The sequence below is a fragment of the Phaenicophaeus curvirostris genome, chromosome 13 (genome assembly GCF_032191515.1).
Source record: "Phaenicophaeus curvirostris isolate KB17595 chromosome 13, BPBGC_Pcur_1.0, whole genome shotgun sequence".
In the NCBI taxonomy this organism is placed as follows: Eukaryota; Metazoa; Chordata; class Aves; order Cuculiformes; family Cuculidae; genus Phaenicophaeus; species Phaenicophaeus curvirostris.
In genome coordinates, this window is record NC_091404.1 from 13,452,516 (window position 1) to 13,589,907 (window position 137,392).

A 137,392-nucleotide genomic window follows, 5' to 3' on the forward strand; every position below is an offset into this window, starting at 1 on the left:
CCTTGGGTGAAGCCAGGGCTTCCATCCAAAACTCTGGCCACATCTCTATCTTCCTGTGCTGACACTTTCCTGCTCTAGTACCACTTTTCCCTCTTGTTTTACATTATATATTCCCAACCTAATCCTTCCCCCATGTAGTATGTCTTAAATGATGTCTCTTTTCAAGGCACCACCTTGCCCCACTACATTTTTGTCTGCTTCTCTTTCTATTCTCTTTCCTTTGTGCACGTTTTTCAGAGCCAATGTAAAACAAACAAACAAACAAACAAACAAACATAACATTTATGGCAGTGTCTTCCCAGCCAAATGAGGCAAGACAAATCAAAACCTACCTCCCTTTTCCAAACCAAGGACTTTCAAGAGTTTTGGTCCTATCCCTTTTGAAACACATGATGGCTTTCAAGCTACTGGAGAAGGTAAATGTAAATTGAATGCTAAAGACCAGCTGTTTTAAAAAAAGAAAAAAAGTATAATGGAAAAACTGATTTCTAACAAGATATGTTTTCTAATAAGTCATATATTCCCCCTTCAGTTTCAATACTGCCAACATAGTGCTACACCTATTAGTATGGCACAAAGGATGGGTGGGTCAGAAGAGTCCCATCTTAAGTTTGTAGGAAAAATGATGCCGAACGTATTTTCCAGTTCTTGTTTGTGTTAAATTCTCCATTTTGAGATTTGCAACATTTACCACCTTACACATTTGACATTTCCTGCAGTCCTTGCTTTGACTGAATGCCCATTCTCCTGCTATGGACTATTTCAGAGCCTGTTAACAAGGGAAAATAGAACTGGCCAGGAAAATAAATTACATTCTGAAAAAGATCACAGTAGTGCAGACATGTTTCTGTGTAACTGGCTTGAGAAAGGAGACAGCAATTTTAAACCATCTGTTTAAAAGGACGAGGAGAATGTGACTTTGCACCACAATTGGGCTTTGTGTTTCTTCGAAGGCACTAATTTTTTGTGTGTTATTAGTTAAAAGTTGATAGATAGTTCAAATGGCAGCTAATAATATTCAATAACAGCCAACAGTTAATTCAATAAAAATGTAAAATTAATAAATATTTATATAAATATTAATTGATATTATTATTTAATGCAACTATTTTAAAATAAATATCCACAATAGTTACTAGTTATTCAAGCAAATTATTTAATGTTTAAGGGTTCTGTGTAAAGAGAACTTGTTTTCAAGACTCCAACATCAACAAGCCATTGCCACATCATGGTGTTCCCAGGGAAGAATTTGCACCAGAGCTGGAAAAGTGCTCACCAAAAATTCATTAAAAAGCTTCAAAACCCCTCCTAACCCACAGACTGTACCACACTATCAACGCATACGCATCCCTTTCCATTAATATCCATGAGGACAGAAATAACAAACCTTCTACTGGTGACACCGCAAAGCTCTCCCAGGCCAGTGGCGTGACATAAACCCAAGCCCTGCAGTCTCTGCACAGGAGCGTGTGCACTAGGGATGAGTTTTCCAGATACCTCCTGTTACCCAGCTCCTAACCTGTGCTGATAGCTAATGTTTGAGACATTGATGTCTATACGCTAGAGGAACATCACCCAGGTAATGCAATCCTGACCCCTGTATTATAGCATTGTACTGTGTCTTTCTCAGAGCTTTGCAATCCATAGGAACAAGGTTTCCTGACAAACCGACCCCCACTGACAAGGGACATGCCCCACTGGAAGTCGCTGGGACTGCACAGCTCTACTGCAGAATGTTTCCACGCTACCTGGGAGCGGGTGACTTTTTAGCTACTCAAAATGATGATTTTAAAAAAATTAAAACTAAATTCCTAACTTTACACCGTCACCCAACAAAACAAAAGCGCAGCCCTCTCCGATGCAACAACCAACGCAGCATTAATCTGATTTTTGAGGAAATATTCAGTATTTGCCTCCTCTTGTCATTAGCAAAGGGAATTAGATAGGCCATGCATGGTCTTTAGAGCTGTTAGCAATGAGCGTGGCAGGGTAATTTGGACCAAGTCCTCTCTCCCCAAACATCTGAGCAGATTGGTGTATCCATGCTCCAGCAAACCTTCCCAACCTGGCATGGAGGGCAGGGAGATCTTGGGTCATCACTGAGAGAAGGGATTTTTCCCTTCCTCACCTCCTGCGCAAATTCCTGCTAGGTAAAAAGCAGCTCCATAGACTGCCCTCCTGCCCTAAGCACTCAAGTCAGACACCTGTCTCCTGCACACAGCTCTGCAACAAGAAACAGAGAGACAGAAAGCGCCTCTTGCCAAAGAAAGATTTGTAAGAAAAAAAGAGATTAATATGGAACAGCTGCACTATGGATTTTATGAATAATTTGCTGAAAATAAACGTTAATGGCAAATTAAGAGGAGAGATTAGCTCTGCAGTTCTGTGTTCTCAGCGGGTAACTTGCTTGCACAAAAGTACGCACCAAAACTTGGCACCGCGAGCAGCTCGCCTGGCAGCGTCTCCCCAGGAGCGAGGCAGCGATGCTCCGCTGGGGCTGCTGCCTCCCCAGCTGCTGGCAGGGGGCTGGCAAGGAGCTGCTTTCCTACAGTCTGCTCGCCTCCAGCAGGCTTTTGATTTTGGGAGCTCTAAATGCAGTAAGCCAGTTCAGGAGTAAAAAGGAGACGACAGCCAAGCGGATCAGCTCAGCTGCTCCTCTTCCCTCTGTGTCTCTCCCAAGAGACAATGCTTTTCTTGGACAGCAGTTGAAGGCATTCCCCCATGGCAGGGAAGCCACTGACTCTGCCTAGTTCAGCTTTTGCTCTCCTGGATGAATCCACTTCCCCCTGTTGCATTCAGGAGAACATCACTACTTCAGAGCCCCAGCTGAACCAACACCAGACATTTCAGATCTCTCCACCCATTTTGTTTCCCACCCTAGGTGCTGTGGGGAGCTGATAACTAGCAGGCAGCATGCACCTCACTGACCTTTCTGAATGCATTTTCTGATCTCACCAAGACCTCAAGTTCTTCAGTTTGCATCCCCTAAATACTCAGCAGCAGAAAGCCCCCACTCTCCCTTCTGTTTTCTCCTTCTGCCCCACATCTTTAGCCCAATCCCCAGCAGCAGGGCACCTGGGAGGTGAGTTCAGCAGTGTGACAGCCCCTTCCCAGAAGCAGCAGGATGCAAGGCAAGGCATGTTCTGGCTCATGGCATCTCTACTACCTCCAGCAATGCCCATTTCTAGGACTATGCCTGGCTCAGTTTGCCCATCAAACATCTCCTGTTGGAGCCCTCGATTTTAGATACAGCACTGTCAACACAGAGAGTTTTGGCTCCCCTCCTGCTACCCCATGCACAGACCCAGAGCACATGGACAATACCCGCCCTGGGGAGCACTGGAACTCAGCTTCCTGGCTGGGAGGCAGATACGGGCTTTCCCTGATGATAGAGGTTTCTCTGCTGCACCCGTGTGATCTGTGAATTAAGTCTCTTGGCTCCATCATAATTTTCTCCCATAATGGCTGGGCACCGAAAGGGAGAGGGATGAAAACACCAAGCCACTCCTCCTCCTCCTCTGGAATTATAAAGGCCAATAAAAAATGGATATTGGCAGGATGGCATGAATTACCACACGGGCTGATGTTCTGAAATGCCCCAGCTTTGCCAGCATGCCTGACTGCTTCGTGGACACTGAATAACATGACCCCAAACACAACAGAAGCCACTTTTGTCTGCAGAAATGATGGCAATTAGTTTTGTGGCTCATTCAGCCAGCTCTGATCACTGCGTTTGCTTCAGTTGAGAAAAGGCATTAATCTGCCTAGTTTTTCTCAGATCAGGTAATCTCCATTTACTAAATGTGATTGGTAAATGAATTAATAGCACAACATTCATTCCTGACACTAATAAAATACATGCAAACTGGAAATAAGTCACTAGGAACCTCCATGCCTGGAAGAAAAACTATGGATCGTATAGGTTATTTTCAAGATCAGTAGCAGGGGAGGGTTAGAAGGCTGTTTAATCTTACCCAGTCCAATTCTTCCTCATTCTAGACTCTCAGCAGCCGTAAGAGATCACTGAAGGTGCATGGCCAAAAACAAAGGTCTGTTTGCATGGATATATTGCATCTGGCAGAAAAGTTTTCCCTTGTGCTGCTTCATGTTTTTCTAAATTGTGTTCTCATTCCAACAAGCACAAGAGGTATTTTTTTTTTCCTTTTAAAGACAGTAATATGAAGTCAGCAGTTAACCAAAAGTGTTGTCTCTTCAGTACTAACACAGAATCTTAGTGAGACACAGGGAGACACTGGAACAGGTTGCCAAGGGAAGTTGTGCCTGCTCCATCCCTGGAGGTGTTTAAGGCCAGGTTGGATGGGGCCTTTCTATGATTCTATGACTAAATTTTTGTCACTTTTTATGTTTGCTCGTTAAAAGAGAAAATATGAAGAATTACACAGTATATAGCAGAAGAGATCATTGATGGCAAGAGGTTCCCAGCACGGCTGCCAGCAGACTCAGGTTCACAAGGAAATGACACTTGCTCCTTTACTAACCTACAGACATACAGGGCATATTGCAGTTGAGATACACTCTGATTAATGGAAAATTCTTCCTGAAAGCTGATGAATTGCTCATCAGGAAACACGAAGCACATCCAGTTCCTTCAGAACAGGAGGACGTTTACTAGCTCCTCAGTAAGCTTTATTACAGTATCTCCTACAAGTTTTATGCATGCAATTAAAGCATCTAGATCGAGTTCTGCACATTTTGAACACCTTCATAAAGCAAGGTAATGACCTTCACAAAAAAAGTTAATAAAGGCCAATAATAATCAAGTTTTACGACAATGAGGCACAAATATTAACCATATGCAAATTGCACTGACAAATCCGAAAGGAGCAGGCAGCATCCAGCGCATTCCGGAGTCACTGGAGATACTGGAAGCAGTGGCAGCATCAGGAAAGACTCTGGTTGCTAGCCCTGCAAGATGACACAGTGTAGGCAAGTGTCTTGAGTGGGAAAACCAAACGCAAACATGTTCACAGGCCTCTCCGCAAATATGAAAGGAGCAAAGCTGTAATTCAAATGTCACTTAATTTTTATGACTTCAACAGCCAAACAAATGCCCTTTCCCAGGATTGGTTAAAACTCCTCTAATGGCATACAATTAGGAAAGGCATTTAATAAATCAATGCCAGCCCCTGCATGCCTCAGGCTGACTGGCACCTCCATGCAGGTTCTTGCAAGTTGTCCTGTTGTGAGACAGAGCTGTGAGCAGTCAGGGGACACAGAAAGGGCTGCCATGGTAAGGAGAGTATAGCAAGTACAGCAGCTTTCTGCAGTGCTGCCTCTGGCTTACTCCATGTTCCTGCCAAACAACCCTTCTCACCCTGGGCCCATGCACTCAACACTTAAGTGCTTCATTTTTTATTTTTTTTTAATTCAGAGTGATCATATAAAGACATACAGGTAATCCCATAAGTCCTCTGCAAGAAATGGTTTGACCTATCACTGTATTCACTGGCTGTCTGCGACTACCTAGAAAAGGACCTTTACTCTCATGTCTTCAAGCATTCAATATATTGTGCATCTAACAGCAACATTTTAGCTGTTTTTCTTTGCATTGCACTACAAGCTCATCAGCAGAGTAATAATAGCTCCTTCTTTTGTAAATAATGATAAAGAAAACTGAAAAAAAAATCTGTCATTGCATTATTATCCTCTCCTTCATCCCCTGTCCTTCTCCCATGCTCCAAGGACTGAAACCTCTGATACAGGAGGTGTTTTAGACAGAGACAGTTTGTCTTTAACACATTGCCATCACCAGGGCTAGACTCTCAGACCAGCGTGGAGACCACAAGAGAAATAAGATTCAAGTGCAGAAGCATCATCATGTCAAACCACGGATCAGAGTTAACTTGCTTTCTCTGTATATTTGCAGCTGCGCCACAGAGATCATGCTGCTAAACTCACAGAACCACCAGTCATCATCCCAGGGACAAGCTGCTCTGTCCACATTAGGAGAGGACATTTCACATGCATTTCTGCTCCTTTTGCACATACACTGTCACGTGCAATCCGGCAGGAGCACCTGGGACTTAAATAGCTGGGGTAAGGCAAGCAAAACATCGTTTCTCTTTCCTCCCCAGAGAAAAGGCAACCACGTACCTGACCCCATCCCATTCCACGATGAGGGTGCCCAAGGCAGTTTCTCCACGCCTTTGACAGTATCAGACCCACACAGTTTGATGATTACAGTTTGCTCCCAGGTTGGGGGCCACAGAAGTAACCCAGAAGCATCAAGCTTGGGGTTTAGATAAACGATTGCCCAGCCTACCTCTAATTCCAGCCCTTGCTCCACTTACATCTGAACGAGAGGTAACACTTTGTAGTCGCAGACTGGATAGCGGTGCTTCCAGAGGCCACACCGTCTGCAATCACAGCAAAGCCATGATTGATTTTCCTTAGGGTCAGTCCATGCTGCTAGTCTGGTCCTATAATTACATTTCAAAACAAAGTTACTTGTCAAGATGAAGCCTGCTTTCCTGGTGATGCTGATTTTCTCTTCCTTTCACATTGCAAAATAATAAAAAAAAAAAGGATGAGATATATTTTTTTCAGATCTTTCTTTTTCCTATGTAGGCTGCATAATTTTAACCTCCAAACTAGGTCAGTTCAGACAGAGAGCATTTAATTTATTCTGTTACAGTGATTAACAAACTGTTATATTGTTAAAGATTAACCATGAAGGGTTTACCAAAATATCAGCTGCTTGGTGTAAATGGTTCCTAGATGGTGCTAAGAAAGAGCAGCCAGGGCGGAGAGAAAGACTAAAGAAAAGAGCCTCACAGAAGCCCAGTAGACAGAAGCTCTGATATTTTGGGCATTTTATTGCTCTCTGGGATTTGAAACTAAGTTATCCCATCCATTAAGAAATTCAGCACACGCCACAGCACACATAATCCTAATGCACAACAACAATGATGGGTCAAGGGTGAGGGAAGCCTTGTAGACTCCAGGATCAAATACAGCGAGTCTCATACCTGCTGTTATTAACTTACATATTTTTAAAATTAATAAGTAAATGTAGCATCCAGCCCTTTAATAGAAATAAAATGGAAAAAAAACCCTCTTCCCTGTCTGTCTCTTACTAGCATTCATGTTACCTGGATATAAAACCCTCAAGGTGAGCAGGTTTGCAGGTGCTTGTGAACAAGTTCTTGTATCTTTGTTTTGACTACGGAGCAGTAAGCCTCAAGCGTAAGACCGCGGGATTGAAACATTTCAGCAGCTCTGTAGGCCTGGCCAGGGAGAGAGGCTGCCCATCAGAGGAGCCCTGCTCACCACTGTGGTTTTGATTTGTGTGTTGTGAAGAACTCGGAGCTCAGTCTATCCTCCTGTGAAACACACAATCTCCCTAGACTCTAGAGGGAAAAGGAGCTGACCTTTAAATCTCAAGTTACATTAGGTTTGGAATAACTCCGAGCTCTTTCTGTACAATGATATTCAAGTGTATTAATCATATACAACAATCTGCAGTGGCTTTATGTTAGTTCACCACCTTCTCATTTCCCTAAACCCCTGGCCAATAATCTCCTCCACATCTGGTGGTGTCGAGAGTTTGGATGCTTTTCAGATGCCATCCTATTTCTTGCCAGGGAGCAGGGGATGGTTTACACGTTGCAGTCAGGGATTTTGCTACCTTTGTAGATGTGTTCTGCAAAATCCATGGCTCCTTTTAGGACTAAAATTAAGCCTCCTTCATTGTGCATTTAATTAACTTTTATTTGCCTGACATTTCTTTTTTATTATTTTTAAGCAGTCTGAGGTTCTTGGCATTAGAAGCACATGTAAGATAATTCAACTGTTAGACTATCTTCACAAAGGACTTTTTTAATCACATCAGTAGGAATATTTTTCTGGGGAAAGCAAGTGGCTTCAAAAATTCACCTTGATTACCTTGATACAACTGACACCATGCAAGGCATTAACAAGAGAAGAGAAGATATCTGCTGAGAACATGTAGACACGGAAACAGACACATTATGCTTCTGGTTTATCTCCTCCAGGTACCAGTAAGGGAGTGGAGTGACTGCAGATTATTTATTTTACTGCAAATAAAGCATTTCCTGAGTGTTTTAAAACCTGACTTTAGCTTAGTTCCCTAAGGGGGTAAAAAAGAAAAGATCTCTGAACTCTTCTGCCTGGTTATTTCCATGCTCCTCCTCCCTCTCTTCCTGTTTTGGGCATATTTGGGAAAGCGCCTGGCGTCTATAAGACGTGAAGCCTCTTCCACCTGGGTGCACATCAATGACCACACAGGAGCAGGAATAGGAGCAGAAGCCCAAGCCCATCCTTGCTGTGAATGTTGCAGGAAGGGAGTGGGGAACAGTCAGACTTCATCAACATCCACCCATCTCACTCAGTGTTTGTTCAAGAGGAAACCTTCCACTGTAACAACACCCTCTCCAGTGCTCCATGAGCATGAATGACCCAACAGAAAAAAAACAAAACACAAAACCCCCCAAAAAAATTATTAATGTGAAGAACAAGCCTGAAGGGAGCACAAAATCCATCGTTTCTAACAGCTAACTTATTTTGACAATAAATTTAAACATCTATGTTTTATATATGGATTGCATATGACAAACACATATATCAGAATTAGAGGAAGAATTTGGGAGAAAGGTTGCATGCCATTAAAAAAAATTAATCAGTTCATATACTGGGAATTATCTAGGCAGCAGCTTGCTGAAGTGCCCTCCTGAGAGGCAAGAAAAAAATAATTCTCTTGCACTTACAGACCGTCTCAACCCACAGTGTTCCCCTTATCCATTTCAAAGAACTCATAATTCAGCAAAGAGAGGAAACCTGGCACTTACTGAACATGAAATATTTTTGTAATGGCACAGTTGGTATATTGATTACGTTACTTCTTTTTAAATATTTTAACACAGTCTTTGGCTAATGGTGTATTTAATTAAAGAGAAATAAACATTAGTTTTCAATTTATGAGTAAGGAATGCCCTTACCAGTATGGGCTGCAGGATATGATCCTCACTGTCTTTGCACATTTATCACTTGTACCAGACACAGAGGATATAAATAACATCAGCCTTACACTGGTGGCACCCACTCAGTCTTCAACATTTCATAATATTCTGCTGGAAAATCAGTGTTCTCTGAAATACTAGTCCTGAAGAACAAGCAGCTTCTTCTCCGCAGAAATTAAAAATTGCTGGGAGATGAGCAATGGAGGTACAGCTGTCATTACTTAATCATATAAGCAACATAGTCTATTTGGATGATAACAAAGCTAGCACGCTGTTTCCTGAGAATTGAAAATAATGTTTAATAAGCATCAAGTTTCCAAGTACCCATTTTATTCCTTTTAATTAAATTTTGCTTCCATTTCCTATAATCTGATGGATCCAAAGTGAAAAATCCAATTTGCAAAGTCCACCCCCTTACTGCATGGATGTGAAAAAGAAACATTCAAATGCATCACTGCGGACAAATGGGCTCTTTGAAGCCTCTGCTGCCGACATCCCCACTGAAACCAAATTAATAGGAGCCAGTCAAGTCTTTCTGCTTCGGACCTCACCAAACCCAGAGAACAGCGATGCGTCTGCCCCAGTGCAGCCCTTGGGGAGGAAGATTGATCTGATCTCTTAAGAGAAGAGAGACTTTCTGTTATGAAGAGAGTCTGAGAGAGTTGGGGTTTTTCATCCTGGAGAAGAGAAGCCTCTGGGGAGACTCTAATATGGCCTTTCAACACTTAAAGTGAACCTACATGAATGATGGGGACAGACATTTTAGTACATCCTGTTTCAATAGGACAAGGGGTAATGGTTTTATACTGAAGAGGGTAGATTTAGACCAGATATAAATAAGAAGCTTTTTACAAGGATGATGAAACACAGGAACAGGTTGACCAGAGAGGTGGTAGAAGCCCTATCCTTGAGAACACTCAGGGTCAAGGTGGAGAGGGCTCTGAACAACCTCATCGAGTTTAAGATGTCCCTGCTCACTGCAGGGGCTTGGACTGGATGACCTTTAAAGGCTCCTTCCAACCCAAACCATTCTATGATTCAAAGAGCAGCTTTGGGCAAGAGAGAATATTTAAGATAATTGGCCACAAAGGACTATCCTGGGCATTAAATGTATTTGAATGCCAACAGGTACTTTCACATGATTTTCACATGACAAGGTTGACACAGAGCAGGGATGAAGTGGCTCAGATATTCCCATGTGAGTGAACTACAAGGAGTCTGAACCTTCACATGCCATTGATGTGTCCCTAAGAGTTAACATTCCTGCACCAGTGCTGGGGACAGAGCTGGGAAAGAGCAGAACTGGAGAAAACTGGGAAGAGTGAAGAGTTATATAGAGTCAAACCAGAAATCTCCACCTAAAAGACCTGTTTGTTTTGAGGTTGTTCACCAAAACATGGGAGCTGGAACCTCCCCCGAGGCACCCCTAAGCTTCAGGCATGTTATTTAATGATGCCACTATAATATTTTGAGAGCTGTCACTTGTCCCATAATTCATACTATGACCTTTCCAGTTCTGTGCTTTGAGACTTGCTTCTTTACCTGGCTGCTGGCAGCGTGGCCCAGGTGTCTGCAAATAATCTGGAGCTCTGTGTCTGCAATGCAAATTATTCTTCCTCTTGTGCAACACCTTGCAATTGTCAACATTGATTTTCGAAGCTTGCAGCGCAGCATTAACCAGGAGCTGCTCTTTCTAAGGGATTTCTGCTGGTTGGTTTTCTTTTTATTTTTCTCCCCTCAAACAGACCTTTGGGAGAGAGCGCTTCAACACAGAAGCACTTTGTTTGGGTGCCAAATCCTCATCACAGCAGGGTGTAGCCAGGAGGCTTGAATCTCTGTGCCAGAAAAACTGTTTTTCAGTAGCGCTCAATCCCCAGCATCCCTCTGGCAGACAAAGGCAGGAAAAAGCAACATTATTCCCACCTCAGAGCACTTATTTTCCCCACTCCTCTGCAGGCTTCAGCTCCACAAGATGTAACCCAGCTCACAGGCATTGCTCTAGTCCAGGTCTCTTGCCACAGTATCTACAACTGGCCTCCAATTTACTGCTCTGGCTCCATACGCAGCTTTTAAAATTAAAAAGAAAGCCAAGGCACGGAGGGAGTATGAGCAACCTAGCTCTCAATCGGAAAGAGACATGGAGCACAGCCAGCCTGCCTGGTCCTCAGTTCCCTCCACGCCTCCTGGCTCACCGCCCTTCTTTAGAGCAGATTAGTTATCCAGAAACAGAAGGGACTCCTTATTTGCTACTTCTCTGGAGAGCTCTTGAGTTGTTCTCTGAGCAGCACTCATTTAAGAGCTGGTGTGGCAGCCATTCGATTTCTTTTAAGCAATCAGCAGTGGAAGCAATTTTAGAAAAGAAATGTAATTCTTGTAAGAACAATTTCTGCCTGGGAAAATGCTGCTGTCAGCAGTGGCACAAAGAAAACAGGGAAAAGAAATTTCTACCTCCTGGGAGGGATGAGAACACCAAAGGCTGCAGCAGGATGCTGTGCCCCATGGTTTGCGATTTCCCCATGCTCATGGGACAAGTGAGCAACCCTGAGACATGGAGAAGACTTCTCATCCAACAAATCCCACTGAATATGCCACAGGTCATTCCCCTTTCAGAAAAGAAGCAGGTTATTTGCATTTCTGTCTTGCCTTTCTTTCAAGGCCATTTCTTTCCTGGTTTTCTTTCCCCAGCAAGGAAGCAGCACATGAAATACCATCTACCTCATACCTACTCCCAGACACCTAAGTATGTTAAACAGCCTTTTGATTCTCTCCAGCTTTTTGATTGTGTGAAGCTTCAGCTGAATCCAATTTGTACCATCAGTAAATGGAGTTTGTCACTGGTGATATTACATTTCTCTTAACTGTAATGAGGTGACACTGAATTATGGAAGTCTTTATACTGTTTAAATGCTGCGATAGTTCAGGTATTATGAATCTGCAGGAATGTTAAGGCAGTTAAGCTATACATCTGCCCAGATGAAAAGGCAATATTGTTTCCACAGAATTTTTGACCAGGCAAATTTAATCACAATTTAGACCAGAAAAGGCTCTCCCGTGCCTCCCCTGCAGGTGGGCAGAAGGGTGTCTTCTGAGGGACTTGCAAAAACTTCTCAAATAAATCTCAGCTATCAGTGGAAGAAAGACAGGTATATGACAAACAGCTTTTCTCCAGAGACGCTCAGCTGTAGTGAAGCCGTGCACTGAGAGGGTGGCTAAAGGCACCTCCCTGACAGATTAAGACTTCCGTGGCTTACTGGAGGTGTAGGGTTAAAGCCCCATAGTTGGATGCCCCAGGCCCCAGTAGCAACTGCATCCTCCCAACCACCTCCTCCCACCTCCTTTCACCCTTTGGGCTTGGAGCAGCCTCGAGGTGCTCATGCCTGCACTGATCTTGAATGTGTGACCCTCCTTTCTCTGGCACATGAAGGATCAGTCATTTGGCTTGGACAGCACCTAGCCAGAACATCCTATCTACCAAAACAAATGCGAGCAATTACAAGGCTCTTGGCAAATCCCTGTCCTCTTCTGTGCTGTCAAAACACTCAAGAGAACTGCATTTTGACAGTCAAGAGATGTAGATGTATTCCAGGATAGAGACAGAACGAAATAGTGGACAGGCATAAACATCTGCATGAACCTCTGGCCACAAGCACAGCACGTGCTGCACATCGAACAGACATGCAGATGAATGGGGTCATTTTTAAACTTTGTGCCAAGAAGGAAATCTGTGCTGTCTTCTTACCTACAGGAGAATGCAAATATTTGTGATAAAGCATCAATGGAAAACTACTAAATATTTTAATCAACTCAGTCATCATATGAAACAGAAGTAATTTCCCCCTCTCAGACCTCATGGATGGCTGCACACTTGCTGCCTGATGTAGCAGCGATCATCTATTTCAGCTGCTTTAGCTTAATAGCTAAAATTCAGGTCTTTGACTTTCTGTGCTTAGGAAAGAGATTGATATATAGTTTTTAAACTTTGAAATAGAAGGAAGCTAGTAATAGCCACGAAAACAGGGGGTGGGGAGGCAGGCATTCTGTTCAAAATGCACTCTACAGTAACCTAGAATAGGTCTAAGAGTGTTTCCCCTTAAATTGCCCATTTCTTTCACTCACTTAAAATCTCTCCTTGAAGATTCCCACCATCCTTCCCAAATCTTTGTGCTGTCTGTGTGACGGTTACTTTATTCCCTATCCAAGTCATTAAAACAGGTGTTGAGCAGCACGTTACCTAGGGCAGAACCTCAAGGTCTTGGCTGCCAACCTTTGCTATGAAGAAAACCAGCTTGAATTTTCTTCTGAGTTTCTGATATGCATCTTTCTCTCTGTGGGCTTTTTGTTTGTCTCTCCAGCAGTCCCTTGCCAGCAGGGCTAAATACTGACCTCTGCCACAGTCCTTGTCCAGCAGCAACTCAGAACGCTGGTCCATCCCACCCCAGATATTTTTCTCTACAAATAAAAACACTGGAGTTGCTTTCATAGATTTTTTACTATTCTCACCCAGCTTTCTTTAATCTCTGCATATATTTTCTAGTGTTTACCATGTGCACAAGAACAAACAAGCTTTAATCTTTCTGTTAATATAATGAGGTTGGTTAGGGGTTTTTTTGTTCTCATTTGCCTTTCTGCTCCCCCTCTATTGCAAAATAAAGAAAATGAATGAGCAGTAGCCTGCCTGAATACCAACAATCAATCCAAATACAGCCTACAGGATATTTCATTTTCATCATCTTTCAGGAAAACCTCATTTGATTCTTAATGGTAAATCTTAACTATTAAATCTGTGAAACTAGCTAAACAACAGATGAGAGGGGGAAAGCAGAAAGAAAAGGGGGGTAAAAACGTATTTTCAGATGGGATACAAAAAAAGACATAAAAAATCCCCTAACTTTGGGCTTCTTTCAGAGGTGCTGTGTACAAGTGAAGCTATCTCAGCCCTGATGCCCCCCTAAGCTCCAGTGACACCCCATATCAGCCCATAATGCTACAGAAACAGCCGCTATCGCTTTTCCCCAGTTCAAGGCACTGACTTGCACGTCTAACTTGTTGTTCTTCGATGGACAGGCAAACATGGGAAACAAGCTGCTTATCTCAGGAATGGGTTTGCCTTTCATCCTAAAGACACACATCCAACTTAATATTTTAGCTGCCAGGACGGTAAAAAATTCCACTGTAGAATTGCAGTTTGAAATTAGATAACCATGGGCAATCTTACACTCATTAGCAGGTTTATTTGTCATATGACCACTTCTTTTAATTCTCTCTTTATTAGTGAATTCAAATGCAGATAATAAATGCTATGAAAACACTGTAGGCTACATTTAGAATAATCAGGAACTAGGCTTTTAGACCTCCATTTGGACAAGTGTAAGGTACAAATATTTGTCTACGCAAAGTGCAAACAAACTTTGATCACCTTGCTTTGCTGAGCATATGAAGAACGAGGATGTCACAGCATATATTTCAATTACATTCTCCCAGAACTCAGGTATGTCTTAGGATTATTACTAATTCGAATTTGCTGTATTATAATATAGATTTCAACAATAACTTAGACTGGAAAGTACTTGTAGGGTTCTTTAGTCCCACCCCTGCTCAAAGCTGGGGCGAAATTCAGAGTTGGACAAGAGTTTCTCAGGATCTCATGCTCAGATAGAACATTTCCATTGGAAACCTTATTACAAATTTCAGATCTGGCAGGTGTCTTACTAGTCCAAGCAGATTTTCCATCTCACTACTATGCTCTTAGCAAATTTTCATACAGGATGAATGAAGAGAAGAGTGAAATACAAGATTGTCACTAACCAAGATGCTTTTTGCAGAGGTGAGAAAAATAACTCACCTGAAGGGCATCTTGCCACAGAGCCTTTGGACAGCAGTTCAGATACCAGTGGGGGGGCAGATTTAACGTCCATCTCAATAAAGATAGGTGAACCTGAAAATACAGGTAATTAACTTCAATGCAAATAAGACATAACAGCAGTAAATTTTGGCTCAGCCTGCTTACACCTGAAACCAGCCAACACTTCATCACTGACTTCATTGGCAGCAGGACCCAGGTCTCAGTTCAACATGAAGCTCATTTTAATTTCTCAAAGTAGACTGTGCCACAGGTTAGGTGCTCTGTAACCGCCCCATGCAATTGGGCTCTAAGCCTGTGCCCGAGGCAGGCTGAGCCCTGGCACAGGGACAGAGGACAGTGCCACACGTAGATACACGTCACAGAAAAATGGCCCTTTCCTCTGGTGCTCAGCATCACCAAGACCAGTTCAACCCCACCTCGTTGAGACTCGTTGGGGACTTACTGAGCCTTGGACAGAGGCCACAGTGTCCCTGCAAGCCCCTGCCTGGGAATCCACAGCTTGTGGCACCTGCATGGGAAATCCCAAAAATGCACAAATATCTAAACCAAAGCAAACCCCTCCATCTTCAGATGGAAAAATAACTCAAAATGCACCACTTTCTCCTTATTTGTTTCCCATTTCCTTCTTATATTTCTTCATTATCAGTATATCCAGAGCCAGTTTTCCCTTTCAGATTTTGCAGCAATCCCAGTTCCCACTAACACCAGCCAGACTGATGGACCATGAGGGAGGTGGAACTGAGCAAATGAAGAAAAAAGCACATTTAGGGCTGTGCCTAAAACTGGATGTTTCCCTGGCAACATGGAGAACTTGGTACATCTCGTGACTTACAGCGTGCACATGTTTCCTCACTCAAGCAGGGAACAGGTTGGAAACAACAATTCCTCCAGCTGCCACAAGTATTCAAGCACCTCCAGTCCAGCATGAGTTGAGGCTCACTGCTCTGCACTGAAGGGCATTTGGGAATATGCAGCCCCCTGCCAATGGCTTGTGTCCTACAGAAGGATAGAGCAACAGCCATTATGTTGTAATGCTCTTCATCCCAGCAGACAGCAATGCCACAAAGTGAAGAAAATATAGCAGCAAAGCACAGCTTAAATTTATTTCCTCAAGAAAAAAAAAATGTAGTTTTACTTCAAGGACTTTGAAATCACTGCACAACTTTGCTTTTAGTAGGGTGAAACCTGTGTGAAACACGTATCCAAATCCTTAGACTATACAAATGGAAATCTCAGATGTGTCCTTGCTAGGAAATTTGCCCCAGTTCCCACAGCACAGCTGGAAGAAGAATGACATCTCCCCATCCAAGACAAATTACACAGAGGCTTTGGTCTTTGGTAGTGACTCCCAGCTCCCCAAGCTATAGTGTCACAGGCAATGGCAGTAAATGTGTATTTGGAGTCAGTGCTTGTAGGGAAAAATGCCTTCAGTGCAACCAAATTAATTAGAAAACATCAGAAACATCAGAACTGACATGATGATGTGCAAGAAATGAACAAAAAAGAATCCAAAATTCATATCCTCCGCTGCTTCTCACAGAAGATGTTTCAGCATATTGTTCTTCAATACAATTCAAATTATCAGCTGGTAGAACAATTATCTAACTAAAAGACTGAACCATGATTAAAGTCTAAGCAATCTGCTGAACAAACACCTACTCAGCCTCACTTGAACTGAATTTCAATTCTTCGCACGTTTAGGGCTTTACCTACAGATTTTTCTGGTGATGGGGCTGGCAGGGTACTAGGCAGCATCTCTTACCCTCTCACGCACGGTTTACAATTCACAGCATTATCACCAAGAAGATCCACACACTTGTTGCATTTCTTTGTTCTGGCCCAGTCTATGAAATTAGCTCATACTAAGGTTCTCATCTACACGCAGTTTTTTTTCTCTCAGTGTAAAATCCAGGGAAGCCAAAAACCATGTTGGTACATACACAGGACAGATTGCAACAAAACAACGGGACACTCAAGGTGTTTCTCTTAGAGGTACTGAAAAATCCCCCAGCAATGCCTTTACGAATACATGTGCTCAGCAGGCTGAAATGGAGGTAAAGAGCACTGAAATTCAGTTTTCAGATAAACAGCAAGAGCAGACAGAAGAGGGGAAACAGGCAAAAAGCTGTGTTTACTGTGATAGGGAGAGGCAGCGCTCTCGGCTACACTGTAACACCAGGGCAGCATCTCACAGCGAAGGGGATGCTCATTCTTCCATGACTGAAGCTTTTGCTTGCACGCACCTCATTATGCTGATGCAGCAGTATTGGCCATTATTTTTCTTTGCCTCTAGCTCCCAGATGGGTTTTGGGGGTAGATTTGCTTTTTGGGGGGTTTTTTGTTTGTTTGTTTTGGGGGTTTCTTTTGATAACTTGAAAATTAATAATAATACATCAACAGAAAAGCCTAGGGAATGCATAAAGAGAAGGAATTGATTTCATTCTATTACAAGAAATTATATATTTATTAATTGAAACTGAAGAATAGCTAGTGAAAGCAACAGTTTTGGTTTCCTTTTATAAAGGTCCTTAATAACCAAAAACTGTGAATTCAGGAGATTTTGAAATGAGGTGATGTAAGCTGGATCCACTGCTCAGGATCAAAATCAGCATGTCCACATTACACATTGCGTTTTGTAGGATTCTTTTGTTACTTTGTTTGAAATTTGAACACCAGCTCCTTGTCTTGTAAATCCTACTTTGCTTTGAGGTCATTCCACCTGTTTGTTCAGTTAATACATTCACAATTTCTATATGCAAGTGCTCTGCTGTGATGAAAGGAAGAAAGAAGGATCAAAGACAAATTTTCCTGTGCTTGGGCTGCTTTCAGAAGTGCTGTGTATAGTGAAGCCATCTCAGCCCTACCGCCCACCCCCCCCAAGCTCCAGTGATGCCCTCTATCAACCTATAATATTATAGAAATAGTCGGCATCGCTTTTCCTCAGTGCAAGGCACTGACTTGCATATATTTAACTCATTTGTACATAGTAGTGCCCAATTAGACATATTTTTTACTGAATAAAAAAGTATTAAAAGATACTCACTACTTACTACTATAAACTTGATAGAATATTATTATCCTTGTGTTAGTGCAGTGATTCAAGCAGAACACATCTAAAACAGCCGTAGGCATGTATCATGTTCAATACCCACATTTAAATTTTTCTTTTTATTTCACTACCAATGAACAAATTATAGGATAAAACTTTTAAGTAGCCACTGTTATGCACCAGGAAAAGATAAACCTGAAATGTGTATGCAGTATATTGATTGTGTAGACCTAATGATGAGTATTACTACAGAAGTAGCATTTTTTTCTTACTCACTTTGGTGACTAAGGCAGCGGTCATGATGGATCCATTAGCTCAGTGCAAAGGACATATGCCAGCGTATTTTGTCCTCTACAGCATGGAAAATTTAATCAAATTAGAGCATCAAACTGTAGATAACAAGCATAACTATCTTTGATTTTTAGCTAGGTGAACACAAAGACTTCTTTGTATTCTTATGGAGAACTGAGAAAACCATTGGCCTAACTCCACTTTGATAAAGTCATAAAGTAATTTTTTGCTATTACATTCAAAACTTGTTTTATAATGCTTTTAACTTATTTGATAAAAAGATTTTAACATATATTATTATGTAAGAAATAAACTTCTGAAAAATGCACAAATGCATTTATATAAAATGATATGGTACTGCAGAAATTGAGAAAACTTCAAACCCTAAAAATTTTCCTTTCATTAATGATGACGAAATCACAGTGAAGGCATGAGAGGTACCATGCAGCCCACTGGGATGGAGAATGGTGATGAAAGGTCTCCCAGGCCATTACTTAGTTACAGCTGCCCTACACTTAAACCTTCAACTGTTGAGAAAAATACAAAGCTGTCACCCAAAGTTAAAGCCCTGTGCTAATGGGTTCTCAGGATCTGGAGGTACCTTCTAGAAGTCCAGGATCTGGAAAACTTCTTAGAGTTCCCATTATAAACCACAGCCCTCTGAGCTAGATCCAGATACTCACTGGTACGTACCTGAACACCAGCAGCTCCCACACAGCCCACCCACAGGTGACTACACATGCTTTTATCTGTCCAGCACAAGGTACCTTAGAAATTATACTCCTATTTTCAGTTTAAAATTATTCAAAAAACCTGAACAGGACAGATAAATGCAGACAAAGTAGGGCTATCTACTCAGGTAAGTTGCAGCTGAGAAGAAACCTTATACTGCAGTAAGTAGAGCATTAGAGTTAAAGAGGATTGGCCATGCAGTAAGTCTTTCTTCAAATGTCTTTTGGCGGAGTAATCATGAGAAATTTAAATGGAAACCTATTCAGAGAGGAACAGAACTCAAATTTGGCAACGCCAAAGCAGCCGCACACCCCAGCAAAGGCAAGATGCCAGGAGCCACTCAGCACTGTCAGTGCCCACACAAAGCACCCAGCTTGATCTTCACAGCTGAAATGATGCAAGGATGTCTCCTGCAATCTAGGTGAGATTGTTCTTCCCGTGGAGAGGCTGTGACATACCCCATCCAAGCTAACAGCCCCCGTCGCCGCATTCAGTCACCTGTTTCCAGAGGTCCCACGGAGCTCTGCAGACCCTTTCAGAAAAGACTGATGCATTTTAAAGGGTGATTTCTACAGAAAAGCCCACACTGCCCAGCCGAGGCCTGAAGCAGAAGACAATTTTATAACCCTGTGTAATAAACAGCATCCTAATGAGCAGTGGCAGAAGGAGATGAGAGCCAGTGCACCTCCTCACCACACACCAACCTGGCGAGGCAGATGCAGCTGACCTTTCCGTGGACAGTAGGCGAATGAAATCATCAATTTGCCCATGAGAAATGATAGAATGCATTAAATTAAGAGTTTTACAGCAGTGAAATGTCAATATGCCAATAGGCACTGATGGCTTTCCATATGACTAAACAGCACGTTCACATCCAGAAAATGTCACTGTCTAGTGGCAAGAGCCGACAGGCGTTCAAAGACGTTTATTTAGGTAGCCGCACAGCCACACATAACCACACTCATCATGACCTGTTGCCACACACGGTCTGGCCTAGAAACACACCAGTGAAGAGCAGGGATAATCCACTGCTGGGGGCAATAACAAATACAAATGCAACCTGGGCTTATGCAGCTATACGGCTAACTTTGAAGCATTTTAGAAAATACTGAAGTGATTGTACCAACACAATGTTATGCTGTGGGAGCATCAGCCAAAAAGAGAGAAGATTAAACTGACAGTCTTCTGACTTATGACATAAAAATGGCAGGATCTTTACTCATTGGTCTTGATAAATAGTTATGCTGCCTGACTTTTTAATTAAAATGTGAAGACTATTTATTACGTGACCATAAATTGTTTGTATAACTAGTTACGGTATTGAGGGATAGGAGAGCAAAGGCCAAATAAAATAAAAAGTAATAAAAATGTATTTCTTTTACCATAAAATCAATAGTAATTTAAGCACGCCAGAGGTCACAATTCTATTTGAGGAAGATTGATCATCTCACAGGAAGAATTTTTAAACATTTGGCTGGTTTCTTCCATTTTCCTAGAATTGCCTTCTTTTGGAGAACTGACAGCAAAATGTTAACACATGTTGATTTTAAAATCTGGACGGGGCTTTGAAAATCACCCACATTTGTGCGCATCAGGCGAGTGATAGGTAGTAGATATCTAAACAAAACTGCCCATAAGCTTGTTTAAAGAGGTGAAACAAACCATGATGACATATTTGCACCTGCAGCAATAGAAGTAATCTGTAATATCTGTTGCCCAGCATATGAATTAAATATCAGGTAATAAAAATCAATACATCATGGAAGAGGATCTACAAGACTGATTACGGACCCAATTTTGTACCACTGGCATAAAAAAATCTGTTAACTCAGTTTAATGTCAGGAGACTTTTTTGCCACTTGGATGACAGAAAACTGTAAGGAAAAACTACAGCTGATTATGGAAAGTTGATTATGGAAAGTCCTGTGTAACTTCACAGATACAGAGAGAGTACAGCTTCCACACTTTTCTGCATTACAGATGTACAGATTTCACTAGGTAGATATCCCAGAACAGTAAAGAGAAATATGAGCATAAAAATATTAAATTTCTGTTAAAAAAAAACAAGAAACATCAAGCTAGCACTGGTCAGGAATGCCTCCCTTTCCTTCAGTACAAGATCTCACATACACAGAGATCTTCCCCACAAGGACTACATCTTGACAGGTACAACAGGTTCAATATAATTTCTTATGTATATGCACAAATAAATAGAAAGACCCGAGGAAAACTTTACATCTCCTGAAATTAGATATGCAACTCTAGGGGCTAAAGCTTACAGGGTCTCAGCTCATTTAGTCTTTGACAGGAACACTGAAATCATTACCACACCTAAAGCCTGGAAGCTGTTATTTATAGGAACTGCATTTCAAAGCAAATCAGCTCAGAGCACTCACCTTTCCCTGGAACCAATTTCTTGAGTTTGTCTAATACTTTCTATTAGAAATTATGCCTGCCACTTATTTCTGAGGTCTTACACCTCTGCCTTTTGCTGCCAGACACTAAAATTCAGTGATGAGAAAACCCCCATCTAGACAAGAGCTGTTTCTTGGGTTCATTCTGTTTGAGGCTGCTCATGTTCTTTCCGCTTCTGGTGCCGAGAGCAATATTTTTTTGCAGCCTGTCAAAACAGTGATTAGCTCCAAGACTGCAATCTAAAGTCAGCCCTCAGGAGCTCCAGAGAACCCCAGCACAGGCAGACAGGTCCTGCCTGCACTGAAGATTTCAGCATACGCCTTGTGTGGAGAGCAATGGGAAATGGGACCAAACCCAGAAGCACATCCCATCCCTTCAGCGGGATTTAAATGCTCCTGGCTGGGGGTCTCGCTACTCCAGGGGCACTGAACCAGCAACACTTTGCACCAAAGCCTCATCTCCTCAGTACAGCCCCCATGTATTGCACTGGTTTTTTATGGATTCCTACCCAATCTTTTAATATATTGCAACAGAGGAGCTTCAGCAGTGCCCAAGCAGTTTTCCCAGCTCAGCCGCTGTGGGAGGTGTCTGAGATGAGGAGGGAGGTGGCAGGAAGGCAGCATCCTCCATAGGGTATGAGGGAAGAAATACAATTGCCAGCTGAACCTTCTTCAAAGACAGGCAGAGGATGCTGCTAGTAGCTTGGAGGAGGGCTGCACAACAATGCAGATGCAAAGATAGAAGTACTCAGCTGAGTGTTAATTTACCAGCAGGCAGAGGCAAAACCTGCTACTGAGGAGACAATTATTGTCTCTGCATGAAAAGGAGGAGGATCTGGAGCTTGTAAGTGTTTAGAGCACAACTTAGCTGCCTCTCAGGAGGCTAAGAGCCTCTGGGTGCTGAACATACACTGACACTTGGGCCCCCACGTCAGCTCGGCACTCCTGCTCTAACGCTAAGATGCACTTGAAAGTAAATCTACTTGCAGCAAGTACTTTTCACAGGCTACAACTCTCAAATACCCAGATTCACTGTCTCTCCAAGGTATTATTGCAACAACAACAATTTTAAAAAAAAAGCAATAATTTGCTTTTGTGAAAAGTGAACTGTATTTTATTGCAACATCAAGAAAGCATTGACTTCTGCATGAAAATGCAGAGAGGAGGAAGCACCAGCCTAATAGAAAGTGATGCTGTAACTTCCTGAGCTTCCCTAGTGTTTGTGATTCCTCTGTAGAACCTGGTGGGAAAGCAAAGATTTTGCATTATGCAAACCACATTCTTGCACTAATATGTCTCATTCAAAGGCAAATTTATGTACTTCGAAATATTTTGAAGATTTCTATATCCACACTCATACTACCATGTATCTTTTTCCTCCTTACAAACTTAATAGTGCCAATTAAATTTTAAAAGCTGTGAAAGCTGTATTGGCAAACCTTAAAAATGTTTTGGCTGATTAGGCTTGGAAGGATGCCTTGATTTAAATTTATTTGCCTGGTCCCTATGCATAGAGCCAGCGGTTACTCCACTTTGCAGCAAATTCCAGCTGAGCTCAAGGTAACTGGGCTGCTGGGACTATAGGGGCTTCTAGAGAAGATGTGCATTCAGGTGATGCACTGCTTCCTTTCCTCCTAGCCCTTTTCACATTCTGTATAGATGCCAATTCACGTTTGTACACGCACAAAGTCCCACAGAGGGACATATCAGTACAAGGTCTGCAGAATTTGCCCTTTACCACCTGCTACAGGTGTTTAGGTGGATACGTGCAAGCCAAGACTTCAAGGGAAGTAGGTGTAGAAATCCAAGACTCAGCATGCCAATTGGCAAAGCAAAAAGGAGGGGTTATACATCTTGGCAAAACTTCCATGAAACATTTAATTTTCAGTGAACTGACATTTTTGAAGGAGATAGTGCTTACTCAGAATATTCCCTTTTAGCTTTAATGTAAAGATACACTACAATATTTTGATTTGCAACAAATCCCTCAATAAAATTGCTGAGCTAACAGGGCTGTTTGCCTGAAAGGTTATAGGAAAGATTTGCATAAACACCATCAAAGATGAAATGACGTGTTCACTTCTGGATTATAACTAATCCCTATGGAAATAATCATTTATTCAATCAACAAAATAAAAGCAGTTACATTAACCTTGAAAGATATACTAACAGCTACTCCCCAAGCTTCACACACATGGATGCTGAGGTTTAGCCCCCACAGCTTGTAGCATCTATTTCACTATTCTACTCTATTCTATTTATACTCTATTTTCACCATAAAATAGTGAAAAATATCCTCAGCCCTTTTTACTCTTTTTCTTACGTGGAATTAAATAATATGCAAGGTAATTTTATTGTTACACAACTATGTTTATCTCAGGCTCAACTTCTCTAAGTTGCTGTACTTCATGTAAATGTAAGTGGGAAAACACACAGAGGATGCAATCTCTCCATACAACGCTAAGGATTTTTAGAAAACTTGATTCAAAGTGCATATTGGAGTTGAGTCCTAGTTTGAGACACATGTACAATTTTTTCCAAGTACTCAAGAGACCTTCCAACTCAGGCAGCACCAGTTGTCTCTGGTTGGACAACTGGCACGGGTTTTGAACTCCTTACGCCTCCAAACCCACCACAGATAGGGGGCTCACAGTGTTTTCAACATATGCCACTGAGCTGCAGAGCACATCAACAGAAGGCTGGGAGAGGGACTTTTTTTTATTTTCTTTCATTCTCTTTTATTCTCCCTCTCATCCATAATTTAATTGCACCATCCAGTGAGGTGGTTTTTTTTGTCTCAAGAATAATCCTGACTAGACATATCTAAGTCAAATATCACACTGTGCTGCCCTTTGGTTCACGTTGTGCTGCCGCTGCCATGCAGGCGATGCTGTGCCTTCCCCTACTGCACCCAAAGCCTGCAGAATGAGAGGCTTTGCAGCAATGCCAAGCTCAACGTGGCCATTATGAGCACTGAAACACACCATGAGCACCAAATAGATGAGCACTAAGATTCTGGTTATAACACATCTTCACGTGAGCAGCATATACAGCTTAGTGAGCTGGCTGGTGGGAAAGGCAAGGACATTCCCTCAGCCAGCTCCTCTTTCTGGGTACTTGATTTTTTTCCTAAGAAGAGGAATTGAGAACAAATGGAACAGAAAATGTGATTTGGATCCCTTGGCAGGTAAAACCTACAGGAACATCAGAGGTTTTTGCAACGCCAGGTCTGTACTCCGCCAGAGCTCCACAAGCGCTCCAGAGGAATATAGTGACAACAGAAATCACCAAGCAAGGGTGGTTCAAGAAGAGCCAACAACTGGCTGGAAGGCAGCACGAAGCTGTGGTGTACGGCAGCCAAGCTTAAGCTACACTCATAAAATTGTAATAAGTCGGCTTTGCTCATTATTCCTGTAAAAGCAATGGAATTTAGCTAATGGCTATGAAGAGGCACCAGGATGGCAAGGTTTCCTGGAGAGCTGGAATTACCTTGGAAATGGTCACCAAAGTCCAGATCCATAGAAGGGTTTGAATGCTGGACTCCATTTCGAGCATGGTACCTGGGGAGAGCAGGTTGCCACGGATGGTTTCGGCAGCTGCTGCATGATTACATATAGGAGCTGCCTGCAAAGACACAGAAGAAGAGCCTCCTCTTTGCCAAGACTTGGCCACTGCATTCACATGTCCAGGTGCAAACTGTAAATATTGAAAAATGTTGCATGGACAAACTGGCCGTGCCCCTGGAGACAGGGAGCAGCTCAGCACAGAGGTGAGTTTCAGCACTGAAGTCCCAAAGGCTCAGCTCTCGGGTGTTCTCTCCAGCTCTGACTGAAGCCAAAAGGAAGTTGATTACAACTCACTAAGAAACAAACTTTACTGGTGTTTGTGTTTATAAATATATAATTAGTATTTCTGAACTATTCATTCTGGGAGCTCTGGAGAACAGCAACATCAGAAGAAAGCACACTTGAAAAGAGACTAAGTCGATAACAGAGCATCTTTACAATCCATATATTTAACAACTGCATCTTTCTGTGCCATTTTTAAAAGAAATCACCTTCAATTGCTATCTGTGAATTTGTCAAACACCTTTACCCTGCAGTCCTCTAGGAGAATAATTAAATTTAATAGAATCCACCCACATTCTAAAGCTGAGATGGAAAGTACTTGTATTTATAATAGAAACTACAGCTTCTAAATGATTATGGAATTTCATTTACATTCTCTGCCATTTTAACTGCAGCCTTATTAGAACAGCGTTGTTGGTTGCAGTGTTTATCTTTTACCACCATTGTCATGATAAGAAAAACACAGAGAGTAGATTAAAAAAAAAAGGAAAATATAAAAAGACAGAGCACAAGCATAGCAGGCTGAATATCTGTGTTTGGGAAAAAAAATATATCAGATCTCTGTAAAGCTAAAATCCCCATTCACCCTCCCAGCAAGCTTCCAGGAAGAGAAAAGGTGTAGGATGTTGCTGGCTCTTTTCCATACCAATTAAACATCTTTTTGCTTTGACAGAGGGGGGCAGATAGCCAGCAGGTGAAAACTCACTCTCCAGCAAGCTGTGCCCATTGGCACTGGTGAAAGGCTACTCACAATCTGCCCATTCCCTCCACCCTTAGCTGGTAGGACCAGAAATTCCCTATTATTTCTCTGTTCTCTCCCTCTCAGGACCCACTAAGCTTTGTGGGTTGCATCCAGTGCCAGATGTCTATGTCTCTCCAGTTCAAATCCCAAACCAGAAGATTATGCATGTCTGCACTGAGAGGATCATCTTGAATTTCTCTTAATGAAATCATCACAGACATCAAGAGACAAAGTAATAATGCTGGTCCCAGTGCACCCAGAACATTCGGCAGAGGTGAATCACAAGTGAGTGAGAAGGGAGGTGATGGCACAAGTGTGCCTAGACCAGGCTGGTGCCCAGAGGTCCCCCACCCTCCTGAACTCATAGCTCTATTTCAGCCCCACCAGAGGCTCAGCCACAAGAGTTATTCAGAGTATAAATTGCAGAGGAGAAAAAAAAGCAGCAGAGGCAATTTAGAATCATAGAATCACCAGGTTGGAAGAGACCCAACAGATTATTGAGTCCAACCATTCCCATCAAACACTAAACCATACACCTCAGCACCTCATCCACCGGTGCCTTAAACACCTCCAGGGAAGGTGACTCAACCACCTCCCTGGGCAGCCTGTTCCAGTGCCCAATGACCCTTTCTGTGAGCTTTTTGCTCGCTGCAGTTATGAGTTTAGACAAAGCTCCACCAAAAAGCAAACTTTGATCCGTCACAACACTCACCAAGCCTGGAACTTGAACACCTTCTTTCAGGAGAGCAATGTACCTCTATCCAGAGGTTCCTGCCCTGCAAGGAAAACAACATTTCAGACAGCTTGATTCTGACAATATTTCAGAGAACATACTTACTGACAATTGTTTTTAATTAGCCCTTGTCAAACAACACAGGACAAAGCAATGTAATACCAATACACCAAGTCTGGTACTTGGTTTGCTTAAGCAGGTTGTCATCAACTGGTCTGTCCTGGCAGGAAATTCAAAGAGGAGAGGGTAAGTTATGCAGACACACAGGAGTTTGTAGCTATTAAATGTAAATCTAGCAAAGAGCTTACTAGAAGGGGCAACAGAGGTCCAAACCCGAATTAGACCTTATTGCCTACTGAGAACACTTCTTCAATGGTTTCTCTGTGTCTAATGAATGTCTGTCTTCAGCCCTTTTCTAAATATATTCCATGTCATCTTGAGAAAAATATTAGAAAGGAAAAGAGACCTACAGTACTTCTACTCTTTTTTTTTGTGAAAGGGCTGCCACCACCTCCACCTTCCTTCTTAGATGTGTTACAAAAAAGTGAGTCTGCTGACGGGTTTTGCATAGCAAATCTTAAGATGATGATGGCAGAACACGGAGTGATGTGGGCACACCTCTGCCCTTCACTTGGTAGCAAGAGAAAATGAGGTACCTTCAGCTTCTGAAGTCTTCTTTTAAGCAGGTCAGTTCATCTGATCAGAGGTAGGTTGACTACTTGGAAGTATATTTTGTAGGAGATTAGAGTGGCAGAGATACAGAATTTAAATATGCCATTTCAATTTAATTAATTGACTTGTAATTTTCCAGAGCAATTTATTTGCAGTTCTGCCAGGATGGGACTGTGCATACATCAGCACACAAAAAACAGATACATGTGGCCTCAGGAGTTCCCACACTGGCCGCAGCCATCCTCATCTACTGAATTTGGACCCAGTTCTGTCAGACCACGAACTCTGGGGATATGCAAAAAGGGTTCAAATCCTCACTGTGGTTGCTTTGCAGGCCACTCATATGGGGTGTGCATGATCAGGTCGGGTCCTACAGCCCATCTCTGACCTCTAGCAATGCATCCAACCACTCCACTGGCATGGATGAATCATAGAATAGAATCATAGAATAACCAGGTTGGAAGAGACCCACCGGATCATCGAGTCCAACCATTCATCCGAGTGCTGCTATTGCTCCTGGGGGCTGCCACATGTGAAGATGACGTCTGGAAAGTTCCTTTAATCCAGAAAAGGTGCTACAATGCAAAAAAAATCACCATTGCCCCCCACCAAGTCTGAAGATAGTGGCTGCATCTATGAGGCTCCAGCTGCACTCTGCTCTATTTTAGCAGTGGCTCAATAGTTTGCATTCCCTTCAAGGTGAGCTCTTCCTTCACTTTTAATTTGACCATGTCGGCATGTTTTTGTGCTTACATTCAAGTGAAGCTAATTTAAAATGGCAATATGCCAGTTCAGGAAACCAATACGCAAATTCACAATTATTCATGCATAATTTAGGAATTATTTGCATACAGTAAACAGGCTATCATCCTGATGAAGAGTCAAATGATATAAAGTGCTAATGAAAGAAAGGAGAATAGACAAGAGAAGATCATGAGACTAAGAAAAGGAGAAAATGGGAGTGGAAATATATCCTCTAATGAACTTTTGAAAGTCTCTCAAGGCTCTTTTACGTGATGAGACACCTTTAAGGACAGCCTTAGGAGCCATCCCCTCTCCCACATTTGTGTCCAGGACAGCACAACTACTCCCAGCAAGCAAAGATACATTTTCAGTCTGGACCAGGGTTTATCTGGGTATAAATCAGATCTTTCTGAACTAACCAGAAATTATTTCTTCCCAGATCTAGTAATTCAAAAGACCCATTGTTCTCAGGGGTGAATTATTTCATTATTAAATGGTTCCCCGACTGTCTCAGGAGGGTACCTACACTCATATTATGTATGGCGAGATTATTTTAATCATTGACTGCGAGAGCAAACACCTCCCATCCTCATTTAAGTCTCTTTCACTCTTATCCTGAGTTCTATGAGTGAGACAGAGCCCCTGCTCTATTATCAGGAGTGCTTGTTAGCAACATGTTATTCACTGTGGAAGAAAGGGAGAAGTGGATTCACACTCTGATACTCAAGCATTGGATTCCCTCACATTGTTTTACAGGGAGTGTTATATCCAGTGGAGAGACCCAGCTCTCACTGAAATCATGCTGCTCACAAGGAAAAGTGATCAAAGTTTTTCGCTGACACTTAATTTTTCCTTTTCACATACTCAGACTTCGTTATTATTACCTTGAGCTTTAAAATGTAAATATTTCAGAAAAGGGCTTTTAGCTTTCAAGATTCAGAATGAGTGTGCCTTGTTTTTAATATGGTTTTATGTAGACTAATATTGCTACCTAACCATAGGGCTTAGTCGTTTCAATATCCATCTTAATAAAAACGTCAGAGAAAAATGTTGAAAACTGAACAAGTACAAACAACTGAAGTGCAAAAATAAATTAGAAAGCATAGTTCCTCTCCTGATATACAGTATATGACCCTATTGTTAGGCGCATATTATAATTGGCATAAAATTAAATAGTAGTGATAACGTATTACACCTGATAGTAAGTCCTGCTAGACTGAACAAAGTCCAACCAGACTGATTTAGTCTCATGGGGGCTGTTGGAGTTTCTAGCACTTTTCAAGGCTATGCATAATTGGGTGGTTTATCGTCAATTAGGTGTCATAAAAGACCTGACTTTGCTATCTGCTTCCATTGAAGTGGAAATCAGTGGTATCTAACCAGACTTGTTATAGATTTATTATACTTCCACCAAACTGAAAACATACCTGTTATTAACAGAGGGGCAGTTGACATTATCGCTAAATACAGATACCAAAACATTCAGTATCTCTAAGTGTTTTGATTATTTAACAGTTTTCTTATTTCTACTCTCACATCCAGAGCAGCAAGGCTGCATTCAGAGGACAAAAGGAGAGACAGGCTTTCTTTGTCTGCAGTTTTGTTTGTTTGCTTGCTTTTTAAGCAGATAATATTGCCTCTCCGTGAAACCTATTTACAATCAAGGCTTCAGTCTTGCTTTCTTCTTTCTTTTTTTTTTTTTTTCTTCCCCCTGAATGGACTTCCAGGGGAGCTGAGATTGGGTGATAAATACATCGGCTGCAGTAACTCTTGAGAAGAGCTGAGGATTGGCATAGCTCTCTCTTTCACGCTGCTGTATGCATGATAAAAAGGATCTTTTCTGGTGAAGAGCTCTAGGAGAAAATGTTGTAAGTGCAGTGCACAGTGGAGAAGGGAGCAAGACAAAGTCCGGAAAAGAAGGCAGGAGCACTTTGTGCCACAAGAAAAGACTTAAGCTTGTCAGAAAGACAGACAAGCATTTTCAAAGTGCATAATTTCCAGGGAATTACGTGGGATGTGGGTGGCTTCAAGACTACAGCTCCTGCTCTGCCACGGATACATTTCAAGGCCAGAGTCTAATTTTATCCTGTGATATAACTAACTGTATTATGAAGATGCTGAGGCATGTCTGAATGGCTGTTGCCCAAAATGATTAGAGATTAGCACCTTGTTTTCCTTGTTTCCATGAAGAATAGGCCAATTTTGGGTCAGTCGGTGACTTCGCGTGTCAGCCTCATGAAGAGTACAGGTGATGTGGTTGCAGCCACAACCACCATCGGCAGCTTTTAAGATGAGATGAAGGTGGTGAAGGAGAAGGAATGGAAGCAGAAACTCCTGTGGCAGATGTGAGCTATGGAAGATGCCTTTTCTTTTTCAGATATCCCGCAGAAGTTTCAGCTTGAAACTTAACCACTTCCGTGCAGGAACCAGAAGTGCAAGGCAGGGAGGCAACATTAGCAGTGATTCTGTACTCCTAAACTCAAGAGGTTCAACCTCAGTTGGTCTCAAATGAGTTCGGAATTGTCCTGGGAGAAGCGCGAGGATAAAATTCATTTTCAAGCAAACTTCATGCCCCTCAAAAAGGCAAAGCAAAAGCAATTACACATCAATAAGACAGACTTGAGGAAGCTGACAAGGATGAAATCACTCTGACATCTGTTCCTCATAGAGGAAAGGAGGGTTGGACAAGACCACAGGGCTGGGTGGTTGTGACATGTGGGAACGTCAAATGGAAACATCAGGATTCTTGGGATGGGCTCTCTGAGATCAGGGCCAGCAGAGGGCTTCACGTGAGTGGTTCCTGCCTTGAAGCAAGCATGGGACAAAATTACTTTCTGCATTTTCCTGCCAGCCCTGCTATTCAATCACTTTGTAACATTCATTAATTCCTTTTAATTTCTCTGTTGCCATCTGCAATGTATCCCAAAGAGACATAGGGAGCCCTGTGAAAGAAAATCTAGTAATGATTTTTGGAGCTCAAAAATTTCTCTGATTCTCTGGAGTATCTCATAAGGTAAATCGTGTTACTGGTAGCGTGGTTTTAACAATGCACTGACAATTCCTTGGAAGATACTGGTCCCTGCAGCCCTCAGAAATTTTTAAAAAAAAAACCACCACCAAAATATCTTGATTCTGAGAGACTTTCTGAACACCAGCAGAGAGATCAGCAAGGGGCTTGCATTCACACACATTATGGATAGATCTAACTGAAAAGAAGCAATCAATAATCCCCTTTACTCACATAAAAATGACTACTATCAGCACAAAAGCTAGGAGAGTTGTGTGGGTCTATTAGAAATGAAAACAAGAAAAAAATAATTTTCCCTTTGTTACTTTTCCTACAAATCAGAGAGTCATATGCCAAAAACTAACATTATTTTTTCCCCTTCACAAAAATAAATCTACAGATCAGAGGGCTGTGCTGAAAATGCTGGAGAGTTGAATACATCTCTGCAGCCCAGGGCTGCTGCTATGCAACTGTCACACAGAAAACACAGGTTTTGCTGTCACAGTCACATTCCAGGGCTGGCTAAAAAAACATGATTAAACAGAAAAGCCAGTTCTGGAAGGGTGGCCCCTTCCCAGTGAAACACAGCCCATCAGGTGTGTGAGCACCCTAGGAAGGGTCTGCTCTGAGCTCTCATAGCCACCTGCTCAGCCTCGTGCTCACAGCCTCCAGACACACGCAGGTATTTTTGTACCTTGCAAGCTCTTTCTCTCCCATGAGCTCACCTGTAGCAATATTAAAGCAGCCTCCTAATGACAAGCCCAGAGATAAGTTTTCCTTGCCTACACAATCACTCCAATTCCATCCACCAAAAGCATTAACCACCACTGAGGTGGGGTCACACCTGGAGTAGTGAGACAGAGAGCTGCAAATTGTAAAAGAAAAATTAAATCTTCATCAGTAGTTCTGAGCAATTGCACAAAGAGAGCTTTTCTCCCAGCATAAGGCTTTGCAAGACTTTGCTAGACTGAAAAGAAAACAACACATGGCAAAAATGACCTGTGGGCAAAGGAAGAGCTGAGGAAGAAGCTCTTGCATCTGTAATGGCCAGAGGAGGTGCAGGATGTTGCTGTGGGAACAGCAACGTTGTTCAGGGTTGTGTAGCCACCCCTCACTTCTCCAGAACAGACAACAGAGATGGGCTCGGCTTATTGGCCCTAAATGAGCTGACACCAGCCTCCAGCCCCCCAAGTTAGAGACCCAGGGCCATCACAAACACTAAAGCATCCGGTAACTGTGAACCATAAATTCTCCTCTGACATGCACTGTTAAAGCAAACACTTTGTCTTGTACCTCACCTTGTATTACAGCTGTTTTAAAAACAGCTTATTCTACGCCAGTCTAGTGCTGACTATAAGTTGCACTGCTACTGATTATAAATTCTTCATGCTGATATTTTCCAAGCAGGAAGATTCACAAGGTGCTCTCCTATAATCCTTTTACTTTAATGAACCAAGCTTGTAAACTTATTATAAAGAAACAATCAGAAAACTAGTATCAAATTTGTCTGACAAGGTTATTGTGCCCTCCTTTAATATTTTACTGGTTATGAGGAAGGATTTAAAACAGTGGTGATTGATTTTGAGGAATTAAAGTCCGGCTCTGCTTTGCTAATGAACATTAATTATTTGAAGATGCTAACATCAGAGTCAAGGGAGAGAGATCCTGGAGAAAGGTGGAAACACAAAAGGTTGCCAGGGAGAAGCACAATTGCCTTTGCTTTGGAAAGAGGGTGCTCTCACCCAAAGGCTAACACCATATATCCTGAAAAGCAGCTAAAATGAAATAAGTTGCTAGGGAAGATAATAAGGAAGTTGCTGAGCTGGAGATGGAACAGCTACAACCCAGCATTTCCAATTCCATGGCTCAGCTCTGCTTCGAGTGTAGAAGATGCATGCTGGCTCCAGGAAGGAGAAGCAGCTGCAGCCGTCTTGACTGAGTATGAGGATTTGATCAAGGTGGCTCTGGTGCTGAGAGGTTTTATCTTCTCCTTCATTTCAGCTGCACTCTCTCCCCATCTAGACTACATAGGCTGTTGCTGCCACGTTTTCCCCTTCCAGCAGCATTTCCAAAACCAGGAAAATACGTGTTACCCAAAACTCCTTCTCCATCACACCCTTTATGCCAGTGGTCAAGGAAACCACAAGAAAAGCAACCTGCAACAAGCCAAAAGGGATCTGAAATCCCTGATGACCATGGGATCAGCAGGAGGGGTGGGAGAGCACAGAAGGGGTTGAGGAAGAGGTGGGCACCTACATCAAGGATGGTTGTGGAGAGGGCAGGTTACCGGGGCTTTCTGGCAGAGCCCATCCACCTGACTTGTTCAGTCCCACTGATTTCTGCTGTTAAAAGAGCTTCATAAATCAAAGAAGGGAGCAAACAACATAATTAGCCAACAAATTACACATCGCAACATGATGAAGAGTGACTAGGGGAGAGGTAACTCATTGAGATCTGTCTGCAAATAAGTCTCCTGTTGAAACAGGCTACATAAACAATTTCTTAGAAAGTTATTACATCTTTATGAGTCAGAATTGGCTTGAAAGCAGGAAAAAAGGTAAAAGTTAATTGAATCCTAACTGGCAACAAATATTTGATCAGCCACAGAACTAGTATCATAACCGCAATGATATAAATAGCATTAGCTTTCTTAAAGAGCGTGTAGAAAGATGTTAAATAACAAATACTACTGGTTTTGATTTAGCTGGATGTTGTAAAATAATGCCAAAGTGGGAAAAAAAACACACACAAAAAAAACCAACCCAAAAGACCAGTTTCCAGTACCCACATGTCAGTAACCAAATATATGAAAGACTTTAACAATAATGTTTAGCATAGACATGGATTATGCTATTGGTGTCAAGCCAGCAGTGCCTAATTGATCTAAAATTATTCACTTTGCAAATCTAATTAGAAGCACAACCTCAAGGCTGTGATATAATCTGTCACTCAATGTCAGCCTTTTATACGACACACAGCTGATGACACTCACTTTTGTGCATGGCATGGAGGAAATGGCAGTGCTAGAATCACAGCTTTCATTTCCAGCAGATATTACTGTTTACTATAGCCTTGATCTTTTTGTCATAAATTTATAGATCCTACTACTGCGCACAGATATCACACACTAAATCTATCAGAAAACATTACTTGTTATAGCTCTTGGCAACATCAGCTCTGCTGTGTCGACCAGCCAAAACAGGGCTCTAAATGAGGAGAACAACTTGGATCATATGTTTTGCTAATTACGCACAAGAAGATGTAAACAAGCTCCATTAATATTATTATGCATGAGTTCATGGTTTTGCACAATTCACAAATTACCTATAACTGCTTTCCTCAAATAAATAATGTTGGAACAATAAAGCTGACATCTTGTGCTGAAGACTATGACTTCATTGAGGCTTTCAGAGAAATTGCCGTTAGATTTACTGCCTTATTAACCCATGACCCTTAAAAACATCTGATGAGACTTGTTTATCATCCTAGTCTGGTGGTTGAAACAGTCCTTTACTTGATCCAGATGACTCAGTGCAGAAACAATATGGCTCTGAACTGAATCCTTAACAAGATGATCTGATAAAAACAGCTCCAACTGTATATGAGCATGGATGTTCTGCTTTCCCAAGGAGAAAAGCTGCCTTGGGAGGATGAACAAGTAGGATACTCCTTTTCTGATTAAAATCAATCATATACAAAATGGGAACGCTAAAAATAACAATGCTTCTGGGAAGCATTTGTCCAGCAGCATCCCAGGATCACATCAATTCCAGAATAAGCGTGTGCTTTCCTACAGATGTGTTCAGGCATGCAGTTTTTAAATTCAGCTTGCTCAGGAGCTCCTGCTCTACGTAAAACCATGCCTAGACGCTGAACATTGGGGTTTTTTAGTGGCAACCATGTTCCCCTTGACTATGACATTCATAGCCTTTAACTACAGGTATTTTAGAATTATATTAATGTCTTCTATATTATGTAAGGCAGATTAGACTTCTGTTCCATTTAATCTTACTCATCCATCATTTATTTAACTTTGCACATTGTCATTCAAAGTACGTATTTTAAAATCAAGGCTCCATTAAACCTATTCAATTATCTGTTGTTCTGGGTAACTGTTATCACCAGGTGCAATAGCTTTTAATAACTGAAATAGAACACTATGAAAATAAAAATATGATTGTTAACCTTGGAGCATCCCCAGATTCTCATTTTAAAGCAGCTCAGGCATTAATCCTACAACTTATAAATAAATTACTATTAAAAAAGGACTAGGAAAAGTTGTAGAAACAGACAACTAAGCAATGTCTTCCATCATTGATTTTGCTTTTTTAAGCAGGTAGGTCTTTTTCCCATGCAGCACGTAGAACAGCTTTGATGTTTTATGTAATGCTATTGCTCACTGAAAGGCAACTTGGAGTTCAGCATAAAATTCAGACTGCATGGAGAATCTAACCTTGCAGCTTCTGCACTCCTATTTATGAAATGTTTTGTATTTAAGAGCATGAATGCTGCTTGAAAACTATGTTCAGAAGAGACACAATAGTGGTGACTCAGTCTTAATCACTTTGTAATTAGATGTGGGTTTAGTAACTTCAAAGTATGGGGAAATATTGGGCTATTTCTGTATTATTCTTACTTTATGTCATGCTTGTAAAAACTTCAAAGTGTTTAAAATACCACTCTGATTTCATACATAATTAGTTACGGAACTGCTACTTCCAAACAGAAGTCTAAGACAATAGCAACCCACTTTCTAGCATTCGGCAAAGAACAAAACAAGGCAGAGAAAACAGCAAGAATTAGCTTATACCAGAAATCACCTCCCTTCTTTCCAGAGTGGGAAGGCTTGGAATCATGCAAAGCACGTGGGCCGCACATCTTTAGACTTTTTGTTTGCGCCAGGAAGTTAGCAAGGAAATCTTATGAGCTGATGATGAAATGGTCAGAGATAGATGGCTAGATCCAGCAACACATTTGAAAGGCAGAAGTATAAAAAAGTAATATGCTCTAAGGGGAGATGCTCTCAGCCCAGCTCTCCGGAGTCCAAGGGTACCTGGTACAGCATCACACAACGTAACTAAGAACAAGGCAAAATCACAAGACTGACTGGAATTTCATTATGCTTAGCTACAGTCGTTAGTTTAGCCATCATAGTGCAGAGAACCAAAACATACCTTTGAAAAGATGAACATATGAGATTAGATTAATTACAGGCGATGAGAACAAGAGATGTACGTGAGTATTGACTAACCTTCCTGCGCAAAGTAATAATTGCAGGCTACAGCAAGAAAGCTGAAAGTCTCCCAAATATCTTCAATCATATCTCATTGGCCTCCAGCCAGATCAACCTGCAAGAGTCTTTTCAATCACACAATCCTATAAAAGCAATTTGGTTTCACGATGGTGATGGGTCTGTCCTCCAACTAATCTTTTTATTTGCTTGCTTGATTTGAGAAGACCCAGATCAGATAGCTTCAGATTTATCCATACATTTTCAGTGTTTTGTTAATCACTTTATTGCTTTATTGATGTTCCTATATTGGACAATTACCTCCATCTGAAGAACACTTGCTAATTGTCAATACTTGGGAGGCTGGGCCTTTGTGATAAATCTAATTAGGGGAGCAGCATTTCTGTTGTTCTATCAGAATGTAATAATCGGCTGTAAGACTACAGGATAAAACCAAGTGAAAAGCAACATAAAATGCTATATCTTTTCATCTGTGGAAAAATCACACCAGACCAATTCCTTATACACACAATTTCCTATATGAAAACTACCTTGTTGAACAGGTGAAACATACTTGTCCTCATGTATCCAGAGCACAGGGGTCAGTGAAATCTCACCGTGAGTTACTGCTTGGAGGTGGAGTGGTTGGGAATTAACAGCAGGAACCAGCTCTGTGGGGATTGCCAGCAGGCTAGACTGAAATGAGACTTTTCAGAGCAAGGACATTATCCATGACAACAATCCTGTTCATGGTGGCCATTAAGGATCCTGGTCCATGAAGCAGCTGTGATGTTCAAGGCAGTATCTGTCTTACAGATGAAAATGTAACATCAGACCTCTCTAAAATTGCACCACACTACCAGGCTTTTCTTCTCATTTTGTTTTAAACCTTGAAACGGTCAGCCTGAGAGACAGAGAAAAGATGGTGATATCAGAGGAGCTTACACATCCAGAGAGCAGAGTGCACTGCAAAGAGACACGGCTCACCTCTGCTCTGCATCAAGCTGGTAATTACTGCCCCAGGCTCCAGGAAGAGAAGCAATAAGACAATAAGATACAAGTTTCACTTCCTGAAGAATGAAGATCTGGGGGGGGAAAAAAAAAAGGTACTCAATGAAGCAATTTGCTTGTAATTCAGAAACCTTCAAGATCTGCTGCTGTGAAATAGTTTATAACGAAGCAATTTCTACCACTGTGCTGAAGTGGAGATACATATGGGCCGGGAACGAATCAAAAGCCACTCCACCAGAATCATCCACCGTGGAGAGCCACCAGTATTGCTGCTGAAGTCTCTTCAGTGCATGTGACTTAGCATTTATTACCCATCCTGGTGCCACGCTGACCAGCCCTGCGCTGCTGGCTGATCTCTGCTGTCTGTGCTGAGCCTGGGAGCTCAGACAGCATTTCAGTTCCTCTGTGCAAGGAGATGTTCAGGACTCTGAGTATGAGATGCTCCCATTTGCACTCCAGAAAAACGTCTACATAATGAAACAACGGCAGGAAAAGGGTTTTGACAATGCCAGCTGCCAAAGCCTATGTCTGCAAGGCCCCCTTCCCATAGGGAGCACCAGCAATGGCTCAGCTGGTACAAAGGGTTTAATCTACACAAGGGTGACAGTAACTCCTCTACCAAGCCAGGAGGCCTCACGGTGACCTGCCTGTGGCCACTAAATCCTCAGAGGTTTGCAAGGTTTCCTTAGCTCAGCTGGGACCAGCAGGCAGAGGGGTGAGGACTGGCAAAGGCACAGCCAGATGCCTTGATGGGCACCTGGGGCTGAAGTTGCTGGTCCTGCCCCTGCACTGGGAAGGCTCAGCCAGGACAGCATCATGGTGAGGTGAGCCCTAATGAGCTACCAATTACATCAACAAACCACATAAATTTTAATGCTCTCCCATTTATGTCAGTCATTATGCTTTTGCACTCCATTTACCCAACGGTATCTGCTGAGACAAACAGCAGCTTATTAGTAAAGCAGGAGCATCTCTGTAACCCTGCGAGCCCCAGGTTGGAGAACCAAAGGTCAGGCAGGAGCTCCCCAAGACCCAGATGCAGCACAGGGGATGCAGGGTAGGGTGGACAGGCACCCTGCCACCTGCTGCTGGATTTTCCTAAGGGGGGATCAGTGTTTGGCATCCAAAACCTTCCCAAACCCTCTGCACCTGCGAGACGGCTGATGGGGCTGGGCACACAGGCAATCCTGGGCTCTCCCATGGGCAGGTAGAGCTGCCCAGCTCCTCTCATGCCTGGTAGGTGGTGTCTGCTCGTCAGAAACTGCACTCTTCATAGGAAAACAAACAAACAAACAAACAAAAAAAAGCAAAACCAAAAAAAAACCACGCAGGAAACAATTTTCATTCTTTCCCATTGAACTTTGAAAATACCACAATTTTCAAAGATGGCAAAAAAAAAAACAGGGGAAAAAAGTTATTACAAGACAGCGCATAAACAGATATTAATAGGAGAATTGCCACTGGATTTTTAAGCATTAAAATAAAGGCTTTTATAAATATCTATGGAAAAATTACTGCTATTTTGGATCAGCTGTGGAATCAGCATCAAGCAACAGATTCTGCTGAGTATCCACTCCTGTAAAAGAGCTTCCTAGGATAGAAAGCAAAACTCCTAGACTTCTCAGCACACTCAAGTTGCTAATTTTGTCCAAGGAAATCAACTCACCAAGCTTATCCCTCCACGTTTTGGAGAGGGTGGTCCCACGGAAGACCAATAACATTGCAGATTCTTTGGTCACTCATTGGCACTTCTTGAGGCTGCTTTATGGTGTACATACAACACAGTGTGTGTATAATCTGGTATACATAGCCTGATTTAGCTCTGCCAGAGCCTTTCCTTTGCCAAATACACGTTTTTAACCATTTTAACGCTGAATATCCCTGCAGATGCTAAGTGGTGATAAAGGGATGACATAGGCAAAGCATGTAGGCGCTGTTCACAAGGTATTGGGGAGCACCAAACCATCGCTGTGATCCCCAGTGGGAGCTGAGCTCCTTCTTGGAACAAGCAACAGGAGTCAAACAGAGTGGCAGAAATTTGAGGAGCTTCTTCCAGCTGCTCAGGGGCGTTCAGCTTCAGAGGCTGCTGAGCCAAACTGGAGCCGTGCTTAAAGAAAACCCAGCAGAGAGCATGAAAAACAAGACCCTTGAGAGAGAGTGGAACAAAATGTATGGCCACGGCTGTTGACTAATGAACAGTGGCTTGTTATCTGACTAATGATCAATTAGTGTTAAAGCACCAGGCCTATCCCATTCCATAAGCCAGAGGCAGCAGCATCTCCCTTCAGAGCCTGCAGCACCCGGGTGCACATGAAAAGGCCTTTCTTCATGGGAATTACTAGCAAAACCAGCAACCTCTCCAAAGCAGAAAGAATAATAATAATAATTTTATATAGTGGAACTAATGTGATTTGACCACACGTATGAGTTTTTCCCCTCCCCGGATAAAATCCTTATATTTTAATTTATTTATTAACGTAAGCCTTTACTGTAACTGGGATTAACCTCCTGCTTTGCACTGCTGGGAGCTGAACAGACACAGAGGACATGGCTGCAGCACAAGGAACTCATGCCTGGGGGTACCCAGGGTTTTGTGTAAGCTGGAAGCGTTAACCAAAATGGCATTGCCAGAAAACTGAATTGGCAATGTCCATAGATGGTGCTGGAGAGGTGCTGGCAGCCGCAGATTCTCCCCCAGGCTGGTGCAGCATCTTCTGACTGAGGACTAGTGATGGGCCCCCAAGCAGGGCATAACGCTCCTGATTAACTGATACTTGTCCCAAGCAGCACTTCCAGGTTTGTCATCATAGAATCATAAAATCATAGAATCACCAGGTTGGAAAAGACCCACAGGATCAGAGTCCAACCATTCCCATCAATCACTAAACTCACACATTCACCCACATATTCTGCCTGTACCATGACTAAAAACAACTGCACTGCTGCCACACATCATCACAAAATCCACATGCAAATGTGAACGTAAGAAAGAGCAACTTCCAAAACCACTGCAGATTTTGGGCATAAATTTATAAGGCATATTTTAGGGAATAATCTGTACATGGAGAAAAATATCTCCTACTCATTAAATTTCTTGTCTGACAACGCGCAGTAGAGCAGAGCAGCACTCACTCTTAGTAATTCCATTTAAATCAATGGAACTACCCAGAAAATAATTTAGTCTCAAGAGTTAGTTCCTATTCAGCCAGACAGGACAAATGGCAGTGGGGTTCCTCACTTGTTTGATTGTTTTTTAACAAATCTATTCCCTGAACTTGAGTAATAATCCACCACTTGGACTGTTAAGAAAGTACTGATGCCTCTTTGGTCCAACTCTAAATCTGCTCAAGGCAGAAGGATCATTTTTCCTGACTTTGAAAGGTGGAGGCTCTGCTGCCCAAGGGACAGTGTGCAAGGAAAGGACTTTGGTGCTCATCTGCATATCTACCTGCACCAACTGATTACCAGCTATCACTCTGCAGAGCAGGAGCTCCATTAAAAACTCAAATCAAAACAATTGATTAAGAAGCATGCTTGTATAATCCTCTTTTTTTTTTATGTTTGTCAAAATTAACTCTGCAAACTGTCAATACTGCACTAGAGCTCTGCAAGGCAGAATATTTGTAAGGCTACTTAAAGATTTTTATAATTGGAAAAATCAGTAAAAAAAAAAAATAGACTTCCAGCTGAAAACTTTAAAGCCAGTTCACTAGCTGAATAATGCAAAGAAAACAAAAAAAAAATAATTGAAAATGAAGTTATCAAGCCTTTAATACTACATTTATCAGATAAGCTAAATATAGAAGCTAAATATAGCAGCATTAGACTAAAACACTATCTTTAGAAGGCTTAAGTTTCAACAATTCATTTGCTATTTAGCATCTACACGAAATCGCCCAATACCTTGATTTTTTTGTAACAAAGACAAATAGTACATTTTTCTCTGTTTAAGGATGCCCAAATCATGGTTAGCTAAACGTAGAAAAGAAGCACGATTCTGGAGAATGATGTAAAACCTAATTAAAAGACCTTTGGCTGTCGCAGAATTGAAAACCAATTAAAAACCTCTTTTTGCCTAGAAAAGTCCCAGAAGAAATTCCTAAATCTTAATTTGCTTCTGTCCTTATCTCCGTTGTGACAGGTCTCTGAAGCATTCTCTGCCAACCAGGAAAATAAGAAAGAAGCGAGTAGCTGCGCAGAGGGGCTGCCTCCTCCTCTGCAGGCACAGCCGGCTGCACTGCGATCTTTAATTATAAAGCATGATCGAATGCTCACTAGAGAAAGGGCTTTTAAAGCCCTATTTAAAACTTGATACGCAAGCCTTGATACCTTGCTAATTGTATCCCTTGCAGATGGTGAAGGATGATGCCTTGAACCCACCTACTCCTGCCAGCAGTTTCAGCTACTCGTAGACTGAGCCGCTCTGTCTGGGTGCATCAACTGCAGCACAAGCAAGGAGGCAAATCAAAATTTCCAAGTTTATTCAAGAAAAGCGACACTATAAGGATCTGTGCATTTCTGTCCTACTGCCTGCAGATTGTGCCTCAGCATTTTGCCAGACAATTGATACCATTTCGTTTTATTACTGCAGAGAATTATCAAGGAGCCTTTTTACAAGTTTATATTTAATTTAAGAATCTAATCTAATTCCTTAGTATCCTTTTCTTTTTGTTAAATTAACACTTAATTCCTTCCTTGCTATTTGAATGAATTCATATCTATGGTCAGCCAGAGAAGATGGAATTGGAAATTAAAATTCTGGGGGTGTCACGTGGCACGTCAGTAATAAGAAGTTGGAGGATGGGGTGTTACATGGATTTTGACATTTATTAATTTTCTTTAGTACTAACCTTTTGTTCTGTCTGACAATCTCCTTACAACCTGGAACCTGAGATTCACAACCACTGCAAGTACAGAGACCAGAGGTAACCAGGGCTCAGCTCTGCTCTCAGTTCCACCACTAAAAAAGCACAGCCTGGCTACCGTGTGCCCCCTGAGCACAGCAGTTGCCCTCCTGAGCATTGACAACACACTGATCAGAAACTCCAGGCCACTGAGACCTTCTGAAATGTGACCTGGAAGCTGGTGCCGTGCCAGAAGAGGAGCACCGGAGGGCAGAGAGGGCATGGTGCCAGATGTGCCAGGCACCCAATGTGCCCTTGGAGTGACACAAAAGCACCTTTTCTCCTGCACATCTTCCCCTCTTGTTTGATCCTCCCTTATTCCTGTTACTGGACTCGTTTTTCCTTCATTTTCTTAGACCTCTAACGTATTTTTTTCCCACTGAGGCAGGCTCAATCTTCCCCACGCCTGCTGAGCCCTGCAGCCAGGTCAGCTCCCCCACCACAGGCAGCCAGTGAACCTGCTCACAACATCCCTCTCACAAACTCTAGTCTTCTCACCTAGAGGAAGCGAATAAAAATTTTCTTAGCAAAACCCTACAAAATGATGGATGACTGACTACTGCACTTTCCCCCTGCAGATCCCACAGGCATCGCCTGAGCTCATGTTTTGTTAGGATTTTCTTGGCTTAGTGTGTGCCCATGCAGGTTCCCAAAGAGCAGCCTGGGCATTGCAAGCCCTTTCATTATTTTTCCTGCTGAAGCCTCAGGTTCCATCCAAGCCACCAGATGCAGAGAAGCAGCCGGTGCCTGTTCAGACACAAGGAAATGTCACAGTGCTGGTGTTTATCAGCAATCACGTAAACTTTCACCTCAAGATCCTCCACCCCTTAGGTCTGCAGCCCCTGAAACAACTTCCACTTCTGGTCTCTCAGCTCCAAACCCTCTGAAAGATCTGCTTTCTCCCATATGGTCACAACCTGACAGGCCTCACTGGGCACTGATCCTGCTGGAAACATCCTCTCTTTTGCCCTGCATGGAGGAAGGAGCCTCCAGGGATTGTTCTACCAGCACCTGCCGATGCAGTGTCCACACAGCCACAGGGCAGGACAAACAGCCCCTGGGTTTTCTGCAAGCTGCTGCCTAGAGAAGGGAAACTTTTGCAGCAGCTGTAACATGGGACAACAGAAGAGAAGATAAGCAGCTGGGCCCAATAACCACAGAGATGTACCCCATTTAAGCAGCTAAAAATCTCTGCAGGGAACCAGGTACCAACCTGCGCTCTCCCCCTGCACACAAAGAAGAGGGTTTTCCTGCTCATGCAGAAGTTCACATTCCCTTACACTATCACAGCATCAGGGACATGCACACGGGGCTCCTTGTGCACAGGGACACGCTTAGCGATGTGTAGGCACGGCAGGAGGCAGCCACATGAGAGTAGGTGCAAGCTGGGGCCCTTCAAACCTTTGCTGGGCAGGTGCTGCTGTCTCAGAGCCCAATTACTTTGCCAGAGGCAGGGACGTGTTTCTCTTGAGCAACTCTCTTGCTCACTCCTGTTATGCACCAAGATGACTGACTAGAGCTGGAAAACATACCTGCCTCGAGGGCCAGCTTTAATTGCAGCATCTTCCCTCCAGGACGGGGCCTCAAAAGGCAAAGGTTTTTCTCCCTGGAGACCAGCTGTGATCCTGGGCGCTCACCCTGGGGCATGCAGGGCTGTGTGGTCCTTCTGCTTCAGGTAGGTGCGCTTGTCACCACGTCGCTTTTGCAACCAGCCCTCAAGGATCATTTCCATGAACCAGGGCAACGAGCCATCTGATCAGTCTGCTTACCACGACAGTGAGTTTTGCTCCTTACATGAAAAAGGCAGCTTTAATTTGGGGAAGGCAGCTTCAATCCTACTGGAGTAGAAAAGCCATCAGGAGTCCATTTAGTGCAGTTTGTCAGGAGTTCTGCATGTCAGCTCTCGCATCATCAGATGCTTAGTAAGAAGTAACTCCAACTGAGAATTAACCCATTTTGCGGTTACTGCTGAACCTCTGTGTTTAATTATTTTAAAGAAAGTATTTTAATTCCCAGTGCTAGTCTTCCCTGGAGACCTCCTGGACTCAAAGCAGATTCCTTTCTGCAATGACATCTTCAAGAACTTCTCTAAGGTGCTTTGGATACAGCGCTCAAAGGGCCTCAGGCCATTCAGACCCATCCAGCTATCCCAAGACCATCAGCCTCAAAACCTTTTCAACACGTAGAAAAAGCCTTTTTTTTGTCTTTTTTCCCCCCCCTCCTTCCATTGGTATAGATCAAGTTTATTTCCCTTTCTGCTAAGCCTTTATTCCTGAACAACAGACTGCCCTGACAGAAGGATGAAGAGAGACCATCTAAAGGTTTGTGTATTGTAAGGTCACAGCAGGTTTTCACTGATGCAAGTCACTAATAGCACGACTAGACACACTAAATGACATAAGTCTAGAGTGTACTGTTAAATATAATTTCAAAGAGATACTTATCCTACTTGGAAAGAGCACTGGATTTATAGTGTCTAATCCTTTGTAAAATGTCTGTATATGAAACAGCAATATTTAATGCAACCATGTATTCTCTTGGTGGTCTTGTTAGTCTATCCTCTTGCTAAAAATACTCTTGGTTTTTCTCTGGGAATACAGTAATTCTCATTAGCAAATCACGGTTAGTCTTATCTAATACCACAGCACAGATTAATATATATGGAAAAATACATCAAAGAAACTAAATGACAGCTTTATGCCTAAATAGTAAAAATAGTCAAAGTGATCAGTTATTTTCTTGTGAGAACATAACAGGAAAAAAACCCTAAACTACTACAAGCAAAAACTAGCAATAATCCTGTGCATGTATAAATTAGACCATAAAACTTGCTGTGCTCAGACTGTGCACTGTACCCACAGGTATATCCTTTCATTCCCCTTATAGCACATCCTGGAGGTCCTCAACCTACCTGGCAAGGTTACACACCAGCTGGCAACACCATCTCAAAGTGCTCTGCTTCTGCACTGTGCTCATTTTGGTTTCTTACGCTGTAGCTTTCCAATGCCTCTTCATTGCAGTAACTTGGTCCCCAAATTACAGGTAGTCGGTTGTTGAATTTTTCCAAAGTAGGTGTTGCTTCCACATCATCCCTGCAGAAATACTCCAGTCCGTGGGATGCAGCATGAGCCCTACATTGCCCTTTCACACAAAGGCTTAATTTGCAAAAAAATATATGTTTTACAGAACCAACTTCTTTAAGCAGCAAAACCCTCAGAACCTATCAAAGAGGCTGAAAGGTAAGCAATATTTTTACTAAAATTTCTTTAAAAGCACTGCAGCTTTCATAAAACTCATTTCACCAGCAATTTGATCACATTGTTTCGGTAAATAAAAGCTCCCTCACTGGTGACAGCCACAACCCAAACTTGCACTACCCTGTGTCTATACTAATGCTAGCAATACACTCTACATTTTTTTCTGAGCCTATTATTTCTTGTAATAGCTTTTCAAGACATGTAAACCTGATCCGTGACCCACACAAACTTCTCAACTTATTCCACGTCATTCACTGGTCCCAGGAGGAAAATGGACCTTAAAGGAACATAAAAGATTCTATCTGGGTATTTAACATTGCAACTTTTACAACTGAGGAAGAACAGCTCCTCTGTTGCATCACTCTTGTTTATCACTTTATTCAGCTGTGAACACATGATTATTTGTGATAGATAAGCTAAAAAGTTACTTTTATTGAATAAGCAAACTGTAAAGCTTTCTTATGTGCCTATAGAATATATTTTCTGTTATATTGTTTAGCATTATATTACCTGAGTAGTCCTATTATGCAAACCTGCTAAATGAAGCACAAAAATATCAATTTGAAAAGTCTGAATAGGATAAATGTTGATGGTGCAATGGCTGGTGCAGAATAAGTTGCCACTAAACTACTCCACCACTTTCCAGTGTCTTAATGATGGAAAGCAAAGACGAAATCTTGTTGAGAAATGGTAAAGCGCTTCATTCAGGCACTGAGCAGGAGCAGGTCTGAAACTGCTATATATTTGCCACCGTAGTGCAAGTTTTTCCAACTAAATGTTGATGTATAAACCGTCATCCATCATTTATGATGGAACAAGCACTAAAAACGGAAGAAAGAACATCTAGCTGCCATTTAGCCACTCAAGTTTGTATTTAGCCATTCAAGGTGGCTTGATTTTTTGCCTTTTCTTTCTTTTAAACAATCCATCCCACTCCACCTTGACAGCTTGTTTACAATTCGTTCCCAGCCTCAGACAGCTGGCAGATGTGATGTGATTAGCAAGACAAGGCAGCCTAAATACAGAGCAGACAGCACAGCAGAAGACACACAACAGGACTGCAAGCTACTCTGCACATTTAGACATACCTACAAGTACTACAGTTCTCATCTGAAAATAGAGATGGGCATTAACCCCTGCAATTCCAGGCCAGGTTAGGTTACAAAACTGACTGCAGTTAGGAGCAGACCCAGTTTCTGTTGAATTATAGAGAAAAAGCAGGTGGCTTTCTGTGGTTCATCTCTTTCAAACAGGAACAGTTTCAGCTCGGTTCCACGATCGTTAGCAGAGTTACTAAAATAATTACTGCAGTTCAGCGCAGTTCAACTTGTGCACTGGTGACCTTCCCCTTGATGTCACCTCCACAGTGCTGGGGTAACAGGAGGCTGCGTGACAGGCACTGCCGGGTGCCACAACTGCTCTCATCGGCAGGAGCAGAGGTGCCTGTGGGGAAACACGCCCCTCCAATATTCTGAGTTGTCAGACACGCAGTCATCTGTGTATTTTCCAAGTAAAAGACTATGGAACAGGAGCAAGAGGAAAAAGAAATTTCCTCATAAAACCAAATTAATATTTCTAGTGGCAGTAAACCCAATCTCTAGTGAAAGTAAGTTCAGATATCTGGGGTCTTCAGATACCTGAACTCAGCTCATGGACAGCCAGGGCCAAGGGTGCCCCTCCCAGACTCTCATCCTGCTCTCCCCCGGAGCAGTGTTGATCCCCGTGAAGCTGAAGAGCCACACTCTTGTGTGGTCGGGTACCACTGGAGAGTCACGATGCTTCTACTGTCAGGACACTGCTTTGACCCACCCACTGCAACATCCGGGGCTTCTTCCAGCAGGTGCGTCCTTCCACTTTCAGTGAACATCACACCTGTAAGATTTAGTAATATAGGGATGTCTTTTGCCTAATGGCTTTCATATTCGCATCTTACACATCAAACATTCCTCTGCTTAATTTTAAGCCATTTCTAATGGCTAAGCAGTAAAGATGAACACAGGGTTTACTGGCTTGATACCAAATAGTCAGCTCTGTGTTGGGCATGGGGAGAAAAAGACTCAGAGCAGAGGCTTCTGAGAAAGAAACTCCTGTAATTTTTAATTTGTTTGCTAATTGATGCACTGATTTTACACTGCTCAAAATAGTAACTGCTATTTCCCTTCAGCCAGTGGACTGTTGATGAAGCTGGAATTTGTCCCAGCAACCATATGGCACACGTCATCTCTATCAAGTTATCTAAATTCCAGAAAGTCCACATTTATAAGTGTATAAATATGGAAGAAGAAAATGAGATGTGATTCCTTAAGTAGCGCATTTTCTGGAGTAACCCCAAGCTGCAAGATGCAGCTGTTTATTGAATGGTTTGGTTTGTCATGCCACATGGAGCTAACAGAAGACTAAAAAAAAAAAATCTTAATTTGCAATACACAGCAAAAATAAGGAGTGAGATGTAGAATGCACATCTTTTAAAACTCTTAGATCTGATGCCTAGTCTAATGAAAATGTATGTTAACAAATAGAATGGCTTTTGGGGGGGGGAAGTAGTAAGGAAGGGGAGAGCAAACAGGGCTGCAGGTTCTTTCTCATCAGCACCCCTAAATACAAGACATACGCTTGGTGACACAAAGAGGTTTCAGTCACGTTTCTAACTGCTTAGTCTCTGCAAGCCCCCACCTGCCTGGAATGAGACACACAAAAATGTATGAGAAATATTTAAGAACTTGGCAGAAAACAGTGGGAAAAAAATGACACTTTCCAAAATCAGTGCTGACAAGTGCTGAAACCGAGCAATCTCATCTAGACATCATCCTCTTACAGTGACCTCTACAAGCAATGATCGTGGCTCAAGTTGGCGCTGTGCTTTGGAAAGTGAATTTTCAAATTATTACTATGAATAATCAAGGATAAAAAAAACCCAACCCTTCTTCCACTCTGTTGTATGCAGGTATTTTTAGGACCCCGCTGTCTGCACAGGAGCCACACTTGAAGAGCCTTGCTTGCCCCTGCTCAGACACGAAGAGCCAGAACCTGCCTTCACACACTTACATTCCCTCCACTGACCTTCAGCCTCCCGGTGCCACGGGCTGGAGCCCCAGCTGGGGCAGAGGTGGCCACACTCCTTGGCTTTGGGCAGCAACAACAATCGTCCTTTGCTCCGGGCAGCCGCTCCCACTGCAGGGAGCAGACTCGTCTCCCAAGCAGATGCAGAGAAATGGGATTCGAGCCTTCTGCCTCAGTGCAGGCGAGTGTGCATTGCTATTCCGTGCCACATGACAAAAGTCACAGCTTGGGGAATAATGCAAAAATGTTTGAGTTTTTTCCTTTCACAGCACTGTGTCACTGCAGGCCAAATGGAAACCTCCTGGGTTATTAAGCCAGATGAATTTGACAGGATTGTAAATCATAAAATCGTCCCAAATTGCAAAGCTGCCGACAGCACACGCTATAATCCGGCTGGCATCTGATGTTTCCTTTCTTTGTTTCTTCTTGCCACAAGAAAAAACATCCTGTCCTTAAAACTCTCTACAGCAAAAAGCAGACGCAGCAATTCAAAAGAACCTGAATGATTAACCAAAACCTGACATTTCATGTTTGTTGGGTTCAACTAAATGCAATACTAGAACAGCCAGACACGGAAACTGGCTTTAAAAAGTGGTTACAGAAGAACCCTCAAAAGTATATCCCTCCTATCATCTAGATAATTTTAAAACATCACTGAGAATTGACTATAAAAAAGTGTTGTGACTTGTGGGAACTAGGACATCATTCATGTGATTACAGCAGAAAATTGAGGCATTTGTTCTATATGAGCACTTGAGATGTCTCGTATGTACACAGTCAAATGTTAATAACATTGCAACAACAAACACCAACAGAAGAAATCTGTGTCTGGTTTGGGGACAGACTCAGGGATTTACTTAATTGTCTTTATTTACAGCAACGGTCCTTTCATCGCTAACACCCTGAACTCCTGACAAAACATGCCGAAGGGACAGCAACTACCCCTCCCCTATCTACAAACATGGGCTTCCACACCGAGATGTTGACTTTTCTTTAACTGCAATTAAGAAGCTGCTTTGATTTTCCATCCAAGTTCAGTTTTCCTGTGCCTGGTGCAGGTTCTTTAGTTACATACAGTTCTTTCTTTGAAGCTGGGAGAGCATCGCCCTCAATCAGCCTTTGTGGGCAAAGAGGGAGCCTTGCAGGCAGAAGCTGAGTAAACCTCACAAGCCAGTGGCTCTATCCATCTACTAGCAAAGAATACACACACTCTAAAAAAAGCTACATAGGCACTATTTGCAAAAATACATCTGAAAGAGTAAAATATTCAAAACCAAAGTTAGCAAACACAGGCCAAAATAACTTGTATTTAAATGTCTGATGCAGGGCAGGTCTGTTCTCCAAAGCAAATTATTTTTTCAGATATATTCTGCTGTTAAGGAAAGGAATGACCCCCCCTTTACCATAATTAGCATAGGAGCCTGTGCTCATTAGCAGGAGTTCTATGACTTTGTAATGATGTTTATTGACAGCTGTCAAAGGTTTGCGTAAAAATATGGAAAGATACACTGGCAGGCACTGTGTAACAAACGTGGGGAGGGGACTCAGGTGATCAGTGTTTTGTTTATTTCGGTGCATAAAACATGTAAGGAAAAATATTTCCACACTTCTAAGAAAAGGTTACAAGCAATGTAAAACAAGTGGAAAAGAAACCGAGCAATCTTTATACAGTGATGTTGAACAAGGGAGGTAAAGGCAAAGTAGTTAATTCAACAGAGGTGAAGAACTTTGGAACAATCCTGGGTATGGGGAACACATGATAAAAATGGATCAATTTGATATTTTACGTTCATTAATTGATACTCCTCCATGAATTAATGTTTAAAATCTGAAGTGTTCCTACATTTCTTTTTCCCACAGTGTTGTGCAGACAGACGACAGTAAATGAGCTTGCTCCCTGCTGAGATCTGGAAAGCATGGCCAAACCCTGACCCTCCCTCCTGCAATTTCCATACAGGTACAGAAGAAAGAAAGAACTAATGGCCAAGTAAGGAGCACTGCGTACCACAGAGGTACTTGTACTTACTCCCTTCCAGAGCACTCAGCAGCTCTGGTACACAACCCTCCTTGAAAAAGATGAGGAGGTTCTGATGGTCTTTAGATGCCAGGGTAACTAGATTTTCAGGTCAGCCTTAAGCGATTTGCCTCCTGCGCACAGATTTTAGCTGAATTTGGAAACACCTCACAGAGCAGCAAGGGGCTGGCAGGCCATTAGATGTCAAAGCCATGGCCCTCAATCCTCAGCTCCACACGATCTTTACCAGGCCAGAGCCACAATGTACTGTAGATATGAAAACCAAAGCTCAGATTTAGTTTGGAACTCAATCAACAGGCAGTATGGAAGATGGGAAAGATGCTTTTACACCTGCCCAGAGAATAGAGATGCCAGCCAGCACAGAATGCTGCAGTCTATTTGAGAACACAACAGGCGTCCAAGCAGGTATGAACAACCGGTTCACCTAAACCAACTATAATAAGAAAAAAAGTGAGAGCTCAATGTACAAGCCTCTGAACTATGCCAACAAAACCTTAAAAAAATGCTTTTTTCCGGCCTCTAATTATAATTTTACTCTGCAAGTTTATTAGCTTTGTGTGTTCCTAGTCCCAAACACATTTTTCATGTCAGATATTTCTACAGTGCAAAACGAGAGCCCCAAATAGAAAATATTTTAATGAATGTGTGGATAGCCTGACAGCATGTAGCTCAGAAAGAACCAACAGAACCTTTCTCTTCTACTACAGATTCAGAAAGGCAATACTCACTTCATGACTATAAAGTGAAAATACCAAATAGCAGCAATACATGCTCCCAAAGATGGGAGTGAGGGGGGAAACAGCATTCAAAATAATACACACAGGTGGCAGCAACCCCTATTCCAGATCATCCCTTCTGGAATGTCAACCATGCAGGGCTCCTGCTGTAGCACCACCCCCAGGTTACCTGGACTGCATCTTCTATTAATCACCTCGTTATTAAAGAACTCTGAAGGACTCGTGTGCATCACTGATGCAGGAGTTCCTGACAAAAACTAGCCATGCTGTTTTACTGAGTAAGATACATCACAGAACAAATCCCACTACATTTTCCCCAGAATCAGCAGCTCCAGCAGAGCTGGACATCAAAAGACAGAGCCTACAGACTGAGAAAAGTTCACATAATGATGTGTAAAATACTGGCAACAAGAACACGTGAACTAGTGCCAGTCTGTAAAGTCATCCTAATCCCCTAGCTTGCTCTCAGAACTGAGATCACCTTTTCATAGCTGAAAATATGAAATATTTTCCTGCAATACTCATGGGGCCAGAAATTTTATCATTAAGTAGAGCATACATAATTCTGCATTTTAAGACTTCTTTTTTCTGACCCCATCTGTACACAAAGAACTACCATTCACATTTCGATTAAAATACAAAAAAATAAAAATCTGATAAGCTACATATGCTGTGCAAGTAAAGAATACTTTCACAGAGCATGGAAAGCATTAAGTGCTACATAAGAAAGCTTGACTCCCCCAGATCTCTGGGTAACCTATCACTACGCACAACCTAAAACACCATCTAAGATGCAAGCCAGGAGGAAACAGGACACGTATTAGCCCTTCGACACACACATACCACCTTCTACTAGGTCAAAACAGCTTCTATATGTCCCAGTATGCACAGGCTGAATTATGATTACATATATCTAAAGTCTGTTACATACCAGCAGGGCAGAAACAATAGCAGTGAGCTATTTTCTCCCTTGACTTGAGGACCACGCCATTAGAAGAGCTTCAGCTTCATCAGTTCTGGTTAGGAGCACAGGAAGTAACACAGATGGCAGCTACAGAAAGGAAGAATTAAAAAACTAGCAACCAGCAGTCAGACACCAATGCAAAGATGACATTATGACCAGCTGGAGGGTAAATTAAGAAGGAGCAACAACTGTGATAGGCAGACTGAACTTTCCAAAAAAAAGTGCTCTGATCTTTCCAGATCAAATAATCTCCAAATCTTTGGCTATAAACTTCTCCAGACATTTATATTACACTTACTGCTGTGGCATCAAATTGGTTTTTGATGTCCAACCAGCCTCATCACGTGAAGACTGTAAGCCTCTGGGGAGAGTTTTATTTATCTGTATGCAAAGTGCCCTAATTTAAGATTTTATTATTCTGTTCAAGAACCAGATTGTTTGTTGGAGCTTCCGACTGTTACTAAAATGCAACTCCTTGCAGATTCCTCCCCTCAGAAACAGAACAGGCAATTTAAAAATAGCATTGGTATGAGAAAACAACTCATTTTTGTCCTGGGAACAGGTTAAGACCCAGTAATTTTTAAGTACAAGGGAACTCTAGAGCTGCAGGTCAGGTTGTCAGACAGCTGCCTTCTGCTGCTCTGGTTCTCAGCCCATCATAACTCTATTATCCCAAGAATGCCAAGACTGCAGATGCACAGTATAGGTTGGGTCCTGTCATAAATCGCATCATCAGGAGAGGGCAGGCAGCTCCAGTGGCTCTCTCTGCTAGCACACTAGTGTTGGCTTAGTCACACTCAGGTCAAATTATCTACTAAATGCTTTTTATCCAGATGCTTTTCTAATTTAGGTAGTGTAACTGCAAAAATGAAAGCATTCAAGATTCATGAAAGAGGCAGCTACTTATCACCTGGACACTGCTGGCTCTAGATACTATGAAAGGCTTTCTCTTCATAAAAGCAGCCTTACTGTAAATGGAGACCAAGTATCAACTATATCTATTTGTCCACCTATGGCTGTGGATTCAGAGATGGAAAGGGTTTGTTATGCTACGGTTAAGATCAAGTCATTTTACATTGCATTAGAGAAGAAGACAGGTTGCGGCTTTTTGGCACATCTCTGATGTTTGCTTTTCAGTCCTGGTGAGATGTTAACTAAGGTACTTATGAACACTTTAATCCAAAAGGAGACATAAAAAAAACCCTCAAAAGATTAATTTGATTGAAGCACTACATTTAATCCACTATGCTATGCCCAACACCGATGACAAAATGATGTTCAAAAGGAATTCTTCCACTTAAAGTTTAACACATAATGAGTCACTAAAAAAATAAATCTCAACATTGTGGCCACATATCAGCTCCTGGGCTGTTCTCAAGTCATCCTGACTTCTATTTATCTGATAATAGTCAGAACCCACCCTAAGCTTCTCCCAAATGGAGAATACCAGTGAGGACACCCACTTTTAAACAGTGCATCTCCTCATTTCCAGCATACAAACACCAGGATACGCTTACATAATCCAAAAGGAGTTGCAACTGCTTCAACTACTTTTAAGTTCAATTAACAAAATAGAAAAGAAATACAGAATTCAGGAGATTTAGACTAAAGCATGGTCTAAAATACCATCTCTGAGCTGGAAAAAAAATTAGTAGCATGCGACACTTAAATGACTGACATACTTAAAACAACAGAGCAACCTTTTCCTGGCTGGTGCTTTCCACAGCATTTGAAGAGAATTCTTAAGGGGACAAACCAATTCATCTTGACTGGCCACTTTCCAAGAGTATCCACTGGTGCCACTATTAACACATGTAACAACCTTGCACAGCTATGCAGAATTAAGATAATTAAGATTTTTTTTTTTTAAGAGGAAGAATTACTTCTGATTTTAACTGAAACAATTATAAAAGCTAGAGCTTACATATACACTTTTGGTAGTGATCATTACTAGTAAACTGCATAAAGAATAAATATTAGTACTTCCAAAACTGATACCATCGTAATACTGCCGCTTGCTTCATCAAGCAGGCAGGGACAAAATACAAATAACATACTCCCAACAGAAGTCTATTGAGCTTCACACGGTTATCGGTAATAGGTAGCACGATCAAATAAGCTGTCTTAAACAGATTTCCCCAGATGATATACCCTTCTGTGTTCATTAGCAAAACCACTTGTAACATATGACGGGAAGTTCAGAACAAGCATGATCATATTAGCCTCCTATAAGCACCCAGAGCTGCACTGCACTGTGTTTTGGAGCATATAAAAACTTCTGTAAATTTGCATGGCTACACACATAAGCAGTAGTTCTCCAAGGACAAAAAAATTAAGACAGTTCGCTCTTTTGTCAGTCTTTAACAATAAAATTAACAGATCAGGTCAAAGTAGTTTCTTAAAAGTAGATCAAAAATACCCATTCATGATCACTTCTGCATTGGTTTCCTAGTAAATTTATCTACCCACACCGATATACATACTGCATATCCTGGAGACAGCGAGGCAGAGGAAGAAAACCAAATACATTAATGAGGTAGCTTAGACTGAATCACTGCAGTTAAAAGTTTTATTGAACAAAAGAAGGTAAAATGTGGTAGTCCAAGTTCACTGAGCAAAAGCAGCTCTCCCACTGAAGCTGCACTTTGTGCTAAGTAACCTTATTAACTGAGACTATACAGAGGACACATTATGCAAGTTATCTCAACAGCAACGGAGAAAAGGTAGATTAAATTTGATCTGATGGAACAGTTTGGTCAAATTCAGTGGCATAAGGTAATATTTCTAGCCCTTATCTACCCATATTCAGTACAGGCATACAACAGAATGTACAACCGCACTGAATTCCCATTTGTTAATAGTGTGTGCTCCCATGCAAGCGGAAGCCAGTTCCTGAAAGAAAAACAAATTAAAAAACCCAAACAAAACATTTTAAATATTTTGTTTGAAGCATCACTCAACCGAAGCAGGAAAACCACTCAACATACGTTATAAAAAAAGTCCTGGCCTCTACAAGGTCTGCTTCCTGTACAGTGCTAGTATTTGAACATTATTTTATTTCTCCCCTCTGTCTAAGAAACTTCATATGCTCTGAAAGCACCCACAAAATCAGGTGGGCAAACAGATATGTCAAAAGTACTCTGTGAAACGAGGGAGGTAGCTCAGGCCCCTTGGCAACCTTCTGTCATAGTTCACATTGATGTGCTTCACCTCCCCTTGTAATCAGCAGTCAAAAATGAAAGGAAGAGAGATTTTGACTATAAAATTTAGTTAAAGACTGTGATCAATACAAAGTCTTCAAATTTGACTCTTTGAGCTTCCAAATGTAAGCTATAAGGTACCTCATGCCCAATACACAACATTAATAACGTACCTAGTTCATACAGTTTATAGACAGTATCTTCTCATTTGTTAAACATTTGGCTCGAGTGAGTACATCTTTTTTTTGTTAACTACTTGACAAACATTCTAGGCCAAACAAACAGCACAAATAATGTCAAAGTCTTTTTTGTTCCAGTAATTGTATGAAATGCTGTAGGCTAAGCCTAACAGAAACTACTGAAGAAAAATAATAGACTCCATGATGCAGTGCAAAGGTGTTACTACAACATCATAAGTCGAGATGTGTCTAAGGTGCTGAAAGAGGAGATTCTCTAGATGGTGACCCTGTATTGTCCTCCGGTGGGAAAACAGTAAGAGTGCAGGCTCGAATGCCACCAAGAGATTCTGGAAGGTCAAATACTTTATGCCACTCATCTTTTTCTGGGTCATATTTCTGAACTATTTCCACCATACACCGATTATTCCAAGAATATCCTCCAACAACATAGATTTTATTTTCAAAGACAGCAACCCCAACATCACTTTGCCCACGTAACATGGCAGCAATTGGAGTCCACTGGTCTAGAGTTGGTGAGTAATATTCACAGCTTAGAACATCATCATAATCACTCGTTCCTCTGAAGTGATTTCCACCAATAACATATAGCTTGTCTCCTACAGTACACATGCAATGCAGACCTCTGACTGTCGTCATTGGAGCCTTCTGAGTCCATTTGTCTGTGTCAGGGTCAAAACACATAAGTTCCTTTTGGAAAGTATCATGGGTAATTCCCCCTAGAGAAATAAAACACATATTAGTACTGCCTCACTCTAATAAGCAATAAAAAGCAGAAATATACTTAATCTCAAATTAATTCAGAATTCCCTTAGATTACTGTCACATATGTGCTCCATTTCAAATGACATTTTTAATGTACCTTGTTCCTTAAACTGAATATGGAAAGAAGCCATGTCTCATTCAGTACTTCATCACATAAGATGATACTGGCAGATTAAAAGAACAAATAATTGTTACCTTTGCTTCGTTTTGGCAAAATTATTTCTTTGCTTACATTTGATCAGTTTGCTAGTTTTCTTTCTCACCATCAAGAAAACAGGAATCCAATTCCTTTCCATATTTTGATGCTACATTACTGTGTTAAGTGATCCTATCACATAGCAGAGTTTTCTTCACAAAACTTTTTTCATCAACTTGAACCAAAGAGAGAGGATACAGATTTCAAATATTCTTCTATTTAATAGATGCCTGTGGTTTTCTCTTTATTTACCTTCTCCATGGCTCCCTGTAGAAGCAGTTGGAGAGGCTTCAGGGGAAACCACAGCATGATTTCCCATCAGTGGATGAAATGTCCCACCTTTCCACAAGGTCACTAGGCAGGTCAGAAAGCACTCACCCCAATTTCAGACACCATAGGCTTATTGGCTACAGTTTAAGACCAGAATGCCACTATATTTGAGGTGCTAAAAAACACGCAGAGAACACACTGCTACTGAACAAGTATAAACACGTGTCACCTGCAGTAAAACAGGCAAAACGGGCAAAAAAGCACAAATAGCAGCGCAATGACACTTAATGGATGCACTCATAGAAAAATAAGCAGTTGTACCTTATGGTAAATTTGAAAACAACACCCTCCTAGTCTACTGGCACAAGGTTCCCTGATTCAAAATACCCCAAGAATCGATATGCCCCAGTGCATCTCCCTCCAGTTCCTTACATTTAACCAACTCTGTCTCACTTTCTACACTGAATTTTGGCTTAGTTCTTAGGGGATAACCCTTAAAATCACAGTAAAACAGCACAGGTCTGTAGAGATTCCTTAAATATTGAGCAGATACCAGATATTCAGAAAACATATAGCCTCCAGTTGGAAGAAAATGGAATTAAAGTTTAACATGGGTAACATACAGGACTGAGCACACTACACATGAAAGACCAGTGAAAGTACAAACATCGTTTATATATCATGATTAACATGAGAACTCCTCCCTTTCCCTTAGTTTAAGGAAGAACATTTGCCTTTACGGAAGTATTAATTTCCAATGTTTTCCAAAATCTGTCAAAGAGGATGTGTTTCATCATTATTGCTACATAAGTATATATACATGCAACAGAAAAACATATTCTGTCAATTAAAAGTGCATAACTACTTTGGAATCCAGTGCTGGCATTTATTATGTAAATGCACAATATTATCTAAAAAAAAAAATCTTCTCAAACTCTGCAGTATGTATGCTCCTTGGCCACATATGAAATTGCAACACTGCTTTATCACAAACCTACTGTAACCAGAGACTAATTTTTATTGTCGCCCACTGAAAACACGAAAAGTTAGATAAGCAATTGTTTCATAGAGATGATATCATAGGTATTATTTACCTGAAATATACATTAATCCGCCATACACAGTTCCAGCATGACCATAGTGGGGTTCGTTCATTTTTGCAACATAGCTCCATTCATTCATTCTGGGATTGTAACATTCCACAGTGGCTGTTTAAAACAAATGAGAATATGAAGATGTTGAAGCTAGCATGGCAGCTTGGTTTTGAGTACAGTCATAGCAGCAGTAATACATTCATACGCAGAGGAAATATCAGCGAGAAACACTTAGCTGAGAAGGTGTCAAGGCAATCAGAGAATTATGTCGAGAGACAATACAAAAAAATCCTCAAGCTCTGTTCCCAAGGAACAAAAAGGAAGAAAAAAATCCTCTTGTATTCTTGCCTTACATTTGTCTTATTCCCATTCCTGCTTGACACACCACCTGTCCTGGCTCATGAACCCTGCTGGAGGTACAGCTGTGGGACAGCAGGGAAATGGCAACAAAGATGGGTGAATTCAGCTTTTCTACCTTTCCTCTTGTACCACTCCCTACAGTGACTGCTGTAGAAAGATGGGAAATTAACTTAAAATGAGGATCAATGCATCTGGCAACCAGAACAGACCCACATCTTCAGCAACATCCCCCACACATGCCAAAAATCAGGCTACATTTTCTTCTTGGTATTTCCCACTGAGATGGTCCTATGCCCTCAAAACAGTGCAGCAACTATTTGCAAGACAATAGAAAATTAGTCAATGTTTTACTAGGTACTTGCACAGCCAAATACAGCACAGCATACACAAGTCACTTATTCAAACAGTTTATAAAAGCCAAGCTTTAAAACAATACAAGAAGAAACATCACTGAACCTCAAATGCAGAGAAGCATTGCCCATGTCAATAGGCACCTCCGTTTGTGCAGGTTTCTTTAAGAACTGGAATGTTAAAATGATCAAAGGATTTATCAAATCAGAAATCGCACAGGTTAGTACTAAGTTGAAAATAAACGCAGAGCCCAAGCGTCCTTGCAGAAAGCATTTCACAGAAGGAATCCTCTCTTCAAAGTGGGGTATAAGAGTTGCAGGGTTGCAGGATAAGGGCTATGCAAGAAGCCCGGAGAAAAGAAATAGAAAATCGATTCAAGACTGGATCCGAGCAGGCTGTAGAGACTGGCAGCTTGAATAGTACAATATGACCAGAGGGCAAGAGATCCTGAAAATTCCTGTAATATAGTGACCTTATGATGCACAAAGCAATAATTATGTTATATCTTAAAGACAAATTAAATCTATTTTAGATAATTAAAATTAGGAATCAGATTCTAATACTTGTTACGCAATGCTTAATCTCTGAAGAGATACATTTATGAACTATGTGTACAAAATTGAATCTGGTATTGAAAGTGGCATTTTACATCCTCTAGAACAAGATTTTTATTCAATCAAGGGGATCAGTCCTTCACTAAGCACTCTTCCTACAATCTAGTCGTCTTGTTGCCACGTTTCCTACCTCAGCCTTTTGAGATGAGCCTCGAGCTGCCTTTCACATTACACACATGTACCAGCAGATAAAAGTCTGCATAGGGAAAGGTATGAAAAAGCATTCAAGCAGTAGCCTATAACAAAAATTTCTAAAAGCAAGCTTGATTATTCTTTTAATAATGTAAGAGATACCTTGTTAAAACATTCTAGTACTTCTCCTATTTGATGCCCTGCAGACTCTGCGTATCCATCAAGGACTTACAAAATGACAAAGCCACTGAATGCCAGAGACAGCCTCTTGCCCAAATAAAGGTATAGGCACAAAGAACTGATTCCACGAATTACACTTATAATTTTAAGTTGTATTTCAGTGCACTGTGTGCCATCCTGACACCACGTGCAGTATTTGCCCAATCCCCAAATAAACCCATGATTCCTCTTGTATAAATGTAGTCATCTGTTCCAATATTCTTGTCTAAAAAGAAAAGCTCCTTTCTACTCCAGTCTATTTAGCAATCAGAAGAAAACAAAGATGTGCAGAAATGTCAAGAACAGAAAAACAGATCTGACATGCAAGTAATTATAGCTGTCCCAGTTCTACCCCGACAGCAGACCCTTCCGACCCGCTGGTCGCTGCTCTGCTGCACAAAATCATCATTCTACTTGCCTTCACAAAAACAAAGGCATCCTCTTTCCCATGGTGTTTCTACTCTGTGCTGAGGAACTTAAATCTCTAATACACTATAAGGAGAGGAAGAGCAGAGTACATGCAAAGCGATCACAAAGCCAGCAGCAACCAGATTAATGGACATTCAATGCTAGACAACTGTTCGTTTCACTCTGCAGCAGGGATAGCTTTTAAGAGGGAAGCCATAGCCAAAAGATCACTTTAGCATAAGAAGACATAACATGCAGAAATCCGTTATTGCCATCACTATCACCAACTTATAAAGACATCAGTTATCTGAAAAAGGACACTGTTGAGTCCAAGATTGCTCACTTTCTGATGTCACTTCAAAATTCTCTTGAACATCACCAGTAGAACAAAAACACTGTTTGACAATATTTCAGACAAACCATTCCAATTCACGTCTCAAATCTACCACGCTCTAAACCAAAGCTAATAATTTCACAGCTGTTTGGTTGTTCCGCATAGTTGTTTGCCCGTTTCCTTGCAAGGTCATTCCGCTATTCTCTCTTAAAAAGACCTCCCTCCGCACTGAAAATGAGAGGAAAAAAAAAAAACCCCAGCAAATTTCAAGTATTAAAGGAGCCTGTTAAAGGAGACATCATGATGTTCTATACATCATCTCCAGACAGAGCATTGCTCGCAAAATACTCAAAAAAACGGCTACCTTACTGAACCTAAGTATACATTCTATAGAGCATGAGACTGATGGATTTGTTGTCCCAACAGCATGAATGATTCAAATCAGGTTTTATTTAACAGTGGAACTTCTGATCTGTTCATTACCATAATCCAAGGAAGACAGGCTTCATTTTAATAGAATTAAGCAATCTCAAAAAGACACAAAGCTTTGGCAGTCCCAAGGGATGCTCAGACTGCGCTCATTTCATAGAGCCATCTGTGATGCTATTTGAGGAGTACACAGATATTTACCATTTCTCTGTCAGTAGCTTCTACTGTGTCTCGAGGTTAATTATAGCAGAACTTAGAAACTCTGTGCAACGTCCCAAACGTCAGGATCTTCATTTTGTTATATTATTCTGTAATATAGCTTGCTTCTGTAGCACTCAAAGCTGACTTGGTTAAATTTAACAGAACCCTGAATAATTCTGTACCTACCATAGGAAGGAACCTCTTAAAAATAAGCTCCTACACAGGAGGTCCTTCAGTTCACACTTTGGTTTAATATTCACAGTACTACAAAGACAGCAAAACGTGATCCATTTCCCATATTCTAATGCATGTACCACATACATGCAAATTCATCTCTTCTTACCAAAGAATCAAAATTTTCTCAGTGATGTGCACTGTTAAAACAGCTGTTCATTACTGCTAAAGCACATACTACATATGTATATTTAGTATTTACGAAGTTCTCAGAAGATTAAATATCTGAAAACTGTTTTGGGAAGGTTTGATAGGGAGCCTCAAAAAGTATGGGTTTTATTCCAGTGAATGTCAGGAGAAAAAAAAAATAAAGAAATTCGTTTTAGTAACTTTAATCCTTTGACCCTTTTCTGTTAGTGCTGATCTTCCATAAAACTGAATTCAAGTTCTGGGAATTTTTCCTCTCTAACAACAGATTGAAATTAGTTTGAACCCAAGGGCAACTTCTTTAATACCTGTCCAACACACGTTTGACCTTCTCTTGTATGAAAAGCTTGAGAGTTTTTCTCATCTGAAGAGAATGGGAAGTTTAAGCTGGATTTCATCTTTCAGCTGTCACGGTTTATGAAAGAAACATGAAAATGAAAAGTGACTTGCCTCACAATTAACAAGAAAAGAAACTGAAGCCCCAAATCAAAGCATCAGACAGCTACGATATTTAGCATTTATAGTGCACTTCCCGCAGAATGATCCAATGACATTTTTCAGGTCTGTGTATAAATCGTTGCAGCATTTTAATGATATCTTTACAGAAGAATTTTAGACAGGTAATAGATTTTGTATTTTCAGACTGCAGAGTTGAGGTCAGCAGAATATTGTTTGACCTAATACAAGAAAAACACTGCACTTAAAGCCTGCTGTATACACAGTTTGCACTGGCTTAGTGACAGTATTATTACATATTGATTTTGTTAGACTTGCAACTTTTTCACTGACATTCTTAAAACCCTACTCTGTTTAGATTGCATAGTACAAGAGGATTTGCTATTAATTAGCACACTAATTATTAGAAAAAATAATTATTGGAAAATAGCTCAATGATCATGAGGTTTTCTGATATTCAAGATAAAGATCAATAAACATTCATTTGTACATTTGGTCTTTTACAGGGTACTGAGTTTGGTTTTAGGATACATTTTAAGGTAGATAAAGTGACATGTAAGGAAAAACTCTGAAAACCTCAGGATCTTCATCAGAAAATGGCTGTCTAGGGAAAACAAGTTATCGCAAAACAGTTTCCCATATCTTCTGGAAACAGGAGGCATTTTGAAATGTCTCCGTCAAACATTAGAATGGATTTTAAACTTCTAGGAAAACCAGCCCAGTATTTTGCAGTGGAATCAACATACTACATTTCCTAAGAAATTCTGCAATATGATCATGAAAAGTGTGCAGGTGAATCACTGAAAGGGATTGAAAAAAAAAAAAATCAAAACACAGATATTGCATTGTTTCAATTAAATGTGTTTCTCAAAGCACTTAAAGATATCTGTGCATTTCTAAAAAGTAAATCTTAGGAGCAAGACTTTCATCTCAGGAACTATCACAAAGACTTGACAGGACTTGGTTAAGTATTGGGCTGAAAGTAGCAAACAAAATAATTAAATGTTACACCTGGCTTAGATATAATCTTATGCTAAAATCCCAAGCATAATGACTGTAGCTTTTCACTTTTAAAGCACAAATTTATAATTTACAATAGAGTGCGTGCACCCAGACTAACCTATGACTTTGACAAATTTTTGTCTTTCCATATGCAACCTTCATTCGACAGTGAGTTTGAGTTAGTAAGTCATGTATCCATTAAGACTGAAAAGTGTGTTTCATTTTTCAGCTTAAGCAATCACTTTTTTGTGTATAGTTCCATTTATATATATATATACACACACACATGCTTACGTTACATGATAAAGGTGAAAACATTGGATCCTATACATTAATACATAAGATAAATTTATCTGGAAATTTTGTGGAAGTCCTTCTAAAATTAACCGCTAATAGTATCCAGAAAAAACGTTTCTATGCATTTGCAGTATTTGCAGAAAGAAGCTGCACGTCAACTACTTGGACTTGTTTTGTCTCCACCCATTCATAGGGTAGCACAGTATTTCAAGGCCTAAAAAGCAAGGCAAGAAGCCTTGCTTCAGGAGAAGCACTCACCTAGCTCACCCGCTGCATTGCGACCACCGACTGCATACAAATGTCCTTTGAGGGCACTTAGGTGGAAGAAGGTGCGCTTCTCATTTAAAGATGCGACTTGCATCCACTTGTTATAGCGAGGATCAAACCTAAAGACCGTGTCAACCGCCGTCTTTCCTTTCGTGTCGTAATTGCTCTGGCCCCCAACTACGTAGAGAAAGTTTCCAATCACAGCTATGCCGTGCTGGTACCTTGGTGCATCCATGGGAGCTAAGGATTTCCACTCATGGGCCTTTTCATCGTACATCCGTAACTCCTTGCTGACTACCAGCTGCTGCCTCAGCACTCCCCCCAACGTCACCAAGTGAGTACTGTCCGATCGAATGGCAGTTCTCTCCGACTGCATAACCGGTTGCATGTACGGCATCATTTGGTAATTGCTGGCTTCCAAAAGTAAGTTCACACAGGTATTGTCAGTCCTCATGAAGTCCACTGTTTGAACGTAGTTAATAAGATCTTGGGGTGTCATCAGTGGAAACCTGATGTTCTTCATTAGCTTTGCAGCGTACTCCATCCGAGGCTCCTCATACCGCAGCCAGCGACAAGCGGCCTTGAAGAGTTCAAGTTCAGTGCAGTGCTTAAGGCTATTACTTGAAAGCACAAAGGCAAGACGTTCAAAGGGGAGTTTCACAAATTCACCAGTACTTAATAATGCAGGGAAGTTCTTCAGGATGAAATTATTAACATATTTATCCACTTCTGTGAGATTGTACGTGTTGGCAATTCGCCCAACCTCAACACAATTTTCCAACGAAACCTATTAAGTAAACAGGAAGAGGAATCAGAACACTCTTAATTTGGTGTCTAAATGATAATGTAGAATTTAATGAATACTATAGAACCAGCAATATTCGCAATGCTCAAGGTGATTTACACATGAGCAAATAAATATTCAATGCAATGTATAAATTCATGACTGCAAGGGGAGATCCAATGTATTCCTTACTTTGAGGAAAGAAATGAGACAAGTAACAAGCAGATGGCATACATTAATTATGCCAAATACATTATATAATGATGATACACAGAAATTATACAGCACTTCATTTTAAAAGCTCTGCAAACATCTTTGCAAGAAAGACATATTAAAGATATAGTTAAGGGAAAGATTATCAGCCCAAGGTTACAGAGAACAATGCAAAAGTAGGTCTTACCATCAGACATTTTCTGACATTATTAAAACAGGTTGATTTATACATGGTTTCCAGTGCCTGTTTATGTCAGTCCTACTCAATGTCAACAACTTCCACAACATTGTCATGCCCGTTATATTTGTAATACCAAAATAACTCAAGCCTCTGAATCTCATGGTTATTTTTAAAAAGATTATAAAGATTGAGTGCTATGACCTGATTGGAGTCTAGGAATTAAAAAAACCTACAAATGACCTTCTGGCCATGACAAAGATTACTAGATTTTAATACTGTATAATTCAATCTCTTGTCTTTTAATACTAGACAATTCAAAAGTCTAATGAGTACATGTATAGGAGATTTTTTTAATTCACTAGAATTGCCCTAGAGTTAAGATCTGCAGTCATCCAAAGTCTTCATTCACGTATCTTGAAACACCTTCCTACAGTAAGCGCATCTAAATCTTCATCTCCAGAAGCCCTAATGCAGTAATCAAGTCCTACCTAGAAGATGAACGTGTGACAGACTATCAGGAGTTCTACTATAAAATATCCATGAAATTGATACAGCGAAATTATCCTTTTATTGGAAGACAGAGCACATTGTTTGATTGGTCATTGCTAGGTAATGTGATTATATTTTGATGTAAACATTCTCTGATGTTTTAAGAAACATTTTGTTCTTTTGACTGTTTGTGAGAGTATCACACTATTTTCTGTATATTTCCTTTCAGGATTTTTAATTAGTATACATTAATTGTGTAATGGAAGTAAACAGGACATTCATACTTCTAAAATTTCTTTCAAGCTGTATAATAAAAATAAAGCAACAGATAAAGTATCCCTTAACAAACAGCTGACTTACACCACAAATCTTAACCCTTGCTACCAGTTACTCTATTTAAAAACTCCCTTGGAATACATTCACTGGCATCAAACTACAGAGGTGCAGCATTTTCTCCATATCAAGGTAAGCAGACTAAAAGATACTATTGTGTGCAGAAGAGGCATGCTTAAAGCCAGAATACCACAGCAAAAAAGGTACAGATTTATGTATCATCCCTACATGGTCTTCAAGTTGCCATGAAATATTTAGACCTATAGTAGAATGTGTACCACGTACGCAGCATTCACCCAGCTGATGTAATATCGAAACTGCATTACAGTGTAAACCTATGCAATTGAATATATTCCTTGAATATTTACATTTGAGAAATATATTGACACATTATATGCTCTTAATGACTGATGAACACGACATCAGCAGTTTCCAGTCATGCCTTAATTCTTGGAAAACTTACCTTGTGCTACCTTAATAAATCCCATGAAACTGTACTGCACTCACAGTGCACAAATTCCACCACTCGCCTCAAATCAGGGTACTTGATTAATTATTTTCTTAAACGTTACTTTCCTTGGCAAAAGTACTATTAGCAATTTTATAGTGCACCAGCCTTTGATCTCACACTCCCACAAAACTGAGACAATCTTGCTCCATCCTCAGCTAAACAAGTTCTGGTGACAAGACACCTCAGTATTTGACAATTTACTAGTTGTTACAAAAATGTAAAGCACAGAACCATAGAAGGAATAAAATTTACTTATGCAGATATATGAAAGGTATAGCCAAGACATTAATTTTCAGTGTTTTGAAATATTTTCTTTAATTAGAGTATAACATCCCCTTCCTCATTACACTGATTTTCCCATGAGTGCTGCAATTCACGTGGATAGGGTTCTCATCTTTCTCAGTTTTGTATATTGCTGCTGCTTTTGCAAAAATGTTAGAGTATTCTCCAGCACTCACTATTCCAAAAACAAATTCTAAAAGTAAGATCGCATGTTAGGAAATATTCCGGTGTTTCCCTCAGAGCCTGTTCAGCTGCAGAGCAAAATTTTCAGAGCAATTGGCTACTTGATAGGAAAGGTGTAAATGCAGAACAGAAAAAACATTTACAAGTCAGCTACAACACACACCATTCTCTGAAGGTCTCACTATATTTAATGCGAATTAGGCTGTTACCTGAAGCCTTTGTTTTTCTTTGTAAATATTTCCAATACCCTCTTATGAAGCGACACAGTTACATTATACTTTACATAAACTGACTTCTATAATCTCTCTAATAATGAACTCCCTAGACAATTCAAAGACAATTAAGTACTTGTCTCAGAATTGTTACATCAGGTCTCAGATGCTGCTCTCAGCTAATTTCATTAGAACTAAGCTGAAGACTCGCTCAGAAAACTAATTTAAATTGAAGAAATACTCCCTCAAAAATTAAGCAAAACTAGGATAATAGGGAATAATCTTTATAATAAAGCTAAGATATGGTATCAAAGTAAAAAAAACCCAATCCATTGCTTACCAACTCCTGTTCCTGTTCCAACAAATTCAAAAGTTCATTCAAAATATCTTTATACAAGGATGCTGAGAACATAACTAGGCTAATAGCACAAACTTAGTTTTGTATTTCTTCTACAATTATCAGCTGAACAAGATTATGTTCCCTTAGACATCAATATAAACGAAAGTATTTAAGAGAACCGATACAATAAAGATAATGAATAATGTCTTGTTGATTCTTCCAAAATGTAGTATGAAGCAAGACATTTCTCACTTTAACCAAGACAGTGACTGAGTTAACACCGAAAGTGAAGGAACTTCCAGAAAACAAGCATTTTAAACAATGAAAAAAATTCTTCCAAGCAGCACAATTTAAGATGAAAGAAGCTTTTTTCCCTAAGAAAGCAAAATAAACAAGTAGCTGCTCTATGCCGAAAGGGGAAAAGGCAACATGGTGTCCCTGGGGCTCATCTCCCATCAAAGGGAGCCCACTCTGAATCTCGGATTCAAAGGAACACTAAGACCCTATTCCAAGATGGCATTTATAGAAACATCAGCCCTCCAGACATAGACTGCGTCCTTTTGGAAGGTAAAAAATCCCAGAGCAACAAAACAATAGATGGCATAGGCTTTCAGACTATGAAGATTAATGAAATTTTATCATAACATTCTCAGAGAAGCAGTCTTTAGAAAATATGCTAAAATTAAAAGCAAAACAGTAGTGTTAACACTTCCCTTACGAGATAGATTGCTGCTATTAGCAGCTTGAACTCCACTTGTTGCCATAACTCCCAGTACATCTCTTCTTCACTTGGGAGATCACATTTCTGAGCCTGTACCCTGGGAAGCAACGGGAATACCTGCTTCTCTATTTCTCATTACAGATCATCAGAAAGCTGAATTCCAAATAATATTCTAATTCACTTAGAACACACCGGTTTCCATGTTACAAGTAAAGTTACATTTCTAGTAAGGCATATAAGCAATTTACACTAACATCATAAAATCTTCAGGAATCATTAGAAATAATGCCGTGCCTCACTAGGCAGAATTGCTTTGACAGCACTCTCATTCTGCAGCCCCACAAATTATATGATCCTTACTGTTTGCAGGACAGTTCTATTAATACAAGACAGCAGAGCAAGAACTAGGAAAGGTATTGAACCATCATATATTTGCATTATTTACATACTGCATTTAAGATAGATAACAGTTAACTGCACCCATATTCTAAGATTGCACTGTTTTAACTACAGAAATAAAATGAACATAACTGAAGAATGAGAAACATACGCAGTAAGACTCTGAAACCTCTGATACAAGATTTAAAAAGTAAATGATGTTAAAAAATGAAATCTCTGAAAAGCAACCCAGGCTGACCAAATATGTATGTGAGCTGTGCTTAATAAACAAGATGATTAAACAGAGGAGTGTAAATCCAATGATTTTAACAAAAGGTTGGAGCCAGAAAAATGGGGTTTTTTATGTCACATCTCTTTCCTTATATGTCTTTTCCCACCCATGAAGCCAGTTACCACTTAGCAAGTTGAAACTTTAACAGCTCTCTTGCTTTTGCAAAAGCAACAGTTTGTTTTTAGTAGACAGAACTGCAAAACTGTTTGACGTTCAGCTTGAAGGGAGCATGGCATGGCACAGCCTCAAAACAAAACAGGGCACCAAGTCTGCAAAAGGGAAGTAAAGGAGGAGGAAAAAAGGTTGTCATCCATGCTCCCACTCCCCAAAGACCAGATTCAGGAACTGATATTTTAATCTCTATAATAATTAAAAAACATCAGGGCAACTCTAAACCATAAGACACGTAAGTTTTAGACTTAACTTCGACCACTGCATAGTCATATTTCTTATTAAAAAAGAACGAGCATACAGGGTCTTTGGCTCAATCATGGTAAATGTGAAACAAGTAGTAAGTCTTACCCCAGAGATAAGAAATACTTTACAGAAGTCCAAAACAGGTAAAATCTGCAAAAAACTGGCAGCTTCCAGGGTGTCCTGAAGGTTGTCCATGTTAAGAGAAAGTTTTGCAGTATAAATGAAATCAATTATCTTCTTTAGGCCTATTTTGTTCACACCATGAAGCTTAATGCACATTAAATCTTGTTCCTTCATTCCTCCTGAAAAACATAAGTAGATAATTTTATAGGATCATTGTGATCGGGTTGAAATGATTTCATAAACTTATACAAAATTATACTATAATATCAAAGTCTAATTTAAAAACCCATATGCAACAGTAGCAAAAATACAACTGAACGCATGTCAGCGTCCAAACGATGGTAATTTGGAGATAGCAGTCTGCATTACTTTAACAAAACACCACCTGTGAACATAGCCTTGAAGTAATCACTTGCAGAAGCCATCATTGCTCTGTGAACAGGAAACACTTCATCACCATCTCCTGGAACAAGCGTCACATCACAAAGCAAACCTTCCACCCGCAGTTGGTCAAAACCCTGTAAGAAGAGCATAATGCAAAGCGTCCATTTGATTTTAAGGACAGTAGGAATCTCTTTTGTTTCCCTTATGTAAATATTTACTTTTATTTACACATCCTGTAGTTCCAAAAAGTTACTAAGAAATAATTTGTCATCTTACAACCATTCTCTCTAACACATTCAGCGATAGTTATTTGTTGGAAAACAAACGGAATAATTACTATTTTCCGGAAAAGGCTGAGGAATGCAAAGTACTGCTAATTAAGTTATTTTTCAGGAAGGAGTTTGTTACGTAGGCTTGCACTCCAGCAATTATTCCAGGTAGGGACTGGTATCTTTTCTGGATCTACTTTTCCTGCACACATAGGCATTCTAGGTATGTTTCTGTTCCACATCAGTCTAAAGGCTTTGCAACTCAAGAGGCTGCAAAATCTAAAAAGGGTCTAAAAAGAAAAAAAAGGGTCTAAAAAGAAAGCTGTCACCCGGTCCTATGATTATAACATTTACTATTGAAGTTTACATGGCAAAAACTCAAAAATAAGCTCATTATAAAGTAATCTACAACAGTATCCTAGAGAAGATTTTCCACTAAAAATACGCCCAGGGATACTGGAGGATGGGTGGAATAATCACCGCCTCCACACACTAGAGAAAGGAACATGAAACATTTCCTTCAATCAGGCACGTCCAATGTTTTTCCTAGTACTAACAAGAACTTAAATATTGTCTTTATAGATTTAACATTTAGAGAAGTCTTGGCACCAGCCTCCACGGCTTAAAACTTAAGTTATCTTAAAGAACAGCTGTATTTTTAGAACTGCAGCACTAAGTAGAAATGAACACTCAGATTTGTCACACGGGGAAGTACAGAGTGCAAATGAGAAAATGAGTTATTGGCTCCAATAAATACCAGAAGCCAAACACAGGTTTATAGAAAACCAACATATTTCAATGCCTCAAACAACTTGCCTGTCGTTTCTACAAACATGGGTTTTCTACTACCAGTTCTCCAGCTACAAGGGCTCAAATTTTGAAGGAAAAAAAAATTAAATGAAGAGGAATTAAGCCCTGAACACTTTGATTACAATTCCAAGTATCATCTTTGCTACTGCTACCCTGACGACTAGAGTCTTTCTCTAACAAAGCACAAACTGAGCAAGGCACAATTCTATGTTTGGTGTTTTACAGTTTTGTTCTCCCCATTTCTCTCCTTCACTAAGGATCTTTTAAAGTACAAAATACACAATATAGTTATTTCATAGTTCATAGTCTAAGAAGGTTTTTTTCTGGATAGCAACCAGTTTATAGTCATGCCAGTAACTTGTCATGCACTTTAGCTTTAGCTAGAAAACTCCAAGCACACCAAAGAAACAGTCTCAGAATTATAGTACCTATAAAACCTACTGACATACAGCAGAAAACACTTAGAACAACTTAAATTGCTCCAAAATTTACAAATAAGGGAAAGCTGTGCCCAATCCTTAGAAAGTAAAACAAAAGAATCACTAGCTTCTCTGAATAAAACAAAACATCCATCTCATTTTTGTCCCCAAATTCAGGCAATCTATCTAAAATGACAACAAATTGAGAAAATGAATGGCATTTCTCCAAGGAGTTATGCCACCCAGAGGTTGTCTGCACTCCTGAGAAAGGCTGCACTGGTAGTAGCATAATCTATGGCAAACTGAAACTTGACTCTGACTGGTGTGTAAAAGCCCCAACAGAAACAAGATGATAAAATTTAAATTCCTGAAGCTTCAGAGAAGATAACATTTTTATCCGTCCTACCATTTGGTAAAGCCAGTCCGACCCAGCACAGGGTGTTCGATCACACCTGGAGGGCTCTGCCATCTTAGGGAACTGAAGGAGGAGCACAGAGCTCTCCTCATTACATCCCTAGAGCAGCTTTCACACTGGAGATGGTACTAGTGCTTGCCCAACATAATTACGTGATTATATTCAAGTGAGCTGCTTTGATGCAGCTGTCATTTCATAGTTTATATTACCTCTTAGAAACTGAGAGTGTACAAGGACACAACCCAAGAAAAAAAGGAAGTTTTTTTTTTTCCCCAAGCTGCTGTTACAAGTTGAACCTTTACCACCCAGGAAAAGTTAAAGCCATGCTTGTTTGTGGGCATTGTCAGCACAGCAACTAACATACAATTTTTGAGGCTTTTTAGGAATGGCTGGTCTGATAAAGTCTATTGAGTGGTGACATTATTTAGAGCAGCCTAAATTCTCAGTACAGGTCATTACTCATATAAGAATATTTAATTACCTGTAATACCACAGAACTGTGAGTATTGCTGGTGAAAAATCTCGTGGTCCCTGTCTTCGAAGACTGTAGATGGGCAGACACGCCCATATCGCTGCTACCCAGAGCTACTTTCATATGAGGATCCTCCTCTTCCACCAGTGATCTAAGAAGATTAGAACAGAGAAATCTTAAGACCAAACTCATTTTCATTCAGTGCTTCTGTATTAAAACCACAGACTTCTGGGATGAAAGGTAACAGCATAGAGGCTATAGGTCAAAAATCAGCAGTCAACAGAGCCAGTACCAGCGGTCCCCTTCAGCTACTCTAAGGAAACAAAGTGTTAAGTCTCCAAAACAGCATAACTTCAAAAAATCTAATTTTTGGCTAATAATTTTTCCCTTTTCCTTCCACCCCAACCTTTCCAATTAAAACGCTTGCACACAATTATATTTCTGCGTGCACTTCAATTATTGCAGGATGCTTGCAAGGGTTTCATCCAGATTTCAAAATCAAGTACCTTACCAGATTGCTACAGAAAACTAGAATCGAAACACCAAGTATAACATTAAGTTCAGTGTTTTCATTCTTATGGCTTGCATTATGTTACTCAATTATGAACATCCTAACAGAAAATATACATACTGGAGGTTCTAGCTCTAACCTTAGGCCACCTTTAGAAACACAAAACTAGAAGTCCTTTAGGACATGATATTCGATATTTTACATCTGCAGATAACCACTTCATAATTTTAATTTAAGATCTGTTAGTGTGGTGTTAATACTTATGTTTTTGGTTCCAAGCAATTACTGTCCAAATCTAGATAGGAAGGGCTAATTTTAGATAGAAGAAATTTAGGTTAAAGAATTGCTGCACTATTATTAGCCTCCTATTTTAATCTTGAGATGTAAATTATGTTTACATAAAGAGATATGCATATGAGATTCTAACTACCCTAACCTGTAATTATTATAGAATGTAAATAAATTTCATCTCCAGAAATATTAACAATAACTTGTTCCTGTAATTTCCATGATGTAATGTACTACCTATTAGCACGCAGAGTGCTATAACACATATATACACAATATTAATTAGCAAACATAAGCTGTTAATCCACAGATGACAGCATCTTCATTATTCATAAAGACTTCATGTTTCAGAAAAAGATTCATAGCAGTTTGTCATAATTGCTGCAAGCCTCAGACACAAAAATTTAAATGTGTGGGTAAAAACACTGCTAGTTTCAGAAATTACTATAAATAAGTAACAAGAAGGCGCTTAAATTCCACTCCCCCAAGTTTTGACCAGGATCACAAAGTAAGGCCAAATTTGAAACTTGCTGATGAAAAATAATTTTTATATATTTTCACCCCAAAAGATTTTTGTTTCTTTCTTTAAAAAACATATTTACCCCACCTTCTTTGGGTATGTGGACGATGTGGAGCAGTTTCTGAAACTCACGTGTGCCTTGTTCAAACCCATGAGCACACAAGGTCAGCTATGAAAACATACTCAAAACAAATTGACCATTCCAAGCATACATGGGTTTGAAACAGTATTTGAAACAGATTTTATGCACATAGACAGAACAGATTGTAGGAACAAGAGTACATCTAAATAACTCTGACTTCTAATGTAGCAACTCAGACATCTGAAAAAATTCATAAATGTGGAGGAACTGCAACATGGAAGAATTGTGTCATGTTTATGAAACAGAATTATCTGTATACTTTAAATAAAGTTTTATGCTTAGAAAAGTGCCCTCCAAACTACTTTTGGCATCCATCAAATACATACATCGATGTAACAGCATCAAAGCAGCTGCTAGCTCACAACCCAAAATACTTCTGTTCGCTTGGGAGGAGGGAGGCAGGTTGTGCTTGTTTGTTTTAGTTTTAACACAATCACATCAAAGAAAGAGTCTTAACATAATCTCAAAGGACACCCAGTCTCTAAATCTGTACATGTCTTTCTAAGAAGAAATATCAAATAATGCGGGGAGACTTTTAAGCGTGGGTAGGAAGGAACCACAGAATCAACTAGCATGAATCTGACTGTATTTGCTCTGGAAGGATCTTCCTGAAACGTCAGAGAGCCATTATATGAAGTGGCTTTTAAAAAGACTTCTTCTAAATTCGGAACAAAACAGAACATGTACAGATCAGTTAAAATCACTAGGAAAAGAAACGTACAAGTAAACCAGCTATCATGGCTGTATGGAGTGGGCTTTCTACAACGTTTGCTACATACAACATGCTATTTAATTTCCCAGCAGCCAGCATACTCAGTAAATTTTACAAATGGATTCATTTATTTCAAGAATGGCACTGATCATGGAAGCATTTTTCTAAACTGGCTACATAAATAACTTGGTTTGAGGTTTTCTTCCTACTTTTTGAAATACATCACCTTCTTTACCTACAGCTTAACAGTTCCGGGAAGCCGAGCACCCTCAGCGATTATGCATAAAGTGACATTCAAGAGCTGGTTTTAGCAGAAGTGACAATGCAAGTCAGCAACAACACCTGATGAAAGTACATTGATGCCCTGAATCCCAGCCTTCTGACATTCACCGAGAGGGAAAGAGCATTCCCATAGTGACCAGAAATCATGAGTTTCTCAGTGGCTTTATATCAGTCCCAGCATTTATCTTCACACAACGAGCGAAATCTGGTTTTGTAAGACAAAGCAAAAACACAACAGCTCTCGTGCACAGTGTCAATACCAATACACAAAGAGAGGCAAATCCCAAGCACTAAATCATATAAAATGGCAATAATATAAAATTGCCCTGCAAAAAAATTTAAACTATTCAGAATAAAACCTATGTTTGGGGGCTGTAAAGTGAATATTCAGAAATAACTCTGCCATTCTTCCCCCGTCTCCCCCATGAGACTGGTAACGCGCTTTACATCGGACCAAACCCCAACCAAAACACAGTAAGTGCATCTGTCTTGTCTGGACACTTACCAAAGGCATTATTTACATTCATTAACATAGGCCTGCTAAGCACTATAATTAATGTATAATTAATACAACCATATTGATTTTTTCAACTTTATTGCAAGTACAGTGTATCAGAATTAAACATGCTAGCAAAGAAGAAAGCTAATTCATTTTCTAATTAATTTTATTGTTCTGATCAATAGAAATCATTAAACAAGTGCAGCAGTAGCATTTTTAACCAGGGTTACAAAAAAAAAGCTGGAGGAGACAGCTAAAAGTAGAATAACACGTAGTGATAATTCACACCAAGTTCTCTAAATGCTGGTATTAACACCACCTTCTATGCCTACACTTGATCTGGAGGGTGTTGAACATTACAGCGTTAAGAACAGGGGAATGCTGGAGTTGAATGCGAGATGAATATTAAGATTGCAATAGCAAGGCACAGGAGCTACCTGACTCTGCAACTTCTGAGAAGCACTGGCCAGCAGTTCAGAGAAAGGCACGTGCATTTCTCATGACTCCAACTTAATCCTCCACTTTCAACTGGTATTTTTGTAGCAATAAAATAAGGGGTGTGCATTATATGGATATTAACTATATATCTTAAGTTTCTAACTTCCAGCTAATGTTGAAGGAAGATATCTTTGCTTTTTGCCATTAAAAAGATGTAAAAGTTTTCTTTCTGTAGATGATTGCCCACTAGATTTGCTTCCATTTATTTTCTCTCTAAAAATATTAATCTTTTTCACCTAGTAAAAGGCACCTGAACACACTCTCTGACAACCTGTGCAATTAGCAGTTACTTTAGAATTAGGAAGAAGACTGTAAGCAAATGCTCAAGAGTCTCGCCAAGCTACTGTGAAGAAGCTACATTGACTTTTTGCATTTGCAGGGGTGGTTGGGTTGGGTGATTCACAGCACAGGCAAAGTAAAACCATAGCTAAGCATCAACTCTGCTGGAGAAAATAAAGTTCAAACTGAACAATTCAGTAGCGTTATTTCATATTATATTGATTTGAAAGATAAAAGCCACTGAACTTGTAAGTAACTCAATGGGTTTTCACGAGTTTCCAGGTTTAATTGCTAGTACCTGCACACAGAGAAGTGGCATGAGGAAATGTCTAGACTGGCACACACATCAGGAAACTTTGTATTTCAGAATACTAAATATGCAATCTGAAAACATACAGACTGACCTAAGTATTTACATAACTTCTACCCATTACTTCTCTCAATTCTGCATGCCATCTCTCTAGATTCAATGCAGTGAATTATGGAAACTGCGAGCTGCCTTAAAAGGAGAAACAAATACGTGCACAGGAGAAGAACCACTGACACTGTGAGCAGGACAGGACACAAGTCCCTGTAGACAGGCCAAGAACATGAAGCTTACTCAAACCTTAGTTGAAGGATTGCCGCAACATAACTGTCCAACTCTCTAGTGTAATAGCTATTTCTACCTTCCTTCAAAATATGCCTTGAGTGTTAGAACTTTCTAGCAAATACTGATAAATATTTTTTAACTATATGGACTTAGAAAATAATTCTCAAAGGCAAAATGTTTTCTAAATCCCTTTGCAAATATTAAACCATTTAAACAGCAGGGGCATCGAAGAGACCAATGATAAGCAGGGATCTGTGGAAACTAAGACAAGTTTTCCTATCAACTGAAATAAGGGGCATGGTTTAGTGTTTGATAGGAATGGTTGGACTCGATGATCCGGTGGGTCTCTTCCAACCTGGTTATTCTATGATTCTATGATTCAAGTCTGGCATTGCCATTTTGTGTATCACTGGGTGGCAGGACTGAAATAAACCTATGTGGTGTTACGATGTTTCCTTCAGAAGTAGCTGAACTCATTCTGATGTACCAGAAACAAGGCAACTATAATATTATTGGGAATTTGTTCATTTACATCAGTAAACCACTGATCTCTTGAAATTATCAGAGCATACTGCACAGTCTTTGAAAACAAGCAAGGAGATCAGCCTACAGCTACAGATATTTTAGAGTGCATGTTCTCCGATTTATTTAAAACCCACAGTCTTTACATAACTCAGTAAAAGCTTGCCAAAGCCATATTGGCCAGACAGTGAATTCTTAATTTGGTGAGTTCAATAGCTTGTTTTTTGAAAGGATTATAACCTTATTTTCTCTGTCAAATTACCATTCAATGAACCATGACTGCAAGTGTTCTGGTCACCGGTAAATGGCATCTCCAACAATCACTCCTGGCATGTGCCAGGATCTGGTATTTATCAGCAAACAAAGAATCAGATTTCAGGTTTATTTTCAGATATTCTTATTACAAGAAAAATCTTTACTGTTTTATGATCTATCAAAAAAATCTGGTATCCTGTACATGCAGCTAATGAGCTATTAATGAAAAGGACAGTGAAACACAATGAAAATTTCGTTCACTATTAAATATAGAGAAATTCTTTACTTTGTATGCATAATCTGCCAAAAAGTATTTTAGTATGCCTCGCTTGCCAAAAAATAATTTAAGTATTGACTATCTTACTGTCTTCCCATTATGAACAGATGTTCCAGCTTCATGAGTAATGAATTTAGGAATTCCCCAAATTACATGGCCACCTAGGAGCTCAATAAGCATAACTGATATGACAGCATTGTGTAAAAAAATCTCATAATGTTTCTATTAAGAAAGTCAAATATTAAGATAATATAGATGAACAAATTACACAATCATGGCATTTCACATTTCTTCCATTCTGTAACTTCTACCTATACAATTTCAGGAAATCCTTTATTCTGGTTTAATGCTGTTTACTTGAAAGGGGCCAGAACAAGCAGAAGTCTGCAAACCTTTACCTCAAGTGAATTAACACTGCTTTCTAACTACCGTGGATGCAGTTTTCAAAAGCTGCTGCAGCAGCTAGTGCAGAATAATGCTCACCTTCAGCAATGTTTATGATGTTTATATTTGAATACCTCACTTTTTACACTTGACCTTGTCTATAGGTTAGAAGGACAGCAACAACAGAACATTTGACCATTTGTTTAGTAACTTGATACTGAGCTCTTCTAAATCTCCACTCCAGAAGAAAAGCATAAAATGAAGCTTATTGTTTCTTAAATTAAAAAACAAACAGATATCCCTATATCTATTTTCCACCTTTCCTGTTAACTAATGGTGTTCTGTTAAAGCAGAAGAGAAAACCAGGCTCAACATAGAAAGAGCAAACCAGTGAGAAGTGGCATTTTACTTCCACATACTTTTCATGCTGCTCTGTTCAAGAGCAGCAGGAGAGGAGGATTTGGGGTTTTGCAACCCCAAAAATCAGCAGAGAAGGACTAAGATCATTTCTGGACACACGCAGCAAGCAGAGGCAGGTAGGTCTCCAACGTCAACTTCTGTTCCGACACAGTTACAGCACGAGATGCTCACTGTAATGACCAGCTTAAGGTGTGTACAGGGGAAATTAAGTACAGAAGCAATGTAGCCTTAGCAGCTCTGCAAGCAAAATCACCAAAGATACCAAGGCCATGAGGGGATTATCATCCCCAAGCAGACTGAAAGGACAGGGACACTGAGAACTTTGTTCTAATCAGAGTCAGGCTCAAGAAAACCTGCTTACACTCTCTAGATGTTCTAGAAGCAAAGTTCTAGAGACTTGTGCACAAAAGTCAAGGTTTGGGGTTTTTTTTTGAAAATACAGTCAAGTCACTTGGGACTTCAACACACACTTGATCACCAGCTGGACAAAAAGTTTCTGCCCAAGCACACAAGCTCACGATGTCAACAAAGCAAGCTACTTGAAACACTCATATTGAAGGTAAGATCACTGTTCCCAAAACCAGTGGATCTGTGTGACAAGGAGGACAACACAGAAATGATGATACTTCCAACATGGCTTGAACATTTTTGTATCTCTTCAAAATAAGGCCACACCGTGACCAAAGCCAGCACAAAATTAGGTCCCACTACACCAGCACACGAGGACTGAGACATATCAACTGTTTTGGTGCCATCTGCCAAGGATACGCACATAGAAAATATTCTCCTCAAAATTCCTTCTTAAACAACTAGACTATCAGAGGTCTCAAGCTGTTTGAAGCATAATTACAGCCCACTGGTTAATTCCAATTTGTTTTCCACAAAAACAAAGCAATATTTGGTTCAGGCATTGCTATAAAGCTTTTGTTCCTAACAGTATTTAGTCTCTCTGGGATCCTTAGATCACATCCACATTTTTCTGTTTGACAAAGGGTTTACATTCATTGAGCCATTTGTAGCTTAAATTCGCAAACTCAGATTGTTTAATGATGCAGAATTAGAAACAGCTCTCTAATGACTTTTTGCCAGAGTTGGTGTTAGTCTATTGATTCCTACGATTAAAAACAGAAAAATGCAAAGTGAAGGCATATGCTTTGGAGCTTTTCTACAGAAGCAGAACTACCTTATTTCCTTGACATTCAAAAAGGTAAAAAATAGTCTCTCAAAGGTTTCACAGTTCAGGCTGGACTGATGCTGCACAGCCTATTCTCTGCCCTTTTCCCTCTAGTGTTGAAAGAGCAAGTCATAGTTCTAGCAAGGCAGCTTAATATGTCTTGCACATTACACATGGAAAACATTTCGCATGCACCAGCGGGTTACAGTTCTACCTGATGTGCCTTTAAATTTAGTTTTTGTGCATAATGGAATTAAGTTTACAGAACAGTTCCTTAGAGACCAAAACCTACAGATGTCTAAATTGGCACCTGCACATTTGAGATACAACCGCAGAATATACATCCCACTGTATTCCTGTAACAGATTAAGGAGCAACTCCTTTCCAAAGTATTGGGTACTTTTTCCCTACATGCAGCACAAAATAATTTCGATAGCTTAAAAGCCACCAAAAAAAGTACACAAGAGTCTGAGTTTGGTAATTTACCCCTTCTCTTTCTGCTGCCTATGTCTGCTCTACCATCCCTACTGCTGTGTCACTTCTCACAGTTGTTTTAGCATCCCTTTATTACAAATCTGCTGGGCAGAATGTAGGGGGGCATTAGTTACTTTAAATCTTAAACTGTTTTCCCCCTATATGAGAAAGAATTTAAATCTAAGCATGTCAGAAAGCAAGTGTGGGTGACTTGTCCATCCCATGAAAAAACATATTTTGCAACTTAGATATTGTAATGATCTCAGTCACTGCCAGACAAAATCTTTTAGCAGTAACACCTATGTGCTCTTCCACTCCAGTGTTATAGCTACACATTATTACATGACATTCCCACTATTACCATTTAGAACAAGAGACTATTATTTTAAAAGCCCAATATTCACCAAGTACTTAATGAAAATCCAAAGGTATCTCCATCCAAGTTTCAAAGGAAAACGCTACATAACACTACAAAAGCCAGTGAGTAGAAAGTGGGCAACATTTTTCCACAGTAACAAGGAAATAAATGGCAAAAATGACAAACTGGTAGAACTGACATTCTGGCAGAACAGACAAACATATTCAAGACAATCCAATAAAGATGCTTTAGCATGTCACAACATAATGTCAATATTGCAACATGACACTGTATAAGGAAAATGTTATTTTTGAGGACCCGAAAGCCACACCATCCCCTGCAGAGGTCTGCCCAGAAAAACTGCTAGCACTGTGAAACTTCATGTTAACCAGGTATTATTTTTCCCCGTTTTCACCAGTTTATTACTGCAATGAAATTTCACATTCTGAATTTATAATCATCCACTGAAATACTTTTTCTTTTTAAACAATGGGTAAGATTAACAACACCAATGAGAACTCTACCTATAAAACAGCTGGAATTAAAGCAGTCTTCTTTTTATAAGCCCCTTCTATTCCCCATGCACCCAATTCATCTCTATACATGCACAGTTGTGTTAATTTGACAAATATTTCACACTGACTTTCAACTGTTAAAATCTGAAATATCTAGGAAGTAACTGCTTAAACTAGAAATGTTGTCAAAGAAAGGCAAGTCCGTTTTGGTGTGAATACCATGTAGCTTGTCAAATACACAAAAGCCCAACAAAAGGGTTTACTTATTTACTACAATGACCAATGAAGACAACAGAGACACATAAGGTGGTCTCAGAAAAATGCCTAATACTGATGGTCTGGTGAATCATGCATATACACCTTTTCCCATTTAAGTTTATTTCATTGTATAGCATAAATTCAAAGAGCTCATTGAAGAGCAAATCTTTTGAAAGATGACACAAAAGCATTAACCTATATAAGCAGCTAAACCTAACACTGGTTACTCCAGAGTATTAAGAATTTATTCTACTTTTCAGCACAGTAACTGATTTCCATTACTACAAAACATTTACTGTTGGACAAATTTCACAATCACATGGTTCAGGATAGACACTGATAGTAATATATTCGGAATATCACGTTAGTTTATTTCTCCTAATATTAGTCTGTTATTTATGGGTATATCCACATGCAAACGATAATTGCCATTTAAAATATCAACACACTGTTCCATATAAAAGGACAGAAGGCACTAAGTTTACAAACAGATTATTCTGCATTACAAATTGTTTAGATTTTACTTATTCTTAAAAATGGCACGTTGGAGACTAAAAACACTTAACTATTTAACATTTCAGAAAATAACAAGCAATCATTCTCAAATGACACAGGCCTACAGTATAAAGCCTGAGTCAGTATTTTGGTAAATAGTACTTCTGCATGGTTGAATTCTTTGTAGACGTCCTTTACAGTAATTTAATCTCCAGAGTTTCCACAAATACTTTTTCCATTCATGTTAATGGAAGACAGGTACAACTTTGGAAAGCAATATAAATTACATTACTAGTGTCAATAAGAAGGAATTCTCCTTTTAGTTCTTAATGTCTGAGATGACACTACCCAAGAACAATAATTAGATGCATATTCCTTTACTGTTCTATCTTACCAAATTCTGAACTGCTCCTCTCCCCCTCTGAAGCAGTACTTCAATTCTTAACCTCTGCTTATGTCAGTTGCCATTTGTCATTTGTTTTTAATATATGGCCATAGATACATATCTACCATGCCATGAAATGCCACTTCTTGGGCTCAGTATTATTCACTTTCTCCTCTCCTCTGATCCGCTTCTTGAAACTGCTCACCTGCCCACATCATATATTAAGTCTGTCCCCACACAACTGCAAATATGAATTATTTCACTAGCGGAACATAAACTTGCTGTAACAGCTTTCACACTCATTTTGACAAAAGGAATCTATATTTTAAAGCCCAAAGCCATAAGTGTCATGAAAGAAAACGTAAAGCAGCTTGACAAAGGCATGCACATGCACACAGATCTGCACATTCTTGACTCATGCACTAAGCCAGGCTGCATTACACCTACACACACTGGTCACACGCCAATGCTCCAATTCTAATGGTATCTAATTTCCCTATGCAATGTCTCTGGATCTGTCCACCAGAGACTCTGGATCAGTTCCACTAGAAGCCAGGGGATGTCTGGCTGCATTTCCCTTCAGAAGGATCCCTTGTCCTTTGCATAACATGAAAAGTTACCTCTTGCAGTTAGGATATCCTAAAAAAATTCACAATAAATAACTAGGGGGAAACAAAGCCACCAGCCAAGAGGCAGTGATTCACTGCTGCTCCTTCCCACCGCCAGGAAAGTGATACCAGACCCAGCAAAACTCGCAGACTTTCCAGCAGCAGAACCATGCTCTCTCCTACAAACTCATCAGCTCAACTTCAGTAGATCCTTTATTTCATGCACTACCAGACCATGAGTTGCCCAAGGCAGAGAACTCTCTGGGACGAGCTTTTTGTGCTTATTCCCCATCTTGGGAACTACTGCAAACTTTTCCAGCAGACACACAACTAAATCACCCCATTTTAAGGTGGTACTCTGTACGTAGATGCCCGATTCATCCAAGAAGCCAAGTGTGCTCTTAACAGCCAGTGTCAGCACCTCAATCCAGGGAAACTAAGGCAGAGTTCAGGCATCGGGTACACAGACCAAATAGAACACTAATAAAATCTATGTGCCCTGACAATCAGTTTAACCACTAGATAAGTTACTCATAAATCATAAGCAGGATGAAGCTTTTAAAGGCAAGGTCAACCTTGCCTTTACTAGAAAAACCTGAGAAATTGGAATTTCATTTGAAGAACCAAAAAAATAAAAAGAAAAGAAAATCACCTTTCAGACCTCGCTACTTTACATTCCAAATTACAATACGAACCTATTTTATAATATTAAGGTGTGATGTATTAAAGGCTTTAAAAGCACGATTACACCTTTGTATACTCTAGATTTGAAATATCGAGTATATAAGTGTTCATTGTGAATTCAGGAGGTTTATGGTCACTTACTTTACATCAATACATGTTCTGTTTCACACATCACTTCCTCCTGAATCTTTTACTTGAAACATAAGCTTTTTGCCGGTGTGCAGAGTACTAATTATGAAAGAAAACTTAAAAATGAATGCAAAAAAACATCAGATCACTTAGAACACTGGCAAACTTACTGTAATCTCTGCAAAGAAAATAATTAATTCCATCACATATTTTACTGGTCAACTTAAACTATAAGGGGTTTTTAATCAGTTGATGTATATTGCCTAATCAAAAAGGTGCCATCTTGTAATGTTTCTCATTTCTTATAAAAAAAGTAAATCTGACATTAAAATCATTCATTTAAGAGTCCTGTTAACAGAAGGACTGTGTGCCAGTGAAGAAATATCTCCATAAACACCGAAATATATTGATTCATTATAAAAAATATGATTAAGGCTGCTGATCACATTTCTCATGCTCCAGATAAACTCAGCATCATATAGTTAAGCATGATCACTAAAGCTGTTCACATACTTTCAACATACTGAGATAATCATCTACATGATCCCCATCATAAAAGCCGGAGCATACACAGAGCTAGATTAGCAATTTAAAGGCAACGCACAAAAGAAATGCTCAGTTTCAGCAGCAGATACATCACACTGGGGGCTATTTTTCTTGCATTTAAGAAGTACTATAGCTAAAACCACCCAAAAACATAACATACAACACTAAAGACATTGTTTCCCTGGAAGGGGTTCAAAAGCCTCAGAACTCTTCTTTTATCATTATACTTTCTTTGTATTTAGCCGTATTTTTTACAAAGTAAAAATGAGTAGGAATTTATTGGAAACAGCTTATTTCTGGTAGCCTTAAACATATTTGATGTATCTATTGAATGAAAAGGCTGAAGCACTTCCATGAAAAATGAATGTTAAAATCAGAGCGTGCACAGCACAGGTTCCATGCAGCCAGGTCAGCTCCTTGAACCCCAGCCTTTCTGACCAAGAACAATAGTGACCATGCACACAGCACTGTATTGTTTCAGCCCCACTGCTTATCAATACAATTCTCAGCCAAAAAAACCAGAAAAAGACATTTAGAGGACCTGTAAAATACCTATTTCTTACAGCAGGTCCCTATAGCAGCTGGCACAAAAAGACAATACACGCTTAAAAGTACTAACATTGTAGATATTAGGCTGGAATACTGTTGATAAGTAGTATAATAAGTAACGGCCTTTACAGTAATATCCAGATAGGGAAGTCATCTACACTGCTATGCATGCATTTTAAAGCAACTCATCCTCAGTTTCAAAAGAGCTGCTTCCTTAAATAAAGGCAGAAGCAACTCAGAACCCTATGCTCAGTTTTATTTCACAGAGGGGAAAAAAAAATCCACCTGTATAAGCTAACACAGAACTCTCGACAACAAAGGTGAACAAAAGCTCCATCAAAATTCGGCAAGACAAAGGCATATTGCTTCCATGTGTATTAAAATATTCTTTCATGTGAAACTACTTCACGTGGACAAACTGCATAACTATAGAAGTATTCAGATATGAATGATTTATATTTACGTTTTAAGCTTTTATTGTAACTTTTTACAAAGACATTCAATTTCTGTTAGGCTAAGACTTTCAAGAGTAAAACAGTACTGAAGCAGAATGATTTCTTTTAGACAAGAACTTAGACAACAAAAGTGCAGGACAATACAGCAGGTGATTCCATGTTTAATTTCCCAGTGAAACAGTCAGGAGGAGGAAACATCAGCATATATAGTACAAAGAAAGCCTGCCCGAAAGCTTAACTCATCAATTCAGTATCAGCTCTACAAATTAACAGCAACACAAACTTTTCAAATGAAAACATACGATATCATTACAAATTTGGCTTAATCCGCACAATTTCTCCACGTTTCAACAAAGAGGGGAAGACTCGACACAACATCCATCATGAAACATCCAGGATAAAATCTAGGGGGTCTACATACAAAACAAGGTAAAATTCTGAGTGCCAATGTCATTTAATACATAACAGGGTATTTTGCCACAGGGTAGTCTCACAAAAGCAATCCCACCTTATTAACCTCATTTCTCTCACTTACATGTATGCTGGAGAAAGTGGCGATGACCTGGATGTTTTAAGCACAGGAACTGGGAATTTCCAGATAGCAGGAGAGCTCGTTTTCCATTTCAATGGCATGTTGTCACCACGGTACTACAATAACAGCAAACAGCGTTTCCATAACAGACTACCAACTAGGACTTCCATTCCACACACTACTGACACAGCAGTGGCTGCTGCTAAGAACAAGGAAATGATTCTGCCAATGCCCTTAAACCGATGCTTCCAATCTGTAAAACAGGGCTGCAAGGCATCTCCTTTTAAATCCTGCTGTCCCCTAAAGCAATATGATGATTCTAGCCTTCTAACTCAACAATAGTGCCACCTCGTTAGGGAAGCGCTGACTGCAGTATATGCTTAAAAAAATAAAAAAGACAGACTGCACTGTGCACACCAGCACAATGCAGCTTTATTTAATAAAAGCAGCTAATTTTTAAAAAACTGTTTCTGATGCTATTGTTCTACCTTAGCAGGGACACTGCAGCACTATACAACATTCTCTTCCTATTAACCTCATTTCTGACCAATGGAAGCAGAAAAAAAAAATGGGTTTCATACGAAAATGAAACAACGTACCTACTCAGAATACACTTGTCATCCTCTGAACATTCTTCTTTTGAGCTGCAACAATACAAATGGGATATAAATCTCAGCATAGCCTTAGGCCACCGCTAATAGAGATCAGTGACTAAATTCAGCAGCCTGTTTTCCTTCTGTGCAAGCTCTGACCAAACAATACAAGAATGCCATTATGGAAAAAGCCCATTGCAAAAATCAGTCCTTCTAATCCATAGCTAGGAAGACAAAATAAAGAATAAATCGCTGCAGGTTTCTGCATGCTCTTCTAATAGCTTCTGGTTCAGGATGCTCTCATTTTCCTATTCTCATTTCCAAGGAGGATGAGCAAAATCTCATGCATTTTACAATATGCTATGTGAACACAAATAATCACTCTGTCTTCTGCAGTAGAAAAGCAGAGTAGCAGCACACTGTTAATAGCAGTCCTTGTAGGGACGCTATCAACAACCTAATTTTGAACGCCCCCCCCACCAGCAGCTCACAAATTGCCTGAAGAACTGATGAAGCAGACGGTCACGCAGGTGTCCATCAGGGACCACTCTGCAACTCCATGCTCTGCTTGGTGACCTCCCAGGGATGATGACAGGGGGAGCTTAGAGGCAAGCTATTAACAAGGGAACGGAGAATCTAACAACGTATTGTGCATAAGCAGAGCGGGTTTCCAGGGAAAAGAGGGCAGAGCTTCAATGGTATTGACTCCCATGCAAGGAAAAAAAAAAGAAAAATTAAAAAAAAAAACACTTTTAATGCGTTATCGCAGTAGATACCACTGTTTGAAGATGTTTACATATCTCAGAATAGTCTTTGTACAGCATGACTATTTTTCTGTTCATCAAGATAGCTTAATCCTATCACAAACAAGGCAACACACTTGTCACGCTACTCAGCAATAAAGAATAGAGCCAGGAGTAGAATTTCTATAAATGTAAACATTTTAAAAGCACGTAAGGACACTCTGATAGCTTTCTTTGTAATGGTGAAACGTACATTAAGTTTATTTTTGGCATGAAACCACTGGGGAATAATTACTACTTCTGATCATTATTATTGAAAATGTTTGCTCAAAATAGTTTGGGGTATTTAAAGCTGTTAACATTAACCACAGACAAGGAACTAAAATTAGCCAGGATGATCAGAGCTGAGGACTGATTCAAAAACAGATGCACCTATTTGACAAACAATTAAGGAGTTGTCTCCCACTTCTTTGAAGAAGTTCTAAATTACACATTAGGAGCATTAACATAGGCAACAAATGAAACCTGAATGCTGAACAGATATTCACTGTGTAGGACAGTGCTTATATGCTATAAAGATTAAGAAACACTAGCCCTGCAGAGAGCAAGTAGGGAGCCTTAGCATAAAGAAGTCTTACTTTCAGTAGAATTTATGCATTTACATGGTAACAGCCATGCTTGTCTGCAGGCACTCAAAATAGCACATGTAGTCTTATACATATAGACAGCACCAGACTACTAGATCGTGCCTTATCTGCACTGAGGACCTAAAAGTTAAGTTTGAAGAGATGGTGGATAACAACTACTACAACCACAAAGAAAAACATCACTTTTTAATTCCTACATTCAATTTTTCTTTCGCATTTGCCATCACACAAACTGTCTTGAAATACAGTAAGCAAATGCTGCTATTCCCTTCCTCACGTTGAGTGCACAGCCAGTGCAGCCAACTGGCAACCGCTTTTACAGCCTGTATCTCCCTGCTCTGCAACCCCAAATTGCTGATCATGCCTTTTACTTATTAACAGCAGCATTACTAATATAAAACAATGAGTCTAAGGACAATCCATGGGCCACTTTTTCAAATACCCTTTTGACCAGTAAAATAAAAGCCAACTCGAACCATGCAGTCATTCCCACACACTGACCGGCATTTAAGTCAATTAATGCACATACAAAAAGCAGAGCTACTTCTCACTTCTGACTCCAATGAGATCATTCAGTATAGAGGGCAGCACTAGTGCTGAAATACCTACTCTCTGTTGGGTGCTTCTATTCCCATTTCTTTTTCATTTAATTTACATGTAGCCTAATTGAAACCTTTAGAGAAAACCCAGTAGCAGTAAACTTAAAAGAAAAAAAAATAAAAATTAAGTGCATGAATGCCAAGCACTGCCCAACTTCATCCCCTCCTAATGGCCAGCGCACACTACTGGATAAAATGACCAATGTGCAAAATACAGAATTACCAGGTACTCTAAAAATAGGCAAATGCTTTTAATTTGCAAAAGAAGCAGCACATGAGAAATGAATCATCTATCCGCACATAAGGAGAAAAAAAAAAATCAAGTCCCATTTTCTTCCAGACAGTCACAGAACAGTTGCATATTCCCAGGGAAACGATTATATAAATGTATTCTACACTTTACATGCGCTATTCCTAAAACAACAGAAAAATCACAGTATATTATTCCATTCTTTTAAGAAAGACTTCAAACTAACAGTTCAGTTACACATTTAGGAACACAGGAAAAATAACCTGATCTTCTCGAGTGCATTGTACCCACCAATTGTACTACATTTTCTGTTCTCACATTAAATGGTTTTGCCACTCCTCCCCAAATTAACTGGTACCGAAGGCCAAAAAGCAGCATTCTTCTGTGAAGAATCCTCCTTGCAGAGGAAGCAGTTATTCCTAGACAAGTGCAGACCAAACTGCACAGATTAAACAGCTTCTTGGGACCACTCAAGGGGCTCGTTTTCTGTATTTTTCTCAGAGCGAGTTCATGTTCAAGATTAAAAGCATCTACCATTAATAACTTATTATCGGAGTCTCTTATGTATCTTTTGTTCTGTACACAAAAGATGAAAGAGGAACTCTTTGGGTTTTAAGCAATTATTTCCACACCAGTATTTCCAAAGCTGCACTGAGCAGACTAACAAAGTAACTGACGTGGCATCAAGCACTTCTGCAGAAAACTCCTCCACGAAGCAAGTGAACAGGTGGCATAATAAGAAAAAAAGTAAATAAAAAGACCCAAACTGCCATTTTACAGCCCTGAGCTATTAGCAAGGCCAGCAGCTATTGACTGAGGCTGTACAGCAGTGCAGCTCTGATCCCACAAAAAGAAGGTACATCAAAGTGTGCTTAACAGAGCAAAGTATTTATCCCTCTTCCTCCAGCCCCCACCCCAAATCCTTCTTCACTATTCACCAACAAGCAAGATGTGGCCTCAAATGAGAATAAGCATGCAGCACCACACTCTGCGAATACATGAACAAGTCACACACAGAATCACCCCTTGCAAGCGTGCTGATCACAGAATCTTTTCTTCTGCAAGCCATCCCTGATCTTCAGGGTAGGAATACAGCCAAAACAGATTCCCTTGTGATTCTCTTCCTTTTCCTTGTGATATTCTCCTCCTTCCTTTGTAGAACTCTAACACTAAGCTGCTATCACATGGTTTCACACATACTGACTGTCAATACTTATATCTTTGCTGCCTTTTACCTGCATTATAAAATACAAGTTCTCCTCTTACAACCTAGTATGCATGCATTTCTGGGGCATGTACACATCCAATAAAACTTCTGAACTGCGTGTACATTTCCCACAAGACTTCCCTTCATGGCTGTTCAAAGAAGAAAAAGTCACAGGCAGAAATACGTATCAGAGCCCAGTGGCAACATAAAACTACACTAGTCTGAATATATTTATTCTTAGCCCTGGAATGCCACATGATTTTTCATATGAAAACTAAGCAGAGTAAAGTTTAACTTCTAGGTATGCTGCTGGAAATTCACCAGTTGGCACAGAATGAGTTCAACTTCTGTTTTCGGTCCCTAAACTGTTAAAAAACAAAACTGAAAAATACTTGCTCAGTCAAGTGATTTGCTGCGGTCAAATTATTTGCCGTTCCATTCTAACAAGTTCCTGGCCTCTCTCCTTCTATTCATCTACTAAGCAAGGAACTGTTCTAAGGAACTGAAAGCACTAGATGGAAACAGAGTTATGCTATATGGAAACTATCTCAAGTCTTGCAAACTGTTTCTAGTGTGACCTGAAGAGTCTCCTGCACTTCCAGAACACCCCAGGCTTCTGGTAGCCTTATAGAAAGAAAAAGTTCTCTGCAGAGCAGGATACCTCCTCAGAAAATATCTAGTCATCCTCTACAGCAAATGGAGGTGATCTATACATTGTTGAGTGTTATTATACTAAGGACCCAAAAGAGACTGCCTTTAACATTCAGCTGAACAGGGGGTAGAGAGGGTGTACAATCAACGACTTTGTTCATGTCACAGAAATAGCACATTCTTAGTGTTTATTAAAAAACTTTTCAAAAAAATGAAACTCCAAAGTGTATACCTTTACATTTAGATATTTCCAGAAGAAAAAAAAGTATCACAAAAATGATACTTCATATTGAAACTTCCATTTATGAAATACACTGTTATTTTCTAATTCACCAAATGCCAAAATTCCTGTGCAATAATTAAATTATAGAAAGAAAATTACAAACTGCTTTATTCGCTAGCATCTACGAGAATATAGATTTAATGAAAATTGTACATTTCCTAGGCAAAGTTTCTAAAGATGAGTTATTTATTTCAGGCAAGTTTGTTATGGTGGGTAAACATACAAGCTGTGAATTCATTTCCAGAAGCAGATTCAAAGTGACAGTTTTAAAATATTCACTTGGCAGACTGGAACAACATCCCTATTTAGTGACAACGTAACTATCCAGATAACTTAGGAACAAATCAGGACACACTCCTTTGCATAAAAAAATTGTACATGGCAAGAAAAGTTGAAGCAGATGCTGGTTTTGGAAAAGCCCACAGAACACTAGTCTTATTTGGATTTTTAAAACCTATGAGATATTTAAACCATATAGTTTTAACTCTCCTGATTAAAAACCTTTATTCACGAAGTTTTCAGGACTATTCTATAACAGAGGATTGACACTGTGAACTTTAAACATCAGACTCCCAGTGAAAACTGAAGTTTAGTGCTTTCAGAGATGTTCACGTAGTGCACCAAACAAGTCCCAATGCTGAGCCACTTTAGCAGCACTACTGCACCCTCTAGGCAGCTTTCTACATCTTTGTAGTACTGTATGTGCAACCACATCACTTCTTCCTGGCAAACCATCCTTTGGAAACATAGAACTTGAAAAAATAGGCAAAGCTTTGAGAAGGAGCATGGAGAAGACTGCATGGAGGTGGGTCAGAGGGCTCAGTCCATGTTACAGCTACTGACAGCAGGGCTGCATAGCTACCCCTCCACGCTCCCTCACAGCGGCTCCACCAGGAAAAAAAGGTCTCAATTCTGGAAGTAACACTAGACTTCTATGCAAAACAGTCACATCATTCTCACCTGTGCTGCTCTAGTGAATCACAGCACACTCAGGAGAGACCGCATTACCAAAAAAACCACATCAACAGATGAGCACGGTGGAAAGGTCCTTGGGGTGAAATGGCATTGCGCAGCTGTGATGCACGCAAAAGCTTTGTACTCAAAAAAGTCAGCTAAACAAGAAATATTTGTATTTCAGCACCTTCTACAGCTGCAGTCATCTATTTCTCTATAGCTGAAAATCTCTTTTTAATGCATACATATACAATACCAAACAGCACTGATAACCAAGCTGGGAGATGATCCGGTGGGTCTCTTCCAATCTGGTGATTCTATGATTCTCTGAAATAGCATTTATAATAGTACAGTTGTAATTCAGGCATTTGCCTGCCAGAGGGAGCTGAAGGAAAGAAAAAAAATCATATATCTCAATACTTCAAAAAGTTTTGGCTTTGTCCCACACTAAATAATTCAACTATTCATGGAAGAAATGTTTTACTGCAAAATAAACCCCAGTGGTGTTTGGTACAAGGCAGTCAACAGCTTCATCCCACACAGAGCACTCCATACCAACCCCCCCACTACCAAAACCTTGACAATGATGTCCAATAAACTTGCTCCACAAATAAGTCCCTCTGGGTCTCAGAATGGAAGCAAAACCTACCTTAAGGCGTATTTAAGGCATATTTAAATACTTTTTAATACACAACATAGTGAAGATGACTACTTTCCTCTACAAAGGAAAACATCACATGAGATGACACCTAATATCTTACGACCTTGACTTGTCATTAAATGCACATCAATACTGTGCAAAGACTACACTACTAATCTGCCAGAACAAAATTTCTATTATGCTGAAAACATTTAAATGCTTACTGGTCTTCTTTGCACATTGTTTCCACTTTCAACTTCCAACAGCTAACACCAGTAGACCCATAAATCTGCACGTGTTAAGAGCTGCTACAGCATAAAACTAAAATTTATAAGCTACCATATTAATAATTTATTCTTGCACAGGATCAGCTACCCTGAAGAGCTTAAAAAAGCAGGATTTTTTGTTAAAGGGAAACTGAGATTCTGTAAAATAGCTCGGGAAAGAACTCCACTGCACAGATGACAGACAGCCCCTTCTTTCCATCCTGCACTTCAGTTAAACTACTCCAACTTCAAAAACTTGAGACATAAAAGCAAGCACAAATCCCACCAGAGTTTTTACGTTTTGTAAAAGAGCTGAATGAGTACACCCTTAAATAGCATCCTTAAATATTAAGGGCTAAACTGATCCAACTTTCCTTCTTCAAAATTTGACCAACAGCTTTAAAATGAGCTTAGTAACATCCTATGTGTTTCTTGCAATCAAAACATTTTTAGGAAAATCAGTTATGCCACCTTCTGGTTTTCATAAGAACTGTTCTACAAGACAAGTACTCATTTTCATAAATTCCCATTTTAAATGAGGGGAAAAAACCCAGCATAACCAGAAAACTCACTTCACGTAAGACACTGATTCTTTGGTTGATTTATGCAACATCACTTGTGTCCAGCCTTAAAGATCTTACGGTTGAGAAGAGCAACAAAGCTGGTGAAGGGGCTGGAGAAAAAGTTCCGTGAGGAGCAGCTGAGGGAACTGGGGTTTTCTAACCTGGAGAAGAGGAGGCTGACGGGTGACCTCATCACTGTCTACAACTACCTGAAAGGATGTTGTGGAGAGGTGGGTGTTGGTCTCCTCGCCCAAGTGACAGGCAAAAGGATGAGAGAGAATGGCCTCAAGCTGTGGCAGGGGAGGTTCAGACTGAACATTAGGAAAAAATTCTTCACTGAAAGGGTTATCAAGCACTGAAACAGGCTGCCCAGGGAAGTGGTCGAGTCACCTTCCCTGGAGGTGTTTAAAAGATGGCTGGATGAATGGCTCAGGGATATGATTTTGTAGTGGATGGGTACGGCTGGGCTTGATGATCTCAAAAGTCTTTTCCAAACTAATGATTCTATGATTCCTAACACTGTACTACCTGCTGACAAACACAGCATCATTGCCCCATGTTAACTGGTTTGAGATATGAGCTATTGTGCTCTTTGCCCCATCTCACCAGCTATAGCAAAGGAACTGGAAAAGTCAGAGAATGAGAAGGATGAACTTGTGAAATGGCTTCTGTACAAGGAACAACTTGTAGACTGGACAAAACAGTATGGAAAGCCCCGAGGCGAGAAGAAATACATTAAAAGTCTATAGTGTCGCAAAAAGCATGCTAAAGGTATACAAGGAGACAAAGACATCTACAAGGATCCCCACTTGCTCTTGCTTCTTTCAACTATGCAATGCTATAATCCCACAAAATTAAGTGTTAAAATGATCAAATTTTTAAAAAATAAAGTCGGGCACTGACATCAGCCATGCCTGAACTGTTCCTGCCTGCTCATGTATTTACAGACATTTGTAAGTGTCACTAAACAGACTTTTGCAGTTTAGCAAACTATTTATTCTCACTTGGAACATGAATTCTACATTTCAAACTTTAAACTGAAAGCAGTGTTAGTGTCTAGCGATGCAAACCCAATCTCAATTGCACTCATCGGTCCTTTCAAGGCACTAAAATCCTTGAAAGCTGAAGCTTTTGAGGCCTTTGAATGGCATATATTGGAAACACGAAAAGAAGGCAAGATTAATTCTGGGGACACCTGGGAAATCTCTGCTGAGCCAGATATACCCTACTCTAAATGCAAAAGTACAGGATACAGCAGTCAGATTAGGAAGGGAGGAAGGCAGGGAAATAAGCCAGATATTTATTCAATAGGGTCAGTACTGAACTTGAAGCAAAATGCAGTTGGAAGCTCGAGATAAGACGAACATTTGCCACAAGAGTTTCTGTAAACACTGAAATAAAAACTTCCCAGTGTTCAATAAACCTATGCAGGGAAATCAACATCTACAGCAACTACTGGACCACAGGAGTTTTACATAACACTGTGACAGAACAGAGTTCTTTCTTTAGCGCTTCTTACTACATTTCTGCAAACGTATGTTCTGGCTCATCTCCTGAATCAAGCAACAACATGCACACACATACCTATTTCTGTTTGATTCTTTCAAAGAAGTAGAAACAAAAGCAAACTACCAACACCCTGCTGCACAAAAAGCAGCTGCTGGGGAGATTTTTTTCTTTAAAAACACAACAAAATTTTGCTGGGTCCTCAAATGCACTTTCAGGGATTTGGAGGTCGGAAGGGAGTGGCAATCCTCGACCTAAGCACAAAATACTGATTTATTAAAAAGAAAAGGCCTCTTTCTGAAGATTAACAGGGCCGTTAAATAATTACATTCAATAAACAGTTAAAAAAGTGGTTCGGTATTCTCAGACATCATATCAAGCACCTTGGTGTAAAATAACTAAAACTAGTATTGGCAGATAAGCAGGCTATTTATTGTTATCTTTTATCAGCACCCTAGAACAATGCACAAGGCACAGTGCAACTAAGCTTTTACTCCATTGCTGTAATCTGATGAAAGCTTACAGAATCCAAAGAGCAAAAGTAAAATTAAGTCAAATTACCAAGCCTTAGCTTTCCTTTGCTGAATGCAAATAATAAACTCTTTTTAACAGCAAATTCCAGTAATGTCATTCAGTTCATTTACCCTCCTTCGCCCAAGTTCTGCATTTTAAATGGTCTTATAACTCTGTACGTTAACTGTCTGGAGAACAAGGCCGTTCCTGTTTTTAAACAACGCTCCTCATTACTCCTAAACCATCCATAGCAGAGAGGTGGCTAGTCTAACTTCAGCTCAAGCCAGCATGCATCACATAATTACTCCTCATCAGCTGACGTCTCTGAAAAGCAGCAATGAAAAGGATTTCCGGTTTACAATGACAAAGCAGTGATGTCTTGGCAATCCCCTGAGCAAAACCTGAGACGGATTACTATGTATTTTACTATATGAGCCCAGCTCTAATTATCTGAGAGCAGAACTGAGCACAGTCACATTGGTGCCCTAATTACTGGGGAGACAGCACAAGAGAGAAAACCTCACTGTCAGAGCAACAAGGAACCCAGACAACAACCAAAGATGCTGCTTTAGCTAGGGTAGAACAGCTTTACAAAGGCTGCAAACTCCTCTGCTTCAGTTCTCATTTTCTGCTTTACTCCCACATTGCTCTGACTCACTCAGTCACGTCGAACCATATTTAAGCAACTGCAAACATGGCTTTGCTATCCTTGTCCAGCTGAAGTATTGAGGAACTTGCTGACTTGTTGATACGTGACCTCTATACTCTTTGGGACAACAGAAGTAAATTGAGAGCACTGGAAGATTTAACACGTTCCCTTCAAATTACGTTTCCTTCCAGATCCTTGGCCGATACACCTTCACTCACCTGGTTGTCAGCTTTGATTCAGCTGGCCTGTAACAGGTGAGCTGGAGCAGAATAATGAATCTGGAAGTCTGGAATTTGGAACAGGGCAGTTACATGCTGAAAATGTTTGGAATCCAACATGATGGAGCTGGATGTCGTAACACAGCTTGGGAAGATGGAAGCAATTAGCAAGATGCTCAGGTTTCAGAAATGACATGGGAAGGTCAGGCATAAATATACACACAATATTGTAACAAGGCAGGACAGCAGTAGTTACAGCTAAAAGTTTTCTGTGACAGACATACATCAGCATTTTAACAGTGCACTACTATTATTTTGAGTTGTTAAATTTACTAGAACCTATGGGAATCATACCAATACATAGATTTCAGATTTCAGCAGGCATTTATCTGAGGGATTCCTAGTCACCAGGCTGTAGAAGAACATGCTGTCAAAGCAACTCAGTTGTTTCCCTGGTCCTGCAGGATGCTTCTGTAACACCTCAGCAGATCTTGTGAAAACTTAATAGTTGCTTCAATTTTCACTGTCCAGGGCAGGATACTAATGTAAATAACCTAACACTTCTAATTTTTACAAGGTTAGCAAGCTTGAAGTGCAGCTCATTAAAACAAATCAATTTAAGATGCAAAACCTACTGGTCTTCCCATACAGTCAACATCCAAGCAAGATTGGATATCCTGTTCTTCCAGCATAGTCTCCATCATTGTGCGATTATCTTCTAAGATATGCCTGATTTTGTATCCAAGTGAACAAAAACCTAAATCACAGACACATCCCAGATGTCCAAAGACAATGAATCACCAAATGTATTAACCAAGCATCACACATGAACATTAACATGCAGAACACCTCAAGTATTAAAGAAATGGAAGTGGGGTTTTTTTGATTGGTTGAGTTTTATAATGCAACGGTTTTTTTGGTGTTCAGGCATGGAAGGTTTTTTCCCTTCACTCAGTAACTGGCTTCATTCATTTCCTAAAGCCATTTGCTAAGTAGCATTTCCAGAATTCCTCAGTTTTCCAGATGGGAAAGAAGGCTTCCAGGCTGCCATCCTGAAAAAAAACCTGATGTCTGCAGGAGTGCAGGCACTTGCAACATACCTGTGATGAAGCACTGCCGATACCTCTCCTCTGAGCACAGAATGATCCATGGCACCTAGGTTAATGACTCCCCTGTTGATCAAAGCAGATGAAATGTAACACGTAATTGTAGATGAGAGTAGCCACACTGAAGTTCGCTTAACACAGCAGAACACATGAAGATGCAGCAAAGAGCTGTGGAGCCCACAGATTTTTGATAAGAAAATTAGGGGGTTGTTTGAAGAAATAAAAATCAGTCATAGAACGCCACAAAGCAGGCACCTCAGTATCGGTGTTCTATCCATGTCCCTACTGCCTTCTGAGGTTCTTGCAGAAACATGTCAAGGCTATCAACAGCAGAAGTAAGACAACTGACTCAAGAATAAATTCCATCAACTGAAAATTCTGATGTTAAAAATTCTGATGTTAAAAAACGGAAAAACTGTGACAATATAAAATGTGCCAATCCCAGTGAAAACCCTTTGTCCCAGTCTTCCCCAATCCTAGTGCACACAAGCTTTTTTCGCCTTAATTTACCCTCTACTGTTCAGCTGTGCTGCCTTTCTTTTCTGCTACTTCCTTGACTACCATAAACTTCAATTACCCTTCCTTTGAATTGCAAAGACAGGATCTAATCTAGGATGCTGATTTCTTGCATAGGATCAGCTACTTGTCTTGTATTCATGCGTGCTTTATGAACACAAGGAAAACACCTAGGAGAACATATAACCATACTACTCCATTTCAGCACTAGGAACAAAGCTTCAGTGCAACAAAGCTTCAGTGTTCCTTAAGTGCTAAAAGTCTGAACAGAAATGATAGCAGACTTGGGCCTAATTTGAAGCACAAACAGTAAATGAAATGAAAAAACTGAATTGTTCTATTAATCACTCATCTTTGTTCAACTTGGAGAAGAAAATGTTGAGAGGAATCTAATCACAGGTTTCCAATACAAAAAATGCAGTTGTTGAAAATATAGAGGTACTCCCTTCACAAGGATGCACTTATTTGTTCCTTTTTCCTTTATTAAAAATCTTTCTTGAAAACATGCTACAAACTGAATTGCTTTCCCAAGAAAATAAAAAAGTCACTTTGGTTAAGTTACTTTTGTCAACTCAAAAGTAAAATGTCTTCAGACATTCGAATGTGACAATATTTACATCAAAATGATATTTTCATTTCTTCTTTTCTACCCACATACTACTTGGACAGATCTACATTTATGCTTTTCATCTTGCCTGCAGTACTACATCAATAGGGATGTGTAATTTTGCCTGACTGGTAATTTGTTTGCTGATGTGAGTAAAGAAAGAACATTTTGTTTGCAGGATCTTTTCCCTTGGCAAGAGATTGAAGATACAGGAAACACAAAGGGTGCTGTTTCTCTGAAGAACTTATACATTCAGGCTAGCAAAAGCCTTAAACAAATGCAGTTACATCAATAAATAACTTTTATCAATTTATGTCATCAAATCAATTGGGATAAACTGCAGAAGAAAGCCCTCTCTCACAAGTGTGTGCTGCCTGTATAAAGAGTTGCTGTCAAACATACTACAATTTCTTCCAGAACTATTTCTCCAACATCTCCAAGATGTAATATTTTCCCCCCCGTCACTACACGGAGCATGAAAAGTTGCTTTCTAATGCCCTACAGAGCTCAGCTTTGCTGGTTTTGCAACATTTGTTCGCCCTAATTAGATCAGCCTTTGGCAAAGCATCAGATAAACACCTCTACATTCTCTTTCATGCAACCCCTTGTGCACAAAGGTGCCTTTAAGAAAAAGCAATGGTAAGTTCTCTTCCAAAGCAACCACCAAGTTGGCAGTGACACATGGCACTTGATGTTGGTCAGACTGCTGATGCACTGCAATTATTTCTTCTTAGGCTCTCAGTCTGATTTTTTTACAGATCCTCAGCTGCACCTGCTCTCTTTGTGCACTCTGAGTTATAAGCACTTTGGATGAAAGATGTTTTATCTTTGTTTACCAGCACTGCTTGTCAACTAAGTATTCAAGCAACAAATCACCCAAGGACAGTTTCTGCAAACTAGCTACTCGGCTGTACTTTCCACAGCATTTTCACATACACATAAAATGAAGTAGAAGCATAGTATCATTAAACTGAAAAGCACAAAAGATCTAAACTTGTTGCAGAATCAGTTGTTCACATAGATGAAGGAGAAAAAAAAAATGATAAATCCACTTCATAAGAAAGTTTAATAATTTCTTCTTCAATTTTGGTTTTTTAATTTAAAACACAAAACTACATACAGCAAGGCAGACTATCCATAAAACTTTGCCGCAAGAACCAGGAGCTCAAGGTTGACACAGCACCAGTAGGTATTACAAGCAATTGTTAATTGTAAGCAGCAATTGTTAAGTCAGCACTTCACCTCTTGCAGACCCAGCACAGAAAGATGCTCAAAAGCCACCAAAACTAAACATGACAAGAGAAGCAAGCAGATTGCAGAGAACTCTACTAGCATGACAACAGCAGAGACTTGGGCCTTTTCATCAGAGGATATTCTCATCAAGCAGCAAACACCCAGGCTAAAATATCTGTTGGGTCAGGGTTGCTTAGGAGCAAGTGTTAGAGGTCATCAGACAAACATTTTAAGAAAGATTCCCCTATGGATTTTTCTCTTTAACTGAAAAGATACTATGACAGTGTTCTTTACTATGTTTAAAAATAAATCAATACAGTGTTTCCAAAGCTGTTCAGTCTCAGCTTCTTGAAGCAAAAGCAAGACATCATTGTTAAAAACAGAAGTTGTGTGAAACTGTCCAAAGCCTAAAATTTAAGGAAGCTTCTGTTACTAAAAAACCAACACATTTTATATTTCACACAGAAGTTAATTAAAATTCAGCAGTAGGCATATGCTGGATCAGTTCAGACTTCCTGAAATGCCATTTCCAAGCGCTGTAATTTCAGGCAAGTTGCATATACTAAAAAGGAAGTGAGACTGTTTAATAGAACAGGATCCACTACACTGAACTTGATCATACAGAACCATATTTAAAATCAGTGCAAGTAATTCCTGTTTTACGTAAACCATTCTACTGCAAAACTAGATTGTAGAGCATACAGAGTACTATTAAAGCAATGTAAACAGCTGGCTTGTAAAAAATACAGTCTGACTTGCAGGACGTAAGGTGCCAATGAAAACATGATCCACATGCAGAGTATAAAGCTCCAGCTACACTGCTTTGCCCTCATCATCCTGTATGTCCAAAAATTATTCAGAAGGGCTCCTGCACCAAATCAGAAATTGTTTTACTGCACAGCTACAGCAACCTTTAACACGACATTGTACAGATAGCAAAATAAACCTCTAAAGCTATTACACAGGGAAGAAAATACTTTATACAGACTTAATGCAATCAAAATCGCAAATATCATTCACCAACTCCAACCTCTGCGTAGAACTTGCAGGAGCACAATCACGCTTCTGTGCTTCCAAGCTAAAACAGGATTATTTCACTGCCTAAGCACACCGGCATCTGTGCCCTAACGGATCTTGGCTCTCAAGTCAATCCATGTGTTCTGGCAGTTACAGGCTTCCTAATTTGAACTCTAAGAATGACAAGTCTGGCAATACCAGAGTCATTGTTAAATTTCTCTACAAACAGAGATTTGCATTTAATATAAAGATTTATGTAAGTAACATTTAGAAACAAATCTGTCTGCTTGTACACTCGTTAAGTGACATGCAGGATAAAAACTAGCCTTAAAAAAACCCAAACCTCTGAGCACACTTTTACCCAAACTTCTATCCAGTAGTTCATGTGAGCCACAAATCATCCTCTGAGGTCCCCCTTCTCTTTGTACACTGTTTCTATGGTTTATCTGAAGCAATTCAGCTACACTTTCCACACCAATGACCTTCAAGATGACACAGTTTCCAACTTATACCCCTGTATACACAAATGCCCCTGCCATGCCTGAGGCTATCTGTTATGGCTTTGCAGCTTACAGCCCCATCAAGGACAGAGATAGATTGCTCTTCTCCACCAATACTCCACATCCAGCAGACCTCACAGACACATCTCTCCAGACTGGAGTGGAAGGTGCATCTCTTCCCACATGTGCCATTTCAAGCTGTATTTCAGGTTTCAGACAGTAACCTACAAAGAACCAGGCTGGTGAGTCCCATGCACCTAACATGTTACACACGAAAGAAGGATTCTCCCTTGCCTCCTTCCATTCATAAATGCCCTCACTTCACTGACAACAGAGTTAGCTTTTACCTGAAGATGACCAGCGTTAAAAAAACCTGCCTTGGTACACAGCATCACATCCTTCCCACAAATGAGGGAGGGACCTGAAACTCGCCCATTTCCAGAAGGAGCTGCTTGTGACACCAGGTCAGGGCACTGTGCTAGGACAGTCTCAACCCATGCACTAAAAATAAAGTAGCAGAAAGCAGAATTTTTGCAATGCTGAGGTATGTGTACCAAAACATTGTTTTAAATGAAGTATTTTTTTGAGCTGCAAGTCAGCTAATCAACTGTTCCATGCCCGGATTTGCATGATGAACCAAATGTAAACTCTCGCATATTTATGTCAAGATGAATCAAAATATTATGAAGCTCATTAGTTGGCCCAACAACATCTAATGAATTTGATGTGGAAGTGTTCTTAAAACGTTTGAGTCCTTACCATATCTTCAGTGTTCGGTAAAGAACTTGCATTTCACCTGCATTTTCCATCCTTTATAAAGCCTTTCTCCAATAAAAGTCACTTATGGCTACAGCTTCAGCACATCAAAGCTCATTCATCACCACCTATACTTAATAAATTCACACTGGTGAAATCAACTCCACTGACAAAAGCTGATAAGTACTGCATGTTAAAAAAAAAAAAACCACGCAGAAGCAATCCAGCAATTACAGTAAAAATCGTGAAAAACATGTACTACCTCCAGGAAGGCAACAGGGCTCATGACATTTGGAGCCTACTTTCTCCCCACTAGCAGTTAAGAAACCAGCTGCTGACTGTCAGTTATTTTAAGAGCATAAAGCTTTCTGTGGTTACTGTGATCAGGGAAGGCCAGTGGAACATACTAGTCCATTCACGAGGAAACTGAATAGCTCAGATACAGCATGTCCCTTCAGTGTCCAACCTGTCACATACACCCCTAATCTACTGATTACTGAGGACACAGCTCAAGTACCTATTACTATTGTACAAATTAGACTTACTCAGACATGGGCAGATGTCAAGTAGAGCAAGGCACTCTCATTCAGCCTGTCAGGAAAAAAATCAGCACAGGGAAAGGGTGTGCATCTCTGTGTTCTGGTTGAAGTGCCTCATTTCTAAAATTTTAAGTTAAATATTATTCAGTATACTTACGAATTAATATTTTTTAAGTTTACGAACATAGGAGTCAATACTACTAAATGAAAAGGCTTTTATTGTACATTCACACTTTGTTAGCAAAGTCACTTCTGAACTTAATGGACTAAGTCACAGTAACTTAAGCCCTTTAAAGCCTGCTGCTTCAGCATGCAAAGGTGAAACATTTTTCCACTTTTAACCAGAAATCCTGAACATCAAGTGCACAGTAATAACCCCATAAACACAACAGTAACAGGTAAATAGCAATTTCCATTATACATCCCACAGATTTTATGTCCAAATACTACTCACAGAAAGAGACACACTACAGCACAGAGGTTAAAGCCAAGGTTACAATCACAGAACTGGGAAAAGAAAGCAGCTGCTGCACCTCCTCCCTGCAACAAGGACTAAACTGTATTCAATTCACGATCTATCTTATCATACCCGTATTCACCCTTGCAATAATCCCATAAGAATTAATGAAACTAGCCAGATAGATATTACCTATTATTGCAGCTACTAACGTGACAGAGGAGCCTTATCCTCTCTCAAGTATTAGAGCACAACCCAACACAGCCATATGCTGAAAATCAAGAAAAGATGACTGCTATGCAGCCTCAAGATCCTTAACAGTAACCATCTGTACGAATTAAATGCTAACCCCACAAAATAACTTATCTTTTTCACAGAGCCTTTCCTGAAAATAACCACACTTACAAAATAGTCAACATCTGTAATTAACCCTCAAATAAAAATGTATGTCTTATCACTAACTAATCTGTGTTGTTTTCTTGAAGAATGTAAACAGGGATACTATTAAGAAGTGTCATCTACAAAGGAAACAGCCTAAGGAAGTACTAGACCCCTGAGCAAGTTCTCCCTGAATGACTGGGTCAGAGCTAGGACTACCAGAACGTGACTGTCTTAGGAGCAGAGCAGCCTCAGGAGCTGCAGCAGGCGGCTTTGCCCATGAGATCTAATCCAGACACTCTGCTTCAGCCCTGCAAATAAGAACAACATATGCCAGGACCAAGAAATCAAATACTCCACTACTCTGGTTGTCCACAAAAGGCATCACAGAACATAATATTTTTATTTAAAATAACAATTATTGTTCTTAAAAGCTATACTATTATGAAATAATTTTCTATATTATCATTGCTACTCAGCCAACTGTGAAAAAGTCTTCATGGATTTTGGCCCCAAGAGTGATCTCAAAGGCGCAAAGTAAATCAAATCAACACTATCTCGTGGATAAACCAGCCTGAGCAGCAAAAAAATTCTTCTGCTGTTTCATAAAGAATCCAACACCTGGCCAGGATACTGTTACAAAGAAAACCTCCCACAGCCTTCCTGAACTGGCAAGCACAGCCTGGAAGAAGCCAGGGGAAAGATGAATACGAGGCAATGTTACCTGGAATCAGACTTTCTTTTGATCGAAACCAAGACAGACTACTAGCTGCTATATGAAGATGTTGAACCTTATCCCAGAATAAGGAAATAAAGCATTAATGGCAATTTTTAGCAGTAGTTACAAACCAGAAAACCATATCTATGAAAATATGCAAAAGGCTCCAGGATGACTGATGACTAAAACCCACTTAAAATCTTTTTTTTTTTTTTCCATAGATATAGGTAACAAAATAGGCAAACACCTTCTAAGAATCCCAGCTGGTTCCTACCTAGGATTTTGAGCAATTACAAGTCTATTTTAATTAAAGGATATTTTTCAATTTAAAAAAAGAACAAAATTTTCATGGTGTAACATTAATACTACAAATGCAAAAAAAAAATTTAGAAATCGAGGCGTCTCAAATAACAGCAGTTCTTCTGACCTGAGCTCTTCAGTACCAAGAAAAGCACTAAAGTTGTCCACAAAGGCATCATTCTCCTAGGTAATTATCATTAGGACAAAGCAGTATCTCCAGAGTATCAAAGCTTATAGTTTCAAAGAAAGTACTCACGACCACATTATTCATATTTAAAAAAAAAAAAAAAAAAGCACAAGACTATCACCGAAAATCCTAAAATAACATGCTGCTTTAATTTTCAACTGTTACTGGAAATTTGGCAAATAAAGAGGAAACACTGGGACTAATTTCTCCAAAGTAAAGAGCAGGCTGATGAATCTACAGCACTAGAAACAGCACGTTTATGAAGTCCATCTGACAAACACGACATTGTATCACCTAATTATGAGCATAAAAAATGTCCTTGTTTCCACAAAAATAAATCCCTTCAGTACTTACTCAGGTACCGTTGTATTCTGTCATAGAGGTTTCTCCTTTCCTTTAATATTTTGGGAGCATAGTTTAGCTGCATAATCCCAGAACACAGCTGTATTCCAGCAGACAAGAACTGAAAACTGTCATGAAAGCTTCTACTGACTGCTACTATTCCCATCTTCTTTATGGCAAATATATAAAACTTCGAATTGGACAATAAGGTGTTAATAAGTTTTAAGGTAGAATACATAGCGCCTGTAAGGCTGACAGAAGAGCTTCTATAGGTACCGAATTAACCTTACTAAAGGTTGTTGATTTATCCAATATCAGAGGATTTTACTGACGCCTATAACACATTCAGCAGTCAGACTCTAGTGGACTGATTGCTATAGAAAAGTTAGGCATCACGGTTTATCATTTATGAAACCATACGTATTCTATTGCTCTGCCTTCAAGTTCTTTATTTCAAGCATCAGCTTTGCCTGTGGTTTCCATGAAAGGGTCCATATTCATAGCTTTCCAGAACAAAATGAAACTGTTACGCAAACGGCACAGTTATTCCAAGTTAGAGAAAAAAGAAAATCATTCCCACATTAGCATTTTGGGCTTTTTAGGAAACATGTCAGTTACTCACAAAGTGTCTCTCCACATCATCTCCAATAAGCAGGAATATCTCCTCTGTTCTTCATGCACCTGTAGTCAAACAGAAAAGAATTGAAGAATCACAGACAGACATCCTGAAATAGCATCTGCCTCTCAGATACCATCAATTTTCACAAAATAAACCAAAATTAATTCTAAATATTCACACACAATATAATATTGTCCCCATTTCACTAACTTTCTCCAATAAAATTACAGAGATAAAGGAGCACAAAAAGAAAATTGCTTCTTGCTTTCATGTATTACACTGTTCTTTGCTGCAGAAACAAGGATAAATTATGAAAACTAATCAAGTGAACGGAGAGACCACATGCCCTAGATTTTTCAAATAATCTCCTGGTTTAACCCAGTTGTTCCTGAGCCTGCCGATCCCATGAACAATTTACTAAAATAGAAGCTGTGGCTCATTAAAGCCACCTATTATTTTAAGGAAACAGCTCAAATTATTTATATGCAAGATGTAATCACATTAATTCAAGCAGAAGAGGCCAAAACCTTTGAGTTCCATTTTTAAGATCTAATATAGTTGATCAAAAACTCCGTGTTTCATTTTTTTGTCTCAAGAGTACGATATCATACAGTCATTAACCAAAATGAAAGACTACAGACTATTCGAGTTTTTGAACTTGGACTGCCACTGGAAAGGAAAAAAAGCTGTAACATTTCAATTTGCTCATGTCATTTAGTAGAAAGCAGAGCAAAATATAAACTATGCAACATCCCCAAAAAACCCATGCTTCTGATTTTTGGTCTTTTATATATTTTGCATTGATAAACATAAGTGAATGATAAAAAAATTGTAGTCATATGAATTAGATATTTATTTAAAGCACTATACTATTCCTTCACAGCCCAAAGTAGAAATTTATTTTTCTACATTAATACTTCTAACATATAAGTTAGCGTATTTAAATACAGTCACAAGACAGTATATCTATGTAGCAGATTTGAATAATAGGTCAGTGTATATATATAACAAAAAGCAAGCTCCTGCAAGTCATCATGTCCTCTCTGATTGCTCTGTACCATTATAAACCAAATTCTGACTTGAGAAAGTAGGTTACAACCAATAGGGATTTAGGAGCCAGTCTAAAATTTCATTTTGTTAACCTAGATTTATACATTTACTGGAAAGAAATCACACTGAGTATTTCTAAGTGTAAATTGTAAATTCAGTGTGTGCTTTGCAATACTTTAAATGTGCCATAACATAAACAGCAAACAGGATTGTATAACAGCATATAACTTGCCTGCTCCCTCCCACTGATGCTAGAGCAGCTGGCATTACGACATGGTTTTTAACTCCTAGTGTTGCCACATCTCAGGACATCCCCTTGTTTCAAATAAATTTCAGGTTTTCCTCTATTAAAGAAGTCTGTTGAGTAAACAGGATGTTTCATCTATCCTCTATCATGAAACTAACTTGTTCAAAAAGCACCATGTACATCTGAACTGCTTTCCTACCTTCATACTCAGAAATAGTTATTTGTGAAGTCCTGTGTGATGCGCAGTTAATGTAATTAGGAGGGATACCACAGTCTGGATCAAAATGCAGGTGGTCCTAAACTTTGCAAAATTCTGAAGTTGGGATTAATTTATTTCTTAGGAATTAGGTGAGTTGGCCTCATCTTGGACAAGCATACGTTACAGATGGGTTTGTCTATACAGTTAAGCAGCTTCTTTTCATACACATTCCATCCTCACCATTGATTCTCTGTGTCCAATACACAAATATAAGGATTCACACCTCCACTTACAAATTTACAGCTACTCGCTATGCCCATGGAAAGAACAAATCTGATCATCAGCACTAACCTGCCTCCTCTGACAGGCGCTGGGGGCTGAATTCCTCACTGCCTTGCAAGTTCCTCAGATCTCTTTGGTTTGTGGTATTTGCTCTTGATGCTGCTGTTATATTTTGCTGTCATTCTTTCATATGCAAAAGGAAGTATATACAGTTACGAATAGCAATTCATTTCCTATATAACCTATTATATTTATTTTAATGACCTTCAGCACGAATTTAGGAATGCAATTTAAAAGGGGTGTGGTAAATGCTCCTATAAAATTGATAAGCCTTTCACAGAGAAGTGAAACTACCAATTCCAACTCCATAGAACACATAAAAACACTCTATATGTTGGTCATATGCCAGTGCACATAACTCGTATATCGGCCACCCTGCGAAATCGTTTTACTTTTATGCATAGCAAGTAACAAGTGATATGACAAAAGGAAACGACCTCAAGTTGCACTAGGGGAAGTTTAAACTGGATATTAGGAAGTATTACCTCACTGAAAGCATTGCGAAGTATCGGAACAGGCTGCCCAGGGAAGTGTTGAAGTCACCATGCCTGAAGGTATTTAAAAAAGCGCGTAGATGTGGTGCTTAGGGACACAGTTTAGTGACAGACTTTGCAATGCTAGGTTAAGAGTTTGACTTGATGACCTCTGGTTTTGTGACCTTCTATTAGAATGCTCTAGATTTTTCAGAGTTGACAGATGATGCACATTGCCTATGTAGGTTACTTGCATCAGTTACAGTCAGCTCTTCAGAAACTACATTAAATTAGCGACACAAGACCAGTCGAGGAGTGTGCGGGTCACAATCCAGGAACAGGTGCTGCACTTTGAAAAAGCCAGTGTCACAAAGGAACCCAATAAACTGTTGAAATACAACCCTGAGCATAAGATCTGCTTTGCTCCCAACGGAAATTTATTAATCTTTTTAAGGGAAGAAGTTTTACCCATCAAAAGTGATACCACGAAGCTTGTTAACTGCAATTACATAATGTTTGTTAACGTACTTCAAAAATACGTTCAATATTTTATTTGACCTGTTCTAGGAACACAAATAAACCAAGCTTCAGCATGTTCACACAAGCTCAAAAGTGTTCAGCAATGTTTTATGTATAAAAACGAAGCTTCTCATTGGGATAGTATTTCACTTATACAGCAAAAGAAAATAGTTCTCTGAAGAAGATCGAGCCATTAATACGCAGCTTATAAATCATATCCAAGTAGAATGCCTGCAGTTTAAAATAGTGCCATAGGCAGCAGGAAAGTGCTATGCCATATTGGATGCCCTTACGTTATACTCTCAAAATCAGGAGCTTCAGCGATTACAGCACAGAATAATCCAACCCCAGGGAATGGGCTTTTCTCCAATTAGGTCAAGCCCTAATGAGACCAGCTCTGCACACAGCAATGCTGGCCCTGGACCAAAGGAGAGTGGGACAAGGAGGCAGCAGGGACCAGTGTCCCAAAACACCCAACAGGACACGTGAGACAAGCCAGCTCACTGGCAGAGCCACACAGACCAGACAGGTTAGTAACTCTCCTGGGTTCACATCGACATTATTGCTTGAACAGCAGCACTGCTCTGTCTCTTCTGCCCTTGGCCTAAACACATGCATCACCTCTTCATCCCCAGATGCAGCTCCAAACACCATCCAGAGCTGTGCACAGCACCCAGTCAGTCAGACACGCACAATGCAGAGCAGGTCCCTACCAATGACGACACCCACACTCCTGTTTCGGGGTGTCCATACTATACAGCAAGCATCATCCACACCACACTGCTAAAGGCCAGGTGGGCTTCTGCCTCCATCGTTATGACTGGAGGAAGGTTTTTAATAATTATCTCTCAGAAGTCTTTAAAATACAGAGTGGTGACTCTTGGCCTACATGGATTGCTTCCGTTTGTCACGATCTCCATTGTGGGGAGCACATGCCACAGATTTAGAGGCATCGGCTACTATAAATAGTGCTCTCAAAGGGCTAACAGAAAGGCCAGTTCCACATCAGAGTGAAAACACGTGATCACAATAGGAGCTGAAGTACTTCACTACATTGAAATCTTCCAGTCTTCAAAAGCAACGTATTACCCGATAATAAAAGCAAAAACACTCAGAAAATTAAAGTTCACTTTCCCATCTTCTGCAGTCATATCTTTTGGTGGCCATGTCCTTTGCCTGTAGGTTTCATCTAAACCACATTCCTGAAAAAAAAATAATAACCTATATATGGAAATAAAAGCCTGGGAAAACACTTCTGGACCAAATTAGCCAGTGTGATTTCAAACAACAGTCACTGTCAGTAAGCTTACAAATTCTGGAGTGCTGTTAATGGGTGAAGGTGGAAGCTAAGGCAACACCAGGCTGCAGATCAACTTGAAGACATTAGTTTTTCTTTGTTTTCTAGCAGCTATTTTGAGCATACCTTAAAACGATAACACACACTACACTGATAATTCAGGAAACACTAGGTCATAAGGCTATCCAGAGGACAACACAGCACACACCACTCACTGGCTTATCATAAGCTAAACAAATTACATGAGTTGAATAAGATGTGTTTCACATGTCAGTAATTTAGCTTATTATTTAGTAGCAAACATTTTCTAACACTACAGGACAAAGAGCCAAGATAAGATTTGTATTTCTAATACTACTTGTCCTAGAAACGGATACCAAGAATCTCCCAAACATAAAGACCTTGAACACCAGTACAACAACACTCCAGTTCTTTGGGGCCCAAAAAGCACCTCGAAGGAACAGTTAGAGAAAACACACAACTTTTGGGTCACTGATTGCCAAGGGGCAGAAAAAAACAAAACCAAAACCATTCTTGATTTCCTAACTTGTACTGAGAATCATTTCCATCCTTAAAATTCCTCTTAACTGCACTGGACATGCATGGTTATTCTGATATTACATACATTTGTTCTCAGTTCCACAAGAATCACAAGGTTTTGATCAGGGAAAATCTGTGAACAGTGAAGCTCCCTAGCTTACCTTTCAAACAGTGAAGCTCGCTAAACAGGACAATTTAAAATGAATGAATGTTTAACCCTCCAAGCAGCACGGTTTAAAATTGTTAGCTCAGTCTATCTGTGATTGGAAAAAGTAAACTGAAGCTTTGGACACATTCTAATAAGATTTCAAAGCTATCTATTTAATAAAATACAAATATATACATTTGCCTTTTTCAGCTAAGCTGAACAAATGTCTCAAACAGCTGAAAACAATCAGTCCTAACAGTATCTCCTTGTATTGCATGCACTACTTTGTACAATGAACTAAAACCAGCTTCCTGTGTCTTTATCAATTGTTCCAATAAATTACCTAAGGCCACATAATTTGATCCACATCAACAATTTAACAACAATTACAGTACTTTCATCAAAGAAGACTTCCTGTATGTTCAAGGTATTAACATTGCCTAGCATTTCAAGTTTATTAACCAGCTTTTGAAAGCCCTAGATAAAACACTGCTCCCAGGGAAGAGCTAAACATGACATGGTTGGAGAGTTCTACAAAAGAAACTGAAATATTTTCAATTTGAACATTTGCATGTTAAGCATCTAAACTGCTGCAAAGACTTGCTATACAAGAATTTCCAAGAGCTGTTCATTTCCAGTCAACTGTATCCAAGTCATGATATTTAACGATATAAAAGTCTTCTAATTTCTGTCCCAGCAAAGGCTGACAAATAGTATCAACAGCATCTGCTGAAAATTTACTCTTACAAACGTGCTGCTCACCCACACAGTCTCTCAAGTCATCTATTTCATACTGGGAAAATTCGTCAGAATAATTTTCAGTGCATCATTTTATGGATGCCTACTGCAACATCTGGAAAAGGCTATGTAAAGAATACAAAGCTTGTACATACATAAATATTTACATATGCATCCTTCAAACTAGAAAGTTTCAAGTTACTAACAACAAAAATATCTAAATATTTTGACCAACACTCAAAGATATCTTGAAAGGTTCCTGCTTTTTTGGATACATTAACCATTAAATCAACGTCTATTAAATGACAAGTTTCATATAAGGAAAGCACCACACAGAAGCCAGATATGAAAGGTCAGACCAAAGACCTATTTGGGTAAGCTACCTGTCTAACAGCAGTATATTCAGGATAGATGCCAGTAACACGACACTGCACTCTGACAGCTTCCATCTGCCAGCGTTAAAGGGGCTTTCTCCCACAAAGTAGTCTTTACCACTCCACAATTCACTTTTTTTCTTCCACTAATTAATCTAATCACATTTCAAACTAATTTGTGTTCAAGACATCCCATGACAATTCAGTCTTGATATAATTATACACTAGATAACAATGGCATCTCACAATATAATTACACACTACAGGAAAGTGTCCTGCAGCTACCACCTCAATAATTTCATAATGCACCACCCAGCAGCCTTCCCACCTCCAGTGCCACACTGGCTGCAGACTTGCCCAGTATTGTTTCCCAAAGAGTGCTCCCCTGCTGAGCTACCCTTCTGACTTACTGTACTATCTATTTACTGCATGAAAAGCTGGGAGCACATCCACATTGAACTACACAATGTGTTGCCTAGTTATGTTAATTGAACAAGAACAATTACACTGGGGTGTAGCCATTAAAAAAAAATAATTAATTGCATACACAAAGCATCTCAACTTTCTTACCGTTCATGGCAGGATTCCAGGGCTGTGTTTCGCCATTCCCAAATAGTCCAGGTTAATTCTGACATCTAGAACAAGGTTCAGGAAGAGAAAAAACATTGTCACACACATTGGTACACTATTATTCACTACAGATGTTATTTTAAAGAACTGCAGGGTGCAGCATCTCCAACAGAGTTAACTGTCGGTTTCTGCAGCTCTTTGAGCTCTGTCTCCACTGTGAGTGGAAAATTGGATAGCCCCGCTTCTTGCCTGGAGGGAAGGTTCACAACTCACTACAAATCTGCTGCACTCCGCTCTTCTCCTTGTATATATACACAATTCTGCAAGACTATAGCTTCAAATAAAAATCAATTTCAACAATACTGCAGAAGAAAAGTCAGAGCTAATTTTACTTTTAAGTTACTCAAGTATCTCCGTATCTTGGAAGCAGAGTCACTATTTTACGTAAATCCCTAAATGCACACGAGCTGTAGGAAGTACAAAACTCCTAACAGCAGTTGCATCTTGATACTACGCCACGCGTGCTTTTCCCCACTGGAAGCTGGGCTAACAAAAAGAGCACCAGTCACAAAGGGGTCGAAATAGCACAGAGTTACAGAGAAAGGTTTCACAGCCATTTGCAAGTTATCGTAATTGCCAGAATGAAGAACTAGAGAGCAGGATTTAGGAAGAGGCACTGCTTTCCTTTTTAATGCTGAAACGATAGCATGTTCAATTGAAAAGGAAAAAAGCAGCCAGTTACCCCAAAATGCAAAGAGCAATTAGCCATATTGTCACGTGCAATAGCAGTCATTATTTTTATAAACCACAAACGCTGCTTTCACTTCCTCTGTGCTTCCTCTCAGAAAACAAAAAAAATTGAAACATTACACTTGGCAACTCCTGTTCTCACATTTAGTTAGCACCAATAAGTGATGGGTCACTTCTATAATTCAATGAACACGCGTCTTTTCAATTACAAGCCCTTTCCAACCTGAAGTTATTCACCCAGTCAAAACAATATTAACAGCAAAATCAGAGGAAACCGCAAGTTAGTGGGTAGTAAGGGATAAGCAGCAATGTGGGACATTCAGGCTTCTTAACCAAAACAAAGGAGTTACCTTAAGATTAGAGAGGTTATTACAGTTCTATTTCATGCAGCTTTCTTCCTTTTAATACTCTTCCTTCACGTGCATCAAATTGTTTACCTATTTACGTACACACGTCTATGCACGGCAGCCAAAGACCCATGTTCCAGAATTAAAACATTCATGTGTCATGAATGACACACAATTTGTCAGGAAGCCTCTCACACAGGTCATTTTGGTGCTGGTGGTATGCAGCCCTCTAGAACTGGGTGTAAGATCCAGGCTTCCCACTATCCGCTATCAGAGCATTTCACCCAACGTCTCTGCAAAGCCGTGTCAGGCTACCCCAGTGACACACACAAGCATTACAGTGCAGGGCCTTGTGAAAGGCTCTCAGTAAGGAAAATCTCAAACAATGTCAGACTTGTTAGACACATCTGGGATGGCACTGAAACAATAAAGTCAATACAAAGCTAGCATTTTTTCCTCCAACTCATTTTTTTCTCCTCCCATTTCTTTTTCCACCATTATTTATTCTTGACTCCATGTTTGGGAGTGTAAAGTGTTGCCATGCAACCTCATCTCTTGCACAGCACATTTTCCAGCCCATCTGCCTCCTACTGTTAATTTTACTAATGAATGAACAAATTGAACTAGTAATGGGAACTGGTAAGAACCATAGCAGGGAAGACAGGACACTTGCACAGCAACCGCACACCACACCCCATAGCACCACCAGCACTGTTGGAAGAGCACTACCACTACTGCCATCCCCTGCGACCCCACCAACAGTGTCTAAAATCAACTATAATTCTTTCACTCCTCACCAGCAGATCGCTATAGCCTAACCATAAAATACATGGATTCCCTATGAGAACTATTAACTGGGATTCTCTTACTTCACGCATAACTGCAGGGTTATTTGCAAGGAAGGAGCCACATTTCTGCCTATCGAGCAGCCTTTCAGCTTGTGAGCCTCTGCCCTGGCTTTGGATCTCCTCCTCTAAATACAGCTCAGCACCCTCAGCTGCTTGTCCCCCCTCTCTGCCAGGCGGCTACCAGCTGAGCTGCTCTTAAGTACTTTCTAACCTATTTACTCAGGATCAACTGATACAAAGAGTGATTATTTAGGCTGTTTAAACCACTCCAGCTTATTTTGGTTGGCATTCTGCCGAAGAGCTCACATAATTTTCTAAGCTGCCAGAGGTAAAGTTTACTGGAATATTTTCTCCTTCTACAAACCAGGAATGATGGCCAACAGCAAAACCAGACAAGAAACCCCTGCCAGCATCCCAAAGGAAACTAGGGCTGCTGGCACACCTGTCATCACCCACAGAATGAATTTTAAGAGGAGGGCTAGTCTTGCCTTCTCAGCCCTTTCCAGAGAAGCAACTTCACCTGGCTCTCACAGAAGACATAACCAAGAGCCCCACAAGTAGAACAGACACATGAACGTCAATAGTAATACAGCCTGCAAACCCCTGCCCTTGAAGGAAGTCAAGTGATGCTGGTAAAAGCCTTCAACTTGCCTTAAGGCTAACAAGTCTTGAAAGAGAAAAATGCTACCACCATAGGCTAAAGTTAGAATATACGCTGACTAAGATACTGCCAACAAGGTTAAACATTTTTTTTTTATTCTGTTGAACTCACCCCACCCACCACCATACACAAACACCAGAAAAAAATAACAGGTTGAAGAAAGACTACAGTAACATAACAAGATTTGGGAACAGAAACTGCCTTTTTGTTCTGTGCACGTGAAGCACTATCACGCCAAGATCCTGGTCCATCACTGTGGCTCCTAAAGTCAATCAGTTGCAGAGATCAGCAAAAGCATTTAAAAAAAAAAGTTAAAGAATAATGGTAGGAAAACAAAACCTCAGAGTCTCTATCCTCTTGCTAAGAGATGATGCTAGGAGAGTTGTACCATGGTTCATTTAGACCCTCACAGCAAAATCCTCCACGTATTCAACCTTACATTAAGTTACTAAACAATTCCTGGAAAAGATTAGCCTACTTGGAAAGTTATGGGCCAGGTTCTCTCGTAGTGACGTTGGTGGTATCAATTGCTAAGATAACTGGTCAAGTTAATGACACCTCCACCAACTCCCAAGATAGCTGAGAACATGATCATCTCACTACTGCTCTCTTTAAATAACAAAACTCCGTTTGAACATTAAGGACAACATTTTCAGACTTGGGGAAAACATGGTACCAAGTCTCACCTGGAGTACAGAAGTACCCACGCAAGCCTTTCTACCATTAAAGACACCAGTGTTTTATATTGCCCAAGTCTAACAAAGAACAGAGACAGTGAATGCTTATGCACTTACTGTTACTCCTCCATGACAAATGTCAGCAGTCACAAGAGACTGGTCTGATTTGCATAGCCACCAAGGGGGCACTCTAGTGAATTCAGAATCAATATCGCTACGTTACCTAGATTTATCCTTTGATTCTTTTGTAGCTCAAGCGTTCAATTCATAATTTCCAGTTTGAATATTTAAGTTTGCAGTCTTTAGTTTATATATCTCATAGAGCATACACCCTGATGGAAAGACCTGAATTCCACTGTATAAAAACAAGCTTAGAATAGCAATCACAAGAGCCAAGCTTAAATTTCTAGATACAACACTGTTAAAATTCCAAATGTGATATTAAAGAGAATAAAACTGATTACATTCTGTTCCTGTTAAAAGCTTCAAGCATAGAAAAGCAATAAAACACAGCTGTGAATAACTAACAGCAATACAACCACATATGTACTTTGTAACTTCTAGTTGCCACTACTTAAAAAGTTCTACATTAGCAGTAAGCAAAAGATGATCAGGAATGGGAGGTGGGGCTATATATAGAACACACGTTAATTTCGATAGGATTCTAGTGCCACTCACAGCTTTCTTTAAATAACAGATGTGCTACTCACTTCCTCTGCTCTACTCAAAATCTGTGGGCAGTCATAAACTTGCCCAGAACCGTGACTGTTTCATAACATTGAGCTTACATGGGAGTCAGGCACCGAGAAGCCAAAATTGACGAGGCAGAAGAGCAACCCATTTCTCCCTCTCATCTTCCCTTTAAGATAACATCTCATACATTCTCCCTCAGAGATAACACCTGTGAGCAGGATGCAGACCAGTGCTTTGATTCCTACAATAACTTTCCCCCTACCTTTCTGTAGTACTGAATTCAGGCTTTCATGTAAACATTTTACAGAAAGCATGAATTCATGTGGATCACTTAGCTCCTACTCAGGTGAACAGCTAGCTGGAGAACAGCAGTCCTAGGAACGTCTCCTTAAAGGCATCTGGAAACACAACTTGTATGAAGTAGGAGAACTGCCCTGGTCCTGCTGCACTGTATTTGATGATCCATCCCCAGCATCTGCTGGGAGATGCAGTCCTGCTTTCCCTCCACTCACCTCCAGCACCTTCCTGCTTCTACCTGTGAAAGCAACAGCAAGGTGTAGCCATAGGGTGAGTTAGCAGACTGATAAAGACTTCACTGAGTGCGTTAGTTTCCCATGAGACAAGCAGCATGAAATTGCCCTGCAATCCCACAGGCACTAGCTCTGCCAAGAGAGTTGCAGCAGGAGAGCAGGGCATAAGGCAGGAGTACCCAGGAATGAATCCAAAAAGGTACCTGCAGCACCAAACTGCCTCCAAAGCCTCTAGCATCAGATTGCGCCCTTCAAGTGTGAATTGTCTGGTTAACTTTCAATCCATAACAAGTTTCTGAAGGAATTTAAAATTTAAATGTTTCTTATTTATGTCTAACAGAATTATTTAAATATGTAGAAAATACACTACAACAACATATAACAGAAACAGAGCTTCAACTTTAGAGAGCTGGGGTTTATGCCAGTACAGTAAAAACTTGCTGGATATTTCAGATCATCATCTTAGTATATTGCTGGATATTCCACATTAGCATTACCAGATAAGGTCAGTTATTCAAAAGAATCAAAGTTCCCACGATGCGAAATGAAGTGCACGTGGACTACATTCAACTTGAAACTAGAACAGATCACTCACAAGGAGATCCCGAAAAAGAATTGGGAAAAAGGAACTGGGTTGAAATTCACATGTTTATCCTTGCTTTCTTTGACCTAAAGGATTCTACTGGAAGGTCGCCTACAAGGAGAAAGGAGCCTACAAGAAAGCTAGAGAGGGGCTATTCATAAAGGCTTGTGGTGATAGGACAAGGGGGAATGGATATAAACTGGAGAAGGGCAGATTTAGACTAGATGTTAGGAAGAATTTTTTCACCATGAGAGTGGTGAGATACTGGAACAGATTGCCAAGAGAAGTTGTGGCTGCCCCATCCCTGGAGGTGTTCAAGGCCAGGCTGGATGGGGCCGTGGGTAACCTGATCTAGTGGGATGGCCCTGCCTGCGGCAGCGGGGTTAGAACTAGATGATCTTTAAGGTCCCTTTCAACCCTAACTATTCTATGAGTCTATTATCACCTGTACACCTCAAAAATTCTGCTTTATTTTTTTCACAACACAGAACTTGATCTTCCTCATAACAACTTGCACTTGACCAGATGGAGGAGTCATCAAGCTCATTTACCATAGTTTTTATTTGTTATGTTGCTAAATGGTCTGCATTTTCTGAAGTATGGACTAATAAAATGGGCCCTCTCCATTTATTTTTCTCACCAAGAATAAAGAAACAAATCTCTTCCCTCGCCTCCTTGCAAAGATGGAAATGTGCATTCATATGGGACTGATGCATTGAGATGCTGAGCACTGCAGTATCTGTTAAAACATTTGCTTTTAAGTCCTCAAAGCTAGTACATGCACCCAAATCATCCTATCCCTGGTTTTAACCATGAGACCTGTGCAACACATTGCCACACGCTTTGTGCTGACTGTTTTTCTTCTAGCAACGTGGAATGGCTTAGACAGGACCTCTGTCCTAAAGCTGCTTATACCTCCCACCTTCAGGCAAATGAAAAGACTTCAAAAATGCAGAGCAAACAAATACACATGCCAGCTGACAGAAGGAGCCCAAGGAAGGTCTGCTTCTGCTTCTTCTCCCATTCACAAGGAACATCAGAACACATAACCTGACAGTTCAAGAGGGCATGGAGCACCTAGTAAGATTGACACTCTGTAATAAGGAAATGGAAGAAGAATTTAAGTTTTCCCCAAAATTTAAGCAACTACAAGTAGGGACAAAAAACTCTGAGAAGTTCTTTGAAAGGAAAAACTTCTATTCAAAATTTATTCTCATTTCTGCTTTCCCCTGTACGTAAGCTTTCTCACATTTCAAAGATTTCATATTAAAGAAACAAAGCAGAATAGCTTTAAAAATGGAGAGTGTGTTGCCATTGCCAAACAAGTCTCTCACATTTCACAAAAACAGAACACATCATCAAGCAGCTGCATTGATCACAAAGAAGTTAAAACAAAAGCCCCAAGAAATCATATGACCAGCATCATTAGCATTTACAACACAGCACTCTTTCCACAAAAGGGAACAAAATTACTTATTTCCCACAGCAAGTTTAAAGCAAAAACATCAACAACAGACATGTATTCTTCCAAAAAAATCATACACCCGATTCACCCAAAACCAGCTTCTCAAACTAGGCATGGAAGACACCAAATTCATTATAGGATGCTGAATATGGGACATCTTTTGCATTCTCTTACTGTCGGCCTTCTGCAACACACAGGCCAACTAAAGGAATCAGACTTAAATTTTGTCCCAGCTTGCAAGCTCCTCTTGGGTTAAAACAGGTCCCTTTCTTCCTCATAATCAATAAGATATGTTCAAGAAATTTGCTCCTGTAACATTCCCATCACCAATACCAAGTCACACATTGCAATTCCCTGTATTTACCATCTCAATGTATTTAACGCTTTGTTCCCTTGCCAGATCCTTTTGGCACAGGATATAGGCTACCCACACTACAGGACACAGCCATGCTTTCACCCCAAAGCACTTGTGTAAACCCCTTAGAGACAAAATTTTATGAAAATAATTCAGTTGAAACCAGCAAATTTACAAATTATCCTGGAGGCCCACTGAATGCCTTTTCTTCCAGAGACTACTATCAAACACCACTTAATTACTTCCTAGTTTTTCAAAACCACTCTGCTTAGGGCTAGCAAATACATTAAGAAAAATTTCTTCCACACCGGTGTTTTTAATTTATCCATAATGCTCTAATCTCCCACTTTTAAGAAGCCTACTGCATCACAAATAGTTAAAAAAGAAAACCATAAAACTGTTTCCATCCAGTAGTCTGACAATACAATACAGCTGTGAGAACCTTGAAAGGAAAGCAAAACATATTGCCCCATCTATTTAAGCTTTTACCTCCCACTCACACTGACATCCATACACACTTCACCAGATCTGTGATAAAGGCACCCATCCCTGTGAATCTAGCCCAAGGCCATCAAAAGTCAACTTTCATTAGCTATTGAGTCATTAGAAAAAGTTTTGTACTATTGATACAGTGAAAGAGCCAAACACTGAATATTCTCCCTCTGAGGCTGCTCGCTCTTAAAATAAATGCTCCATAATTGTTCATTTTTTGCCATAGTGCAGTTTCTCAGAGAGTTTTGCCAGCACAGACACATCAATTAAAAAAAAAACAAAGAAACAAAGCCCATGTACTAAGCACCACAGCTACTCCAGCAACACAACCATGAAAAAGCATTTTTGACAGCTTTGCTTGTAGTATTTGTGGAGGTGATACAGCAGTAACATTCCTACCAGAACATACTGTAAATTCATTTGGAGTCTCTACCAACATGTTTCTTTGTAGTGTGAACTAATTATCCCTTTCAAATACCTGGACCACACCAAGAACACACAGCCCTTAAGGTAACATCACTGGGACTTTTAATTCTGACAGCAATAGTTATGCCTTTAGATCCAGACATCCTGGGCTTGATCACCACTGTCAAAGAAACATATTCAAGTATGATACTATACTGAGATAACACTCCACATGAGACAGTTTGCTGATTTTTATGTTTTAAGTAACTACAACATTTTTCTCAGCTTGCTGCAGAACAGAAAAAGGGTTACTAGAATTTGATGGGGGGAGAAGCACTCAGTCACACAGTGCTTCAAAGCCAGCTCATGTGCCAGCACAAGAACCCTTTCTGCAGCAGCTACACTTCACTTCCCCTCCCAGCCCCCTTGGAGCTTAATGAAGGCTTTATCATCCGTCTCTTACACGGCCCCTATACTGATATCAGCCAAACATACTCCCCTCTCTGCTTCACCCTGCTCAGCCCTGCTTTGAGCCAGTCAAATCCTCGCAGGCTGTTTGAGATTATCCCAGAGCTGTCCTATCATTTATGGGACAGCACAGCAAACTGGATCAGGGAGTCTGTGCATGATCCTTTTTTTTTTTTTTTCCCTAGCTGGGCAAGTTTGCTGATCTGTTTCAGACCAGGCATCACCAAAAGCTGTGTCAGTGACCCTACAAGTCACACTATTCCTCAAGCTGCCACTACTGCTACAGAATCAGTATAGTTGAACTACGGCCTCAGATGACTTTCAGGTTAGTGAATCTTTTACAGAAGAGCAGAAGAAAGCCTTTAAATTTAAAAAAAAAAAAAAAAAAAAAGTGTTGGCTGGGGTAAAGTCACTTTAATTCATTTTTGACACCTGGTGTCAAGCCAAGACTCACTAGAAACAGTCTCACTTCTTTGAAGCGGAGCGGCATGCTAATTTGTGCTGGCAGCTCACTACAATGTTTTGAACTTCAGAAGTGAAGGAAAACGTTTAGAAGCACAATTTTGAAAATCACAGAATCAGAAGAGATCAGAAGAAGCGCATTCAGGATAGCATTTAATCCCAGTTACTACCCAAACTTTTAATATCAACGCTCCGCAGCGTATTCTAGTATTAAATGGGATTGCAGAACAGGCTTTACCATGAAATCAGAGAAGTGGGGAGAGAGCCCTGAAGGTTCTTCATTAGCATTATCTCTATGTGTAGCTCAGTGAGGGAAGAATAAGGAAGACTCCTCTGTGGCATTCTATTTAAATGTATGAGCCATATTTAAATAGGCAAGGGAGATATTCCTGATGTAGATTTCACAGCACAACCGAGTCAGCATCAGTGTCATTAACACTCTAACATCCAAGCTAGAGAGCCCTTTGCCTCACAAGAGCAGAGACCTGCACCTCGCATCTCCTGAACCAGACAAAGGACCCGAGCCAAGACTCCAAGGGCTCTCCAGTTAACATCTCACTTTTCACATGGAGGCGAGAAGTCCTGAACAGTCCCTAGTAAAACCAGAGCTTGGCCTAAATCCCACACGAAGGAAAAACTGGTGAATTAGTTTCAGCCCCATCGCACCGCAGAACAAACCCCAAAACGCCTTCCTGCACCCCGACTTCAACCGGCCACTTAAAGACCAGGCAACCTCCAACACCGACGAGCAGAACGGGTCGGGGGAAGGAAGAAAACGCTTATAATAACTGCAGGACAATGCCTGGAAGAGGAGAGCCGAGAGGTGCAAAGCACAGCAAACCCCGGCCGGCTCCATCCCCGCGGGACCCCTGCGAGACCCCCGCCAGCTCTCCCCTCGCACCCCTCGCTCTCCCGGCTAGAAACGGGGCACCATCGCCTTCCCTGCCCCGCAGGCGCCTCTGCTCCCCCTCTCCGAGTGCCGCCGGGGCAGCCCCGAGCCCTGCTGCGGGCAGGGAGCTCCCCCCACACCGCTGCGGACGGGGAGCCCCCCAGCTCCAAAAGGGGGAGCCCTGCAAACAAACAGGGAGCACCCCTCTGCCAACCGGGGAGCCCCTCGTTGCAAACGGGACGGGCCCCTCCTTGTTGCAAACAGAGAGCCCCCCCGGCTGCAAACGGGGAGCCTCCACCAGCTGCAAAGGGGGAGCCCTGCAAACCAACAGGGAGCCCCCCCCAGCTTCCAAAGGGGGAGTCCTGCAAACCAACAGGGAGCCCCCCAGGTGCAAGCGGGGAGACCCCCAGCTGCCAAAGGGGGGAGCCCCCCCAGCTGCCAAAGGGGGGAGCCCCCCCAGCTGCCAAAGGGGGGAGTCCTGCAAACCAACAGGGAGCCCCCCAGGTGCAAACGGGGAGCCCCCCCCGGCTGCCAAAGGGGGAGTTCTGCAAACAAACAAGGAGCCCCCCAGGTGCCAAAGGGGGAAGCCCCCCCAGCTGCCAAAGGGGGAGTCCTGCAAACAACCAGGGAGCCCCCCAGTTGCAAAGAGAAAACAAAAAGGCAGCCCCCCCCACCCCCGCCGCCCCGGCCAGCAGCGCTCCCCGCCCCGGGACTCCAAGCGGGACAGAGCAGGCCGGTGCCCCCCGCCCCGCCGCCCCGCTCTCACCTGCGGGAGGCTGCCCGGCCGCGGGCCCCGCTCGGAGCGCCCTCAAAGCTCCGAGCGCCACCCGCCAGCGCGACCCCACTCCGCGCGCGCCCGCCTGGCCCCGCCTCCCGGCACCGCGCGTCACCCGCCGCGCCAACATGGCGGGGTGTGCGCATGCGCCGTGGGAGGGGGCGGGAAAGGGGCGGGGCCGGGGCGGGGTGGGAGAGAGAAGGGGGGGTGGAGGGGTGGAGGGGTGGAGGGGTGGAGGGGTGGAGGGGTGGAGGGGTGGAGGGGTGGAGGGGTGGAGGGGTGGAGGGGTGGAGGGGTGGATGGATAGATGGATAGATAGATAGATAGATAGATAGATAGATAGATAAGCAACAAAGCTGGTGAAAGGGCTGGAGAACAGGCCTTATGAGGAGCGGCTGAGAGACCTGGGGTTGTTTAGCCTGGAGAAGAGGAGGCTGAGGGGTGACCTCATTGCTCTCTACAACTACCTGAAAGGACGTTGTAGAGAGGAGGGTGCTGGCCTCTTCTCCCAAGTGACAGGGGACAGGACAAGAGGGAATGGCCTCAAGCTCCGCCAGGGGAGGTTTAGGCTGGACGTTAGGAAAAAATTCTTTACAGAAAGGGTCATTGGGCACTGGAACAGGCTGCCCAGGGAGGTGGTTGAGTCACCTTCCCTGGAGGTGTTTAAGGCACAGGTGGACGAGGTGCTGAGGGATATGGTTTAGTGTTTGGTAGGAACGGTTGGACTCGGTGATCCGGTGGGTCTCTTCCAACCTGGTTATTCTGTGATTCTGTGATAGATAGATAGATAGATAGATAGATAGATAGATAGATAGATAGATAGATAGATAGATAGATAGATAGTGGATGGGTGGATGGATGAATAGGCAGATGGATAAATGGGTGGTTTGGTGGATGGATGAATAGGTGGCTGGATAGATAGGTGGTGGGTGCGTGGATGGATGGATAGATGGATGTTAGATGGATAGATGGATGGAGAAATGGAAGGAAGGAGGGATGGGTGGATGGATGAATAGGTAGATGATAGATGGGTGGTGGATAGATGGATGGATGGATGAAGGTATGTGTGGATAGATGGATGTTAGATGTATAGATGGATGGAGAAATGGAAGGAAGGAAGGAGGGATGGGTGTATGGATGAATAGGTAGATGATAGATGGGTGGTGGATAGATGGATGGATGGATGAAGGTATGTGTGGATGGATGAATAGGTGGCTGGATAGATAGGTGGTGGGTGCATGGATGGATGGATGGATAGATGGATGGAGAGATGAAAGGAAGGAGGGATGGGTGGATGGATGAATAGGTAGATGGATAGATGGGTGGTGGATGGATGGATGGATGGATGGATGAATGGATGAAGGTATGTGTGGATGGATGAATAGGTGGATGGATAGATAGGTAGTGGGTGCGTGGATGGATGGATAGATAGGTAGTGGGTGCGTGGATGGATGGATAGATGGATGGTTAGATGGATAGATGGATGGAGAAATGGAAGGAAGGAAGGAGGGATGGGTGGATGGAGGGATGGATGGATGGATGGATGAGTGGATGGATGGATGGATGAAGGTATGTGTGGATGGATGAATAGGTGCATGGATAGATAGGTGGTGGGTGCGTGGATGGATGGAGAGATGGAAGGAAGGAGGGATGGGTGGGTGGATGAATAGGTAGATGGATAGATGGGTGGTGAGTGGATGGATGGAGAGATGGGGGGATAGATGGATGAAGGGAGCAAGGGGCTGGGGTGCACAGGGACAGGAGCTCTGCCAGCTAGGGCTGTCTCCAGGAGCACATTGGTCCAGGAAAGCAGCTGAAAGAGCAGAGAGAACCGCAACAGACCCTTGTGACTCAGCAAATGCAAGGGATAGATCTACAAAAACATCTCCATGTGTTCTCCAGATGATCAGTTTAAGATCAGCATTATTAGCAAGTGAAAGGTCAGCCCTAAACTGCTCACCTGACCATCGCATTTGCCACTGGAAAGCTCAGAATTCCTTCACCTGCTCCTGCAGGTGCTCCTTCAGGTTACCATCCTGTTGATCTGCCATTCTGCCTGTGTTATTTCCTGTAAACACACCTTTAGCTACCGAACCTCCAACATTCAGCAAATTTTTACTGTAGGTGATCTTAGCACAAATAACATCCTAGTTAAAGCCAGTCAACCCTAATGAAGTTAAAGGAATTTCAGCAATGCAATTTAGGCCAGAACTTGATGCAAAGCTAATTATGGAACCATAGGCAGCTTTCCAGCCAAAACTGCAAACAAACACCTCCTCGTAGCAACTCTGTAACTTCAGTGTGTTACATGCCCTTGGCTTTTCAAGATGCCAGCTTTAACCCTAAAGGAAAGGTTAAGCAAACTTTGAGACCATACCACGCCAATCTCCAACATTTCTTGCTTTTAAAGCTGTCTTTTATTCTGAGTTTTTTTCAAAACCGGCTTACCACTTATCTCAGAGCAAAAGAGATTCTGCTTGAGTGACTCTCTAAGAGATTGTGCTATGGGCAGTTTCAGGTTTGCCTCTATTCTCTTCAGCTCATGAACAGCAGCTACAGCAAATTCAGGCAAAGAGAACCATCCATCTCATCACTACATTCAAACTGACTAGAAACTCAGTATCTTATTTGCAGAAGAAAGCTTTTTTGGGTGTATATTTTTCCTATCTCAGTCCCTGAAAATGACCTCTTGCATCAGCAAGTGCCAGTCTCAACTTATCTTTACAAATCTTTGGGAGGAATGCTTCTCTGCTGAGAAATGACATGGACATAGTGACACACTGAATGTTTCATAAATGTTCCCAAACTGAATAATTCCAGTGTTGGATTCTACTCACTCACAATGTCTTACGAAAAGCAGGTCGTAGTAGCGAGCTCTTCACCTTTTTATTTACTTGTTCCCATTAGAGAGTCAAACGTGCTGTTTAAATAGGCCGTATCTACTTGATAATATGCTCTTGCAGCTCTTTCTCCTCCCAAGGCACACATAAAATGGGCTTTTGTCCAAGTTTCAAACTGATCCCACACTTCTAACCACACAGAAACTTTCCAACCCTCTTTGCCTACTTACATAGCAGAAGGTGTTTTTTTACAGCCCAGGTTCCAATCTCATTTCACAGCTGAATATACCCACCTTTTTGCTAAGGACTTAGGAAATGAATCAAGAGCTAATAGTGTTCCAGTGTTCTTCTAACAGTTTCACCTTAAAAACCAGGCAGGTTTTCCCAGGCTTTACCTGGTGCGTCTCTGCACCAAAACCCAAAGACATGCCTCTGGAAGCCCCCAGGAGATGCCAGTCCAGCAGGGCAGGGGAAGGGCTGGAAAGCTCCCTTCAGCATACATCTGCTTTGTCACTAAGGAATTCTTACGGAAAATTTGTGTACTAAGGATGCTCAAATGTTATTTTATCATTAATAAAATTGTTCTAAGCCTACTTTTCTACAAAGCTTTGATGGCTCTGTTCTGTGTTTCTCTGCAAGGAATCCACCTTAAAACCTGCTGTAGACTCTGTCAAGCGTCTCAAAGTGTAAGCACAATACAAGACAAATACAGAAAATAACTAACATAAACCAATTTACAAGCTAAGTACTTTATATATAGCTTTACCACTAGACTGTAATCACAAACATTTCCTATTAAAGTCTGCTTATAGCATACCCCCTTTCAAAATATCATTCTAAGTATTTATGTTCACAAATCTGACATTTGACAACTACACTGAACATAATTTGCTGTCGCAATATATGTTTTCAGCTTCTAAGAGCAGTATAAAGAATGAACAAAATTACCAGTTCAGACAGAGCGTGTTCATATTCACCTTGCAATCATTTTGTCTTGGTATTACAGATCATAGAGAGAGAAAATAACCATTAAGCAACAGCATTTCCTGTTCAGGAATTTGACAATTTTATCTAAAATGAAAAGATAATACATACCCACCACCATATGAGCGTTGAAACAATTCAATTTGAACATTTGGCATAAATTATAACAGAATCTATTACGCAGACGAACACAGACCTTGAGTAGAAGGGGAACAAAGCTCTAGAAAGCTTCAATTGTTTGTGATGAGGTAGATTCACTGTTGGCAGTTTTGCAGATAGTCACTGGTGGATTTGATGTGAGCATATGAGGAGCTGCAGAGGGTGCCCATAAACATGTATTTATAGCAGCATTTCTCCTGCTGTTTCTGCTCGCATCGCTTGCCAAAGTGAACTCTACCATCCATGATTCCCTCTCCAAGCATGATGCTGGAGAAGCATCTTATCAGCTTTCCACTCTTGAAGTGAACTAATGTGCTGCATGAGCACTCATTAGTTCTTCTCACCTTTTGTAGCTACAGTTTAGAAAACATTACTGTCAGGATTTATACTTTCTCTACACTGAAAATGTTCTATGTCAGATAGATCTGTGTATTTATGCCACAATAACAGCCTCACAAAATTAAAATAGTTCTAAAATGAGAGACAAAGTGCATGGTTGTCAAGCAGTAGACACTGAAAATATTTTGTGATTCCAGATACAGACAGCTTGATTCTAGCCATACACAGTGCATTTCCAAAGTTCACTGACTGCTCTGGTCCCCGCTAATCCACAACAAATCCTGTGGAGTTACTTTTTCCAAGTTATTTTATTAACCTGGAGTAAAAAGTGGCATCTGCTGAATGCAAGCAGGCAGTTCACAGCTGTTCCTGCAGGCTGGCAGCCCATCCTGAAGGTCAGGATGTGGAAGAAACTCAGCAGCCAACCATCTGGAGCAGCTCCATGAGTAGTACTCCAACTTCCAAGAGGGAAAAAGGCGTTTGAACAGCAATAAATCACATTTGCTGAGGCTGGTAAAGCCTTGTTGAAAGTCTTCTCAAAGCGGAGTGTACCTATGCCCTGTTCTTGCTCTTTTCCCACAGTGTGAGTTGGAAATTACCTCAGAGAAGTTACCAAAATAAAAATCTCCTAGAGGGAAAATCACTGTCTCAGCAGAGCTCTGCTGCTTTACCATGTTGTCCTATTCCATCTCTGTTTCAACCAGCACACAGGAGGCACCAGCCACTTTCCAGGAAGACCAGTAAGGAGAGCATGTCCCATTCCTCAGATCTCCCCTACAAGGAAAGATGGCCTTGCAGCCTCTTTCCCTGTCCAGAGTTGCCAGCAACAGACACCCTCAGTGCCCACAGTGGAAAATGGAAATGCCAGCTTCAAACCTTGTGCTTTAGGTCAGAGAAAGAGATATTTTCTTCTTCACGAACCCAGTGCTGGTAGGACCAGAGCTATCTGAAGCTCAGCTCACCGAGCCATGGCTGTGCCTGCCCAGACAGCTGCAGGCAGCTCTGAAAAGATTTAAGTGACACTGAAAGCAACATTAAAAGTGTATTAAAGCTTGGCAAAAAATGATTTTTAAATGTCTCTCCTGGCAGAGTCAGTGTCTTTACACAAAACTAACAGATAACAGAGTTTTTCCCTGTGTTTGGAAGAGGAAATAATCACCTGGTATTTGCTGGTGTGCATTAGCATTTTAAATTACAGTTCTAGTACAGACAGACCCTGCGCTTACAAGCCTTGATTTTCAACATTTTTTCACCATACACAGTCCTTTCCACAAATTTAAAAACAAGGAGAAAACACCAACCTAACCACTATTTGTCGTTGATACCACTTGCATCTCTTTGCCCTGCATACAATCTCCCACCATGGAAATGACAATTATTGGGGCAGCAGAGAACCACAGGCTGTTTTGACAGCCTGCCACTTTCTTCCAGGCAAAAATGCAGCAGAACAGGGAAGAAATCAGGGTAAATATCACTGCTGTTCTCAGAGAAACATTTCCAATGTAAATGGAGCATCTCACTGGAGAGACACAGTCAAAATATTAAAATATGTAGGAAGGGGGAATTATTTTGGCCACTGAGCATTAATATTCATCATGTGCAGAGATGAAAAAAAAAGGCAGAAAACATTCAAAGTAAATTGACCCAAACCTTAGGAGTTTGGGAAGATGAATGAAATGTGAAAGGAATGGAAGGAAAGATGAGGAAATTGGAGAAGACTACTGCAGGGAGTCCAATCCCTAACTTTCAGGCAGAAAGGAGGGCATCCAGAGCAAGCAGCAGTTTAACTGCCTCAGGAATTTGGAGTCGTTGAAAATTCAACATAGCAACTACAAAGACATTATCTGACCTAAATACGCCACTTACATCCTTACATTGTCCAGTGCTACAAAAAGCTTTATAGCTCAAGAACATGAAGGACTGAAATAAAAGTAACAGTGGCATTTTAATCCTTTTTCTTAAACTCATACATGATCAGATCGTGGATTGTTATTCTTTTCAAAAAAATAGCAGTAGATCTTACCTGATATATCGTGCCAGCTTTGTATAAATGGATGAATTGAGGATTAGAGAGTTCATCACTCCCTTTCATTGCTACACCCTTTGCTCAGGGTGTAAGTTACCACAGTGGACAGGCAAAATGTTTTACCCACTTTGTTTTGCAAATTCTTGTATGATTGCAACATTTACATTTGTAAGAAGGACTTTCTCATTTTCGGTTGACTAAATTGCTTTGGAAGCCTTCCTTGGGCACATAAGCAGTGACAAATAACAAGCCTTTACCAACTGCAGTCTGCCAGTCCCAGCCTCAAGTCTTCCCTTATCTCAAAGGATTTCACTCAAAGAAAATAAATAGGGGTGGAACTTGTCATTTCCTCCAAACTCATCTTGGAGTTCATCATGTTTTTCCTCCAGCTAATCTCAATGAAGCTGAATTTTAGATTTGGAGCAATAGCTATTTTTAAAATAGATTTCTTTGTGCTACAAAATATTATAACTTATTACTATCAAAAGACCAGAGACTGCTTTTACTTTATGGTGGCAGAGAGCCACCTGGGGAGCTAGAAAAGGCTGCAGAAGGTGCCCAAGAACGAGGTGCATGACTCAGTCAAGCCGTGTCTTTGGTAATTCAGGTGTTCTTCCCCAACAGCCTTCATTTGTAAGTCATACAGGATTTTTTTTGTGAAGAATTTCCTTATTTGCTGTCTTTGAGATATATATTTATAAAATTACTTTTTGAGTTGTAGTATCTGTCTGCATTGCTCTTCTTCTTAATTTCTTATACATATTTTGAGATAATCCAAAGAGAAATAGAAATTTGAAGTTTGTGTCATAGATTTTCAGAAAGTCCAAAGTCTTATTTATCTGATTCTTCTACGCCAGCTTTGTATCTTTACAGTCTCTTTTCTAACTTTTACTATCTAGGAAAAAATAGCAAAATCTAATTATTTTTCACTGTTAGGCAATGAGTGTAGTGCAAGTAAGGAGATGTTTCCAACAAATGTCAGAGGAAACAAGCAAAATGTAAGACTTAGCTTCAACCCCACGCATTTCTAAACTGTGCAACAACAGGGCTTTTAATATCATTCCCATCAATCTCTATTTTTTTTTTAAAAAAAGTCTATACAGCAGAACGTACCAGCATTGAGCTTTGATGTGCTAGCAAGGGGATGGTTCATGATTCATGAAATAATTGCTTTCTCATTTACCATAAACACATTCCAACAGCCAACAGAAAGGCTGGGTTAATCAGTTTCTTATGCAAGTTCTCACTGTTCTTCTAGTTCGGGCAATAACTACAACAACTTTTTGCACAGGATTACTAGTCACAGCAGATAACTACTTCCACCTTGGTAGACTCTGTGTTCTCCAGGCTAAACAATTTAACATCGCACACTTACATGCTTCTGTTCCTGCTGACAATTTGTACTAAATCCTCTCATACAACTGCAGACAACTTTAACAACACAATGAGAATTTTTAAAGCAGTATGTTTTTTCTCCCAAACTTCAGTAAAGTCACCTTGCTTTTGACTCCTAAAACAGGTGATACAGGTCTTTCTTATCACAAAAAGGAAACAGGGGAGCTCAACACTCTTCATCTTGCCAAGAATGCAGCAGGATAAAGAAGATCACTTTCATCTTCCCATTCCCACAGGTGGGGATGGACAAGGAACAAGTGCTGGCAGAGGAAGCTGCTCCAGCCGACACAGTTCAACCGGGATGCAGGAAAAGGGGCCTGTGCCAGATGGAAGGTTTATGTATATAATCCCCCCTTGAGCAATAAGGAGAGCAGTGGCTTTTGATGAAGCAAAGTAACAGTGCAGCACAGCACTGTGCTGCTCTTTTGCTCAAAGCATATGGTATAACCCGTATGCTACCTTGGTACCTGCAAATTACTTTCTATATAGAAGAAAGCAACGTATGTTTCTTTCCTTCCTTACAATTAGCTCTAAGGATACAAAATTTGGAACCCTAACAACTCCTGTATGTCTTAATACATTATCATTTATCACTATGATGTCAAAACAGACAAACTTCTGTCATATATTATTTTTATTATCATAAGAAAAGTATTAGAGGCCAGATTTTGCTTGCATTTTGCAAACGCGAGTGCTGATCTCAGGAGCACTGCTCATGTGAAAATCATACTAGTTGACCAAAGCTGGTTCTGACACAACCCAGCAACGTCCTGGCAGAAGAGCTACCTTTTATCTCCCCTAACATCACGAAACTAGTGCAAGCAACCATACACTCCGGTTCTCAGGAACATAAGCTGCCAAGTGGGCTTTCTGCAGCAATCAATAGTTCTTATATCCAAGCAATCCCTCTTTAGGTTCACTCCCAATTAAAGCTCACAATGAATACAAAATAAATTGTTGATTGCTGTCAGGAAATACATTAACAAATCTGTCTCCAAGAACGAACGGATCAATGGTTCCAAATGGAGCAAATGTAGTAACTGTCAGTGACGTGGAAGGACCCCATACATCAGCTGAGCTCACCCAGCAGTAAAGCAGATTAGGACCCTCTGAACCACTCCTAAACCTGGCCAGGGGAACAACGTGGGACTATCCAATGTGTATTTCCAAAAGCAATGCTTCGAAGGGAAGTTTCAAGGTGCCACAGGATAAAATGTACAGCCTCATCATGGTATTCCAGAAAGCCAGGGAGCACATGTGGAACTCAGCTGCTCTCCTGCCCTGAGGCAGAAACTAGCAACAGATTTAGGCACATCTACTAAGGCTAAACTGCACTGCAGGAGCAACAGTGAAAGTTTTGTTTGCTAAGTTATGTCTTCAGAGCTAAGCAAATCGTCGTAAAATGTGCTTATACCACTGAGATATTGCAGCGTGCACTGTATCAGCAGAATCTAATGAAACCAGCTATCTCTTTGCAGGATATGTTACTGCAGGAGCTGTGTGGATATAAATCCTCAACTTTGAGTTGCGGCTGCACTAAATGTCCATGCTCTTATCTCTCTGTCCAGCAAAAGAATATTGATTGTGGAGGGAAAAAGAAGCCGTTCACTCCAATACTTTAGCAACAGGGGAACATTTCAGCTTCTTGCATACTGAATTGGTAAGTCTATGACCTGTAAGACCAGAGGAGATGCAGGCAGTTTTTAGAGCCCCCTACTGAACCTGAGTAAATGGCACAAGGAAAGTAAAATTCATAAACAAAAATACAACATAACACACATCAGAAGATAAATAACCTGAGCTCCAACCAAGGTTTACTGCCCAGCTCCTGAAGAGATTCATCACTGTGCAAGATCTGCTCAGGGACGTCTGTTCTGACCACAGAGATTTATTCTCTTGATGAGCTCTCTGACAAGGGGTTTGTTTATTGTAGCACATTTGGCTGTAAGCAACAGCAATCACACCATAGTATTGTAGCTTCACTAGTTCAAGTCAATCTTCCTTACAGTGTATTGCCTTCTAGAGGTTGCATGAGCAAAAGCTCTTACACGTATAAGCTCTGTATCCGTGGATAGGTCATCCTAAATTTGGTGTTTGAGAAAGAAGAGGCACAGCAAAGATGCTCAATGCTGATAGAAATTTTGATCGCCACTGGCCCCCCTTGTTGTGCCCCAGCACCTGTAAAACCCTGCTTGTTTTTTTTTTCCAGAGCAGAGGCAGGGAAGATATTGTTTTCATTTTAAAATTTGATTCTCTGTGTTTTGGCAGAAGTTCTCAGCAGCCTGCAATCCTCCCATCAATCAGACAAAATGAATTAGCATAAAACAAGGGTTGTAAATTACAGGTCATCAGTATTGGCAGGGAAATTATAGGTGCTCGGCAGCACGATAAATACTGGAGGTGAACCCAGCCAACAGCTTTTGAAACTCCTCATCTACTGCTGGCCACAGCTGCAGGATTGTGATAGCTGTAAACATTGCTCCTGAATAATGGGACAGGGATCACAGGAATCATCTGTCCAAAGGTTAAGATGCAAACCCATACACAAAACAGTGAAATGCAGTATCAAATGTAATATAAGTATATAGGGTGTCTGTGTGAGTGAGGCTGCACTTTGTTTGCTTCAACACATCATTGAAAATAATTTCCATTACACTATACAGCAAGCATTTTCAAAAATATCCTTGACAGGCTCCTGGAGATAGTTGTGAGCACCTGGTGAGAGGGTGCAGCTAGTGCCGCTGTTTGTGCCACTAAAATCAGAGGCACAGAAGCAATCCCTAATTGTCTTTTCTCCAGCATTTTGTTGTCTGGGCTCCATGACAGTGGTTTTTGAGCCCATGTAGTTGAGAATTCTGGGAGCTTTATGAGGCAGATTCTCCATTTTATTTCAGACATCCAGAATTTCTGCTTTCTAGCAGTCCCTTCAGCTCCAGGGAGGCATCCTTAGGGAAACTCTAATCCAAGTGGCTGGACAGAGATGGGAAAAGAAAACTGGTTTTACATTTCCATTGGCTCAGACACGGTCCTGACTTACTCCAGCTCCAGGCAGGGGCACTGGCACAGAGCATCTCCAAGGCAGAGCTGGGAATGCTTAGTGACTCTTTGGAAATCAGATGTGGATGCTATTCCCTTAAATCTCTGATGCCAAAATATATATATTTGTAACATACATATAAATATAGTTCCTTGTGCTTGTATTCAGATGATTTTCCAGTTGTTTCCCCTGTTATTAAGCCCATCTGCTAAAGTTTCACAAACGTAACATCAGAGGTCCCTCTCCTTCAAATAAAATTCTGTGCTTAAAAGTCACTCATGCAAGCAGATGTGCCAGCATTACATGCATTTAGTGCTATTTTTATCCCTCTCTGTTTTCTTCAATGATTAAAGCTTTTATCATGTAACCCAGCACTTTGAAACAGCTGCTCAAGTTCAACACCGCAGTTCAGTGCTCCATCCCACATTAATCACTCCCTGATGCTGCCCTAAACACTCTGGAGCCACGCTTTGAGTAGAGCTGCAACACTGCTTTCTCTGGGTTTCTCTGGGTTTTAAGAGGTGTCTCCTCTGACTGGGGATGAGCTGTCAGGCAGCCAGTTCAGGCCAGGAGACCTTCAGGGATGTTCCCAGCCCATCTCCACATCACATCTGCTCGCCAGTTGCAGCCCCAGTATCACTCACCACTGGCGCGTGCCGGCCAAACAGCTCCACAGCTGCTCTTTCCCCCTTCTCTTTTTCTCCTGTATTTTTTTTTTCTTTTAGAACATGTGCGATTCAAATTGGGTGACTGAAATTGTACCTTGTTTCAAAAAAATTCAATTACTTGATAAGGGTGTCAGAAAAATGTCTGTTTAAAACGCCCAGCTATTATATAAGGATTTTAGAAAAACACATTAAAAAAAAAATCTAGCAATATTTCAAACCCCAACACTTGTGACTGAGAAGCAAGGAGCTGAGCTGTGCCTGTGCATGTCCCTGTGCAGTGCCCTTTGTCCACAAGGAGCACATCTGGGGCTGGCATGCCGGGGCAGAACCTCTGCTCCTCAAACTACTTGCACCAACGTGGTTTTTCCCATCAGCTCAGAACTGCCACATCAGCACCCATTTGGAGGAGGAGGGGGTGCATTGGATCTAGATAACAAATATGCCTTGTTCAACAAACATTTGACTAGAAATGCAGACAGCATAATCAAGACACACATCTGCTTCAGAAAAGGCTTCTGAGGAGTCACACCCTTGCCACGTCACATATTCAATTATAATTCAGCTACCACCCCTGCGAATTAACATAGAAGCTAATCGCTATGTAAACTACAGAATGTGTGGGAAATCATCTTTTATCAGCACCAGTACTCCCCTGGGAATGGGAGGGCTCAGGCACCAGTATGCAAAGTCCTCCCTGCAGCAACGTTGCTTTTGGTTGCTGTGCTCCAAAGCTGGTGGAGAGTGCCATGCAGACCCCTGATACGGCTGTGGTCTAAGGACAGGTCTGCTCCTTGCTGTGGGTAGGAAAAAAAGGTGTAAGGGCTGGTGGTGGTGTCTGAGAGATTCTTTGGAGCCTTGTAGGTGGTGGTATCTGAGAGACTCTTTGGAGCCTTGCATGTGGTGCTACAAGAATGGCTACAGGGGCCAAACCGTGAGGAAAGCTCCAGTGCACAGGGCTGACCTGCTCCTGGCATACACCAGCTACCCACAAAGGGCAGGTTAATTCACCCTCAGTATCACCAGGACATCTGCAATCCCCACAGCAAGCTGTGGAGCAAGTTGTTTCTCTGTAGACAAAGCGCTCCCCTCCAGAGCAACAGCTTGCAAATACCAAAATGCCAGGCAGTCCAGATTTCTTCCTTTTTGATAATGGGGGTTTTTTGTTTGGTTTTTGGGGTTTTTTGGTTTGGTTTGCTTTGGTTTTTTTTTGCTTGATCTTAAAAGATGCGATCAAGAGAGCACAAAACAAATCTACATGCCCTTGGAAGCCACTGTATCTGTATGTTGCCAGCAGGACTCAGCTCTGGATTTTCTAGTTGAATTTTCTTAGTAGATAATGTGGTATCTACTCAGTGTTTTACACTGGAACATTTTGGTTGTGCTGAAACTCTTCTTCCCCACGAAGAAATGAGATATTTCATTTTAAGCCAGCTCTTCAAGATTTGGTGCTTCTCATTCTGCAGTATTAAATCAAAACCTTTTCCATCCTCACTCTGGCTGAACCACCATCATGTTAAGAGAAGGGTAGACCTGACCCCAGCCAGCAGCTGTCTGCCATAAGAAGAATGGGGGCAGGAGGCCCTGAACTACCTCTCCATGAGTGACACACTAAGAAACCCCCAGCCATACCTATGGATATACTTTTTCAGTGGCTGATGGCCGAAGAGGTGCTCAGCACCCTGGAAGGGCTTAGGAATTAAATCCTTATATGATGCTTCCCTAGCCATGATGGCAGGGCAGGCAGTCCAAATATATTGCTGAAATGTTCTGGCATTTCCTAGTTTACTTTTTTTTCTTCCTTTAATTTTGCATTTAACAAAGGCATGATATGTGCACAGTGACCTGGTCTGGGGCACAATAACATATCAAGCTGCTGGATGCTCTCCAGGTCTCTCCACTTCACTGCTGATGTTTGCTGAACAAAGAGCTGCCCAAACATTTTGTCCTGAGAGAGCTCTTGGCTCCCATGAGACTGCTCACGCTGAAGGTACAAACCGGGGCTGGAGCTTTGATACCAAACGGTGCAGCAGGTACAGACTGGTATTGTCTCTTCAGGATATTTGGAAGGACTCTTGGAAGAGGGTATGGGTACATTTGTATGTTCTTACCTTACAGAAAGTCTGTGGCTCATGTTCCTTCTGAAGTCACCCTGCAGAGTCACCTTTTGTCTTTTCTATAGCCAGGTATACTTTGTGGTTTCTTATTGCTAGCATCGGCTCACAGCAGATAAGCGTCAAAAGTCACATTAGCATTTTCCCACAATCGTCTTGAGCCAGGTCTGTGGTGTTATCTGCATCGGAGCAGCAGCCAGTCCCTGAACCCAAGCTCTGATGTTCCTTTTGATTAGGACAGTGGTGCTGTAACAGGAGTACCCAGCACTGCACAGCGTGGCACCGATGCACAGACACCCCTGCTCAGCCCCAGAACACTTCAGACTAGAGGGCTCAAAGCAGATATTGCCATAGTTTCACATTCTTGTCTGGTTTTGTGTCAGTGTACATCAGCATAAGAAATGGGATGAATCCACAAGTTGAAGCAATATGATTATTCTTTAGATCTAATTAACTACAATGGGCAGAAATACAGAAACCTTTCCTGGCTGTGGAGTAAATCAAATGCAAGTGACTGAGATGACATTGGTGTCTTAATTTCAGTATGCCGAGGGCCAGATGCATCCATCAAAAGTATGAACATTGTGTTTCCTAACAAGCTGCTCTTCCTATCACCCATCTGCTTTGAAATACAGACTGGGCTATGCTTTCTGCTTTCTGCAGCTCTGTGACAGCCACCCCTGTGAAAGTCTCTTGCACGGCCATCATCTACACAAAAGTGAATATATAATTTCTGCATGTAAGTGTGCACAGGTAAGTGTGGTGTGGTGTGCTGTGCAGGGGTTTCACATGGACTTTAAGCTCCCCTGAGCTTGCTTTATTCAGTCCTTGACTAATGGAAAGTGATTTGAGCGTTGGTGTAATCCCTGGGTTCAGCAGAACTGCTGCCACAGACAGAACTGGATATGGCCTGACCCTCATTAGCACAAAGAAGGACAGACTCCCACAGTTGCCATCTGGAAAAGTCCCTGCACAGCCCTGCTGCTGCACCCCAAAGGTTTCCATCCTGTAAAAATAATAAATGCAATAAGTCAGGCTTGAGTTTTCCCCTTAGAGACTAGATGAGGCTGTGTTCAAACAAATTCAATCTGCTTGCACTCTTTTGGTGATGAACTTGAGGCTGATGAAAGTGAACTATTTTTAGTGCTAGCTAGAGGCAAATGGCTGGCAAAGCACGGAGCGTGTTTGCTGGCCCTGCCAGCCCATCCAGCCAGGACCTGGACCACCCAGGCGCGAAGGGTGCTACAAGCCTCAACACTGTTACACAGCCCTGCTCAGCCTTGCCACTTGTCATTTAGAGTATGCTCTGCAGTGCTTTTTTCAAACAGAAGAGATTCTTCCAGCCCAGATCTCCCTAGGGTCAGTGAGTGCCTGTCTTGCTTCACCAGTGCCAGGGGGAACATCACTGCGTTCACCACTGCGGCGCTGATGTGTGAACCCCATAATTTTGTCCCTGGGCAAATGCTGCTCTTCTGCCTTGGAAAAGATCAGCAGAAAATCCCCCTGGTACAGCTGTTCTGTGCCATAAAGCAGCACATTAACAACATTGCCATGGACTGGAGAAGGAGGAGAAATCATCTGTCTTTGGTTCAGGGTCATCCTCAGTAGCATGAGCTGGAAACTGGCTTCTGTGCCTTGCATTATGATGGGAGGGATGCTGGTATGAGGACTCTGCAGAAGCAGCCTCTGTTTTCTCCAAGTGCTCTGAGTACAGCTGACGATTTCAGCTTTATTTATTGTAATGTGTCCTTTACTGTGGTCATTTGTCTTGTTCTTTAAAGGCTACAGTCTGACATTTGGTCTTTGCCAGATTTTGCATTGCTTGTGAGCGTAAAGGTTCTGTCTGCTTAAATGAAGTTTTATCCCAGGTGCTATTTACAAGTTTCTCTTCCATCCTCACTAAAATGTCAATATTTGCTTTTACTGCAAACTGGCAGAGCACCTTAAGCTTACTGCTGAGTAGCACTTCAAATTGCATGTGCTCAGCTGCCAGTGTTCCCCCAGAAAAGGCTTTCTGAGACCTCATATCCAGGGGAAGAGGCAGCCAGCATTGCCAAGCTGCCCTCCACACATCCAGCCGTGGCTCCTCCAGGAAGGGTCTGGCTTCTTTATTTAAAGGTTTGTACTAGTAGTTACACTTTGGGCTTTCTATACACTGCTGTTTTCTCTTAAAGTGTTTTCTTCTGTTCCTTAATATATTTCTTTGTGCTGGATGCATGGCCTTATCTGCCTGGAAATATATGCATGGTCCCCAGAAGGGCAAATCTTCCTTTATGGGCTTGGTAGAACTAACTGCTCATTTTCTTGTTGTAAAAAAAAAAAGAATGGTTCAAATCTACAAGG

The 137,392-nt window shown here is 40.7% G+C and overlaps 1 protein-coding gene across 9 annotated transcripts; it reads right to left on the minus strand.

Annotated features, from left to right (window-relative positions):
• Positions 1-51,904: 51,904 nt before the first annotated feature.
• Positions 51,905-121,591, minus strand: KLHL13 (kelch like family member 13). Of its 9 annotated transcripts, none has more exons than XM_069868061.1 (11): positions 121,482-121,591; positions 111,091-111,155; positions 106,441-106,554; positions 104,597-104,655; positions 96,419-96,490; positions 71,703-71,844; positions 69,310-69,442; positions 68,907-69,103; positions 63,457-64,252; positions 58,015-58,128; positions 51,906-56,408 (listed from the first exon to the last, which is right to left on the minus strand). In XM_069868061.1, exons 4-11 carry the CDS (start codon positions 104,614-104,616, stop codon positions 55,921-55,923), a joined length of 1,962 nt encoding a protein of 653 aa, XP_069724162.1. In that variant the 5' UTR covers positions 104,617-104,655; positions 106,441-106,554; positions 111,091-111,155; positions 121,482-121,591; the 3' UTR covers positions 51,906-55,920. The 9 variants fall into 9 exon arrangements, with proteins under 9 accessions (XP_069724167.1, XP_069724162.1, XP_069724163.1 ...); XM_069868062.1 differs by lacking the exon at positions 121,482-121,591 and adding an exon at positions 112,191-112,326; XM_069868064.1 differs by lacking the exon at positions 96,419-96,490.
• Between the last annotated feature and the right edge of the window lie 15,801 nt (positions 121,592-137,392).

Bases quoted from the DNA above. Each gene is read 5' to 3' on its own strand.
- KLHL13 (XM_069868060.1), bottom strand. From the start codon at position 85,137: ATGCCATTGAAATGGAAAACGAGCTCTCCTGCTATCTGGAAATTCCCA. The intron at 71,845-85,039 runs GTAAGTGAGAGA...TAATCTTCTTAG, and splicing joins CCACTTTCTCCAGCATACAT to ATCACTGGTGGAAGAGGAGG. The intron at 64,253-68,906 runs GTAAGACTTACT...TTTACTTAATAG, and splicing joins AAGTATTTCTTATCTCTGGG to GTTTCGTTGGAAAATTGTGT.